Below are 144,179 nucleotides of genomic sequence, written 5' to 3'. Positions count from 1 at the left end.
ATCTTTGAACTCTCTCAATTATAAACCAATTTAGCTGATTTTTTGTAAGATAATTGAAGTCATAGATGGGAATATAGAGAAGCATGCGTTTCTAAAAATTCTGGGCCGTTTATGAGATATCGCCGTAAAACCCTTTAAAATTTCTCAAAATGACACAGTAGATATTTTCCTGTTCAAAAATCGTTTGTACTTGAACAGATAATCTAATCCATGCTAGGGGCTCTAAACAGGTATCTCATGTGTTACATTCTGAAATTTTGGAAAGTTTGGTGCAGATTTGAGGGAGCTGAAACATTTTAAAATAGAGCTGTGAAAATTTGTATATGTGTGACGTCACTGACCAATCGCACGACAACCTGCGTATTTTGGAATAGTATGGTTCTATAAATCTTTATTATGCAAAGAAAACCATGAAAAATTTGCATTTTGATTGATTTTGGAAATTACCCTTAGCAACCGTTGCTTAGCAATTTGAATCCTTCGGTTTCGCCTTAAGTAACCTTGCCTAAAGGTAGTATGGACCTCAACAGTGAAGGACTTAAACTTTTGCCTAAACTTTGTCAGTGAAACTTTCAACCATTCTCTTGCCAAATCAAGAATAGAAATCAGGGGTCACTTAGTAAAGTTTGGTACTACAGAAGTAAATTACCTAACATTTGAGTGATATTTGAAGTTCAAAATGACTACCATCCTTGTGTTAATTCTATTGGAGAAAATAAAATTTTTGAATTTCAGAAAAGTAAGAAGGTGAAAATTTTTCATACTCCAAGCGCTTTCAAACAAGTCACCACAAGTGATAGATCAGTAAAGAATTGTAAAAATTTGAGAGTCGGAATTTCTGTCCCTGAGGAGTATTTTGAGCGAGTACCCTGATCTCCATAAACTACTTGAACCACAGAATAGGCTTTTAATCTCAAAGTAGCACTGACCGTCACCTGACAAATCTGTTTGTGAAATGTAGATGTAGATTCATAAAAAATCATGTTTCACAACAAGGATATCATTAGAGGTGCAATTTTATCCAGGTTTGAAATATACATAACAGGTGAAATGCATCATTGTAGCCATGAAACTGACAAAAATGTTATTGTGATGTGTTCAGTGATGCTTTTAGTTTGAATAGACCAGATCTGACATTAGATAATGTTGGGGTGATCATAGATTTGATGTCAAGTATTTGACAAATGAGTTTTAAATTTGATGTCAAAAGACACAGTTTCGTTCGCGGATGATTTTCAGTATTTTGTATTTCCACCTTTCCAGTCTGTTTCCATCTTGAGTAGTATCTGCTCCCTTTGTCAGGATATATGTACCTCGTTAGCCTTGTCCCCCATCCTTGATTTTCAGACACGCAAGTGAGCATGTATCGTACATGCTATGCATGTGATCAAAAATCACAGCCTAGTCTGACCTGCACAACTGTTGAGAATTTAGGGGACAATTTATGCAAATGAGTAGAACACATTGATGAATGAGATAACGGCATACACTGATGTGCACTCCGTGACCCATGTCTAATAAATTAAATAATGTTGACAGTAGATGAAAGAAGCAAAATATAACTGACCGTTGTGCTGTTAAAAGTAAGAAAAAACACCATGGTGACAATGTTTTTCCATCGCCCAGTCATGACATCGTCACATTATATGAATATTTAATATGAATAGAATTAATGTCTATTAGACCAGTCTTTAGTATTTTTCAGCAGATTATGCACAAAGTAACTTACATTGAGGAAGAATAACCAAGTAAATACCATAACATGGCCAGTCGAGTACATGGGGTGTGCGTGTGTCTGCATCAATATCAATCATATGTCACTGTTGAGTTATCAACTTCAATACAATTGGAAACACGTACTCTAGTGTGTGTGCTTTGTTTAGTTGTCAAAACTGTATTACTGGTAAGGTAAATCTTGGGCACAGCAACATCTCTGTTTGCTGATTTGCAAAACATACAAACAATTAGTTCTAAACATGTGTTAGTCTTGACCTTCAGACCAACAGGTGTGCTAACCCCGTGTTTGTGAGTGCATCAGTCTTTCAGCTGCCTGTGAGAAATGAGTATTTCCCCAATCTGTCCATGTAGATCTCAATCTGTCCATGTAGATCTGTATTTGCCATCATGTGTATCAACAGTTTTCTCTGCACCCTCTTGTTTTCTATCTGTCAACATGTGTATGTGTGACACTCTCTGAAATTCAGCTTTCTATTTCCAATCATCATCCATTGAAAAGTGGTTTAAATTCTTTAAATTTTGCTACTCAATTTATTGTAGGAACTTTTGCAAGACAAAGACGCTCAAAAGAAGATTGGCATCGGTAGCTCTATCGTCATCGGTGCTGTTGTACTGATTGTTGTCGTTGTCTGTGTCCGACGCAGGAAAAAGAAGCAGCTAAAAGAGAAGACACAGTAGATCACCATCACTTACCCGCCCCCAAAACTCCTGTCAGATGCAGTATTCCTATTGTCTTCTGTGGCCTGAGAGGTCATACCATTTTCAAGTGGGGGTGAGCAGGTCATAAGGAACAGTAATCCATCGCTGACCCTGCCTATATCAGTAACTGGTATGAGATGTGATTGTTGCATGATACAGATAAAATCGTAGAAGTCAGTCAGGGCTGCCCATTTCTCTGTATTGTCAATTTCAACAATCCAGTTGAAACCAAAAGAGGGGTTGCACTGGTAAGTTTCAAATCCGATGAATTTCAGCAACAATCAGCCTGAAATACAAAACCCATCGATGATTTCATCCAACCTTTGGGTCAGCAAATGTTCTTTTCTTCAAAATTAACTTCAACTATGTCTATGCAGGTGTAATACTTTCAAGATTTTATTCCAAACTTCCAAGAAGGGTATTTTTTTTTAATCAATAGAACATTTATTAAACCATGATTTCGCAGAGTTACAAACTCCGATTTCAAATTTGTAGCAAAAATGTACGATGTAGTATTATATCAAATTCAGATATTCCTATCTTTGAAAAGAGAGATTTAATTTTCTAGGTTGTCAGGTGTAGTGTTCAAAAATTTTTGAAAAATAGAAATTCATTTCTAGAATTGTAATTTATGTAAGTCAAAGTTTTAAAAGTTTACAAGGTGTAAATTTCAGTGGTCAGGTGCAATTTTTGCATATGATTATATTACCTTGAAGGCTAGATTGTCTTACTCAAGTTACTGCTTAGTTCTGATATAAAGAATTTCTAAGATAAGTGGACAGTATTTCAAATGTGTCTATTCTTTGATTAGATCACTTGATGACTTTTCAGAAAGATCCATGGGATATCTGGAAATATTTACTGAACTTGAATGTCTTCCAACGTTTTTACAAGTGTCAATATTCCAGTTTAGGTACTTCACGTACACTGGCACATGCATATTCCCATTATTCTGCAATCACGGAAGTAAATGGAAGATACTGTGCATTATGCCATCACATCAGTGTTAGAAATGGAAATTTGGGGAGGGAAGGGGGGGGGGAGAGTGACGATCCGACATCCAGGCAGGTAACTGTGAAAGTTGCCCCACAAGCAAAGTATTACTTGCCCTGTTAATAACATCTTACATCATATAAATGGAATACTTCAACTCTGACTTAAAATCAGTAATTATTACCACCTGTCCATTGCCTAGGTAACAGTCACCTGCCTGATCAAAAATCTGCCTTGGCTAGGCAGGCAGTCTTCTCGCACTCATTGCTGACATATCAACTTTTTAAATTTTTTGGTGCTTGCAAGGGATAAGTGCGCTTTCCTCTGTCATTATTTTAGTCAATTTTGTTCAATAAAACAAGCCATGCATGTTTTTCTGCTTGGTGCAATATTTGCAAACTTCAGTTGAGAAAACCATGCATTGTATGCTCCCAACCATCGAGACTGGCAGAGTAAAGCAATGGTTTCTGGTATGTACCGCCAATTCATACAAAAGACTTTTCAAATTTTATCATTTAGTTCAGCAACATGGCTTGAACCCAGGTCGATCAGTGTTCTTTTCAGCATGGCTTGCCAAGTTGACTAACATGGGTAACATCTAATATTGAACAAAAGATTACTGAAATTTTGTCAAAAGATGGGGCATTTTCCCGCCAACAAAGAGAATAATTTTTGAAATCTAGTTTTTTTTTTCAATATTATTATAAAAGAGATGCTCTATGTTGTATCCAAAGATGTCTAACATTATGAAGAAGAGAAGTATTTTTGGGCGTTCGTTTGTCAGGTTTAGTAAAGATTTAAAGTTACTCCAGGCAAAAAGAGTAAAATTTATCAATTAGAATTGCAGATATTTTGTTTACAGTGAAAATTTGATCATAGCAATATTTGACAGTCTTTATCAAAAGTACATTGGTACTGGTTTGGGTATATAGATATTTTTCAGGGTAAGATTTTGAAGGTTTTGAGAGAAATTATCACACTGAAATATTAATTGTAAGTTTTATGGTGTTTGGCTTTACAGAGTACACATTGTACTATGGTTGTGATATGTATACTTCCATGAATGTGATAAGGAACTGTGTTGTAATTTAGTATCGATGGAAAGTTTTACAGAGAGAAGTTAACTGACAATTGCAAATGTTTTTCTCACTTTTTATTAATTTCCAACTTCAAAATAACATGGTTGAGGCTGAATTTTTGGCAGTTGTTCAAACTGGTAGCCTGCCAAGTTTTGGTATAATTTTTCCCCCCATGAAATGAACTCCACTGGTGGGTTTATCACCAACAAAGGTTTGTAACCATCTGTGATATGGTGTGAGATAATCCTCACCTGAAGAAATATATTATTTGATTCCGACGATCAATCATTTCCCATACAGGGTTTGACCTTTGACCTACTACATGGCTAGACACCAGCATTGTGAGCATATCCATGTGAGCTTATCCATGTTACGTGTAGGCATTCATCGATAATTTATTTCTCATACCTGCACCATGTCAATATGTCCCCATCAATAATGTAATAGATAATAATGAACATTCCACCGTTCAGTAGCCCACCAATACTTAGTTCTATAGGTATCTTAGCATTCTTCAGCTCTGAGAGTATCAATCCATAAATGCTTGAAGTGATTGGAGATAATGTTAAGATATTTTATTGACAAAAAACAGCAAGTAGTGCTGTAGTAATCAAACAAGCGGTGTCCCCAGTAAACTGTCTTTTGTTGAAATGATGTAACATCATGTGCCCGTGGTAAAAATTTAGCTGTTTACAAAACTCAGGTGAGAATATGTGAGTAAAAAATTGTCTATTGAAATGTCGAAAAAACAAGTGAAACTGTATCCGGAAATGTGAAAAAGTCAAAATGTACAGAAGGAATATGTAGCTTGATTTGTGTTCTTTCAAATTTTGTCCAGTTGTACTGTCATCCCAACCAGAGGGATAGCTCGCTTATTGGAAGGGCGTGTTGCCACTTCTGAATTCTGCCATGCTCCCCAGAGGGATGTTAGCTCATTTATTGTAAGTGCCTGCTTCTACTTGTGAAGCCTCGTAACAACCAAACTGAACCTTGCCTGCTGGTGAACACTGTGTATTTGAAGAGATTTCTATCCAGCAAATAAAATCATGTTTCAAATTCGATAAGTTGATACTGGTTTTGACTTTCAAGTTAATATTTATAGATTTTAATTCCTTGTCATGTCTTGTATATGGAGTAATAAAGATTAATTTATTGTGGGCTAATCCAGTGTCAAGTGTTTTCATCATTTCTTATCAAAGTCAAAGACAAATAATAGTGCTGTCCAGTGTTGTATTGCAAGAGCATGAATAATCTTCTCATCGTCCATGCTTGATACAATCGGATATCAAAACCTTTAAACAATCGGCTATTCGCAAACTAAAACTTTGGCACCATGATACAGCATGATGATTGAAAGTGGCTACCGACAAAGTTGTTACATATTATGTTTTGTATGTGGACTGCGATCAGACTTGATTTTTAGTTACTGTAGACTATAGTCTATAGAAGCTATTGGGATGGGTATCCGTCCGGCATCAGTCTGTATATATGTATGTCTGTATGCACGTCCGTTTGTGAGGATGTCCATCCCCTCAAATATTTTGAGAACCACAGTACTTACAGTCTTGATATTTGTGGTGTAGATGCAACATATGATTATGAGAAAGTCTGTTATTTCTTTTGATATTGTTGAAAATATGCAAATTAGCTCTAACAAGCAATTTTTGATAAAAAATCATGATAACCGCTGGTCAGACGACTGTTATATTTAGTATACTGGTCCGTGGGGATGACCATACATATGTTAGATTTGTATGTTCAAATTGTTATGAAATATGGAAATTTGTATTTTTCAGGCAATTACTGTCATTTTTGGTCTAAATGTTTAAAAATCTTTTTCAAAATGCTGGTCGGACAGCTTTGATGTTTGGGATATAGGACCCTAGGGATGCCCAATTTCACTGAGATTTGTTCAAAGTGTGTAGAAAGATGAAATTTGTATTTTTAAGGCAATTTTTGTCACTGATGGTCAAAAATTTCTTTTCACAAAAACCACTTGTCTTATGGCTTTGATATTTGGTATAAAACTTCATAGGGATGATCAAAATATGAACTATTCAAATTATGATGAAATCTACAATTTTGTATTTTTGTGGCAATTTTTGCCATTTTCGGTTAAAATTTTTTTTTCTCAAAAACTACTCATCTGATTGTTTAAATATTTGGTATACAGGTTCCTACAGGTTAACTAAATGTGATATATTGAAACTATGATGAAATCTATAATTTTGTATTTTGCGGGGCAATTTTTGCCATTTTTGGTTAAAATATTTGTTTCTCAAAAATTACTCTTCTGATAGCCTTGATACTTGGTATACAGGTTCCAAGGGATTAACTAAATGTGATATGTTGAAACTACTGGTCCAGTACCTTTCATATTGTGTATACAGGATCCTAGGGGGTTATCTTAGTGTAATGTATTGAAATTGTGATGAAATCTTAACTGCCTGTGTAAGTGTACACCTAGTGTGAGAGACAGATGGCAAAGACACTGTGAGAGACAGATTGCAAAGACACCATATGCATGAATGGCAGTTTTCTGTGCTTGCCCGGTCTGTGTACATAGGGGGTCTGTAAGTATGAGCCAAATTGAAACCTCTTCTTCCGTGAGAATACAATTGCCAAAGGACCTTTGCGCTCACTATATCTGGTATTATGCTATGTGTGTCCTCTATACTATCGGGGTCTACAGTAGCCTCAGAGGCATTGGCCCTATGTTTATGGTTGCAATCGCAACTTTGCACTTAAAAAGGGCCATTCATAATTCTTTAATTTGTATATATATATTTCGGACAAATACGTGCTGTTGTATAGACCGTATTGCATGTAACAATGCCTGAACTGTGACGTCACTGGAACTGGTCTTGCACGCATTAGTGAACAATAAATTGATATACTGCCGACAGTATTGTAAAGCTACAGGAATTATGATTTATACACCGCTGGTCCAAAACAGAAAATTAATATATTACCGTAGAAAAACACGATGAGATATTTGAATATTGAATATGCACAACGAGCAACATAAATCTTTCTTTAAGGTGGCGTTACGCATAAAACTGGGTATTTTGCTAAAAATCACTTTGTTGCAAAAATTCATTCAATTTTTATGAATTTGTCAGCCCAATATTAAAATACCGGTTAACCTTTCAGAAGACAAGCAGTCGTAAGTTGGGTGGGAAAGAAATTTAAATTTATGCAAATTGTGTACAAATCACCAGACTTCCTGGCTTCTTTATTCTCCCATTTTCAACATTTTTAAAAATTAACTCCACTCTGGCTGGGTCAATTTTCTCGCATTTTTACATTATGCTCTTCACATATTATAGAATAAAAGAATTTTCGTTGGCAAATAATTTCGTACATTTTGAATAAAAGTCATTTTAATTTTGCTTTTGATTTTAATCACTTTTAGAATGTCAGTCTTTCAACGCTTGCCATTTATTGAGAATAATACATACTGCAAAATATACTTGTCGTTTTTTCTATATATACTCCCGTTTCAAATTAGATATTAAATTCATAAAGTTGTATCAGGTTTTATTTAAATTAATTTATATCATTAATACCAAAATTGAGATTTTCTACCCCAAGTATGTACCTCTTTCATACTTCCAGTAAACGATTTCTTGATTCCCTGCATTTTGAATATGTATAGTACGAGGGAGTTTCACATCATCTTTGATGAGAAATATTGCTTTGAAAAGAAGTGTGTTTATCAAGTGCAATGCCACCTTAAATATACACTGAAAGTTTGAACGACAGGAAAACTCCACTTGGAAATAGTATACTCTATCATCTCTTATCTTATATTCGAAATCTGAGGATTTAAAGGGTTGTTGGGAATCCTAAATTCATTTTTGTCGTGTTGTTTGTGCAAAAGAAAAGACCTCGCCTGCAGAAATATGTTTATTTTAATAGCTAGTACAACGTGAGAGAGATTGAGTGTCCATTAATACTGGAGGACGCCACATCCCCAAAAATAGCTTTACGGTAATTGAGTTCCACTCAATCCAAGTCCACGCACAATTAGTGTACAGTCAGAGTTCGTAGAAGTCAAAAATACAATGGCAGAAGTCAGATATACATATACGAGATTGATGTGTGAGAGCCAACGTAAAGTAGAATGTAGAATAATATCAACTACGGCATATTCAGATAATGTATGAATTATTCCTAAAAAAATGTCGTAAAAAATATCGTAATTAATTTATATTAGATTTACAAATGCAAATTTCTAAGGATGTTACATCGCAATAAGTTTAAAAGTTTGTATGCGCCTTTGAGACATATTTTCATACACTCAAATCAACAGTTCTTTGTAGGTACCTATTGCTTGTGAGCACACTTCGAAGCTAATGTGAAAATCGAAACTTAATATTCCCCGTAGAGCTACCACTTTGACAGCATGAGGGTATAGCGGCCATTTTGAATTAACTGGAATCGTCAGCAAATTTTAGGTCATGTATTTCTCAAATGCTTAACTTTTGCACGACGACCCCTGATTCTTGTCCTTTGTTATGGAAAAGAGCGCTAGTAGTTTTAAGTTTCCCTGAAGAAAGGAAAAGTTCAAAACTTTCGATTTCGAGGCGTGTATAGCGTTATCATGTTCCACGACTATTATATTTGTACTTGAGAATGAATGGAAAATTTGAAATTAGACCATGCACAGTAAAAAACTATTATAAGTATATTCATACCATATTACCTTACATTTGGTAATACCATTAACTATTCACGAAGGAATAACGCAGAACAACTCTAATATTACGATAATATATTGTTCTAATGAATAAATCACATTCTCATATATATAATTGCTTCAATTAAAGGGACAAAGTCGGCCATTTTTCATGAATTTTGTTTGATACGAGATACTACTTATATTGTTTGACATGTTGAAAGATACTGAATGAATGGGTGACCATGCATATATTCAACCCTGGTTTTAGGCAAATTAAATGAAACCATCGCAAATGAATCAATGGTCATGACCATAAATTCATGTATCGTGTTTAAAACCGAGGTCGAATATAAGGGACTGGTCAGTTTCTTCAGCCTGGGGGGGCCGGTGGATTCATGGGGGGGGGGGTCACCCTGTTTTTGACTTTGGTGATAGGGGGGGTCACCATGTTTTTGAAATGCCCAATAGGGGGGGTCAGTGTGTTTTTGAATTTTGACACAGGCTCATCATTGCCTAAATGCTAGTGTCAGCCACAAATTTCATCATTCAGTTGTATTTTTCGGCGCGCCCTTCGGGCGCGTAACTTTAATAATCAGTCATATTTTTCAGCACGCCCAACTTTAACATATCAAGCATACATACATCAGAGATATCTGTATGTTCAATATTTTTCAGCGTGCTCTTCAAGCTCATTACTTTAATATATCATACATCTTTCAGCATGCCCTTCAGGTGCATGACTTTAATATACAAGGCATATATATCAGAGATATCAGGATGTTTCATATTTTTTGGCGCGCCCTTCGGGCGCCATACTTTCAGAGATATCTTGATGTTTGCTGAGTGAAAGTGTACCATTATGAAATCTGCATTTCATATGAAAAGGATGACAAATTCCTGATACTTTTCTGTTCTCTCTGTGAGAATTCAGTATGAGAAAGCAACATGCACAAATATTTCACAATATATATTTGATACAGTGACTTATTTTAGAGATAGAAAAATGACAAGATATCTTTCCTTCTCATTGATGCAATTATTTTCCTTTGTTTCATAGGTTTTCTGTAGAAAGATGCTTTTTTATGAACAAAATAACAGTTAAAAAAGGCAGTTTTTGTCATTATTAGCTGTGCTTATGGTTTCAATGTTACACAAGAAAAGGTCCTCTCAGACACTGTACACATCAGATTTGGCTAAAAAGCTCTCTATGGCTCCTCAGTAGATTTAATTGGATGGTTGGCAAGTCTTAACACCCATCAAAGTTTTTGATTCACTGCTTTTTCCTCTTTGATATTAATGATTGACATCCATTTCTGTACACAGTTCAGGACATCTGGTTAAGCAGAGAAAGTGTGAAATACATTCACAGCTCATTCAAAATACAGCTCATTCAAAATGTACTGTATTTAAACTTTAAGATTGACACTTTGAAATTACTATCTTACAACTGACATGTCAACAATTTCACTAAAACATAGAATGACTATTTAAAATATAAATATATGTAAAATGTAAAATATAATATAATATAATATATATATATATATATATATATATATATATATATATATATATATATATATATATATATATATATATATATATATAATTTATGTCCATCTTTTGTTTTACCTTTGTCGCGCCCGGGGGGGGGTCACCCTGTTTTAGAAATTTGGAATAGGGGGGGTCACCCTGTTTTCAAAATTTGGAATAGGGGGGTCAGCCACTTTTTGACGTCGGCAAAAAATAATCCACCGCCCCCCCCCCCAGGCCGAAGAAACTGACCAGTCCCTAACTTAGTTTCTCTATCAAACAAACTTCATGAAAAATGGCCGACTTTGTCCCTTTAAACAAAACACGAACATTAAGCTTATAATAACACAAATAGCCCATTACACATTCTACAGTTAAATTGTAATTTCCAATACAAGGTCTTTTATTGGCTGTTTGCTATTGTCGCCGTTACACCAGTTCCTTCTTTGCATACGACCCCGTGGTTGTACATTTCACATCCAGGGACCAGTCACGGAACTAGCAAACATTAAAGCTATCTCTGTTCACTAAACAGCAGATGCATATCGTCTCTACGCTTTCTGCTGTAGATTAAAGCAGGGATTTCTTATTGGAGGTACCGAACGATGCCGAGAAATGAAAACTACTTGAAAACTTCACACCTCTAGTTTAAGTTCCTGGACAGTTCGGTCATGACAGATACATCACGGGAAAATCAAATGACATTTATAGTCAAAGAATTCGAATATGATGTCAATTTTGTTGTACATGTAATCTTATCAGACTTGGAGTTGAGGACCCTGGTACGCAGTAAAGCGTGTTTTTTTTAATCGTTTCTCTTCAATGATCCCCGAGCACTCAGAATGATATTTGACAGTGCTTCTGACGGATCGTAAATATGTCTCAAAAATAAAAAAAAATACCAAACATTGAAAATTAAAGTTTACCTAAAGCAGTGAATGCTCCACGAGTATATACAGTTTTCTTTGAACTTGACCGGAGTGAGTTAACTGCCAAATGACGTCATTGTATAAGTCATAGGAATCGACAATCAGTCTCCGAAAGGTACCAGAAAAGGTGTGTAGATTAAAGCTATTTAAAGATTAATGCTTTTTGATAAAAAACAGTCTAGCAAATCCGAACAAATACAGGATTACCGGGAAAACATGCCCTGCCAACTCCAAAAATAACGGCTGGTCGTGGGACACAAAAAATGAAAAAGAAAAAAAATTATGTCCACATTCTGATCGTCCCTTCCATTATCTAGTAGTTAATCCCTGAGGAATATCAAGACTCACTTCAACGTCTCAGAAGGCAGCTGTTTTAGGCTGTCAGTGTAGAAGAAATAACGTTTTTCTGTATACTCTTCACGTCAAATGACAAATTCCTAGAAAGTAATAAATCACCTCCTCTTACCTCCATTCTTATGCAAACGTTACCATGGTAACGTGTATTTGAAATTTTTAGTTTTATTTTCGTGTAAGTATTTTTTTCAAACGTGTTAAGACATTTCTAATTCGTTATTGTTTATTTGCGAACATGCATTGCAAACTTTCACAGGATTGGGTAATCCTCTCTTTATCTCCATTTAAATATAATATGTGGCTGATTTAGGCCGACCAATAAATCTATTCGACAAATAGGCTAATTTCAACTTTAAAAGGTTTTCGTCCACTGTACCAACTATTTTCCTATTCTCTCTGATAGGAAACAAATAGGACTGTAAGACTGCGGCTTGATCTAAAAGCAACTAACCTTTGAACTCTCCCAGTAAAGTCATTACAAAGCAGATCAATTTTGAAAACGGAAAAATCTACTCTCGCATTTTCGTTCCGAGCTAGCTGTCTTTTACATTCTCCTTTCCAGACCGAAAAATGTGTACGAACCGACTGATGAGACAGTGACGTCATAATGAATAAACGCTTGAAACAGCCTGAAATTTTATGATTGAAAGGGGCGAAAGGCAGAATAAGAGTTAATCATTTTCATATGTGATCGAGACATGAGGTTTTGGACTGAAGCTTGGACAAGAATGAATAAAGACTGCTCTAATTTAGAGCGTCGGGGCTCACCAAAGCCTGCAGCTAACGTTAAAAACGTGTCTGAGCTCGCCAGAATGCTGACACGCGGGATTTTATCTCATAAATTAAGCCAATTATTTATATCAATAGTCGAGTAATAGAAAACATAACCTTTTGTGAGTTTGAACGTGCTAACTAAGAGGTAAATAAAACGCGCTGGCTAGGATGAAAAAGTTAATGTTAAACCAGTCTGCCGTCCTTATTTATGACTAATTTGAATGATAAAGATTCGGTGAAGGCGTGGGTGTATGTATGTACGTGTACAGTCTAGTCACTAGCTTGCCTTTCTGTTTCGTTGTAGCTCAAAGGGTAGATTTTTTTCAACCCCTGCAAGAAACTGCATTCAAGAATATTTTCGCTATTATTTTGTGGTCGTGAGATGTCTTAAGCAACACTCACAGTTTAGTTAAGTTTATTTAATTAGTACAGTGTATGAATGAACCGTATGCGTTCGTGCCAAATGCATAGTATTTCGCAAAGCGTGACACGCCATGACCTTGGATGAACCTAATTTCCACAGAGGTGGGGCAAGGGTCACCAGTGCCGCCCTTTCGTGGCATGTGGAGAAAAGACTGCAAACAAATGAATCGAAAAATGGCTTCCTAGGTTCCCGGGATGTTAATTTTTTTGGTTGCACATTTTCGCCGTACTGTACAAACGCGAAAATGTCACTGGCAGGCCGAGTTTACCTCGTGACGGGGTCAACCGATGGCATCGGAAGACACACAGCGATTCGCCTTGCACAGGCTGGAGGAACAGTATTGGTACACGGACGGAATCGCGTGAAGGGCGAAAAAGTCGTGGAGGAAATTAAAACAGCTACTGGCAACCCCAACGTGGAACTTTTCGTAGCCGACCTGTCCTCTCTAGAGCATATTCGGCAGATGTCAAGGGAAATCCATGAAAGGCACAGCAGAATCGACGTGCTTGTCAACAACGCCGGAGTTTGGGAAAATCAGCGCTGCCTGTCGCAAGACGGTTTTGAGATGACGTTCGCTGTCAACGTTCTTGCACCATTCCTGCTAACTTCCCTGCTCCTCGACCTTATTCCAAAAGGTCGCGTCGACAGTCGCATCGTCATTGTCAGTTCGATCACGCAGGCATACAAGTTGGACTTCACCAACTTGCAGTTCGAACGAGATTATAGTGGCTTCGCTGCATACGCACAGTCGAAACTCTGTGATATAATGTTCAGCTACGAACTGTCTGACCGGCTCCGCCCTTTGGGTATCACGGTCAATTGCTGTGACCCAGGCACTGTAAACACCAACATGCTGTTGAAAAGCTACGGCCCGATTGGAATACCAATAGAGCAGGCGGATAACGAATTCTACCTTGCCACCGATCCAAAGTTCACCGGCGTGTCCGGGAAATACTTCGCCCATCTACAAGACGCCCAGTCGGCAAGTCTGTCGTACGACATCAAGACGCGCCGCCGACTTTGGCAGATAATGGAACAGATGACGGGTGCCACTTACCCGTGACCTTTGACACAGTTCCATCGCCGCGGGGACATTCCAAGTGCTCGATGATATTGGGAATTGCGAAATGCGTTTGTGTTTGAGAAGGCGAAACACTGTGAAAGAATTGTAGAGTCTTTCTGCTTGATCTGCTCTTTGTGATTGCCACCACAAAGATAGCTAGGAGAAGAAGGAGGCGGTATTACGTTGCATCTTGTGGATGCCTGACATTAGAGAAAAAATATCCTGTATTTTAGCATATGGCTGTAAAAAAACCCGGTGACAGCAAGTATTTTATAATTTTCAACGAGTCTAATTTGTCAATCTTTTATATTCCTGTAGATTATTTTGTCAAATATATATAGGCTTAATGTAATTAACGGAGAAATTTTTTAAGTGTTTTTCGCAAAACAACGACGCTAAGCTTATTGAATTGTCTACTTCGCGACATGCGATAATTTCTGAGAAAGTTCTCCACAAAAAATTAATATTAGAGGGCTTTATTTGATATTATTAAGAATGCAATTATACAAATAAGTAACTTGTACTACAATGCAAATGAGACGTGACTGTAAACAACTAGGAGCTATATTTTAAGTTAGCAACTGGCTTACCAGATTGTAAGCATTTTTTTAATGCCAGATTTAGTTTTCAACCTTATTTTGTGTAGATATTTTATAGACAGTTGCTGGACTTAAACACTTCTTAATCATGTATCAGAAGCTTGGCATTTCCGGTCGCAAGTATGCCATATGGTACAAGTTGTCGTCAGCTCAAAAGTCGCGGGAAAACGTAGACTACGTGACAGCATAATCTACAGTACGTCATTTAACTGTAATTGGTCATGGCAAAAGGAGAATTAAGAAACCTTATTTTTTCAATACCCAGCGATCTTTTAGTGATTTACACTTGTCGTTTTGGTAGCTATCCCCTAGGCTGTATTTTCGGACTACATGCCCAAGTCAATCGTGTTTTTTTAAGCTGACCTTACTTTACCCCCATTGCCCGCGACTGTCATTCCAAACAACGCCCTCTATCGGCATGTTTTGTGAATGTTTGTGGCTGAGGATGAAATACATGCGTTTTGCATAATCATAGACCGTAGAAATTGATTTTCTAGGGTCTACGGTGTAACTTGCATTATTATGTCGATAAAGTTCTTTTTCGTCATATTGATACAAAAAGGCCATGTAGTGAGTAAGTTACAGCGTTTTAGCACGTTACTCTATTACATTAGATCTAGTTTGCACCAAATCACTATAGTATTGAAAAAGAAATATATTCATGCCAAGCATAGCGGGTAGATTTTGTCTGGCTTGATAAAAAGGAAGAGTTTTGTAGTGATAGGCTCATTTATAGCATGCAAATATTTCAGACGTATAAACACCTTGATTTTAGTTGTCTTGCCCCGTGAAATAATCACGTCACAACAATACCTGGCATTATAATGTTAATTTTCTTTACATCCATCATAGACGGGACAAAATTTGCTGATAGTGTTTCTCATGACAGCAGTGTCTTTTTACCAAGTTGAAAGTAATTGTTAAACACGTTTTTGAACTTAGGCTAATATGGTATTATTTAAAGTGTACTGTTTATTTTAATTAGGAGCCATTTGTAACCAATGGTTTGAAGAAACTGCCAGATTCAGAATTTTATTATTTCATATTGTCTCGTCGGGAAAAATATAGAAACTGGAAGTTCCCATTGTATTGAATATTTTCCTGGTTTTTGTAGTATTTTTGTGTACATTTACTAGTTTTTGTTCTGTAGCCTTGTAACCGACTGGTCTCATTCAGTTGTGTGCTGGCATTCATTTAACTTTCAGCTATATCCTGCTGGAGATACCAGAGTGTCTACACAAAACTGAATGTTTTAGTCCATGTTAATAGTAGCATGGTTATTGATATTTGAATCTAAAGAACGGCATTGAATTTTCCTATTCTGATGGGAAAAAAAGAGTCAAAATTTTCTGAATTATGCATGTCTGCAAGGATCGTATCTCTTTCATTTCCTTTTTTCTATTTCATTGTCGGAATACTTAGCATTTTTTTCTTGTAACAGACCCAAATCCCCAAACTTATATTATAGGGGGTGAGGTCTATCTGCTGCAGTTAGATCTTTGGGCACTATTGCAGAAGTGGTGATGTCATACCTGCCATAGACAACGCACAGTAGTCCATAATGGCAGTACTAACTGCACACAAACTGATGACATCATACCTGCCATAGACAAAGCACAGTAGTCCATAATGGCGACTCTAACTGCAATGTATTGTGTGTACCACTTCTGTAATAATGCTGATATAGTATCTATGTTTTATGATATCTTGTATAGAGATGACAGGGTTGAATTCCACTGAAATGGCAAGCCCACTTTCAGATATCCATATACAGAGGTTATATCATTCAGACCAAAATGAGAAATTTTGGAAATCCAGATGGCATATATGGTAATTCATATTTTATTGCATTGTCTCCAGAGTTCAGAAACTTGCAGAAAACTGTAACATTTTACTTTAGCTTTCTCTATTATTATATTAGATATTTGTTAAGAACTTAATAGTGTTGTCAAACGTGACCCTCGTCCGCTATCTTGCATATGCATCACCAGGCAACCATTTTGGTTTTGCTGTCTGCCACGGCAGTCATGTCAAAATTGACCTGTCGGCCATTTTGAATGAAAATGCCAACTAACTGTTTTATAGTTCACGAGATGTTTAACTAAAAGATAAAGTTTTTTCTGTCTCATTTTGGTCTAGAAATAGTCTGCTTTTGGAAAATTACGTCTGAACTATGAAGGAATCTTTGTATGTCTGATACAGCCCATTTTTCAGTTTTTTGTCTAAAAAAGAAAAAATTAAGATCTGCAAGCTTTTATAGTAATAATAAGATAGTAGAGTACAACCAGTTACCTCAAATCAATATGGAAATGATTACTTGTATATTCCAATTTTCCACAATGAATGTAGAGGGCGCTGTGCTTGCCTCAAATATACCGGGTAGATCTTGAGAAGCACCTTCAGTTCCTTCTCAGTATTTCTTTACTGGAAGCAGAGACTTTAGACTAAATAAAGCTATTTTAATGAGCAATAATTAACAAATTGTAAATGCCATTTTATCTCTGCAATAAAACTTGCCAACATAGTGAAATTATAGACTTATTTTGTTTTGATTGGTATGGGTGGATGTGTGAATTTCATGTCTCAATTATATCATTTGATTTGCTGATTTAACTTTAAGCTCAAATTCTTCACTGGTCTATTTCGGTTTCAAACTTCCAATGTATCACCTAATTAGTTGGTGTTAATTTCAAGATCACTTGATCAGTGGAAATGAATTTCAAATCTGCTATGCATCACTTGATTGGTCAAAGCGAATTCTATTCACAAGCGAATTAGCAGAGCTGTAAGCCTTCAATCATTCACCCATCTACCACTCCCCCAGTGTTTCACACTGTACCACAAGCATTGGTCAAAACTTGCAGTACGACTTATTCTTTTATAGAGGCTTAATTTCACTATTCGAAGGTTTTACATCATTTGGATTTATTAAATTCACTAATTTGCCACAGGAACAGTAGTATATCTGTTGTTATCAAACTTTGGACTGTGAATTGATCAAATTTCATCTGTTAGCAAAAACCGCCAAAATTTAATCCAAGTGTATAATGTCAAAGCAGCTTTCCAAGGATTCGTCCACGTACCCATTTTCGTTGAGATTCTGAACTGCCTCGTAGCCTTCCGTAATCATATGGAAAGCTTCTGCAGTTCCTAGCCCACGACTCTCCTCCAATACGGTGATTTTGGACAAGTTATAAATAGTTGTGGGCTACGCAACTGCAGCAAATGGAAAACACACTTCAAGCATATTAAATGATTCGAATTGAAGAAGTTGCACAAGACAGTTATACTGACAGATACAGTCGTGTATGGGTCTCTGCCAACTCCAATCCATACACGACTGAATCTGTCGAGCTGCAATAATTGTACATAGCCCTTTGGCTGTCGTGTTGGCTGTGTGGCGCTGCCGCGCCCCTGTTTTGGTATACATAGTACATAAAAGCGCGAGTGAAGCAATTTATTTCACCCTTAAAATAGCTTCAAAGGTCTCTTAAGGGGACAAAGTCGCTTTCTTTACCTTTGTGTGGTATTGGGAAAACATGGAATACTTGCATAAAGTCAAAGATTACTAACTGCAAAAGTGTCAAAATTTCCCCTTTGCTAAATGCAAACAGATGATTTCGCTTGCGACCTCTCGCCAAATGGATTATTTCTATTCCGTCTTGCTAAAAGTACAGATCTTCGCAATCTAAAGGAAAACTACTATTCTTACCTTTTTATGAAAGGCACCGCCAATGAAGATTTGTTTACGCTTGCATGAGATCTAAACTTTATGTAACAGTGTATACTCAGCCATCCCGGGTCAGCCATGCATGGTGAAAATTGTGCGCGGAACTTGATCTGTTGGTACAGACAGTAGAACGTTTCACTGAACGTTTAATCTGATTTGGCTGCAAGCAGAGTTGAAGTTGTGCAAAGTTGATCAGTGTTTCACCATGTTTCAAGAAGTCAATACACACTAAGGTAAGCCAACACAGTGAATAAAGTGACAAAGCAAATCTACTAAGGAATGTACCATCAAACGTAAAACCAACTCGGAGGCTCAACGTGCCCTACCTCGCATGGTGTAGGTGCTAGAGGGCGCTCTGCACAGTACGGTATGGCCTTGTCACACCTTGACGATTTAGCTAGCGTATACCAACATAAGAAAAAATTGGCGAATACGCTGGGCGTACGTCAAATACGCTATGGGTAAGAAGCACGCCGGTATACGTTGTAGTACGGCGAGGTCGTTGAAAAGTTTTGTGCACGCACAAAACGTTTCGACGTATGCCAGCGTATTGGGCCATAAGTTGTAGATAGGTTATGCGCTCGTTGAAACACGTTCACACACGTAACTTGTAAGTTACTATTGAGTTGAAATACGTCGAGATAACTGTCTAGCGTATCCAAAACGTACTTTAAACCTATGTATACGCCCAAAATTGAAAAATACATCGTTAGTTCAGAAAGTCAGCGTTTTAGAGAAAGTTTAATACGTCGGCGTAAGTAGTCAAGGCTAAGTAGTCAAGGTGTGACAGGGCCCTTATCTACATGTAATGTTTTCTGTACGGCGTACGTATCTACGTTGTACTGGGACATTGTATATTATGACCGACTTGAGCCAGATTCCTTGATACGCTACCCCCGAGCGCGAAAACCTGATAAACAAACTATAAGAATGAATTGGGTTTACAACCAATAATTACAAAAGTAGCTGTGACGATTTCAATATTATCTTAGTAGGATAGTAAAGGCGTAGTCTTGCCTAACTGAGCCAGTAACGTATGCATGCATCAATAATTGTTCTGCCTAACTATGCTAACATTTGATCTGTAATGGGTAAAAATATTATTTAAAAATAGGTAAAGACTCTTACGTCACAAAATAAACAATTCTGATTGTATTTCAACTCAAGGAAGACACACGCCAAACATCACAGCGATCAAGAGGGTGGCGATTAGGCAAAGATGAAAATATAAATTCTCAATAAAATCATTAAAAAGTTACTTTAAAACAATTCAATGAAAAAAATGACAGATCAGTCTGGCAAATCTTGTCCTAGTGACTATCCCACTTTAACAAAAATTACTGAAGACGTTTTGAGGTGCCTCAGTCTACAACTAATGGCATACGAAAAGCCATGGAATTAATACTTTGGAATCATGGTCCAAAAAAAGAAATAAAATTTAATCCTACATTTAGCCATATTTATTACAGAAGCAAGTAGGATTAGCTGTTACTTCTAAAAGTAAAATAGAAGTATAAGGGTTGAGTAAATTTATGCTATAATCTGAATGGCTTTCTTACAATGGCATTTCTTGAATGCAAATGGCGGAATACTAATTTGTTTCATGATTTGCATATACTGGTAGCTGTTATTAGCTGATGTTAAATACATCAACACATCTTTTAGTTCTGGTCCTCTTCATCAGACGATTCTCCCTCTCCGTCATCATCCACTTTAAACTCTTCAAAGACGTCTACTTGAATGAGAAGAGCCGCATATTCATCCCTGACCCAGGAAAAAAAGTTTTTTTATTTAATGACTGAAAATGATCACGGCACATTATGAACATTTCTTGCTGTAAATTCAAACAAACGACGTGAGCAGTCCTCATAACTTGCGGCTTACTTATCGAAATATTATCATTTGGCGTAAAAATATCGTAAAGAAATGGAAAAGCCAAAGTTGTCACTCTTGTGAAATTTCTAGTCATGTTGCCTTTAACTGCGGCGATTGGCGAAATCTAGATTGCAATACCAAAAAATACAGCTCCAATGACTGAAATGTACTGTTTCATAAATCTCACAATTATATTCATAAATTACTTTCTCTATTAGAGACGGCAATGTTCTCCGACACGATTTAAGAACAAAGCAATTACTGGCAGTTTTGGCAGTGAGAGCAAAAGCCCCGCATATTTTGTACCCCTTTGCGCATATGCGCTGATCCTTTTAGGAAGCATTGCACCAATCTTTCTGTTCTCTGTTTCCTAAATTGCTTACCTCAACTCGTGTCCAATATGAAGAACTCTAAACGTTCTTACCTCAACTGGTCAATAATTTTCGGAATTCCAAGCTTGACGAAATCTTCTTTCCTTTGACGTCTCTCAGAGGTGCTAGGGATCTTGCATATTAGGCTATTAACAAACATTAGCAACGCTGACTTGTACGGCAAAGACTCTGTCGCTTTCAATTCATCAATGATGATGCTGAATCTGTGCTCTTGGTTCTCATTTCTCTGACGTGCACATAAAAGAAAGAAAACGGGATAAGAAACCTTATAACATTATTCGTTCGTATTGCTGTTTAATATTTCACTGTCTTTGATGTTCAGAGGGCCATCCGAAAACTAGCTATCATGTGAAAGGTTAAATCAGAAACTTTTTAAAATACGGAGACACGTGTTATTAATTGCATTATCAATCGATAGAATTATTACTGACATTATTGTTATTTCTAACACTATTGTAGCGACCTATGAACGCTAAATCACGATATAATACACTTTTCCCAAATTTACTTACGTCCAGCGCATTGATTACTGATTTGTATCCTTGTAGTTTATCAGAATAGCTTGTTATTGTCGCCAGCACTTCAGTCACTGCTATCTTCGTTGCTGTGTCACGCGACTGCAGACCTTTAACAAAACAGTTCCCATGGTTACTTTGAAGGGACACAACTTTATATAACATGAGAAGTCAGTTACATTACTCGAAGCGTTGGAACAAGATGACAGAGAAGTGAAAACAAAGATAGGGTATCGATTAAAGAAAGCTGTGACATTCTGGTGCCTATCAGAATTATGTGTTTCTTTTGAAGCCAACCTAACGGCTTTTCTGGCGGAAGAGCAAGGGGAAAGCTACGTAGAGGTTGTTACATGAAGTTTGTTCGATATCGCGTTGTGTTCGAGTGATATGGACGTATGTTGAAGAGTTGCGCAGTGACCATTTCTAAAGCACCTTCGAATGCAATCTTGACTATAGTCAGTCTTCTCATCTCCATGAATACACATGTCCTTAGACGACCCATATGCCGAATTAATTACCTTAGAAAGGAATTGTGACAGGTTAAGTGAGTACAGCTTCGTAACTTGAAATTTATTGTGCAGTTTGTTGCGGTACGAATAAAATTTTTCAAAGGTATGTAAGCTTATCACTGAACTTTAAACGAACACCATGACTACCGGTACTCTGTATCACTGTACTAATCGGGAACACACGACATGTGCATCTTCTGTGTTGTGTATTTCCATTGCTGTAGTTGCATTTTTGTTGCTGATTAATAGCTATACTCAATGCAATGCATTCTCTGGGTATAAAAACTTGTCAACAGGAAACTCGTTCATACAGGGGTTCTCTCTTAGCGAAGACGATATAAAAACAAAAATGGTTGCGAATGATCGAACATGTCGGTAGCAATACATAGCATATTTTCATTTGTTCGTTCTTTTGTTCTTTGTAAAACTGTGCTTGTTGTGTGTAATGGCTAAAAATTGACAGTGAACAAACAAGACTTTGTCTGGCACTGAGGCATAAAATCATAAATTTCTTGATTTCGGAGTGTTTTTGGTTCTGTTCGCTCAGCTATAGTATATGAACATAGCAACGCCCAGCTGTAAGCAGTTGCGATCACAGTGAAAACACAGCTAATATTTTAGTATGTTAAATGCGGGTTCATATCAGCATGGAGCTAAACAAATACCCTCTGAACAATATGAGAGAGGCAATAAAGGCATATAACAAGAGTGATAATCTGAGATTGCCTACCGGTTCAAACCGGTCTCTACCAGTTTGAACCACTTAGACTCCACTCTCCCTCCGCGTCCTTACGGCGACCCTTCGCCAGGTACAGTTCAAAGAAAGCTGTAACACTCTGGCAGCTTCCACAAATCAAAGTATTCAGACGAAGTAAAAACCTGAGTGAACGGTTCAGATATTCTTCATTATAGTTTTTCAGGTATTCTATGACATAAGAAACCTTTTTATGCAGGCGACTTTGCGCTTTCACAGTCCCTCGATAGAGGGACTGTGGCGCTTTGAATCAAGCCAATTAAGGGTTTCTCTATCCTTTAAAATTGTGGCATGTGGCGTCCCGTTGTTGCCAAGCGGTGGCCAGGGCCGGCAGGGATCCTTGGTTTTCGGATATTGGCTACTCCGCCTAATCACAGTCACCTCTGTTCTATTCCGCTCTGCGCCTATGCACTCCATAGACGTGTGTATATATATCCCTGAGAAGAAGAACGCGGAACCATGCCATCATGTGGTTTTGAATTCTGTTTCCTGACTTTCTTCTTGTCAGGCATATGTACACACGTCAATGGGGCACATAGGCGCAGAGCGGAATAGAACACAGGTGACTGTGGCCTCATCTACACAGGCTAGGTGATTCAGTGCTACATTGAACTATCGCAGTCTACACAGATCGGTATCAACGTTTATCACTTATAGTGTACGCGCCTGGTGTACGCGTAAGGAATCTGAAGCTGCATACCAAATGAGTAATGAGTATCGGAAATCGGGCGTGGCCCCACATAGCACTCTATCTCGCGAGAAAGGTGATGTATGTTACTGAAATTGCACGCGGCTGAGTTCTTCAGACCGTAAGGTTGTACAATCTCATCTGAACGTAACGTTACAGTGTGATAACATCGACAATGATCCAATGCAGACAAGTGCATACCTTACTTCTATTTTTCTGCCCACTCTTTTACTAGACCGTAGTCTAGAAAAGTACATGTCCAGTGGCAATTGCATCGGACATAACATTTGTTAGCTCATGGGATTTTTAATTGCGAGAATACACTATAGATATTATTTTTTGTTCGAATGTTTCCATTAGACCACATAATTTAGTGATAGCTACTGCCATGGTCGACTAGTAAACTGTAAACGAGTTATTTGGAGAGGAGCCAGCATTGTTTGGTTCATATAATTCATAGCTACTACCATGGTTGACTAGTGACTGTAAACGAGTCATTTGGAGATGAGCCAATATTGTTTATTATAGAACCAACTCAAAGTAGGATTAAGGGAGCGTTCAGTTATTATGGCCGGGGTGGGCCGGCAAATTCTTCCTGCGCATCAGTCAAAATAAGTGAACCCCCCCTACCCATTGTACCAAAAATTGATGACCCCCCTTTCAAGATGACAAAATTTCATGACCCCCCCCCCCCCCCACACACATTGCTTGAGTAAAGCTGCACACACAAACACCTTGGGGGTATGGAGCAATAGAATTCCCCCAAAAAGAGCTTAGATTTTTCAAATGACCTTCCTTACAAAACTCAAAAGGTGTTAATGATCAGATTTCCCCTTCTGACTTGCTATAATTTTGAAATTACCCCTCAAAGGGGTTGGACAGAAATTACTGGTGGATCGCAATATTTTTGCGCAAGCGTGTGTGTGCAAAATTTTGATATTTGGATTTAATTAAAAATCAGCTGTTGATAATGTTGATTCACCATACATGCGTACACACATATTTTCTCATACATGTATGAGAAATCTATGTGATACTTTTTCAATGCAAAACTATATCTGTGCATTTATAGATATTTGATAATTTACATAAATGTACTTAAATGAAATAGGGTTGTTACAACTGGCATGCGGACAAAAAGTTTGACCTTAGAATTTCACCAAAAATGTTCATCCACTATACATGGGAGTCAATGATAAAATTGTGAATAATTTTTTTTCCAATGAAAAACTTGGTATACTTGTGCATACACACATGTTCAATAATTAACATTATTTTACTTGATTAGAATATGATGGTTAAAGGTGCATATTATGTGTACAAGAAATCTGATTATGCAAGTTCACTGAAAATGTTCATCCACTATACATGGGAGTCTATGAGGAAAGTATGAATAATTTTTTTCCAATACAAAAATAGGTAAACCCATGTATTTATGTACTCTCGATTATTGATATCAATGTACTTGATTAGATTGATGTGTTCGCCAGAAATTGGATTCTGGAATTATACCAAAATGTAGATTCACTGTACATTGGAGTCTATGAGGAAAATGAATAATTTTTTTCCAATACAAAACTATCAAAATCTGTGTATTTATAGACATTTGAATTCATTTTAAAGTACTTTTTTAGCCTAGGATGGTTAAAGGTTGATATGTGTGCAAGAAATTGGATTTTGGAATTTCACCGAAATGTTGATTCACTATACATTGGAGTCTATGAGAAAACTAAGAATAATTTTTTTTAAATGCTAAACTAAATTAATTTGTGCTTTTATAGGTGTTTGATAATTGATACAAATGTACTTGATTCAAATAAGGTATTTAAAAGTTCAGATGTGGACAACAATTATGATATTGGAATTTCACCTAAAAGTATTATTTAACTTTTCATGGTACTAGTAGTCTCAGTACAGGTAACTGTTAAATAATTTCCCTGACAAAACTTGCAATGTCTCTAATATGTAAGTAATAGGAATTGTTCATCGCCCTCAGTGCAGTGAGCTTGATTTACAATAAGACAAGCCTCAGGGTTGTCAAGTCAAGATGTTCTTGTGACAGATAATTATACTTTTGTTCAGATTTACAGGTGAATAACTTCAGAGAATGAAATCATGCAACGAATCATTTTTATCTCCCAGAATATTTCTGAACACTGAAACTGTTTTTGACGGGACTGATACTTATGAAAATTAAGTGAACCCCCCCCCCCCCACTGAGCTGTGTGAAAAATACATGAGCCCCCTTTGCAGTTTTCAAATTTGAGGTGACCCCCCTGGATTTTGCCGGCCCACCCCTGGCCATAACAACTGAACGCTCCCTAAGAAACTCCTGGATCCATGCTTAGTTTTCCACACCCGTTTGATTGACGGTGATTTTTCGATTCCCTAAGACCAGTCATCAGTCTTGAATGTCTTCACGACAACAACATTACGTTTTTTATTTTAAAAAACATAACATATCAAGAAAACAACTAAACCAAACGCTCTCTCCGAGATGCTTCGTCGGAGGCACCTTGCATAACGAGATCGGCCACCATTTTGCTCCCTCTCATATCCCGTCCACCCCGTCAATGATTATGATAAAAAGGCACTAGATATTTTGTGTTACCACTGAGGATTTTATCGAAACAAAGTTGCTATCTTTTCAGATTATTTCGGTTATTTATGTTTCATGTTAGGAATTATTTATGGTGTCTTGCCTATTGAACCATGTTGAACTATCTGTCATCAGTAACACCTTTCGTGTAGATGCAACATATTGATATGCCAGTGGCAAAATTTCTGGTATTTACAATAAATTATGCCATCGCAGCATTTACAAGTAGGTAGGTAATAAAGAGATCTGATAATTAGAAAAAAACATGAATAGTTGCTCATATGAACCGAAAACTAACAAAATGTCAAAAGATAGTAATTTTGTCCCTTTAAATGTTGATCGCTTGGCATTCTTTTCAACATATGTTTTGTAAGTTTTACCCGAAACAATGCTGAAGACATTGACTTCTAACTGCACCGTGCACACGGGAAAAAACAATGACTACCCGTTGCTAGGCAAAATCGGCTGGTCGCTTACCGAGCAAGATATTTTCTGTCAAGTTTCCGTTTTCTTCCTTCACAATGTAATTCATTCCTATTCCCTTGTTCAGAACCACTTTGATACAATCCACACACTTCAGTGAGAGGTGAGCATCTTGATTCTCTAACTTTCTTTCTGCGAATTTGGCCAGATTTTCAGTGAGTACTGTCAGACCACCTTTTTTCAAAAACACGTCCATCCACTCTGTTGTACTTGTGTCCAGCCTGGTACGGATTCCCTCGTAGTTCGCAACTTTCGGAACTCCAAGAAACTGAATGCAGCGTTCCGGGTCGCAATTTTCAACATTTTTGCTGCCAAAACCGGAGTTTTCGTCCAGTTCGGCCATGGTTAAAATAATCAGATCTTGCGTCAGTAAGGTTTGCCACACTTACAGACTGTGCTCATAAACTGAAGTTTCGATTCACCCGATTGTGGTACAATACGTCATAATTTATCTTATCAAAAATCATTTAATGTGCGTCCTTTGTCCTGTAGCCAATCAGCCAATCCGAATCTATCTGTCGTTTTACTGCCACATTATCAAAGTCAGGTACTTTATCACAGCATATTTTTATATTTCAATAATTCCTCTAAATTCTGTTCAACTCTAGTTTCTTGATCTCTTCCCTATACAGCATAAGTGAATACCCAGTTAAGTTGTATGTCAAAATGTGTAATTAGTACATTAAACAAAAACACACAAAACAATGAAAGGTTACCATAATTATGTGACTTTTAGCATTTCTTTGCTTTCCGTTAAGTATGTTGTGTAAGACATTTCACCAGGTCTATAAATCAATCCAAGTATTATACTTAATGACCGTAAATTCATTCACAACATCCTTCACTTTAACCGACGGACGCTCGAGTACTTTACGTTTGGCTACAAGGTGAAGCCCTAAATTAATAAAGATCATGTGCGAACATGTCCATTAGGCGTCTACTGGTCCGCTTTAGTTTTCGATATATCGGGTACTACATGAATCATTGACGGAGGTCAAATACCTTTGCGTGTCATGGCCCTAGCGTATCGTGGTTTTTGATGTGTTGCACTCACTCACTGGCACCGAAAAGAAGCTTTAATCGTTTTACGTATAGTGGCATCATTTCTTGGTTATTTAACCAGGGTTCAATAGATCTTTCTTTTACAATTTTGACTCTATTATATGTACCGAACACGGTTGGAACTAATTTGGATAATTGGATCTTCATATTTTTCAAATTTCTCAAAAGTGTTAGGTGACCTACAGCTGAATGTTGCCATATACAAATTACTCACAAACACAAACGTATTACTTAAAAGGAAAAAAAAGAGCTTACATTTGCAGATTAAACCGACATTACTTCACTATCCAATTGTCCCAAATTAGTTCCGATTGTGTTACCTACACTTTGTGATGTGTTGTGCTGTGTCCCGTACCATAGCTGTGTAATACGGCTTTTAAATTGTGATTTTTGGATAACGGATGGGTATGATTGCTGTTAATTTACACTCGACACAAGGGACAACACATATTGGTATACAAAGAAGCGCATGACCCTAGCTAGCCGTCATTCGGTAACGAGGGGCAAGAAGAGTCGCGTTACAGATGAACGTTACTGATCACAAGTCAGCCTTGTCAAAGTTTTGCATATACCATGAAAATCATTTGAATGCCTCGTGTAAATGGTTATGGGCGTACTTCGTAAAACGGTAATGATATATGGTGAAAAGTCTTGCTTTGGCGACCTTTCGTGAATTTGAACAAACGTTGTCCATATCCAGCCGTGCAAACGAAAACACAAAGAGAGTTTTATTAGTATTAGATAATGTAGGGCAAACGCATTCAGGGCGATCGCAATTTCTCGGCTAGATATTTTCTTCTTTATCTGCATCAAAGGATCAGAGTTACCTCTACGTGAAAAATTGCACTTAAATGTATAAGACTCCTTTTCGTCTAAATAATCTGATCATAAAACCAAGTTCCTTCAGAAGCCTTCATTACAAAATATTCAATGTAATTTGAATTCTACTTGAAACTCTCAATATCACGATCAGTTATCTATGCACAAAACCAAGAACAATCTTGAACATTTTAAATATTTATTTTGTAACACAGTAACTTCTAAAATACTATGTACAATACGTCATAAAAGGCTACGTCTATCACTATGAGAAAATATTGCCTTGGGTATCACATTTGTCAATCCTATTATCGAGATGTCCGATAAGCTATCAGAAACTTAAATGATGCTGATAGAAAGTGCACAAAACAAGACATATCAACCCACACAAACCTAATGTTGACGCAAAATGTTGACATCATTCTTTTCTGCACCACACCTCATCATAAATCTCTGTAGCGATTCATCAATTTACTGTCACGTGGTAAAAGTTTATCGTATATGCAAATAGCAAGCTACCAGAAGAATCTTGCAACTGTAACAAGACAACCGTGACTTGATAAGCAAGCTGTGGAAAACTTAACCGAAGAAGGCGATGTTGTCGGTGATATAGACCCCGGTGGTGGCAGTCTCGGAGCAGCCGGGTACGCACGCTCGTTAGAAATTTCGCGGAAAAGGGGGTGATTTTAGTCGGAAATCACGGAGACATCTAGGTCCGTGAAATCGAGAAAAAGGGGCACTTTTTCAGGTCTGGTTCTCCTCCCAAGACGCTTTCTCACTCGAGAGAGTAAAACCCAGCAGCGGTCCCCCCAAGCCATGATCCAGAACCGTCCCGGGAGAACCGTACATCACATCGTGAAAGTGATTGTAACTACGTGCCCACCCCTCAAATCAGTTCGATTAAAATTTAGTATGTTCTGGCTGTTTAGAAATCCAGTGGCCGTCCCTGTGATGGTTAACTTTGTTCTTGTGTTTTATGAATTGATACGCTGTATTACCGGGGGGGGGGGGGGGGGGAGAGATAGCTAATTCAACATCCAACAACAACCTCCTGTATGACTAGCAATATGGCGGTCCGATGGTAGAGGTGTTCTTCGCGGGAGATGCAAAACCTGTGCAGAAATTGCATTGAATTTGTCAGTGAAAATGACAGTTTGAGATGCGGTTATTCTGGATGTGTACCTGAAGTACACACAGTGATTCCAGGAGTGATTCAAATGTTGGAAAGTGAGTTCTCCGAGTCAAGTAAGTCTTTTCAAAAACTTAGCGAAACGCATAAATTAATAAATTAATGTACAGCTTGTTGCGGATCCGTAGCCCTACCACTCTCTTTGCTGGTTGTGTTGGGGGGACTCCAGAACCGTCCCGGGAGAACCGTACATCACATCGTGAAGGTGATTGTAACTACTCTTTGCTGGTTGTAACTAACTCTTTGCTGGTTGTGTTGGGCGACTCCCCCAACACAACCAGCAAAGGGAGTGGTAGGGCTACGGATCCGCAGCAAAAATGTAGCTAGCTGTGCTGTTTGGTCCATAATGGCTGTGATATCGCAGCGGCCCAGTGCTGTGGCGTCTATCGAATGGGCTCGGGCCAAGGTCTGTGGCGATGACCCTTGACCCGAGCGCGTTCGATAGACGCCACAACACCACTGCGATATCACAGCTTGGTCCATAGAGCTACTAGCTTACGAGTTGTAAGGCATCGCTGGTCAACTCAAGTCAGAGAATCAAGATGAGAATGCCTACCATTATTTCTAGTTGAACCAGTTGTCATTTTATAGATTGTACTAACACTTGCATGAGGTTTTTTGTAGTTGTAGTATTTCTCGTGGGGTTGGTTGTCATTTATTTGGTAGATTATCTGTTCAGGTTATTGTAATAAAAGTTGCATGTGGTGTTTTGTACTAAGAAGTATTTCTAGTTGAATTAACTGCTATTCAGTAGATTGTACCCGGTTTATTTTACTGACATTTACATGTAGTGTTTTGTAGTACATATAGTTGTATTAACAGTTGATATTGCAGTATTAGATAGATAGATACATGAAAGCAGGAGAGTACTATTTATCCAATCTTTGCTGAAATTCAGTGAAAGAAATGGTTGTAGCTGGTGGCAAATTTCCCTTAGCTACAAGTGATTTTACTACAAAAGGATTTTTTTGTTTTTGCAGCTACAGATGATGGATGATGTCTAATAACTCAAGAGCCATCAACTAATACAAGATCAAAATGGATCAGAAAAGTGATTGTATATGAGTGTGACTGATGAACATATGGTGAAGACAAAACATTGAACGATCACTGTATTTCAAGTTTTCATTATGTTACTAAGCATACATTGAACAAGGCAGTCTGTTACTGTGCACATCAAACACAAAGTCAACCCATCCTAAGCTAGTGTATTATGTGTTCCTTTTCACCAAGAGTCAGCACACTTGCTTTGAAATTGGTAAATAATGGTATTCAAATGTCTTGGCAAACATTTAGGTAAAATCTCCAAGATATCGGAAAAAGGGGGTGTTTTTCGCTGTGATTTTCTCCCAGATTTTCCCAAAAAAGGGGGTGTTTTTCAGAGAAAAATTCTGGGAAAAGGGGTACATTTCAAACTCTGCTAACGAGCGTGGGTACCCACCCGTCCAGAGACTGCCACCGCCGGTGATATAGACCTGGTGCAGGAAAAAAATCATGGATTTCTAAGTGAGGAAATCGATAAAGTGTGTTACAAAATACTTATTGACTGGCCATCAGGGTATCAGCAATCGTTTCTTTCCATCGAGCCCTTGGGTTGAAAAGTCGCTTCAATCGGTCTGCGGTCCCATGAAGCAGACTGTTTTTGGAACGATTTATGGGCCCTGTATCAGAGAAACAAACGTACTCTGTTACACCCAAGGCCAGTCAATACGTGTATGGTCTCTACTAGAAATATGCTAATGAGCTAACGACTGCTGTCATAAACTGTAAACCTTATGAAATTAAAACAATGTTCCTCTGCACTCCTTAGATAAGTATCTATTATTTCATTGAACTTGTTGATAAGAAAAGGTATTTCATTTTTCTTTAAACTAAAGAACTCCCCTATACACTTTTAATTGTCGATTTAATTAATTTCTATTAAACAGCTGTTACCTCTGGTGTATTTTCTGTTCTTTTTGTACTGTGTAACAATTGATAAAATACAGCTTCTTGTCTTCTCTCGCCAGGATGAGATGGAAAACAACATACCTATTGTCTGTACAAGTTGAATTTGGAATAAAAAACTTCATTCAGATATTTCTACTGGAAGGAATGAAAGAATCTCGACAGATTTTGAAAAAGTTAAAGGTACATGTACGTTTTGTATTAATGACTTTCACTTCATCAAACAAGTATGTGATGGTTCGTACATTACATACTTATGAACGTATTGGTATAATAACGCAACAAGACCATGGTTACTCATTTTAAGAAGAGATAAGTTTAATTTCAAATTTTAGGCTGTGGTGTGTGACAGCCACATTTTTGGATACCGTGCAGCCTGTGATTGAATCTTGTGATACAAGTTACGTTTTTAGTATTGTAGAGGTTAGTAACACATACAAACTCTGAAAAGGTCTTCGCAACAGTTACAATGTTCGAAGTTGTGTTTTACTGTTAATTTTCGTAAAATTGTTAAGTACTAAGACTATCATATGAATTCGATGACGTTTGTGTTTCGGATCAATTTCAACCCTGTAAAATAAACAAACAAAATAATTATTTGTCACCATATCATTTCTATGATAGCCTGCAATATGTACATTTTTTCGACGACTTTGTTTTAAATTGTATGATTTGATCATCCCACTTATAGCTAAGACAACCCTGCTTACCTAAATGGTACACTTGAGTAGGGGAATATAAACGTGGGTGTAAGTGTAACATGGTTTCCGCGGTGAAATTCCAGGTACACACATATACCACAGAACTACATCTACTGAGGTTATTCAACTTTACTGAAGAGATATCATTCTCCGTTTGCTACGGTATTGTACTTTAGATCGAAGGATGGTGGGTTCCAGACCCAGCGTGAGGTCAGAGTAGAATCAGAGATTGGAGGATTCGAGGCTTTATTCCTCATTGCTCAAGTTGTTATGGTTAGGTCTACCTCATTCTGAAATTGGATGCTCGCCCGTTGGATGATAGAGAAAACCTACAATTACAACGACATCATTCATAGGATGAAAACATATCCCACGGATATCATTTTGACTTACTGCAGCGCCTTGTTTTAGTGCGACTGCAAATCACAGCTTACCATTGCTATTCTCTTCCAGATGTCATCAATGATTGTGCCATCGCTAAAAACAGCCCCAGCTTCAGCTTCGGTTGCAAGGCTGGAAGAGGCGGCATCGATTTCGTCTACAAACCAACAGTTGTACAGTTCTCGATAAATTGCAACTTTTGATTTTTTTGTCGCTGTTTTTGTGTCTCCATTATCCTACAGAGAGAACACAACTCTTAGTTAAAGTAAAACATCCATACATATCATTCAATTGACATAAAATACTTTCATTGAAAAAAAAAACTTAGTCTGGCTGGTAATTTTAAAATCATGTTGGAATTTTATTTGCATACGTTGCACAGTACGGGCGCCCTCCATCGCACGTTACCAAATACGTTTTATATTCGGATTGCACCCATAAAGATACGTAGTCTAATTTTTAAACCGCTCCATCAAGATTCAGTTTCCACTTAAAACTGGGCTGCCTGTAAGAAGTTTGAAAAAGCAATGTAACTTGGACTTAATTTGTCCATAAACAGCAGAGTTTCTCAATTCTGAAAAAGCGAAAGTAGGTCATCCTGTGAAGTGAATACAGAAGAACCACTGCTTCTCCATCTAGGGCTCCTTGAACAGTTTATCACATTCAAAGGTGGTTGCAAAAATACACTCTGCAGTGAGTGTGACCTAGCTCGAGAGTCTATCTGAGAAGTGGAGGATGCAGAATTCCTTGACAATACATTACGACAACTATGACATTACAAAATAACTTCCTGTGAATTGTTCAATTCATGTTACCTACATCTGTGGATCCTTTGACGTTTGCATCTACTTCATCAAATTCTTCTCCGTTATCAAGCATTTGGTAACTATCAAAGATGCCCAGTTGTCGTTGAATAGCGGCACAAGCTTCACACCTAAATGTGATTTTTTTCCTCTCATTACTCGGCCTATCGTCATTGGTGTTTGACGAAATGTCAATGCTTTATTAGTCCCCACGGACACCGTCCGGGGGGACTTATAGGTTTGGTCATGTCCGTGCGTGCGTCCGTCCGTGCGTGCGTCCGTCCGTCCGTCCGTTCACGCAGATATCTCTGAGATGCCTGGAGCGATTTCATTCAAACTTTATACAAGGATTACTTCATATGGCATACAGATGCACGTCAATTTGTTTGTGATACGATCCAATATGGCCGCCAGGCGGCCATTTTATTACGATTTTTTCATGTACAGGGCCATAACTCAGGCATGTTCCAACCGATTTTATTCAAAGTTGGTACAAGGACATTGACCAATGTCATACAGATGCACGTCAATTTGTTTTGTGATACGATCCAATATGGCCGCCAGGCGGCCATTTTATTACGATTTTTTCATGTACAGAGCCATTACTCAGGCATGTTTCGACCGATTTTATTCAGAGTTGGTACAAGGACATTGACCAATGTCATAGATATGCACATCAATTTGTTTTGTGATACGATCCAATATGGCCGCCAGGCGGCCATTTTATTATGATTTTTTCATTACAGAGCCATTACTCAGGCATGTTTCGACCGATTTTATTCAGAGTTGGTACAAGGACATTGACCAATGTCATAGATATGCATGTCAATTTGTTTTGTGATACGATCCAATATGGCCGCCAGGCGGCCATTTTATTACGATTTTTTCATGTACAGAGCCATAACTCAGGCACGTTTCAACCGATTTTATTCAAAGTTGGTACAAGCTTATTGACAAATGTCATAGCTGTGCACGGCAATTTGTTTTGTGATACGATCCAAAATGGCCGCTGTGCGGCCATTTTATTACGATTTTCATGTACAGAGCCATAACTCAGGCATGTTCCAACCGATTTTATTCAAAGTTGGTACAAGGACATTGACCAATGTCATAGATATGCACATCAATTTGTTTGTGATACAATTCAATATGGCCGCCAGGCGGCCATTTTATTACGATTTTTTCATGTACAGAGCCATTACTCAGGCATGTTTCGACCGATTTATTCAGAGTTGGTACAAGGACATTGACCAATGTCATAGATATGCATGTCAATTTGTTTTGTGATACGATCCAATATGGCTGCCAGGCGGCCATTTTATTACGATTTTTTCATGTACAGAGCCATAACTCAGGCACGTTTCAACCGATTTTATTCAAAGTTGGTACAAGGACATTGACCTATGTCATACATATGCACGTCAATCTGTTTTGTGATACGATCCAATATGGCCGCTGTGCGACCATTTGTTACGATTTTTTCATGTCCTGAACCATAACTCACACATGTATCAAGCGAATTCATTCAAAAGTATTTTATCACAGACCTAATGAAGAGGACTCTATCCTCTTTGAGGACCTGTAATCAAAGTACCGATTAACAAGTGGGGACTGTGTCATCAACGATGACTTGTTTTACGTGAAATTCAAACAGACTATGAACCTATGAAATCTTCGGCAGGTTTATCTGACACCATCACATAAGCAATGTCATAGATAATTGACATGGTCCATGAAAAATACGTAACAGTGAATTATAACGACAGTTGCCATTACAGATAACATTCTGAAGCAATAAATCTATATTGCCGGTTTAGATTAAAATTGCAAAATCTACCAAGTTGATATACTGGACGACTATACATATAGCAGTCGCGAAATATGCTGGATAACAGCCGTGAAATACGAAATTATGATCCTCATATGATGAAACAATTATAAAAAAATGTCATCTTTGTGATGGTATATGGGTTTGGTAAATACCGCTAGTACGAGTCATTAGTGGCCACGCAATGAGAGGTCCTGTAACTGCTAGCAGCATAGAATGAAATCGCAAACACTCATTCTCATGCTTGAATAGCAAAAAACCCAGAAACTTTGTTCTGAAACGAGTTGATGAAGCAATACGTTGGTATGTCAGTGTTGAAAAATAAAATGGAATTAAATTTCTGAAGGTCATGGAGACAAAAAGCGACAGAGAAAAACGATGAAGTTCTACAAAATATCTTGAACGTAAATTCATTATATTCGACTCCTTTAGTTTTAGTTCTTCGCATGAAATTATAACTGGAAAAGAAGTCGTGCAAAGTCCCTCTTTCACCGAAAGTGAAAGTATCAATGTGGACGAATCATGAATCTCTAAAACAAGCTTGCGTCTTGAACACAGCATGAAATCTTCGGTGAAACAGAATACTGGGTAAATTCCCTCTCCAACCGAAAGTGAAAGTTCTCAAGGCAAGATTATTTAATATTTTCACTCACTACCACAGTTCACAACGTTCAAATGAGCTAACCATAGCGTTATTCCAGAAAATGAAAAATTAGGATTAAATAAGATGTTATGGGAAAACCATGCATTGCGGATTACGACAGAAGATGAACAATACGTGAATCCTGGCACTTACTTTTGAGAAGTACAGCCTGTACATTCCTTGTTTGTTTCCGAACTCAGAAGGTCAAGGATATCAAGAAGTCCAAGCTTAATGAATTCGTCTCTAGTTTGACATCTCTCCTCAGTGTCAGTGATCTTGCATATCAAGGTATTCACAAAAGCCAGCAACTTTGACTTGTACATCGGAGACTGTGTCTTTTCTAATTCCTCGATGATGATGCTGAATCTGTGCCTCTTACTTCTTTCTTTCTAAAACATCAAAACACGCGCACGATATTTTGTTAAGCAGTGACACACATCGCACACTATTGACTGTAAACACGAGCTCGTTTCTCAATACAAGAAAGTTAATAGGGCAGGTCGATGATATCCTATGGAAACCCATGCACATTAAGCACTTTCGAAAAATCTCCAGCAAAAATGAAAAGCAACCGAAAGTAGAAACGAAACGGTTTGAAAGCATAACTTAATAATCTTTGAAGCCCCAAGACTTAAACAGAATTTTTATAAACATATACAGAACTCTACATACATAGATACATATATACATACACACAGATAGATAGATAGATAGATAGATAGATAGATAGATAGATAGATGCATGCATGCATGCATGCATGCATGCATGCATGCATACATACATACATACATACATACATACATACATACATACATACATACATACATACATACATACATACATACATACATACATACATACATACATACATACATACATACATACATACATACATACATACATATCATTTCATATCATTTCATTTCATATCATATGCAAGCATGTACGTGTATACGTCCATTAGACGGGCACACAGAAAGGCAGGCAGACAGTAAAGATTCAATAGATATGTATGCAGAAGTAAATGAACCAGAAGAGTCATTTTGAGAATTTATAACAATACAGTACCTTATAAAACTCTAGTGCACTCATAACTGACTGGCGACCGTCTGGAGAATACAGTGTCAGTACCGACAGTATTTCAGTGACTGCCATTTTTGTTTTCGTGTAGCTTGACTGTACACCTAAAATAAAATAAAATAGATTTACTATTGGTCATTTGTTACAATCTGTGATATTGGCAATATCCAGCTTCAAGATACAGATTCATGTTTCTGGACAGTTTTGTGAAACCATGTTACCACGATTAAGGAAATGCTGCCTGCTTTGGAGTGCGTTTACTCCATTGGATTCTAATCGGAGTTAAATGGCTGAGCCGAGGTATCGAACGACACATGTGTTGAACTTGAACTAAAACGTATAGCTATATTGAATAGTACTCGATATCGCTTGTTTCAAGAGGTAATAACTCTGTGGTTAAAGTCATATATATCTGTACGTGTATCCAGGTGTTGTCATCACCTCTCAAGTAATCGAGATTTTACAAGATGTACGCAAATGAATGAAAAATAGATCTCAAATTATCTTTTTCCATGATCAACACCTTGTCTACCACAGTGAGGTGACGTCACAGAACAGGCCGATAAATTGTTTAGTTTCAGGTTTCTGACTATCGTGAGAACCTGACATATATTTCTAAAGTTAATTTTGATCCAGCGCCAAGAAGAAAAGGAATGATGAATTCTTATCTTTTACTTAAGATGGTCAAGAGGTCTTTCTTTTTCACAATATAAATCTGTTTTGTTAAATATCGTGCAATTGTCACATAAATGAGTATGGCATCTCGCTCATCGAAAGGCTTTGTTGAACTTGCAAATGCGATGCGATCGACAAAAAAATTTTGACATTTACACTTGACTCAAGTAACAATCAAATCGTAAGCAAATAGTAAGTTTACGGTCAACTGTTGAATATCTATCTTTATTTTGTGAGAAAGAGTTTAAAAATACCATGATTTTCTCTGAAGAGGTGATCATAATAATACTACAAGATAAAAATCAAAATCAACTATGATTATAGTTTGTCTGTTATATGACTGAATACGTTGTGTTTGAGCAGTCAAATCAATGTCTGCATCAGTCATGTTAGCAAATCCGGACAGATGATGGAATTTGCTCGACGATATAAATATCTCTCTCTTCGGACACGGTTCGTTATTTGTTTAAAGTGTATCCATGGAGATGACTAATACTTAAGATGATGGTAGCCATGGCATCAACAACATCTATAAATACGTTCTTCATAAATTCACGCAATGTAAGAATGTATGGAACAAAAGGAACGACAGGGTTAAACATGGGGTCGCTTTATTTTCATAACCCTTGGCTTATGGCTCTGCCGAATTCCTGAAACTCATGCCGTGTCTATGTGCAATGCTAACTCATATCCCGCCAGAATTGAGTAAACAAAATTAAGTCCTCGCTTACCGAGCAATATATTTTGAACCAGCTTTTCATTTGCTTTCTGTGCAATGAACTTCAGCCCATCTATCTTGTTCAGGACGGTTCTGATACAGAATGCACACTTCAACGAGGCGTCATCATCGCCATCCACCGACTGTCGTTCTCCAAATCGGGCTAGATTTTCCGTCAGCACTGACAGGCCATCCCTTCTGAGGAACTCCGACATCCATGGCACATCGCTTGTGTTGAGCCGTGTTGCTATTCCATCGTAGTTCGTGTCCCTGTGCAAGTTGAGAAATTGTATGCACAGTTCCGGGTCGCAATTTTCCACACTTTGGTTCGAGAAGTTCGGGTCCACGTCCGACAGTGGAGTTCCCTGTGTCACTTGGGTCACGGTGTTAGCCATGTTCGAAACCTGTGACAGTCAGACAGTCAGATATTGGGGTTCACGTCGTTCAAATGTTTGAAATAGGGTTGACTGATGGAGATATACTAAGTACACCCTAGGCTTTCTTTGTGTTCTGCAGCCGATCAGCGAAGTGTCCTATGAACAGTGTGAAACTGTTCAGTTTCCCGTTTACCACGAATTGGCATAATAAATCTTTTCAAAGGTAATTTACATGCGCCTGTGAGTTTCCAGATCTCCTTCCGGTTTCAGTTTTGTTTCAACGTTTAGACACCCCCCCACCTACCTATTATGCCCTGTACATGTTTGTGAATGGATGTAAGCAGACATCATGAAAGGTCACATCAGGATGAATGCCAGTCACGGAAATGGGTTTCTGTTGTCTTGTTAGTTGCGCCCACCTTTGTCATGCAATGAGTTCGATGAGCGTGAATTAAGACAGAAGACCGAAGACCTGAGTGCACTACAGGTTATATGCGTATAATTTGTAAAATGGTTTGACAGGTGCTTGTAAAGCGGTATCGTTAATAGGAGGTTTATTCAACTAATGAACGGAGATATTGAAGATTAATGACTTTTTAACTACTGGAATTTTCGATACTTTAGAAACTGAAGGTAGTATGCCCCTCGGAAGTCAAAGACTTGAACTTTCACTGAAACTTTCCTCTGGGAATCTTTCAATCCTTCTCTTTCAAAATCACGAATAAAAATCGAGGGTCACCGTGCAAATTTTGGCACTAGAGAAACAAATTACCCAAGATTTACCGATATCTGTAATTCAAAATGGCCGCCACCCCGTGTTAACTTTACGGAGAAAAATACAATTTTCGATTTCGACATAGACGTTGAGAAGTTTTCTTACACCAAGAGCTTTAAAATTAACCCCCACAAGAGGATAATCTGAGAAAAGATTCGTAAAATTTGAGAGTCTGAATATCTGTCCCCGAGGCGCATTCTATCATTCTACCTAATTGAAACCTAATTTTCAGTGAGAATGGTGTGCGTTGGTGCTTCTGTACACAAAATTACTGGAAATCTGCAACATGGATTGAACTTAAACTTGGTATACATATTTCCTCTTGGAATCATAATGACTCGTTAATTTTGGATGTGTCTGGCTTTCATGATAATCAAGTTATAAAGACTTAAAAACCCACAATTATATGAGTAATACTAGTCTCATTGGGAAGAACTACCCAATAGCAGTGTAATACGGTGATTTTTTTTTTGATTTATAGTCCTGTCGGCAATCTATACCAATACAGTGAAACATATCCTTCAAGACACCATTCTTATATATATATATATATATATATATATATATATATATATATATATATATATATACACATACCAATACAGTGAAACATATCCTTCAAGACACCATTCTATATATATATATATATATATATATATATATATATAATATATATATATATATATAATATATATATATATATATATTATATATATATATATATATATATATATTATATATATAAAGACACTTTTGGCAGTTCAAAGGGTATCTTTAATAGTCGGACTGCCTGCAGTTTGTGTTTGAGTTTTGTGACATACAATGATAACCAGTCTGTACACTGCTGCAGTTTCAAGTAAGCAAAATGACAAATAATATTTGTTTTGCAATCTCCTGAATGTCATTCCAGTAAAGTACATCCGCCATCTGCAAAGATGGCGCTATGCTCAGTGTTCCCCCCCCCCCGGTGGCCACAACAGAATTTGCAGTTAATATTTGGTATTTGTCTAAAATTTGTTTTTACTTTACTTAAATGTTGCCTGTTTTGAAAAGGAATTCGAAGAGATGCATGCGACATCCCTTTATAGTAGGTTTGATTGACTAACCTTTATCCAATCAAAACGTCCATGTTCTTTGGTTACATATCCATCGATGGTCCAAAATTCACCAGCAGAATTGAATGTTTTACGAAATTAATCAACAGGCACAACTGACAACAAACACACAAAGCAAAAACACACAATACAATACACAGAGTTAAATCGGTGAAAGAAAGATATATGGATCTCCTGTTGCACGACGAAGACGTCAGGTCACGTGTTTCGATAGGAGTGAGCACATCATGCGTCACGTGTGAAATTTGAAAAAGCTGTACTTTAAATTACCGACTCACACATAAATTTGAATTATTGGAATTATCAAACTGGATGTGGCTTGATCATTTGAACCCATTTCTATTAGTTTGAAAGAGGTTATAACCTTTTTTTCCTTACGTTCGATTTATACGTACTGTTACGCGTACAAGAGGTATAGAGATCTTTTCTTCAGCGGTGTCATTAGTGTTCCACATTTTGTTGAAGATTGGTTGTGAGTTTCTGATTCGTCATTGGAGTCTGGCAATACCACCGCAGCTAAAACTTTGGTTAATGATTTCAATTTCTTATCAATCTCATCATCATGCATGTTTTCTTCGATTCTCCACTTTGAAATTTCAATATGAATAATATGATATCTCGACGTTTGATGCAGTAATGACACATTTGCATCATGATGAAAGACCACCACTCATGTCAAAATCATAAACTTACATGAATACGCCAGACAGTCATTTATAGAAAAGACCAAACTGATTTTTATGATATTTATTATAACTTTATTAAATTATTCGACATTTCATTCATCAATTTCGGAAGAGATGTCTGGTATCAATATTCAACCATAATTATTGAAGTTGTGGGTAGATTGGGTTATATGTACAATGACATTTCTTGAAGCAAAAAGACGGATACCGGTTGAATGAGTGTGTACCATAATATGTGTAGGGTTTGTACAATGGCATTTCTGGAAAGTATTGTGGCGAAATACCAATTTATTCGATTTGCATGTATATCGATTTAGCTGTTATTACTCTGATGTTAAATACATTGGTAGATCTTTTAGTTCGGTTCCACTTCATTAGGCATTTCTTCTTCTTTGTCACCAACTTTAAACTTATCAAATGTTTTCACTTGGGTGAGAAGAGCTTCACAATCACACCTGGAAGAAATATCATTTTTTAATCACCAAAAACTTATCACCGCAAAGTATGAAAAGTTTGTGGTGTAAGTTCATCTTTAAACAAAACACTGCAAACATTCCTTACGCCGTGGCGTCAAGTTATCGAAAAGATCTTCTTATAGTCCAAATGCACATATTGTTTACCGCAACCACGCCTTATGAGAACCAAATGTCATCCCATACACAGACAATATCACACCAGTCAAATTTAAAACCACGTCACCTCTGAAAATTTGCATCCCCGTATGATCTGTACAAAGTTGTATAAAATGATCTTTAGCACACCTTTCACAAGCTAAGCTTGTCATTGTCAGGCTTGATGCACAATCTTTGTGAAATTAAGGTTCATTAGTATTCTTTATGCACATATTTCACACCTATAAACAACTTTATTATAAGGGTCTTCTAAAACCGTCTGTCTTGCCCAACCCTGAGAAAATCTACTCACAAAACTTGGTATTGTTGTTACTGATATTATATTTTTACCTCTTGCATAAACCATACATAATCTGTCGGTAGTTTTCACTTGTAAATTGTATATTATCAACCTACCTCTTTTTGTGTTTACTAACTTGCTTACCTCAGCTGATCAAGAATACCCAGAATTCCAAGCTTGATGAAATCTTCTCTCCTTTGACATCTCTCTGAGGTGTCAGGGATTTTGCATATTAAGCTATTTACAAACGCCAACAACGCTGACTTGTACGGCAAAGACTCTGTCGCTTTCAATTCCTCGATAATGATGCTGAATCTGTTCTCTTGGTTCTCATTTCTCTGCTGTGCACATAAAAGAAAGAAACAGGGACAAGAATCATTTAAAAGATCATTGTGTGTGTGTGTGTGTGTGTTTGTGTGTGTTTTGTGTGTGTGTTTGTATGACTTACTAACCCACATACACACATAGTGCACATATACACACGTTAAGGATATATATATATATATATATATATATATATATATATATATATATATATATATATATATATAATATATATATATATAGAGAGAGAGAGAGAGAGAGAGAGAGAAGAGAGAGAGAGAGAGAGAGAGAGAGAGAGATCGATGCAGGCAGGGTTGCAGAGCAATATTACAATAAGATGAGAACACATCAAGTATGTATGGTACCTATTACTTCTGTTTCACGCATTCACGCAATCGTCAGATAGGTAGATTTTGATAATAGAATCTACCTGTCTGACGATCGCGTGATATATATATATATATATATATATATATATATATATATATATATATAATATATATATATGCCATATTATATATATACATATATATATATATATATATATATATATATATATATATAATATGAATAATTATCGATTTTGTTTGTGTTATATAATTACCAATACTGTTTTAGCAACTTTCTGTTATTATCAATGACTATTAAACGAGAATGACTTTGATAAGGTTATCAACAAAGTCACCAATGTCATTTCTAACACTGAATGATGTGTATTCATAGGATAGATGGAAAGGACAAGACATTAACATACATCCAGCGCATTAATTACGGATTGGTATCCTTGTAGGTTATCAGAATAGCTTGTTATTGCCGCCAGTACTTCAGTCACTGCTATCTTCGTTGCTGTGTCATTCAACTTCAAACCTTTAACGAAAGCAATTCCCATAGTTACTTTAAAAGGACAAAGTTGTCGTTAACTTTATATTACCTGAGAAGTCCATTATATTACTCTAAACTTTGGAACAAGATATAACAGAGAAGAAAACAACGATAGCGTATCGATCAAAGAAAGCTGTAGCATTCTGGTATCTTCCACAAATAAAGTGTTTTGGAAACTAACGGCTTCTGTGTTGAAGTACAAACATGTGTGAATGGTTTATATAGGCTGTAGATAGCATTGATATAGGTCGCAATCATTTGACTTCATGAGAAATTTCCTGGTTTTCTATAACATATAGAGGCCTATGATGCAGGCGACTTATCGTGTCACTTTTTAAGCGTTTCCCAAGTTTTAAAAACCCTTTGTTGCATGGGGTTTCCCGTTACCACTTTAATCATCACAATCATTCGCTCTAAATTTGACCATTCACCAGCGCCTTTCACTGACATCAACATCTGTTCCAGTGTTATTGAAACCACTTCATTTGCGAGGAACATCGGTGTAATTTTGATGACAGCCATACATTCCAACAACACATTGGTGCCACTTACAGTGCTATTCACTTCCTCCTTCGCAAAATTGGTCGTATCAGAAAGTACTTGTCCAGAGATTCCTGTGCCACCCTCGTCCACGCCGTTATATCTTCAAAGCTTGACTAAAGAAATGCTCTATTATATGGCTTGCCCGATACACAATTACAGCGGTTACAACGTGCCCAAAACACAGCAGCTAGAATTGTTACTAAGACCAGGTTAATCCGACCACATTACCCCATACTTATGCAACTTCACTGGCTTCCAGTACATCATCGCATTGTATACAAACTTTTGCTGATTACTTACAAAGCCCTAAATGGACAAGCTCCACAAGATCTCAGGAATTTAATAACACCTTGTGCCTCATCACGTGTTCTTCGTTCATCTGATAAATGCCTTCTGCACACACCTAGATGGAATCTGACTACCTATGGTCGCCGCTCCTTCTCTGTAGCAGCTCCTGTCCTTTGGAACTCTTTGTCCCTAGGCCCTGGACATAAAAACCTCTCCTAATGTCAACATTTTCAAAAGACGCTTAAAAATTACATCTTTCAGAGAGCATTTTCATTGTAACTCTAAGCGCCACTGAGCATTGTTTAACTTTGGATATTAGGCGCTATACAAATTTTCTAGATAGATAGATAGATATATAAAGTCTGTGTTTTCTGTGGCCATTGAGGAATTTAACAAAAGGCATTAGTATAAAGGAACAAAGTCTCTATTATTTCAGTTAACGTTGTTTTTGTTTCATGTAAGAGATTATTTTGTTGTTATGCTTACTGAAACATGTTGAATTATTACTCACTAGAGCTCTACTCACACCTTGCATACCCATATAACATGTAAATATGCTAATGACATAATTTCAGGTATGTACCATAAATCATATCGTCGAACCATTTATTGTTATATTTACAAGCAGATAGGGAGTTGAGATCTGACAATTAGACGTGTTTCAGTAAGCAGAACAACATGAATAGCTGGTCATATGAAATAAAAAATAACCGAAAGAATGCCAGGGGACAATGTGTTGTCCCTTTGAACATTGTTGGCTTGGCTATCTTCTCAACACATGTTTTATAAGTTTGACCCGACGACATTGAATCATAAATTAAACTGACAGTGTTATTTGTTACCGACGCCTGGAAAAAAACAATGACTACCCGTTGCTAAGCAAAATCGGCTGGTCGCTTACCGAGTAAGATATTTTCTGTCAAGTTTCTGTTTTCTACTTCCACAACGTAATTCATTCCTATTCCCTTGTTCAGAACCACTCTGATACAATCCACACACTTCAGTGAGAGGTGAGCATCGTCATTCTCCAACTTTCTATCTGCGAATTTGGCCAGATTTTCAGTGAGTACTGTCAGACCACCTTTGTCCAAAAACACGTCCATCCACTCTATTGTGCTTGTGTCCAGCCTGGTACGGATTCCCTCGTAGTTCGCCACCTTTGGAACTCCGAGAAACTGAATGCAGAGTTCCGGGTCGCAGTTTTCAACATTTTTGCTGCCAGAGTTGGATTTTTCGTCTGACTTCAGTGGTGTCGAATTTCCATTCATCGAAGAATTCGTCGTTTCAGCCATGGTGAAAAATGTTGAAAATCGGGGATCGCACCGGTCAGGTTTGTCCCACACTGAAAGTTCTGCTTTTACTGTATGCCTTGGTACATGCAGAACATGCTAATTTATCTTATCAAATTACCCTTTAATGTATGTGCGCTATGTCGTATTTGGCTTTTATCCAATCAGCCAAGCCGAATCATCGCTTCGATTACGTGTGTTATAACCACACTGAAGTTTCGCTTCCCCTGTCTGCGGCACAATACATCATAATTTGCCTTTCGCATGGCCAAGCCGAATCGTAAATGAAATTTTATGAACAAGGTATTGACCTTTTAAAAGAATAAAGTCAATATTTCAATAAATTTTCCATATTCTGTGTTTAAATCCAATGTCTTTATCTAAGCCCAACAGCATTAGAGAATACCCAGTATTTGTATCGTCACCACAGCGTGTTAATTTCTTTGGCGTTCTTTTTGCTTTTTTGACAATTGATTTTCTATCCGAATTTACATTCTGATTGCCAGCTCTTATGTACACCTCATATTATAATAGATAGATAGATAGATAGATAGATAGATAGATAGATAGATAACAGATACATAGCTACATATATAGCTACACACATAGATACATATATACATACACACATAATTTTTCTTAATTACTGAAAATTCATTTGAACATTCGTTTAAATGGAGGGTACATAAACTCTTACTTTGGGTTACAAGATGAATGAGCCCAGCCCTACATTAATAAAGATCATGTACAAACATGTCCCTTCAGGCGTCTACTGGCCCGGTTATGTTTTCGACGGACCGTAAATTGTTTATTTATTAAGGTTCCTATATACAAAACAGACACTTTTAGATTTCTATTTTATTTCTCACTTGAAGAACTCCATAAACTCAATAGAGTATATATTTTCTGAAAGCTCTGATATAGGGGAATCCGACCGTGCACAGAACACAGTCATTATATGCATAATAGTCACGTGACAAGCTTTTGCTTAACCTTCCAAAAATCGCTTTTTCCTCCCTTTATCGAACAGGTTGTAAGATTTCCGTTTGAAATTTGTGCATTGACAAGTCTTGGAAATATCCTTCAAATCAGTGTCTGCCGTTTTTTTATCCGATTCTCCATTCAAATTAAATGGCGCAACAATTTCCATTCCTTGAAATCACCCTAGTCTAACACCTTCAATAGTGCATAGCAAAAAGAACAGAGGCATATAAAGGAAATCGCAGACAAAGATTTGAAGGATATTACCAAGGCTTTTCAATTCATAAATTTCAATCGGAAATCGTGCAGCGTGTTCGCTAAAGGGAGGAAAAACCGATTTTTGGAAAGTTCAGCAAAATGTTTGTCACGTAACTATGATGCAAAATAGTGACTGTGTACGAAGCACAGTCGGGTTTCCCTATATCAGGGCTTTTAGAAAATACATACTTTATTGGTTTTTAGGAGTTCTTCAAGTGAGAAAAAAATAAAAATTTGTAAGTGTCTATTTTTTATGTAGGACCCTTTGGATTTTATGACCATAGCTTATCATGGTTTGTGTTGTAATGTTCATCGAGTGCATGTGAAACTGTAGCTGTAAATAAGCTTCAATTGTTTTGCATATGGCTACAGGCGACGCCTCGCCGTTCATGTGACAACATATCTTGCTATAATTGGAAGCTCACGACCCCAGCTAGCCGTCATTTAGGAACTGGGGCTTTTAAGTCAGCCTCATCAAAATTTGGCACACGCTACCATGGAAATCCTTTGAATGTAGGAATGTAACTGGAACTTTTGATCTACCAGAATATGCTTATGAGCAATCAAAAACTGTAAACCTCAGTCAAAAGTAAAGCAATGTTGCATCATTGTTTCATTTCAATGGTAGATATTGTTACGTGCAGAGAAAACGAACAAAAGGGTGAACTCAGCAGTTAACGTTTAAACAAAATTTATTACGAAAATAAAACTAATTGCTAAGTTAGGGATAGGATACAAGCTTTAAAGTGTACAGACTACTTATCTCAGCTGGGACGGCAAAGCTCCAGTCTCAGAGTTGTAACAGTCAGTCGGATGAATGAACAGTCCTTTGGCTTGCAGGCTTGAAGTTGCACAAAGTCCACAGTATAAATCCAGCGTTGGCAGTGAAGGTCTTGAAAAGTCTTGAGAATGACTACTGCTGGAGTTTAGTAACACACAAGAGACACGATCCCAAAAGTCTGACTGGAAGCTGAGCACGTCCCTTTTATAAAGGCATATAAGAACAATCTAGAACTTTTATTGACATGCTAATTACTGTTCTAAATTATCTCTCTTACACAACTAATCAACTTTCCAGAACATTCCAAACATGACTAATTGAATTCAAGGTTGTGAGGTCATCAAGGGCAGTGACCTTGAGAATGTTCTAGACTAATTGAACTCAGGTCATGATGAGTGTGGGGGAAATGACCTACATAACACACCCCCTCTTCAAAAAAAGAAATTTTTCAAAGAAAAATCTTTCTTTTACAAATGTTATCTTGAAAAGGATTTAAGTACTCAAATTTTGTTTTACTCTAAAGTAAAATTTCTTGAAAGTGAACAACAATAAAATTTCTTGAAAGTGAAAACAATAATTTCTAAATACGAGAGAGACAGTCTGCAATTAAATTGTCTCTGCCTTGGATATGTCTAATGTCAAGATTAAACTCCTGTAACATTAAACTCCATCTTAGCATCTCTGATTTTTGCCTTTAAATTTCTGCAGAAAAACAAGAGGGTTGTGATCAATATAAACCACTATTGGCTGATTTGAAGAAGTAACATAAACTTCAAAATGCTGTAAAGCTAATATCAAAGATAAACACTCTTTTTCAATTGTAGAGTAGTTTCTCTGGGATTTGTTAAATTTGCGTGAAAAATAGCAAACAGGATGATCTACACCATGACTATCCTCTTGCAATAAAACAGCACCAGCAGCCGTATCACTAGCATCTACAGCTAATTTGAATGGCAAAGTGAAATCTGGTGCAGACAACACTGGGGCACTTTGCAGTATGGCTTTAAGTGTATCAAATGCCTGTTGGCATTGCTCTGACCAAACAAACTTTACTTTCTTTTTAAGTAAGTTAGTCAAAGGCTCAGTAATTGCGGAGAAATTTGGACAGAATTTTCTGTAGTAACCAGCCATACCGAGAAAGCGCATCAGTTGTCGTTTGCAGTTTGGTATGGGAAAACTTGAAATGGCACTGATTTTGGCATCAACAGGTTTTACCTCACCCTGTCCTACAGTATGTCCGAGGTAAGTTACCCTCGCCCAACCAAACTCAGATTTGGCAAGGTTGACAGTCAACATTGCTTTGCTCAGTCTCTCAAAGAACTTCCGCATGAGCTTGATGTGTTCCTCCCAGGTGTCACTATACAGGACGACGTCGTCAACGTAGGCTGCACACCCGTCTAGCCCGGATATGACGTCGTTGATCATCCGTTGGAACGTTGCCGGAGAGTTCTTCATTCCGAATGGCATCACCTTGTACTGGAACAATCCGTCTGGTGTAACAAAGGCGGATATTTCACGAGCACGAGCCGTCAGAGGGACTTGCCAAAATCCCTTCAGTAGGTCAAATTTCGTCACATACTTGGCTTTTCCCACTCGGTCGATGCAGTCATCAATCCTCGGGATTGGGAAAGTGTCTGTCTTTGTTAAAGTGTTGACCTTCCTAAAGTCTGTGCACATACGATAACTGTGATCTGATTTGGGAACAAGTATGCACGGCGAACTCCAGTTACTTTTACTGGGTTCAATAAAGTCATTGTCCAGCAGGTATTTGACTTCTTCCTGGAGATATTTTGCTTTTGTTGGATTCAGTCTGTATGGATGTTGTTTTACAGGCTTACTGTCCCCAACATCAACGTCGTGATAGATGACGTTTGTCCTCGTTGGAACATCTTGAAACAGGTGTTTATATTCATGGAGCAGTTCTTTCACCTGTTGTTGTTGTTCTGGCTGGAGGTGTGCCAACTTTGTAGACTCCAGCTTCTCCAGGATTTCTGAGTTCTGAAGCTTGACCGAGCCCAGCTTTGAGTTTAGAGTATTTTCACTCAAGTCAGTTTCAGTATCACTATCTTCATAATGGTTTGAACTGACTGCACTGACAGGCTGAGTTATAGTAGGATTATCCCTATCCAAATATGGCTTAAGCATATTTATGTGACATAGCTGTTTTTGTTTTCGCCCTGTCAGGTGTTATTATGATGTAATTTAAATCATTCAATTTCTTATCAATTAGGTATGGCCCAATGTAACGAGCATGGAGTGGTTTGCCAGGAATTGGAAGTAGAACAAGAACTTTTTGACCTGGTTCAAACTTCCGTTTTGAGGTGTTTTTATCGTATTGGGTTTTCATTGACTGCTGAGATGACTCAAGATTTTCTCTGGCTAATTCACATGCTTTAGAGAGTTTTGTACGAAAATCTGACACATATTGCAAAATATTCAGACAATCATCATCGTCTGATAGGAATTTCTCTTTAACGAGCTTAAGTGGGCCACGGACTGTATGTCCAAATACAAGCTCAAATGGGCTAAAACCAAGAGACTCCTGAATTGACTCTCTAACAGCAAAGAGCAGATAATGAATTCCTTCATCCCACTGCTTCTCTATGTCAAAACAGTAGGTCCTAATCATGTTTTTCAAAGTTTGATGAAATCGCTCAAGAGCACCCTGACTTTCTGGATGATAGGCGGATGACCTATACTGTTTAATGCCTAGCTGATCCATTACTTGTTGAAAAATTCCAGACATAAAGTTGGAGCCTTGATCGGACTGGACACATTTAGGGAGGCCAAATAAAGTGAAAAATTTGACTAAAGCTTTCACTATAGTCTTTGTCTTTATATTTCTCAGTGGTATGGCTTCTGGGAACCGAGTTGATGTACACATAATTGTCAACATGTACTCATTTCCTGATCTTGTTTTTGGTAGGGGCCCAACACAGTCTATTAGTATCCTACTAAATGGTTCTTGAAATGCAGGAATTGGCTGTAAAGGGCCTTTGGAATGGTCTGATTTGGCTTTCCTACCATTTGACATGTGTGACAAGTTTTACAGAAATGTGCTACATCCTGCCTGAGATTAGGCCAATAAAAGTGACTGAGAATTTTATGATAAGTTTTCCTGACTCCTAAGTGACCAGCCCAGGGAGTTTCATGGGCCAGGCGCAATATTTCAGCACGGTAGGGCTTTGGACCACAATTTGATGTTTTATAGCCCAATCGTCATCAACCAAAACATCTGGAGGTCTCCATTTACGCATGAGAATACCAGACTTTGTATAATAGGAAACAGAGCTATCTGAAGTTTTACCTTCATCATCTACCCTGTCAAACAAAGACAAAATATCTGGGTCTTTGTGTTGTTCTGCAATGAGATTTGATCTAGAAAATGTCTGACTTTGGTCAGCAGAAGTTTTACTGGAAGTTTCAAATCCACGAGGGATAACGGAATGATCCGTGTCAAACACCTGACTGAGAAAGGTGTCATTTAAGTCAACATCTGTGACATTATTTTTGAGAGTATTTTGATTCTCGGAAGTTTTCTTTGACATGGCTCGAGTAATGGCACATGAAGGAAATAAATCGGGTATCTCTTGTTCAATTGGCTCTGGATCCTGATCTAAACTAGGATTATCAGTCACAAGTGGATTAGTAATGACCTGTCCCCAGCAAGGTCGTTTCCAAGAAGAAGGTGAATCCCTTCAAAAGGCAAAAAAGGCCTAATACCTAAAGCCACAGGTCCAGAAACAAAGTCCGAAGACAAATAGACATTATGGAGAGGAACAGGAATGTAGTCATTACAATCTACCCCCTTAATAAGAACTTTAGAACCTGAAAATGACTTTTCAGAAAACGGCAGGGTATCTGCCAACAAAAGAGACTGGGAAGCCCCGGTATCTCTTAAAATTTTGACAGGGGTAGCGGAAGAGAAATCACTAGAAAGTGATATAAAACCATTATGAATAAATGGCTCGAAAATACCCATAATGCTATCTTGAGAAGAATTGACCTTGACCTCATTAATTGGGGATGAGAGGGGTTTAACCTCAGAAAATGTGTTGCACACATTATTAGACTCTAATTGAGTTGATGAAGAAATAAAGCCGGTTGGCTTAGATCCACTTTGACCACTTTGACCTTCACGTTTTCTTTTCAATTTGAAACACTCTGACATTAAATGGCCGTCTTTCTTACAATAATTACAAGAAAGTGTACCAAACTGTTTGTCAGAAGGAGATTGAGACTTGGGATCTGATGATGTGGGAGTGTTACTTGAACTCTGTGAACTGTTGTCATTTGATTTTCTACTCTCCTTTGAAAAATTCTTGGATGAAAAGGAGGAGTTAAATTTACCTGCATTGTTTCTGTATGAAAAGGACTGGGATGGTTTGCTGAGAAATGAAGATTTGTGAGTCAATGAGTAATCATCGGCCAAACGTGCAGCAACCTCCAATGTATCTGCCTTTTGTTCATTGATAAACGTCTTGATGTCACTCCGAATGCACCTTTTAAATTCCTCAATCAAAACAAGTTGTCGTAATTTGTCATAATTCTGACTGACCTTTTCCGAAGAACACCAACGATCAAACAGTTGTTCTTTTGTTCGAGCAAATTCAACATAAGTTTGATCCTTCACCTTCTCACAATCCCTAAATTTCTGACGGTAAGCTTCAGGCACCAACTCATAGCCCTTGAGAATTAATTCCTTCACAGAATCATAATCTGAAGCCTGCTCTACTGACAATTGAATGTAAATTTCTCTGGCTTTACCCACCAAAGCACTCTGCAAAAGCATAGACCAGGACTCCTTAGGCCAATTCAGACTCTGAGCAATTTTCTCAAAATGAAGGAAATATTTATCAACATCCTTTTCTTGGAAAGGGGGAACTAACCTGAAATGCTTAGTGATGTCAAACTTGTCCGAAGGGAAGAATTTTCCTGACTGTCCAAGCTCTAAACGTTTTATTTCTACCTGTAATCGCTGTTCTTCTAATCGCAATTCTTTTTCTCTCTGTCTTTCTTCCATTTCTAATCTTTCCTGCCTTTCTTTTTCTTTCTGTCTTTCTTCCATTTGCAATTCTTTTTCTTTCATTTCCTTTTCTAATTCCAATTTCTTAAGCTCCAAATCTGCCTGTCTCTCTTTTCCCATTTGTAATTCTTTTTCTCTCATTTGTAATTCTAGTTTCTTGATCTCCAAATTTGTCTGCATTTCTAATTCTAATTTTCTGAGTTCAGAGGTAGACTTGGGCTCATAATCTTTCAGGGTGGATTCCTCAAATTGGCCTAAATCAACTAGATGTTTGGCAATACGGTACTGTATTTCCCTCTTGCGCATAGATCTTTTAACTTCTACTTTAAGGAAATTTGCCAGTGCTATGAGGTTGTCTTTTCTGAGGGAATTAAATGTGTCCTGATCAAGGTCATCCATAAATTCGTCTGGTTTAAATTCCGCCATGATTGGATTTGGCTGAGTTCACAGTGTACAGTAGTTTTGAAAAGGCTGGCAAAATGTTGTCAAACGGCTCAAAATATTCGTATCCCGGACGAGCCCCCAATTTGTTACGTGCAGAGAAAACGAACAAAAGGGTGAACTCAGCAGTTAACGTTTAAACAAAATTTATTACGAAAATAAAACTAATTGCTAAGTTAGGGATAGGATACAAGCTTTAAAGTGTACAGACTACTTATCTCAGCTGGGACGGCAAAGCTCCAGTCTCAGAGTTGTAACAGTCAGTCGGATGAATGAACAGTCCTTTGGCTTGCAGGCTTGAATTTGCACAAAGTCCACAGTATAAATCCAGCGTTGGCAGTGAAGGTCTTGAAAAGTCTTGAGAATGACTACTGCTGGAGTTTAGTAACACACAAGAGACACGATCCCAAAAGTCTGACTGGAAGCTGAGCACGTCCCTTTTATAAAGGCATATAAGAACAATCTAGAACTTTTATTGACATGCTAATTACTGTTCTAAAATTATCTCTCTTACACAACTAATCAACTTTCCAGAACATTCCAAACATGACTAATTGAATTCAAGGTTGTGAGGTCATTAAGGGCAGTGACCTTGAGAATGTTCTAGACTAATTGAACTCAGGTCATGATGAGTGTGGGGGAAATGACCTACATAACAATGGTGGATATGAAAAAGGTACGACTGTTTTATCTTTCTTGAAATTGAAAAATCTGCTCATCTTTCCAGTTACCGTGAAAGCTCTATTACCGATGTACGTTTTATCTATTATTGAATCCTTAATAGGTGTAAGGTTGCAGGGGGATTTAGCGGAGCTGTTTTGACTGTGATGTCTTCCCTAGGTGACTAGGGTGCCGTACTTCAAGAGGTTTAGTCCGACCTAGAATTTACTGTCGGTGTATTTTCGGATACAATATTCCGTTGGTGAATAGTTTCTTGCTCTGTCTGTCCAGTTCATGTTAGAAAAGCTTGTAACTGAATTTGTTCACAAAACCGAAGTGTTTAAAACGTTGTTGTTGTTGTTGTTGGCAAACTTTTGTCCAGACTTGAATACAAATGTCAACAATATCATTGCATATAGTACAGAGTACGTTGTTTTTGCATGACTTTTATTCAAAATTTCAATATTAGTGCTCTATGGAGAAGAAAGAGAAAATGACCTTGTTTGTCAGAATAAAATAAAATATTTTCAAAATTTGCACAAGTCCCTTCAATGTTTGATTTGAAATCACATTTTTCCTTGGATGTCTTTACTTGACCGAATGAAAGGAAAGTCGACAGATGGTTAAAAAATGATATATTAAAACTGTGGCACATTAAAGTACATGTATATCCGTTTCACCTTTATAAAACAAGTACCTGATAGGTTAGTATGGTACATGAGGTTCATCACTGTACTTGCCGGCGTGTAGGCTTCATGAAGCAGCGGAACCACTGTTACTAATTTTAAGAAGAGATGTTTACTTACAACTTTTTAAGTTGTCTGATACCAAATGTTAAACATTCTATCCAGCGTTCTACTCTTGTGATAAAAATTACATTTCAGCACTGTAATAGTTATAAACATGCAACTCTGGAAAATAATATTGACAAACAAACTCTGAAAGGAGTTAACGGCATGACTGGTGTTCCAGGTTGTAATTTAATTTCAGTACAATTCTTAAGTACCGAGACTGTGGTAGGGATTCGATGGAGTTCACGTTTCCTGCAAAATGAGCAAATTAAAACCACATTAGTAATTTGTAACAGCGCAGTTGCCATGATTGACAGCAATGTGTGCATTTTTTGACATTGTTGCTGAGAATTGTATGATTTTTGCCGTATCACGCAGCTAAAATTATCTGTCAACTCTTTTCTTATTGTCAGTAGAAGAATATAAACGTGTGTAGCTGTATGTAAGAGTCTGGGTGGAAATCGTGAGAGTCATAATCAGCATCGAAAAAAATCCAATTCCCAGTATATACCACATTAACACACAAACACACACTTCTGGCGAAGTTATTTTACTCTGCAATCTTGCATTTGATAAAAGAGCTCAGATATATTATTTGATCATCGCAGTCGCTTGATTCACAGCTTACCCTTACTAGTCGTTTCCAGATGTCATCAATAATACTGTCACCGCTAAAGACAGCTCCTGCTTCAGCTTCGGATGAAAGGCCGGCATCAATTTCATCCATAAACCAAGAGTTGTACAGTTCTTTATAACTTGCACCGTCTGCTTTGTGTTGCCCTGTTCTAGTGTTTCTATTTTTCTGCAAAGAAGATACATCTCTGTAGTATAGTCAAACATACACATACCACACAATTACTTGATGTCCTCGGAACACTTTCATTTGAAACTATTAAATCAAATCATGTCTATCTATTGGCGTACGTGTACAGTACAGCGCCCTCTATTTCAAATCACCAAAAATGTTTTAAATTCAGGTTACGCTAATATACATGCGGCAAGTTTGATTAAGCAATAATTATAATTTAAAATCATGCTGCAATCTCTTTTGGCATACGGTGCACAGTAGGGGCGCCCTCTGTAACACATGATCGAACAAATGACGCTCACAATCATTCGAAAAATTTGAATTTTAATTCTCCCCATCAATATTCACTTTCTATATTCAAGGTCACTTCATAAGGAAGTTTGCAAAGCCACTGTAAGTTTTTCGATTTAATTTTGTTTTGAGGGACCCTACACATAAAAGGCTAAAATTCAAGAGGATAAATTACCAAAACAAAGTGCAAATATACTTCGTTTATTTGTTTTTAATGGAATCAAATATTGGCAAAATATGTCCCAAAATAGCAAAGTTTTCTCAATAGCGAAAGTACATCATCCTGTGTTGTAAATGCAAATATACAAATGCTTCACCATCAAAGATTCTTCCAATAATTAATGACATGACGTTATATCAAGACAAAGTAATATTACTTCATGTGATTATTTAATTAATATAATTCTACTTACATCTGTGGGTGTTCCGATGGGTCCGTCAACTTCATCAAATCCTTCCTCTTCTTCGTAGTCATGCAGCAGAAGATGTTCAAGGTAGTCAATCTGATCGACAATCGCCCCACACTCTTCTTCCCTAAAAAATTGATTTTATTCACTCTCTCATTACTCGACCATATTGCCGTAATTTCATGTTGAGTTGAATGACTGGCTTGTTAAATTGTCACATGGAAAAATCATCTTTTGCAGGTGTTCACGTGACATGATGTCAAGGCGACAGTGATTCATACTGATAATATCAATTCCATTCTACGCCAATGAATCGCGAAATTTTACATAATCCAATAATTTTTACATTAGTACGCAAATTTGTCTGTTTCGGGAACAGTATCGTGAAAGAACCTATTAGTCAACTCAAAGACGCTGACTTGTACTACAATGTGACAACGTTGAGACACGCTATCCGGAGTATCATTCCAGAAATTTTAAAATATGGATATTTAAAAACCATGCAATATTACAATACAATATAGAAAATAGTTAGTCTCAGTCCTTACTTACGAGGATTATGGCTGGTACATTTTTTTACAATTTTGTTAACTAGCTTACCTCAGCTTATCAAGAATGTCGAGAATTCCAAGCTCCAGGAACGCTTCTCTCGTTTGACGTCCCTCTGCGGTGTCAGCCATCTTAACTAACAAACTATTTACAAAAACAACCAATGTCAACTTGTATTTTGAAGACTGAGTCTTTTCTAATTCCTCGATGATAATGCTGAATCTGTGCCTTTGACCTCTTTCTCTCTGAAACATTACAAAACGAATGTGGTACCTTTTTAGTAATTTTTATACATCGCACACAATAAGTAGCTGTATTGACTTTAAAAAACACGAACTCGTTTCAGCAGACAAGAAAGTTAATAGTAGAAGGTCGTTTGATATCGTATGGGAAACCAATGCACAGTAGACACCTTCGGAAAATCTCCGATAACAGTAGAAAGCGACCAAAACTGGACACATAAGGAACTTACTAAGCCAATCTTTGAAACCCCAAGATGTGAATTGAATTTCCCTAAGCATACATATAACTCAACACGTAGCTACATAGCTACACATACATATACATAGATACATAGATACATACATACATACATACATACATACATACATACATACATACATACATACATACATACATACATACATACATACATACATACATACATACATACATACATACATACATACATACATACATACATACATTGAGTTCGTAGATATGGTTAGAATCAGTCCAACTACAATGTAGATACAACACTTTGACAGAGACTTTGAATTACTTTGAAGGAAAGAGCAAGTTCCTTTGTCTACGGTTAAAAACTTTATTTTACCAACGTTTCGACCACTGAGAGAGCAGTGTAAATCTCAAATTTAAAAAAAACATAAAGTGAGACGGATACTCTGTTAAAACTGATATGATATAAATAAAAAGGACAATGCTATAATACTGGATTTAAAATTAGAAAGTAAAATTATATGAGAAACGAAATAAAACTTACAAAAGTTATCGCGCCAGAAGATGTGTTTCGATGATAATAAGGAGAGTGGAGAAAGACAATAGAACAAAGGACTCCCCAGGTGAGTATTTCAGCGGTTGGGCTCCCCAGGGGGAGGAGATATTAGGGCCCGGTGCCTTACAAGTCCTTTTTATTGATTCCATGTGGGGATAGTGTATTTAGACAAGTTATTATTTTGAGTTCTAATTGCTTCCGTATCTGAGTTTTCTGTGAGAAGACTTTACCTATACTTCACCAATACTGTGATCGTGTAATTGAAACGTTCTGTAACTTATGTGTTCTTGTGGTTACATATGCTATAGATATGCCCATTAATTTGCGCCGCAGTTCACGTTGTGTTTCTCCTATATACCTGATCACACTTCTGGCAAATAATGGCGTATATCTGGTTGCGGGTTGAACATGTCAATTGGCCTGTGATATGGAAAGACTTGTCGGTGTGTTTATTCTTGAGGACTCCACTTTCCTGTGACAGCATGATTTTGCTTTGGTTGCATGTATTGCACGGTGTGGATTTTCCGGGACTGGTTGATTTGTTGGTGCTGTTAATTTTGGCGTGGACGAGTATTTTCTTTAAATTTGGCGGTTGACGATATGTAACGATTGGAACGATTTAACGATGCAACGATTAGTGAAAGATAGCCTTGGTGATATGGTTGAAATAGACGCCAGTGCTTTTGAAAGATGGTCTTTTGATCGTCTGGTGCTGGGTTATAGCCGGATTGTCTTTCGGAAACGGTTTGATGGTGTCCATATGATTATCACGGGCGTTCTCTCTGCTGTGAAACTTGTATTGTAGTCTGCATTTGCGTTTCAGTTCCTGTATGTCGGCTTTGACTTCTGATTTGTTGATATGTTCACGTTTTGGACAAAACGTCAGACCTTTAGCGAGTATTTTTGTTCTGCTGCCGTTAGAGAGGATGATGATATATTAATGACACTTGATTGATCAGGATTAAGTTGTGCCTTGTGTTTCTTTTGATAATCACTGGCGTGTCTATTGTTACGTTTTGTTTTAAAAAAGTAAGGGCTTTTCTTCTTATGCTTGTTTTCTCAGTTTTTATTTCGAAGGTTGACTGTCTCGTATGTAATTGTTGGACAGTTTCACAATCAAGTCTGCTTCTGATCTCCGCATTAGACGACGGAGATCTTTGTTCATTTGTTGTTCTTGTCTTTGTGCTCAGATATTATCAGTTTGATGCATGTTCGTTGTCCCACCTGTTGTAAAAGGATCCGATGCTTTGCTTTCATTCGGACGCAACTTAATGTGTTGCCCTGTCGGTTCTGTCTTCTAAACGAGGTGTGTTATCAGAAATTAACACTGCATTCTAAAAATATAAACCACATTGTTATTTTATTACTCATATAATTTTCATTTTGTTGCTTTTAAACCCAGTATTTTAGCATTGTCCTTTTTATTTATATCATATCAGTTTTAACAGAGTATCCATCTCACTTTATGTTTTTTTTAAATAATAGATTTACACTTCTCTCTCAGTTTCTTCATACTATATCCAGTTCTTTACATCAATTTACACTGTGTTTTTATCATTTCGTTTTCATATTTTAGACCACGAAGAAGACCTCCTGTGTGTGGTCGAAACGGTAAAATAGTTTTTAATTGTAGACAAAGGGACGTGGACTTTCCTTCAAACTACATACATACATACATACATACATACATACATACACACACACACATACATACATACATACATAGATAGATAGATACATACATACATACATACATACATACATACATACATACATACATACATACATACATACATACATACATACATACATACATACATACATACATACATGTATGTTATATGCAAGCATGTACGTTTATATATCCATATAAGACGGGCACACAGAAAGGCAGGCTGACAGGCATACATGCATTTGTAAAGATTCAATAAATGTGTACGCAGAAGTAAATGGACCAGAAGAGGCATTTTGAGAATTTACAACAATACAGTACCTTATAAAACTCAAGTGCACTGATAACTGACTGATGACCATCCGGAGAATACATTGCCAGTGCCGAGAGTATTTCAGTCACAGCTATCTTCGTTTTCGTGTACCTCGACTGTACACCTAAAATAAAACAATGAATAGAATTACTTAATATGTGGCCATTTGAAGTACATTCTGGAGAATATCTGTGATATTGACAATATCTAGTAGCCCATGGGCCGTGCGCTGGCCTTTTCTGTCGTGTTTTCTGTACACGGGCCGACACGACACAACAGAAAAAGCTAGCGCACGGCCCGTGGGCTACAATTATTGCAGCCAGAATAGTATCTAGCCTCAAGAGTAAAGATCCCTGTTTATGACAGTTTTGTGAAACCACGTTACCACACTGAACGAAATGCTGCCTTCTTTCGAGCGTGTTTACTGTCGATTCTGACCAGAATTAACCGACTGAGTGGAGGTATCGAACGACACTTATGGAACCTGAATTATCACACGAAGCGATATTTAATAAAACTCGATATTGTTTATTTTAAGAGGTAGCATCGTGGTTAAAGTTATATAAATAATTCCGTGTATCTCAAACTCTGAAAAAAGATGGCATTACCTGTCGAGTAATCGAGTTTCAAAAATGTGTTTCAGTGAGTAATAAATAAATCGCTGAATGCAAGTTCTCTATTGTCACCAACTCGCTGGCTGCAATGGTCAACTGCATTTATAAATTATGACCATCATGAGGTACTCGACCTATTTTTCAAAAGTTGGTCATGATCTAGCGCTATGTACTAAATGTATGACGTATTTGTAAAATGTTCAGGTCGGAAGGTCAAGATGAAGGGTTTCCTTGTGACAATGTATATCAATGTATAGTTACATTCAATGTCGAGCAATGATCACAGACATGATCATTGTGAATCGTTCACAGGAGAGCAATTCTGACTGGGTGCATGCGGGCGATAAAAACAATAAATTACATTTGCTGGCACTGACACTCAACTCGATTCGACAATCAAATAAACCGCGTGATAAGTGCGTGAGCGACTGTTGACATATTTATATTTTCTTAGCGAGAAAGACTTCAAAAAGGGCACAGTAAAATGAATTTTTACGGCAAGAAATAACTCATAATATTATTGAAAATAAAAATAAAAATCACTAACGATTTTTATCTAATGCACTGTCAGAATGTGTCTGTTATATAACTGGATATATTTTGCATAGTGAAATCAATGTCATTATTACCGCTGTGAGCACATCCGGGTACTAGATCGCGATATTATCACTCTTTCCGTTAATTAGCGTGTATTCATGGAGATAATTAATATTTAACATGATGACAGCCATGACAGAAAATACTCGTTGAACAAGGCTCAATTAATTTTCACGAACCTCAGGTCACCTGCTCGAGTTTCTGAAGCTCAGGACGTGTCTATGCAATGCCGACACAAATTCCATCAGAATAGAGGAAACGACATTAAATTGCCCACTTACCAAGCAATATATTATGGACCAGTCTTTTGTTTGCTTTCTGTAGAATGAACTTCAGCCCAACGCCCTTGTTCAGGACAGTTCTGATACAAAATGCACACTTCAACGAGGCGTCTTCGTCGTCCCGTCGTTCTCCAAATCGGGCTAGATTTTCCGTCAGCACTGACAGGCCATCCCTTCTGAGGAACTCTGACATCCATGGCACATCGCTTGTGTTGAGCCGTGTTGCTATTCCATCGTAGTTCGTGTCCCTGTGCAAGTTGAGAAATTGTATGCACAGTTCCGGGTCGCAATTTTCCACACTTTGGTTCGAGAAGTTCGGGTCCACGTCCGACGGTGGAGTTCCCTGTGTCGCTGGGTTCACCGTGTTAGCCATGTTTGAAACCTGTGACAGTCAGACGGTCAGATATCGGGGTTCACGTCGGTCAAATATTTGAAGTAGCAATGGCTGGTAGAGATATGTGCTGTGTGTTATAAATAAACCCTTTGACTGTCCTCCAGCCAATCAACCGGGCTTTAACTACGTGCCGTAGCTTTGAATATTCTGCGGTGTGACGCTTTCCGTTTCCCGTTTACTACGAATTAACATTAAAAATCCTTCTCGTGAATTTACATATTGTTGCTGTACAGGATCCCGATTCCTGTTAAATTTGGTGTCAAAATGTAAACACTCCATCACGAACAACGGTTTTACTAATATACCCCGTACACTTTTATGAATGGATGTATTTCCAGATATCATCAAAGGTCACTTGAGTATAAATGCCATTTATATTACATGTAATGGTTGTATGCTAGTGTCTGGTTGTGTTGCTGCCACGTTTGAGACGCAAACAATATGAGTTCTGTGAGCGTGGATTACGACACAAGACCTTAGTCATTAGCGTATGTTTAGATCGCTATAATACATGTATATCATACCAATATTGATGGCGCAAATATAGGCGTGGCAGGGCTGTGTGGTGGGAGGCCGTATAACGCCAGTAACACACAGCCCTGACACGCACTCAGAGCAAGCGCAAATATAGCGATCCTATTCATCGAGTTGTAAAAATCACAAAACATAAGTGGCAGCCAAGCAGATTATTTCAAGAAATTGTAACCAAAGGTGTTTTCAGTGTTTTTAAGTGTAAATATAGGATAGGTCAAAGAATTTTGGGCAAACCAATTATTCGCAACTGCGCTCCACATCACGCTTTGAAAAGCTTCCTCTGCCACCCACAATTTTCCCAAATCTTCTCCCACTACCAAAACTCCCAAGTATCCCTCTCCACGACATCGGAACTCACCATTGTCCTCATCCGAGAACAAAATTTCCCCTCAACACATGATTTTGCCATTCTAACCAAGGTGTGCTTAAAATAAAAATATAACACTTAAATTTTCCCCGCCTACTGACTTAAGAGTGATGCCCTCTTCCCCGCCCACTGATTGAATAAAATATATTCCCTCCTACCACCGAACGTCTTTTTTCAAGAATAGCTCCATTCCCTGACCCTCGTTGATCGAATTCGCGGCATAGCACAGCTGCTCCAGCTGGGAATTTTTCCCTAATAGAACGCTCGCGCGTGCTCCACGCGCGAGCGCTCTGTTAGAGAAAATTTTCCTTTTTATCACGGATCGCACCAGATTTTCAATATGCTGTTATGATATAACAGCAATAAACCATTTCAGCAACGGGTATACAAGACTACTCGATTTTGTCTAGTTCACGACATATATGCGCTGACTATAGTTCTTTCATATGTCGCGAGCCGGTACGTCAAAACATGACGGTATACCTGTCGCTGAGTGTGGTTTATTGCTTCTGATTCTATATATCATACGCATGTAATACGTAATGCATTTTATCTGGTATTCGTCAGTCATTTTCCGAAGGGAATAATTTTGACCGGATGGACCGTTTACAAAGAAATATCGTACATGCGATTTTCCCGTGCTACGTGCCCTTCAGGCTGTGGTACTGGTAGTGATGATGTCAGCCTTAGGGTAACCCCGTCCCCTCCTACCATGCACACAGTGGTACGATGAACGAGGGGGTTAAGGAATTTATGGAGGGGGTAAATATGTCACAAACACATCCTTTGGGAGAGTAAGATTTTGCAAACGTAGTCTTGGGGCGCGTCACAACTTACAATGACTTACTTTATTATGAATGCGAAGTCTAAATATGTTGTTTACAGTTTTCATAAAACTTCAAAATGATGCTGTAAGAATTGCAGCTGTTGTTCCCACTGCATAGATTAACGGTTGAAGAAGAGGATGATGTTAGTCATGGCGATAATGGTGATGTGGTTTTGAATGTGCTGAACATTAATAGTGATTCAGACTGCAGTGAATCCACTAGAAGTGAAAATGATAGCGACACCGAAGATGATGCAACAGATACTGTCAAAGTCATTCTATCTGGTTGTTATTTGGAAATCTCAGTGTCAGTGTCAATCAAAGTATTGTGTGAGTTTAGAAGTTTCACAAACACAAAGCATTGATCAAGTAAGTAAGTAAGTAAGTAAGTAAGTAAGTAAGTAAGTAAGTAAGTAAGTAAGTAAGTAAGTAAGTAAGTAAGTAAGTAAGGCCAGGAAGAAAAAATAAATTGTTCATCGGAATCGCCGCTTCCACTTTGGCATACTTGGAATTTTTTTGATCGCGACAAATTCTTACTTCCGCATTACAAATATTTTTAGTACTGCCGCTGGTGGCGCCCTACACTTTGTCGGGTTTTCGCGGGCACGGGATTTTGAATGAGACTTCCGATGTGTTTGAACTTAGTTGACTGCCAACGCGTTGTTGTGATGTCTGAATTTGGCGAATCACGACGCTAAGTGGGTCGATTTGGCCAGAAATTTCCTCGTTTTGTAAAGGTTAGTACATGTCACATCATGAGTATTAATTTGATCGCCAACATTCCACGTGATGGCCAACAGTTAGTTCCAAAAACGCTATTCAGACTTAGTGTTTGTCCTGATATTACATTCGGCGATTTGTTCAACAAGATCGTGACAGCAGATGGACGGTGCATCCGATTGAATGAAAATTGCATCGAAAGTATAAAAATTTACGGCAATGACAAAACACATGGTTGCGTCGATGTTAAAGTATCATTTGAAGCTTGCTGTTTCCATTGCGGAGTACAAGACAGCCTTCTGATTGATGACTACATAACTTCACAGTACAGTGTTGTCAGACCATTGTGTAAAATGTGTAGAGATAATGGTAAAGAGGCCAAAACATGGGGCCAAAGTATAATGAAAAAATTCAGATGCTAGGTCCCACAAGGACAATATTAAATGACAATACTGAATTGTTGGATTTCAGTGATTTGCTGTTCATTTCAGTTTTATTCTGAGAGAATGTTGAAATACTCTGTTGTGCAAACACTAACTGTGAATATAATGGCCTATGTTATTGTTGGGAAATGTAGTATTGAATTCAGTTACCAGTATCAGTGTTTCTTGTCTGTGATATTTCTGGTAAAAAGGGAAACAATTATCTTGCCTTGTCTGCATCTGTGCAAAAATGCCAGAGAACCGCATTTACCTTCGGCCTAAAAAAAATAAAAAAATTTTCGCTCGCCGCTCCCGAAACTTGCTCCCAAAAATCCGATGAACAAGATTTTTTTTCCTCTGGCCTAAGTAAGTATTTTTTTCTTGTTATCAACTTGGATATCTATTAACACTAACATTTTTATAAGTTCTCTTAACTGTTTTCTTTTATTTTGCACCGATTGCTCAAATTTCGGCTCATCGTGGCTGGTGCTGAAACCACTGCCTTTTGATAATAAATAGTTTGTTCTTTTTTGTTTGTTTTGTTTGTTTGTATACGTGTTCATTTGTGGTCGCTGACCCAAACAGACAATGGAATGTTTAAAAAAAATTCAAGCAGACAACTTCAACACAGTCCTTGTATACGTACACTAAACCAACATTCTATCGAGGTCGCATCGCAATTTTTTATAGTAGACCGCCCTCACTATATGTAATATAGCCAGTATACCAAACGAAGGGAAAGATGCAAATAATGCTGACAGGACAAACAACTTTCACGACTATTGCGTTAAATGCAATTTGATTTGCAGCTTTTTCAGTTATATCAAAGCAAAGTGCATTCTCCATTTGCCAGAGATGGCGCCATAGCACTAATTTTTAGTCCAGGGAAAGAATTGTCCATAACAATAACCTTTACCGTAATTAGCGAGAAATTTATATGTGGTACCTGTTTGGAAAAAAAAGCGCAGAAATTGAGAAATGTAACATGTATTTTAACTTAATTTTCTTTGCCAAAGTGTTGCCTGTTTTGAGCAGTAATTTGAAGACCGTCCCTATGTTTACAAGGTTTAAGTATAAACTTACAGCAAAGAAAAATTATCATCGCTAATATATATCTATTTATAATCCGAAAATCATCATCACAATTGAAAGTTTACGAAATCGAGCCACAAATACACAATTGAAAGCAAATACATTCGGGCAGAGATACAGATTGAAATAATATTTCTTGTTTTGCAGCTTTTAGAAAATGCGACCATCGGAGTGAACTCGAGCAAAATATATAAATATGGCACAAAAGCACATGGAGCTAATTTGTATTTTCCTCTATGTCTAGTTCATTGGATAAAACTTTTGAAGGTATCGCTTGGGCTAAGAATTGTCCGTGGCAATGACACCATCGATGTATCTGAATGTCTAGTAGAAAACCTTCGTCGTTGATATCTCATTTTGAAAACAATTCTTCTTGGGAATATAGAAATAAGTCCTCAAATAGGGAGATCACAATTAGTCACTATATGAATTTCTCTCTAATGCAAATGCACCTTTTATATTCCACGAATGTGTACTGTTGTCATTGATGATTCATATCCTTCTCTGTGTAGAACTCTTTCGCACCCTTTGGCATCATTTCAAGCAAAATACATTTTAATATAGCCTGATGCTTGTACTTGTAACAGCGAGAGAAGTTTTTATGGGAATAAGGTCGAGTGGATAATAATTTCATGAGCTGTCTCAGTTCGTCGTGTGATGTTATTGTATAAAGGGTAGGAAAAACCATGCTATAATTTCTCTCTCTTTTTTTCGAATAGGTCTCATATATAAATTTCCGCTAATAAGGGCAAAGGTCTTTGTGTATAGACAAATTACGGTCCCTCCACAAATTAAATTAATGTGACGAACTTAATCTCTCCAGTTTCAACCAGAGTTGCTGCCAAAATAACTCTAGTACATATATTTTGATAATAAATTTCTCCTTCAAACTTACTATATAGGTTTTTCGCGTGTCGAAATAGAATGGCTCGAAATCGAAAGGATTGGAAATCGAAAGGAAACTTTAAACCATTCACCCCTCCAAGAACAAAAATCAGAGGTCACAGTAAGTCTGTATTACCATAATTTTAGTGTCATGTGATATAAGCATCTCCCACTGTATCGAGTTCTTTGAAAGCTGAAATTTGTCAAAATCGCATATGAGCCATGATTTTCAATGTTATGTATCTGAAAAAGCATAAATTTTCCCCAACACATATCTTGTCTGCTTTCTGCTACCTACACGTACAAACTTTAAGAAAATGAGGGCGCTTGTACTTTTTGCAGTCCTTCAGCGACTCCTTTAACTGTTGCAATTATTGATGTGTTATGCTATGAAGAGAGTATACTATGACGGCGATACTTCTTGAAGAAGCACATTTCGGACAAGTGAAAGTGTAGAGAAATAAACAAAGAATAAGAAATAAACGAGTTAATAAAGCTCATGACACCAGCAATTAACTGCAGTGCTCTCTACCTATACCTTGAAGAATTACAGCGTCGAAGGTACAAGTTACATAGTTGAATGATTACTTTTTCCCAGAAGCGATCGATACGCAATATAATATCTGTACCACAGTCCCTCTATCTATAGAGACTGTGTCTGTACGCAGCATTCTTGTTGGGAAAGAGGCATATAGAAAAGTGCCAAATATGATTTCGGTGCGACAAGATAAATGTGAATCATTATTAAAATATTAGATGTTGTCACTAAAGATATGGTCACTTGATATAACTCTAAGGCAGTTGTAGGATGTCAGCGTCTCGCTTTCAAGTTGATGGTGTGTACAAGAAAGGCGTACGCTCTATTTCGGGTATACTTCTCAACGGGTGATCGATTTTTGAGTGGGCATAGAGGGCGCTTCTCAAGATCACACTTATGGTTTGTCATCTATTGTGTATTTTGTCAGAGAATTTATATGACGTTCAAAGTACATTTGAACACACGTTTACCTTTCATGAAGAGATAATTACAAACTACAATTACAAACTTGTTCAGCGCCTTACCCATATGACAATGAAAAGCGAACTTGTTTTTTGTTGTATAACTTTTATTTCAATATCGATGACGAGCTCTAATCAGCCAAACAGAGAACAACAGGAAACAAAACAAAAGAATGAAAGACACTCGATGTAAACAATAACGAGATGCGTCATGACAGTTGTTGGCAGACATACTCACCTCAGTGACTCAAACATGAAAAACAAAACAAAGCACTTCAAAACAATAACACACCAGTGACATCATGAAGGTAGGGGTACTTTGAATCGTACTGCGTATGAGCTTATGGGATAACAAACGTTCCGCCTGAGGCTGCATACCCTTTTCAGTTGATTTCAGATAACCTGTTACGTTGGAAGGTAAGTGTTACGTCATAATTATATGAACCCCAGTCCTGAACAATTTTGCGACACTTTTTCCTTTCTTGACAGTGATAGTGAGTATGGTAAGAAATGAAAAGTGTTCGACCCAGCCCCGGGACCCAGCATGTTTTCTGTGGCACAATTACTAAGCTTACACAAAGCGTAAAATGATTATTGATGTACAAATCGGCACTTGATTTTCACCACACCATACATTATATTTATGGCGTATTATCAAAAGAAATGGATGTTGACATTAAACTATCAATTGTACACCTTTGTTCACTGCGTTTCCTCCAGATACACTGCTTGAGGCTTTCGCGCTGCGGGCATGCATGGTGTCATCATCCGGTCCTACTAATTACTGCCCGTCGCTGCCCGTCACTGCCCGTCACTGCCCGTCAGGAAATTAACCTTCCAATTACTGTAATCTGTCGATATATCAATACCAAAGACCACTTATATAATAGAAAGCTACAAAATAAGAGTCTGTTTTACTGCAAATGCCCGTGTCCTGTCTCAGAACTAACGTGAATATTGGAGCGCTAAGTTCTCTACTCGACGGGCAGTGATGATAGGCAGTGTTCGGACATCGATTACGATCAGCGTTGCCACTCGTTCGCAAATCAACGTTGTTGGGGTCTGGGACGACAATTTTGTTTGGTTGTATAGTAAGTAATGGTTTTGAGATGAGATATCAACTGATTACAGTCGTTGAAAGGTAAATTTCCCGACGGCAATGACGGTCGCACGTCGACGGGCAGTATGTATGGCCAATGGTGATGCATGTACGATCACACGATTAGCGTTGCTACTCGTTCGAAAATCAACATTTTTCGGATCTTGGAATATTATTTCGTTCGTTTTTACAAAGAGTAGTGGTCTTTGGTATTGAAATATCGACTGATTACAGTAATTGGAAGGCTAATTTCCTGACGGGCAGTGACGGGCAGTGACGGGCAGTGACGGGCAGTAATTAGTAGGACCCGTCATCATCATAGACGCAAATCATCGCCGAAAAACTTTTTACATTTCATTGTCCTATTGTTCACGGTCAATGACTCATAATTGTTTAGGCTCGCCCGACCTTTGGAACAAGACTCCTGTGAATTTGCAATTATCCCCTTGCACAAATTGTACGGTTTTTAAATGTAGTTCTCCTCCTACTGTCATTAGCGGCATCACACAGCATTGATGAGGCTGGACAATTGACCTTATAATGAACTTTGACCCCTAAAACTTTAGCGGACTAAAATTTTGCATTGAAAGTAGTCCCAATATAATTTTTGTGGGGCCCAACACTCTCTCTTTCATGCAGAAAATGGTCTCTAAGGTACAAAATGCTTGACTTATTAAATCGTTCTCCCGATCAGTCCAACTAAACCTAAATCGTCCCTTCCTGTCAAGGTCTCGGACGAAGTAGTTCTGCGCCACAACCACGCCCATCATTTGTAGTGATCCGCCATTTTGGAAATACGGGAAGTTGTTGAGGTAGCTCCGAAGGACGCGGCACGACCAGCGAGCAGTCTGTTGCACTTTTGACAGTTTCCTGGTCGGCGCTCTTGACATTTCGTTCCTGACAAAAACTAGCGACAGAGGTAAGAAACATACTATTTCTGAACGGAATTAGCCACAAGTGACAGGTTTATAACTCACGAAGTTACAATATGTGCGAAAATGTCCTGTCACTCAGGCTGTATTGTACAATCAGCTTAAAACTCAAGTTCAGCCGGCCGCCCGTCGAAACCATACATGCATGCATCCAGCATGCATGTATTACTCATTCATGTTTCTTCACACGGTCACAGGACAATTACACGATTGTCTGCTGAACACACAGATTGTCATGCACGGCGCCCGGTTTATCTTGTACATTCAGGTGCCTCAACTCAAGGAAGGCACGATACTTTATTTAGGTGAAGTTTTAAGATTTGTACATCTTCGTTCTTGGAACCAGTAACCATACAACGGTAAACACAAGTGCAATGATTGCGACCACTTGGACATGTGTATGCATGGATTCGTCGTGTGGCGTGTTTCGTAACGTAATACCTTTAGACCCCGAAGTTGGGAACAGAACGCACAAGTGGAAAATGAAGTACTGGTTACGACTCGTCCGAGGGTTTCCTGTTCAGCTAACAGATTTTATCAGAGTTGGTCTGCCAGTGGCTATCTAAGTTGTCGCAGAGCGCGTGACACTGCATTGATAAATTTCATGTAATCGTTCCTAAATGATAACGTAACTTGACAGTCTTATGAACTGTGTTGCTTTATATCCGGCTTGGTGTGTGTAGGAAGTTCATTTTGTAGAGAGCGAGACCGGAATTTAAGAGTTTCTCATAAAACCCGGTCGTTTAAATCTCGCGAAAGAGATACATCCATGGATCGATTGATAACGACTGCTCATGGGCATTCAGAAATACCTTGAAAACATTTGGAAAACTATAACATACAACCCATCCAAATATTTCATATAATTAAATGTAATTGTGTTCACAACACTGAAATATCTTTTACAAATAATTTTTATGAACAGAGAGTTTTACTTGCATCGTATTGCACCTAGTTGAATTTTTGGCAATAAATCCAGTACTTAAATGCCTGACCTATGTATCGAAGAAAATTCCTTGTTCTTCAGATATCAGAGGTCGACAGACCTACATCAGTGGGATGCCAGGGTTAAATGCTCAGAATGGCATAATGTGTGCGTCAAAGATCTATGTGTATCACATGTGTTGCTGTGGTCTCAGGTGCTGTTCACGTGTCTGTAGAGTAGGCACTGGTTAGCTTGAATGACAATATTCATGCAGTCTTTGAAGACAAACACAATTTCTTGAAATCTGGTTGCTATGTTGCAAAAACAGTGGTATGTCTCAAATTAACTGTAGATTCATTTTGGTCGTTTAGATTGATTTAGGGATAGAGGTACAACAAGAGTGCCAAAAGTTTGCAAAATAGAATACATATAAAATATTATTAAGCATTGTTTCACTTCAAATTTTGAAATGTTAAGAGTGTACATGCATGAATAATTTTTATTTTTTTCCCCAGAAAGATTAATTCCTTTTCCAGACAGACATAAAATGCTGTTACATGCCAGGGTATACGGAACATAAAACTCTAGTATGACTGTGAGTTCATTTCGTACGTGTGTGCACTAGTAACATGAGTCACTGTTCATAATTTGTCTCTAACTTCCATACTGTTTGATATTTAAGGAGATATATTTATGTGTTTCAAATATTATAACAATTAATCTTATGCTATTGTATATGATCAAGATTTTATTTGAATTAATTTTCACTGAGTACACTGCATATATCATTTCCATTTTATTTTATTGTTGTAATGAGTTTTCATAATTCTATTTTGCTAGGGCAGTATATTACAATAGGGTACTCACAGTCACCTTCCTCTCCTCCGTAATTAATTAATTGATATGGTTGAATTCGTAACAATCTGTGCATTATTGTACCAAGGCATTTGCAAAACAACAGTGAATGTCAATGTGAAACAGAGTGGAAGTGACATGCTGGTTACAAGATTACAGAAAGATAAAGCAGTGTTTTGTATACGGTACTTTTTCTCAGGGAAATGCTGGTGAGAGAATTGTCTGCATAATGAGATGTACTGTGTGTGTGATTCATCATTTGGAATAGACATGGAAGTAAACAGTGTGAAGTGAGTGAGTAATTGTGTGAGGTTTTTACAATGCAGATTTCTATTCTCAAGGTTTAGACGTGCTTTGCAGCTACAGGTCAGTGCCCTGCTTTTGGTTGTACTCTTCTGTTGAAATGCTTGTGTCGTATACTTGGGTAGTGTCAGGCTATCGGTGTGGTTACAGTAGCTGTAAAATGAGACTAGAGAGCTTGGCAGGTGTTCTCGCCAAAGGACATCTGTAGTGCTATGGTGGAATGCAAGTTTATATGTATGTGAACTTCACATGTGTTGGTGAGTTCATACAAGGTCTCAATACTACTGGTATGATTGTAACTAGTCTGTGAAAATTCAAACAGAGATAATTACTTGTAAAACATTTGTAAATTCCTGGTACAATTTATGCATGATCTAGAAAGTGGGAAGAAATTTTATATACTGATGCAGAACTGTCTCTTTGACTTTGAGCTTTCAATAGTAAATTGAACAAACAAATGATAAAGCCACAGCACTGTATGAAAACGTCGTGAAGTCTTTAGGTTCATAATTGAGGCCAATGCGAATGCTGTATATCTTTGTATCCATGGATACATCATGAAACAAATGTATCAATCAGCATTGTTGAGACAGAATGGCAGAGTATCTTCCTTGATATGGACAGGAATGCATTAAACTTCAAGGAGTTGTACATTCTAAATTGTCCTCTTTGCTGGTTTAGGCAAGTGGCCAAGGCCTCAGCTAAGGTTGTCTTCAGGGAGTTTCAATGACAAGAGGCTTGTTCATTATAGCAGGGTAGTGTTGATTAAAGATATCCTTCTGAGAGTGTATACACTGTAACATACACCCCTTTTGGAGATAGAAAATTCAAGTTCAAAATAATTAAACTGTAATAGGTTTTAGTGTGTGTGGTTAAAAAACTGGATTGTGGTAGTTAAAAATGCTGGTAGGAATTAAGGTTGAATAGCACATTGGCTGATTGGAGAAAATGAATTCGTAAGTTGGGTTCATTCAGTTCAGTCTGTCATTGTCTGCTTAAAACAAGATTCAAACTGCGAAAAATGGATTAGCTGCAAACCTTCAGGAGATGAAAAAAATTGAAGTAACATCAGATTTAGCATATGAATACTGATATCACATATCGGTTGATTATTCAGACCAAAGTTTCATAGGAAATGACAGAATGGCTGTATAAATTAAAATGACAGTAAGACATTAAAATTATTTTTTATGTGAAACAATATCTGCGGAGTGGAAATTACCTCCAAGAAGGTCAATTTATCCGTAAGTAGAAATGGTATGTGCCCAAGGCAACTGAGAAATGTACAATGTTATTTATTGCATTGAGATTTCCATGGCAACAAAATTCAAGGTTCATATTTGTCAGTGTGCAGGGCCTTTACTTTTTTGTGTGGCTGAGTAACTGTCAGTTTTGATGAGTCATCACCTCAACTGACATATAATAAAGCATGGCATGGCAGGGATAACAGTATTTAAATGTACACAGTCAAAAGATATCGGGTCCTCACACGTTTTCAACTCTCACTTTCAACAAACACAAGCCCATTAAATTTGTTCATGTTATTGTTATTTTAATTTTGATGTGAAACTTGTCAAAATACATACTGGTGATAAATGCATGCAGTATGTACACTATACACACACACTGTATTTGTTTTACTGAGGTCTCATAAATGTGTCTGTTTAATGCTTACTTTAATTACTTTGACACATGATAAAGTATGCACTTATAAGAGATGTCACTATAAGTATACTGGTACTTAGAATATGTGTTAAAAATGTTAGTTTGACATTTACGTGAAATAAGATGGATATTAGTGGGAATAAGAATGGAACAAATTTTGACATTTTGCAATTTTTTGAATGAGATAGAGAAATTAGCATCACATATTACCGGTACTTTTGGGGCAAAGGAATGCATTTATTGAGATAATTAAGTATCATGACATGATTTGTAATTGACCTTGTTCAGGTCAGTGATTCCAGCGACTGAAATCAGATCTGATTTGGTGGTACCACAGCGTGTTCATGATGTCTGAAATGTGATATCTCAAGAATTTATCGTACACTTGTTGTATGTATCACGCTTACATGAAAAATGAAGTGGAGAAGGAATATTATTGCTGTCAAATAAAGCGCTGCAAGTATCTGTGAATCAATTTACTGTGTAAATATTCCTCCTTGTTAATGTATAACAAATGAATTATCGTGTGCCTTTTGCAGAAAATATATGAACAACCCGTGAAAATATCACATGTGAACATTATTCCCATTCGGTAAAGCCATAAAACTGAATGGAATGTGAGTGTAGTGTTAGAATCATAACAGAGTTCCCATAATATTATTCTGCATAATACTTAGTAAAATTTTGAAACTATTCCATAAAATATGATTGAATCTGTCTCAATATTATAGTTAAGTTTGATCATTTGATAGGACAAGTGAAGAAATTAGGCTGGTATTTTAAACATCAATACATCTATGATCTACATTTATATTTGTGATACTAAATATTGACTATTACAAATTATCGTACTAATAACAGTTTTCCATATTCTGCATGGAGCATTGCTAATGATAGTCTTGTTTTGTTAAATAAGTATGAAGTATGCATGTTGTCAGTTCACTTATGAATAATATTCATAAAACATTGGTCATAGCAAGTACAAACAAATTGAGAACGTTTTTAACAAAACTGTTTCCAGATCTCTTGAAATCCAAAGACAACGACATCATATACAATGTAAAGTTGAAATTTTGCATTATTCAAAATTATCGTTAGTGAAAGTGTTCATAGAGATGAGGAGAGTAGAAATTTCTGTGCATGTAAGCTCCTAAGGATGTAATTTGATGTTGTTATCATTATCAAAGAAGATATTGTAATTAATAACAAAACCCGCATGCTACTAATAATAGCCAATACCTCAGTTGTATAAGATGCGACCAATTTAACTAACCTTTACAATTCATGTGTTCCAGTTCATGGCAGGAAATGAAATGTTTATGAAATTTTGTCCATGCCATGTTGAAAGACTTTTTTCCTGTATACCTAGGTTTTTTTGCAATTGTCTCGCATAGAAGTCTGTATTTAGCTGGTACATGTAGTATGTTAAGTGATTTTGTGTTTTTGAAATTACGAGAGAATATTTGCCGTTCATGGTTACAGGTAGGAATACCAGTCTATTGTATGAATATAAGAGTGTTACTATATCTGACATACCCCTGTGGTCAGATTTACTCCAAAATTGATTCAAATAAATTCTTGCTTGTTGCTCACCATTATCATCGACAGTGAACCCTCTATGAATCTAAGCCAATTTGATGCAACATGTGACTCCAGAGAAGTCTCTCTGATGAAGAAAATGGTGCATATTAACCACACACACACTGGTCAGGCACTGACTCCTAAAGGAAGCTTCAAGAAATTAGTAAATTGACTGAAAGCATTCAGAAATTTTGTTTGACACAATAAATTTCAATGACTTTGTATTCAAAAATATCACTGTCAGTTATAAGTCATTGAATGTAATTTGAACTGTGATCATCGACATCCATGTGTGTGATATTGTGATTAGATACATTCCGGTACAACTCTAGGTGACCAGTCTTGGAATTTGTACGACTGCTGCAGGCAGCTGTGTAGATATTAATTGTTGTCCTTTGAGATGTTATCAGCTCCCATTATTTCAATTAGATTCCAGCAAGTCTGGCTCCAGGGTCAATGAACTGATTAACGTGCCAATGATTTGAAATAACAGATGTTTGGTTAATCTGTGTCACAGCTTGAACCCAAAATTCAGTGTGCACAGTATATAGAAATATCATCAAAGTATTGTAATAACACTTCCATCTAATCCAGTAACTGGTACACATACGACATGATATATCTATCGGTATCGTCACATGGGTAAATAAAGTAGGATATTGCTCTGTTACAGGCATACATTGTTATTCACTTATGTATAGAAAATAACGTCAGTTGCGTGAAACAAGTCAATATTACTATTATTAGCCAGATAACAGCACCATTTTATAAGTGGTATAGCCACAATCTGATGAAGTCAAATCACTGTACACAATACACAGTGCAATAATTACAAGGAGTCTGTGTTTTGTGTACGATGATTTGGCGTTACCACTTTGTGGCTATACCACTTGTAAAATGATGCCCAGATAAGTACAGCCCCTGCAAGATATCCATCAATTATCATTGCCAAAGGTGCTTGTTCGTTTAGTATAATATTGTCCACTAACATGTTATTGATAATATAATGTAATTCTTAAATCATACCATCATCATGTAGTCACAATTATTTTCCAGATAACAACAACATGTAGGTAGTATTACTATAACTGATCACGTGTCACATTTATATGCAAGACCCGTCTATGCTACACATATGTTGCCCTTTGATTGAGAGGTGGATGTTTATCATAAACTGGCATCCGACAGTGTGTATGTACTGATTTATGTGCTTTTATTGTGAAACAATAGCATAACCTGCGTGTAACTCTTTGGGAGAAAATGGGATTTGTGATTTCAAAAGTAAGCTGATTAAACTTTATCTAACCTAGGAGGCTTCAAAATGAGCTGCTACATGTACCAGTGATAGACCAACAAAGTATTGCAAAAGTTTGAGTCTGAATATCTGTCCTACAGGCACACACACTCTGTACTTCTCACAGAGTAATCAGAATTCTCCCAAGGGAAGTGAGTTTGTAACTACATGTACTGGGTCAAATTAGTTGAAATTGCACATAATTCTCAGTGATCTTGCAGTTCAAAGCTATGTGGCAAAATGTCATTCGATTTAACAAATTATCCATTCAATGCATATACAGTATCTGCTGACAGTTCTGTTGAATTTCAAATATCATGATTACCTATACCAACATTTTTAGAGTTCATTTTGAAATAACATTGCTTTAAGCACATCTTTGCGAAGTTTTGGTAGATGCTTTTAATAGATTCAGCAAGATTTTACATGTCTGTTACAGCCTTCCCAAAGCATGCTAACATCAAGACATTTATTGTTCTCTGTCAAAATTTAAAAACTAGCAATGGCCATTCAACAGTAAAACATCTTGGTTGGATGGCCGCCATTTTGAATTTTGTACGCCAATAGATACTGGATAACTTGTTCCTCTTGTACCAATTTTTCGCCCGATGACCCATGATTTTATTTCTGGATTTCAAACAGAGTAGTTTAAATTTTCCGTATATAAAGTTTCAGCAAAAGTTTAAGGATTTCAATTTCAATGTGCCGACTATCGTAACACACTTTTTGAACTCTTACAAATACCAGCACATACAAATACCAGCACATAGCTTTCGGGAACTTCAATTTCTTATCACAGGATGTGAAGTGTGTGTATGTGATATTAACTCTCAGATGTGTAATACTGAATGGAGGGATTTTATTTATAAATTGAGTAACAAAGACAATAGGTACCGTATGCATGGAGTTCTCACTGAAGTACGAATTTGAAGTATATTGTGCATTGTTGAAAATTTTGCTCCTGAGAAGAATGAATATTTTAATATTTTGTTCCCATTATCTATTTCAGTGGTCAAGATTTTAGTGTAAAGTTTTCTGTAGAATTATTATCTTTATTTTCTAAACGACATACATGAATGCTGCAAATTTATCATGACAACCCCCTTTCCTGAGATAAATTTGCATTTCTCAATTCAGCATTTGATCTAAATTGTTATAGTTTAAAAAGAGTGTTTGAACACAGTGGATGGATCAGATTTTTGTCAACAGGTTTATAAACTGGTACACTTTATTAAAAATCCATGTTGTAAGTCAAAGCAATCATTAGCTACAGGACTGTAGCTCAAGGTTTTCCTTCAGGTTGTGGGTTCAGATGCCTGGTTTTGCTGTCCGACTCATAACTCTAGGCAAAACCTACAGCTATGGTAGTATAGATAACAAGCAATTAAATTCTATCAGATAAGATGTATGTTACTAGGGTTCCCAAACTATTTTCGATCAATTCGTTCCTTCATCATTGTTGAAAAGGCCCTGACCAATGGAAGTTTTTTAGATTTCGGAAGTGTAGTTTGGTGATGTAATCGGTGTTTGTGTGCCATTGGTGTTATCTCTGATACTTTACTGTTTTAGTTCCTGTGACTGACTACAAATTGGACAGCTAGGGGTCTGTTCATAAACTATATGTGTCATTGTGAAACTTGATTAAATTTCCTTTCAAATATGAAACTTACTGAAAGCAAGTTTTCAATGACAATGCACTATGTAGTGTTGTAGAAGACAACAATGATTCGTAAATTCCCTAGGTCATGAAGGCATCGTGTTTAATATATTTGTTTGGTATTTTGCTAAAAATTTCATATCACATATCATAAAGGAATAAAATTCTTGGACCGAACTCAAAAGTAATGATATTAATATTACCAGTTTATAGACCTTTGCAAACATGTGTTCAAGATGTGTTATATGCCATTTATCATATGTTTGCTGTTCATCATATTTCATAATATATCAGCTTAGGAAGACAGTTTGCTCATAAAAGTAAATATTTGAAAATGAACAGACACAAATTTTTAACCTTGCACCAATTGATACTTGATTGAAGATACAAAGCACTTGTTATTAGACCGCCCAGGCTGTAGATGGATTGAAATCTTGGCCTGTGTTGTTTGACCTTTGACCCCTCATGCCTTGTCCTGTATTTCATATGAGCGTGATACTGATGACACCATGTTGGTGTTGGTGACTGTATTTTAAGTACTTTGAAAGGTGATATGTTGATGTCTTGGTAAAGTGCACTGGTTGATAAATTGTGTGTGTCAGTTTAAATAAGTTGCCACAAGATACAGTGTATTTTTACGTTTTCTTATCGGCGGTGAGGCAGTGAATATATCTGTGCAGATACAGCGATGCTGAACATCTGTAAACACTATTCAAAATACTGTATAGTACATACTGATTTTATCATCCTATGTTGTAAACTCTGGGATTTTGAAACATCTCTTATTGCTGATTTTATGTCTTGTCTATAACAGTCGTTTATGTCAGGGCTGAAAACACATTTTCATGGTCAACATATAGTGCTGACCCTTTTCTTGACCTTGACGGCATGACAACCACTTATTGGCATTGACATTGCCATTTGTGTATTCAGCAGCTGCCATCGCCACCACCCAGAGTGAGGAAAGGTTTTCGTTTTCCAGGACTGTCAGTATTACAAACAATGGCTACATCTTTGTTTCTAGACATCATATGTACTGCTCCAAAAGTTTCGTATTACAATATTTTATGATTTGCTGGAGGCAGAGATTATCGCTGTCTGTCACAGTAGATTGCATCTGCATAATGAGATGCAGTCTGTCTCAATAGATGCTTTCCGAACCATTCTTTCATCGCTATTACAGTAAATGATTGCATTCACACAAAATAACCTGTAATTGTCAGAACATCTCAGTTTGTTTTGGATATTGGAGAGTGGTTGTTTTGTCTTTTGTGTTTCTTATCATCCTATCCTTATATTTAATATTTGGCAAACACCTATCAAAGCGTGTTTGATACAAAGTCCCACATGTTACCACAGATGCATTAGTGAGGAAATACATGTATATTGTTCGCTGCGAAACCAATTATGTCATACTTTCACTTCACTGTGAAAACTAAAAACGGTAGTTTCAACAATAATCAAAAAATGATTCGTATACTAACCTTCATGAAAGGTTCAACTGAACTTATATTCTGCCCTCTGAGAATTGAATGTAAAAATTTATGTCTGCTGAATTCAGCTGTAAAATCTTGTCTATTGCCTTATCATAAACTTGCTTCACTTTTCTTGTGTTTGTGCCAAGTTCATGTAGTGGTTATAGAGGTACAATATGATTTTGCCTGAGGTCGTGACCTTTGACAAAGAACCATGGGAGCAATTAGTGTACTCTTCCATTGCCTAAAGCGTTTTCAGACCAAAGAAAAACATAAGAAGAGAGGTTTCTCCAGCAAGTACACCACCCACTCAATTACATGTAAGTGCTATTGATCATAGAAAAGTGTGGTATACTAAAGGTACAGTAATCCAACCGTTCTCCATCCTAAACAAATCCACTCATCCATCCATTCTGATCCAAACCTTCCTCCAGCCTCTCTACAAATGAAACTCATTGTTACAAAATTGGTTTCAAAACACATTCTTCTGATTTTGATCTTGCTGTGCGGACAGTGAATCATCTTCCTCCTTCCCTTCCCTCAAACAAATTAAATTCAATTGCTTTCTCATTCATCAATTTTTCTGATCGTAAAGTGGAAGTTACAGTCTGCTGTTACAGTCACTGTAACTTTAATGTGGAAATAGTCCAGCATACATTGTCCATGTACGCATTCAGTATAGTTTTCACGTACCAATGTACTCATATGTTTGTGAGTTTATGGATGAGTGTCATCAGGAAGTTACTTCCACTGAGTATATCCCCCCAGGTTATCTAAACTCTGTGTCACGACTAACCGATGTTATTGGAAAGTAGTTCTCCATAATTACTGGGTGAATCAGCCATGGTGTTAAGTACACATGTGACTTTTATTAATATCTAAAAATAGAATCAATAAAGTTTCAACAAAAAAGGGAAACTGACTTATGTACAATCAGATTGCTGGTATTTTGCATCAGGATATTAAAAGAATACTTACAAAATTTATCAGAAAATTTGCTAAAATTGGCAACTGTAGAAAGGAAACTATCTTACATGTTGTTTCTGAAAATGTGCTATGGTTGAGAACAATATGTTGGTTTAGAAGTGCAATGTAAACTCAAGTTTTTCATAGAGAAGTTTGTTATGTTACAGGTACATGTAAAAGTGGAACTAGTGTTTTGTTATGGCTTTGGAATTTCATAGTTCTGGTGTGCTGTGAGTATATGACGTTACAAAGTTAATACATCTAGGCATTTTTCTTGTCTGTCATCAGGGTGATGTGTTTAACAGTTTGTGTAACTTTCTTATCAAAACAACATTTGTGCATATGTGGTTTTCAAATATCTGGGTTGACATGTACATAATGTATGTGACAGGGTTGAAGGTCGTACACATGTATGGCTGGTTTTTGAAAACAAGGAACCTCGTTAGCATTTACAAGATTTTTTCACATTGTTAGAAATACTTCAGTCACTTCAGTTTTTTTGACAACTTTGAGGCCAAACACGGTCGGTTGCATTTACACATGCTTTAATTATCCACAGCCCCAAATGAGGGATGTTTTAGTATGCAAATTAACTGATAATTAGTTATTATCGATGGAAAAAAAATCTTTTGACTGAAATTGTGCAATTATACAGCATTCAGCAATATATCAAGTGAATGATTGATCGATTCATTCGTTTTAAAGTTTTAAAAGTCATGCTTCATCAATTTTGTCAGAAATACGGTATGTATGATTCCTATGCACCTCAGAAGATTTATTCGGATTCTCAAATATTTATAATTCTTTTCTGATGTACCACTTGTTGGAGCTCTTATAAAGTTGTTGGAGTAGGAAAAAGTTTTCTGTGTTATAGTTTTTTGAAAATCAAAAATTTTGTAGTTTCCCAATAGCCAACATGGGTGTGGCGGCCATTTTGAATTTCAAATATTGGTAAATTTTAAAAATGTAGGTAGTTTGTTTTTCTTGTACCAAATTTTGCATGGTGAGTGACCCCTGATTTTCATTCTTGATTTGGTTAGAGAATGGTTGAAAGTTTCATGAAGAAAAGTTTGAGCAACAGTTTGAGACTTTCAAGGCACATATGCACATACAGTGTATGCGTGTTTATACCTGAATAAGGAATACAGTAGCTCACTAGAGATATCGTACTGGACATACTTCTAGAATTCTAGCACACAGTGGATTCATTCATACCATCTGTATACGGTGTTTGTGACGTCAAAGTGAGAACAGGTCTGCTGTATGAAGTGAAAATTTGTTTTCACTTGAGGACACTTCTGGTGTCTAGCCAGTTCAGTAGACATTACACAGCTAGCATCTTGATTAGGTTATAACACACTTGAATGAAGGAAAGTCATTGGTTGCGTTTACCAGTCTGGACAAATCACTCTCATTTCCAAGGTCTGTGTCTGTCTCATACAAATTATGCATTCTGTTCAATAATCAATGGAATTTATCCATTATCTGTTGAGAAGGTCATACCAATCTGTATTTTGGAATGACATTTATAATAGTGTATCATTTTGAATGTGAAAGTGGCAGCTGCATATTTTTTCATCATAGGTATTTTGTATAGTGACTGCAGGTTCTTTTTTCAAATCCCCGAATCGGATCATTCACAACTCTGTATGCCCTCATGTATATGTACGTAGGAGTATTAGATCATGTGCCCTCGTCTTTCTGAAAATGAAAAACAGGGCAAGATAGATGAATAATACTAGGTTGGAGCTAAAATCTATGTTGAAATATTGACATCGTGGTGGTGGGGCTAATGGGTAATGCTTCTTTTTATTTGAAAAGGCATCTTAAGATAATCAGATTGGCACCATAAGGCAGATTATGCCATTAATCTTCAGGTACATGAAATATCATGTTGACATGGTATTAATTCATGTTGTGTGCTTGTAAAATGAAATATACATCAATGTCCACACACTTGAAACTGCTATTGTAACAGTATCTCTGCAAATACTACATGTACATGTACACCAAAATCCGAGTGAAACCAAACTGTCATCAGGTTGTTGTTTTAAATTACGTAGTAAAGGATGTGAGGGAAAGAGGTTTACATCTACATGTATGCCTTCCTTAGAACTATTTTGGACTTCAAACACAGTTGCCATAGTCAGAATAGGGATAGAACACACTGTGAATGATGAATTCTCATGGAGAAATCACATCAGTTTAATGCAGTAGTATCATTGGATGAGTGTCTTTGACCTTGAACCTGTGTCTATGATACCTTTAGGTTTCACAGTGCTAGGTTTATTTTATCTGATGTCAGTGTAAGGTTTGACTCAAAGCAAATGTTTACTCAGACAAATTGAGTCCTAACAAAGGAACAGACATGGAGTTTTCCTGTGAATAGTCTCAACTTTCTATTCATATTACTGGTACAGTACATGGTACACGTACTGCACTGTCAGTGGCGTATGACTCTTGTGATGTAGTAATATCTCAAAAAGGTCTTAACTCATCAGCAGCAACAGAGATTTCATCCAACTGATAGAATAAATGTCATCTAACTGACAGTCTAGAGTACATGTATAATACCATGTACCAAGTATCACCATATGTGGTGCATTTTGTGTTTGTGGGTGTTCAGTAACTGTCAATATATAGCAATCAACACACAGGTAATGTATATCCTACATTCAGTATATTGATGGCGCAAATACAGCGATCTGATTGGTCGGGACGCGAAAAGAACAGTGACATATTGGCGATATACCACGGCTGGCATACATGCGAGCTCTCAGCTTGAGCAAAAATCCGTTTATGACGTTCCACGCTAAAATTTCAATATACTGTTATGATATAATAGCAATAAATCACACCTAGCGACGGTATACCACTTGATTTTGACCAGTTCACTTCATATACATGTATGCACTCGCTATGATCGCTCGTGCATATATGTCGTGAACTGGTCAAAATCTCGTGGTATACCATCGCTGGGTGTGCTTTATTGCTTAAGTATACACTTGATGAGAGACTTTAGATCATTATCATATGTAAACTGCACCAGTACATGTACATGCTCTATTTTTGATGCATTTTACACAATGTAGTACCAGCCTCTATAACATGAAGGTGGATTCTTGATCCTGCATAATGGTAATTTAAGGCATAAACAGAACATTGTAAAGATACTATTAAAGACATTACCATTTGATACAGAAACATTTGACTGGAAATGTAATTTCTTCCGACTAGAGTTCAGTCAGTTTCTGTAAATTGAAAGATGCAGGCCTGTTGTCATGACAATCATTATAACAAACAGTGATATCAAGTCAAGGATTTGTTCCGGAGCAGATTTGGTACATGTCAGTGTCAACTACATACCAATACACCACCAAACCTATGGAGATGTTTTAGACAGGGAAAGATTTGTCATACATCCAATATACATTATTCCAGTGTCCATTCTAGTCACTGGTTCGTTGTGTGCCTAAGTTTAAACCTTTGAGAGCCAAAGTCAATTTTTGTCGCCTTTATAAAATGTAACCCAGTTAATTTCTTTTCCAGATTTTTGCCAAAATTTTGATTAAAAACTGTAGCCAACAAAATTTTATGTCCATTTGTTCCAAAATTATCAAACAATTACAGAAAAATTCATAAAAATTTGTAAAATGTTGTACTCAAATTTTGGTGGGAAAAAATTACAGCACTCAAACGGTTAAACATGACAGGGTAATGAATTGGTTGTTGCCAACTGGTGATGTTTTTTCTGTGAGAATGGATGGGTATGCCACACAGAGGAGATCCTGTAGATGTTTCAAGTTACAGATGATTACAGAGTGATCACAGTACCAGACCGGTTCACTCCATCACAGGGCTATATCTGGTCAATTCTGGAAAATGACAATCACATGGTTCAGTCTGTGAAGCGGTGCAGAAGAGTTCTCGCAGATGCAAAATAGTCCCCTGCATCCATTGTCCCTCCCTGAAATGAAAAACTATCAGCATGAAAGGGACTTGTAGGGTCTTTTCACAGACTGACCTGTTGTGAAAACCTTGATGTAAACAAGAGTCTGGTGTGAAACAAAGCCGTGGATTCTCATTATGCTGTACCACACACCTCACAACCCGGCATTCCTCCGTGTTGGACAATGGTCTCTCTACTCTACCTGACAGTCTGGTATGTCCCTTGTGTGTGAGAAAACTGTGATTTCACGACAGTCTCACAGCATTTCAAACTCCCTAAACTTGATCCGTGCCCTGTTCATGTCAGCCTCTCTTCTATACCTTTCATTTATTTTGGACAATGCATGCATGTAGATCTGGGAACACTAGTATTAAAGAACTACACAGGAAAAGGTTATTTATTATAAATACAAATAAAAACAAGTAATATACAGTTTTGGAATATTTTTTGTGCCTTTCTTTGCTACCGTTGTGTCAGAGAAGACTTCTAGCAGTTTGGGACATGTGACAGATTTCAGAAATTACAATTCATACTATATATTTGCATGCCAAGTCACATAAAAACATACTTGTCGCTAACATGGTTGCACAGTTGGTAATTTGCACAAGGTGTTCAGCCTGTTTATTTGCATGTGGTTTGTTCAAAAAAAGATGCCGGTAGTCCATGCAATATGGTTGTGACTATTCTCATACCAACTGTCAAACTATTTCTTTTTTGATTCCCTTCTGGTCAAGTTTCATCTTATCGAACACCTGCTTTTCGCCCAGGATGCCTCTAAAAATATTAAAAGTCAGGTGCAGAGCAACCTCGTATTATCCAGTTAAATTTTGATATTTCAAAGATAAACGTCCATGGATGTATTCAGAGTATTGATCACGGGTCCAGAATGGATCATATCAAAACAATGGTTGATCTTAGAGTTTGAATGGAAGTCCATAGGGTATGGTTCCATCTCTTAATTGAATTGGATCAGGAAAGAGTGGCAACCGGCACTGGAAGACAAAAATACACATAAAAGCACAGAAAGGGAAAGTTGACATCATTACACATCTTTGAAAGTATTGTCAATGCCCAATTATTCATCATGTGAAACATGATTTCACTATTCTTGGTAAGTATCATCTAATTGTCATTTCTCAGCGAAATCTCCAAGAGTGTTCTATCGTCTGTAACTTGCTTCATATACCGTGGTAAGAATAACAAAGATGTGATATTGTGTCATTCGATAGAGTGTCACAAAAAATAACCCATTGATTTGATAAAGAAATAAGAGACAGATTCAGGGTAAAAACCTTTTATGATTGTAAATTGAAATCATAGACCCTCGAGAAAGTTTTTCTCAAGGGTCTATGTTGAAATGTACCAGGTAATAACAGGAAAAATAGGAGTGTTCATTGGACAAGGTAACCAGCTCCAAGTCTAGACAGGGTATTGTTCTGACAACTGTTTTGAGTGCTATTTGTTTGTTTCATCATTCAAATCTTACAATTTACAAAAGTTATGAATTTGGATATTAAAAAGATTGAGCATTGTACGGTTTTGAAACAGTGAAAGGAAGGATGTGTAATAGTTTATTGTCTGGCTTTGCAAGGTCACATTGCTGAGGTTGTTTTGGTGATGACTTACAAAGTACTGCTACTTCATGTTTTTGCCACACAATAACAAATATCGTGCCAAGACGCTGGATGTGGAAGGTCAGATGTCACTCATCAGTCATCAACGCTTGGAGTGACCGCAACCCAAGGAATTCTGATTGGCTTTTTCAGGTTCCACTGACCCCTTGCTCACTTCCTCTTTGCAACTTTGGTTTTCAACATCGCAGAAAACATTGTTGGCATTGCTTGGCAGAGAAGGAGCTAATAGCAGGGAACAAGGATTAACCAGAAATTGCCTCTTTTATGGAAGGTGTCGACTCGGTATGTCCGGAATGTTGTTACTCGCACTTTTTCTAGTTCAAAACAGTTCAGATGACATGTACATGCTTGTAGTAGACTGACTCCCCAATGTTTGAAACACTGTACCTTCAGGCGAAAGCTAAATTTGTCTGCAGTGTGTAAACTGTTCAGGCCAATTAACTCAGGGAAGTTCTTCTACAGTACAGTACAGTACTGTACAGTACTGTATGTATGTAGCTGTGCATCACAGTCCTGGTAGTGGAAGTGTGAGTACATTTAGCAAAGGAACAAGCAGAGCAAGCGAAAACTAAACACTCGGATTGAAACACAGCTCTGATTACACAAAAAGCAACCTTTTCCCAACCTTCTCCCCACCAGATTATCCCAGTCCATAAAGTTCAATGAGTTTATGGAGGGAAACCCTGGCTACTTGTCATTTAGAATTATCCAGGGGTATTTTCTGAAGTGGTCTTCAAGGAGTTAGCTGAGTGAATAAGTCTCAAGTTTAGTAGGGCTTTCGTTTTGAGTGTGTATGTAGTAAAGTTTGTGCAGGTATTGCTGAGCCATTGTGAGGTACACACACTTACCACACTGACTAGACAACCTGTTGATTCAGTTTGGGGACCATTGTGAACAAAACACCAATAGGAGACTATTGGAGCTGATAATTGGGCCCGTATTAACAATTCACAGCCATTGAAGGGGCAAAGTTACTATTACATTGCATTATTAGTAACTGTAATATTCTTTGATTTGATTGTATACATGTACATGTTATTGGCTTGGGAATTTCAGTTTAATTACTATGTTCCGTTTTTTGCTCTTCCAAAAGAGCATTTTAACTATTAATGGCTGTGTCTTGTAATTCATGTTTAAATTTGTGAACCCTAGGACAAATCCATAGCCAAATTATTCAAAACACAATGGTTAAAAACCATGCTTTTTTAACCTTTAACCACTGAAATTGTTTAAACTCACATGGTATTGTTTTCTATGGGAAAAGGTCAATATATTAGGTATTTGGATGACTGGGTTATGTTATTCATGTGTTTCAAAGTTTTGCTGTATGTACATTATCAGTTACATCGTGATCTTTGTTCTGTAGACCACATCGTGTTGGTTAGGTGTTTTGTGAAAACACTTCTACGAGTTCTACATCACCCTGCTAATAGACATAAAGCCCCTGTACCGTACTTGGACTTTGATTATCGGAGAAGCCACACTTTTCACACACTTGACTAGATTTCATTATTTGCGTGCTTTTGCATCTGATGGTGGAGTTGTACCGGTAAATTCACAGACATTTTTTGAAACTGTAAAGCTTTGTCAACCTTTTCACCACTGTGGTATGGCCCTACCCCCATCTTTATCAATGGTGTCTGAGGACCTCTTTATCTGTGTACACCAGTACAGGCTAAGGGGCAAACAGGTCAAAATTTGCATTTTCTGTGCAATATAATGCAGAGATACTATGATCAGAGAATTGGAGAAAAAATTTTAAAAATCAGGAAACAATTATTTTTTTTCTGTATATTTTTTAACATTAAAATGGTAAGCAGGGAATTGGCATCGCTCTGACAGTGGCTCAATAAGAATCATAATTTTGTAAGCAAACAGTTTCATAAATTGCTTCTCTGAAGTTCTCACACAAAAAGAAATGGGAAACAAAATAATGTGAACAGATGGTGGATACATATACCCTGTTAAAAGCACTTTCTAAAAGTAGATATCATCTTGTGGATATTGGAAATTGTCCAGCTCTTTCAAGAAATTCAGATGGCCTTTTTGTAAATTAAGCCCACTGTCATATTACAATCAAAGTTTTCTAAATTTAGGGAGAATATGATTTTCTGAAAAATTTTAATCTTTTGTGTGGTTTGTCGGTCTGTTTTGACTAATTCAGTTACACTACATCATCATTGTTGATAGTTTCATGTATAATTTCCATCTTGCCAATACCACAGATACCCGGTACATGTAGTTATGAAAACAGTTTAAAATTTAACAGCCCATGTCTTCTAAAGTAGTTCTTAGCTATTGGCAGTATCATTGCTCAGTAACATTAGGGTTGGCCCAATGTCTCTCCAAGGTCAGAGTTCATGTTCAGACCACGTAGCGAAGGTCGTAAGAGCAATTAGCAATGGCTTTGAAGGGACTTCAGAAGCCACTCAAGTGGAAAAACCACCAGCCTGAGGCACGTCATTGACTTTGATGAAGTAAGCCCTTTAACCAACAAATTTATGTCAAAAGTGTGTATTGTTTGACGAACCCAGGTAAAAAATATGATAGCATCGAACTTAAAGTGTTTTTGATTGCTGAGGGTACACATGGGGAGTTCACCTTAGGCCATGCTTTGTGTGGCCTGTTATCTTTAGCGGAAATGGAACTATTGATTGAGAAAAAAAAGGCAAACTATACCTTTGGCCCGTCATGAATTTTGCAATCGTGATAGGTCTTCCGGTACTCACATATAGCCAGGTTAAGAAGCTGTCAGCATTTATTGAACCTCTGTATTGTATACACAAATTGTCATATTATAGTATTGACAAGAATTTCACAACTAAGCAGTGGGACTGTTTGTGGTGAGTACTGGTTGCATGTAGTGTGTAGAGTTTGGACTCTATTGTCATACCTTTCAAATTTTCTGTTTGATTTATTTAAGTTTTAAAAACGTGGAGCATATTGGACAATTTTAGCAAAATGCTTTACACCGATCAAAAACATGGTAGTTTGCCAAAAGCGTGGTATTTTGCCAAAAACATGGTAGTTTGCTTGACAGAGAAGTGTTGGTAATACTCTATCAGAATTCAGGCAGAAAACACACATCTCTCAAAGACTGGTACAGCGTGAGAGAAAGAGTGAAAGAACATAATGAGTAAAGGAATGAAATAATGAACTTTTTGGTAAAGTGAGTGTTAGGGACACAGATACAATTTACAAGATATGGTACAAGAAGATACTTAGTTTGAAGTTGTGATATTCTAGTACCTCCTCAGATTTTGTGATTGTTCATCATAGCAATATTGGGTTACATACGGTAGACACAAAAAGGTGAAATGCCAGGTAAGTATGAAATGAGAACAGCTCAGAATCAGATAACATTTCTTTGCCATAATTTTTACTTTCCAGTCCTTCATTTGTGTTACTGTGTGTACCCAGTACACAACAGGGTCTCAACACCGTCAGCTCTACTTTTGCATCATCAGCTAAAAACAAGGAAAAGTTACTGATGTCAGGTTTATTATGGTACCAGTGAGAGAATTTTATTACAATTTATGAACCGACTTGAAAGCAGTTTCCTCTTCTACTACCTAGAAAGTCAGAAATACCCTGTATTTAGTCTGTCAACAGCTTTAAATATCTAATTTATGGGCTGTTATTGTTCACAAGTGTACTTGTTCAGTACTTGTATACTGTATAATTTCCAGTTGAGTTGAGATTTCTTGAGAAAACCAAAGTTCAGATTTTTGTTGTCACACTAGCCAAGATTGAAAACGAAAGAAAGTGACGCTGGTACACCCTTTTTTTCATGTGAAACAGTTTCTAAATCTAAGTAAACAGAGTCTATTTTTGCCATAAACATCCTGGATGAATCATGAAAACTTCTTACAGGATTTCTCGGAGTCCAGCAAATTTCATCAGCAACTGTCTGCCACTGAACCAGGTCACTGTACTCAGAGCTGCGCAATGACGGAAACATTTCAGTACTGCCAAGAATTCACGGCGGAGATATGATTACGACAGTCCCATTATACTTTGAAACATGTAACAGTCACTTGTGGTGCGATATAGACTGACAGTATGGTGTATCAGTACATGGACTTTGATATGATACTTGTGCTATAAAGATAGGCTAAAATGTTGACTGTTTTAGAGGGTGTGCCGTATTTTGACCAAGATACTTTAACTTTACTGTGAGTCCAACTCTTAACTGCAGTCATTTTCCTCTTTGATCAACTGGCCTCCTCTGAAGTCCTGGTACTGGGATACTGTGCATCCGTAAAATGAGAGTTTTAAATGCTTTCCCATATTTTACTCATAGAACTTTTAAAGATTTTTATATCTCAATCATAAAAATCAGGGGTCAGTCTACATTTTTTGCGCCACAGAAACATACGATACCTCATACGATATTAAATATTCAAAATGGCGGGTGTTTACTTTTTGAACTCCATGTCCACCTGAGAAAGTTTTTGTTAAACACAAAACCAAGACAAGGAAATGTTCAGTTTCACCTCTTGTTTCAAAATAAATTCTGACAAGGTGTGGAACAGCAAAGCCTTTTAATTTTAAAATCAACAGACGTGTAACTTAGGCACCTTCTATCATATAGGTGGTAGAGTAACCATGATTCAAGCTTTTTGAGAAGAACAATTATCTCTTGTAGTATTCTCATTAACCAATTATCATCAAAAGAAGTGTTACTAATGGAATGTAGCTGTCTTCCAGGATTATGAGTGTCAACAACATTACAATTTTTATGTCCAAACCATAGAAAATTGAAGTATTTCTCTTTAAAACCGCCAAACTTCAATGTACTTCTCATTTTTATCCACTACATATCCCTAGTTGAAACCATTGGACTTGTTTTCCCTGCAGAGAATTCAGACCATTCTATTGGACATTGCACTATGAGACAAAGGGGTTTGAATGTTCAAGTGATTGGGTTTGATGTCTAGTGATGAATAACCCTGTTTCCTTCTAATTAGCTCCATTGTAAATACACAACACTATTGACTGACACCAGCAAAGGAGAGTTGGGGGAGACTGTGAAAATGACAATGGGTTTAGAGTGATTTGAAAACAATGAGGTTAGAATTGATATAACAATTGAACTTCACATTGTGGTCAACACCTTCATGTCCTTTGAAAGGTGCTTTGTTGATACTTGAAATGATTGTTTAACACCTATAAAAAAAGAACACACTTTGTCTTTAAACAGGACAATGGGGAGGACAGTTTGACATTAATGAGATTAAAATGGTTAAAACAAAGGGGTGGTGTGACTGAGGCAATGAATACCGTTTTTACGTAAATTAAGCTATTGTTTCCAGCCAAAGACTTGTGAGGTCAGAGCTGACGAAAACAAAGGAACTTCAATGAAAACAATAACGATGAACTTGAATTCAGTTGGTGTGGACAATGAACATTTTCATCAAATTTCTCTGTGTGTCACATTACTCTCACTGTAATAGTCAAGATTGGAAACACTTCTGTTTTACTGTTAATTTTTGGTTCTGTATTTGATGGAAAGTCTGTTCACCTTAACAATCTGACAGCAACGCAAGTAGCCTAAAGTGAATATGTGTGTACACTGTAGCTTAGTAATTTCACAAAAAATGGTAAACATGTAGATGCAGTTCATTAAACTGTCCATGAGAGAAGTAGACTTTTATATTGATATAAATTTATTCTAGTCGGTCATTGACCCTTGTACATCAATGATTGTTTTGAATATGAACTTCTATTTTCTATATCAGTACCTTGTTACTACAATACTCTATTGGTCTTGAATGTCACAAGCTATTGATATAGTGGCCGACGGCCTAGAAATACCATGTTTAATTCAAGCAAGTTAATGGCCGGCAATTACACCCGGTGTTTCAGTCAACAGTTTAATCGGCAGTGACAACAGATACAGGATATTACAAAAGATGTAATTGCTGGAAGAGAAGACCGTAACAGAAGACCAATGCCTCTGTGGCCAGGTTTTTCACCCCCTGTGGGACATTCCGCCGTATTCAACCTCGACAACACAACCCTCTCATTGAATTACTTCCTGAACAATATGTCATAGTTTCCTGCGCATACTTGAGAAGTCAAGATAGAATTTTTTGTCACTTTGTGTGCACGACTTCCAACTTGTGGCAGTGCTTCACTCCTGGTTCCATTGTAATGTTCATATATGTCCGCTGTGGGTAGGTGAGTTTGTAACCATGATCTTAATCATCCGGAATGCTTTGATAGGCCACTATCATACCACATGTTAATTGTTATGTGTATACCTGTCTACCGATGGGCTTTGAAATACACGTGTACAGGTAAACCCTAGCTTAATCATAGATTCTTTTTCATTCATACATTGAATATGTTGAATAGACGATTGACACCGGGAGCTTTTCATTGACTCAGGAAGATATCTAGGGTATAATGGCACTAATATTCAGTTCATATGCTCTCATTGTATCAGGTCATAAAGTTGCTATCTTTGCACAGGTGCAGTAGTTTCCATAAACCACAAATGTTTGTGTTTGCTATTTTTGTCAAGCTGGGCATGTACCAGTGTGTTGGTAAAAATGCCTTTAACTTTGTTATAATCATTAAATATGAGTGTGTGTTGAAACCAGGCAACAATACGCACAGTTTGTTTGTTCCTGGGGATTCACTGTAAAGAGGACAGAATTTTGTAGAGACTGAATAGTGAACAATGCTTTAGATATGACTTTTTGTCCTTGACTGTAATTTTGTCACTGTCACAAGTTTAAGCCTTCAGGGGCTGTAAATTTTCCGACCATAATTTAATGCAACATTTTACTTGTTATGATTTTTTCTGTAGTTTTTGGATCAAATGGACATCACTTTTCGATGGCTACAGATGCTGATCAAAATTTTTTGGAAAAAACTTGGAAAGCAATTGATTGGGTTATGTTTTATAAATGTGACAAAAATTGACTCTGGTACTCTGGGGGTCTTTACTCCTTACGCCAATGGTGTGTTTTGTCAACATTCTGTGAAGGTGACAGCTTTGTCATACTGTAGACATAGACTGATCAATTATGGCAACCTTGTCTAGTGTGACAAGATATCACTATACATTTTTGGCCTGAAATTGATAAATAATCTCATGGTTGAGTAATTTTGTTGTAAAGTTTACCATACCTCTGAACAGAATAATATTTTTCCACCTCTCAAATGAACTGGTGCAGTTTATTGTAATGCCTGTAGTTACCATAGTATGTGTAGTCAAGGGACTGGGTTGCGTAGGCACTGTGCATACATGAACATGTAGTTTGTGAAAATTACAGACTTCAAAGTTGTCTAGACTGTCAGGTACATGTCAAGAAAAACAGATGGACTCTGAATGTGTGGTGAAACTGTCAATGCATGTTTTGATTAACATGTTGTATTGAGTAGCTTAGGTCTTACATGTGTTTTCTGTCCAGTCAGATTCAAACACTCACTCTAGCTTCTAGCTGTCAGGGTAGCTGCATGGGTGTGATGTGAAAACTACAGTACCTTTGGTTTGTTAATCAGTCATCAGAAAGGGTCATGAAACTTGACAATGTTTGTTGTCCAGTGTTCAGTTGATGTTGACAGGAACGGAAAAGAGCAAGGTTACTGTGTTTTCTCTAGGGTGTTAGTCCAGGTTCAAGGCCGTGGTTTCCTAGAACAGCCCAACAAACGGAACACATTCAAATGTCCCACAGAGTTTCCACTACATTGTGCCTGGAGACATTTCAGTGTTATTACAATGTCTTTGGTAGGACTGCTGCAGGGTTGATCAAAGAATGTTTTCTCTTCGTCTTAAAGAAGTGGTGGTCGTGACATTGATGTTTCACCTGTGAAGGCCATGACCATTCATGACTCCTGGCGTGCCAGCATGGCAGGAATTGGACAGACAGATCACTGGGCATTCTGTAATTTGAACTTCTTATCATATGCCCTTTGGGCATAGAAATTGATGGCTCTGAGCAGGCAGACTGAAAATAGAATTTTACAATCCATAATGTTGCATTGTGATTTCATTGTTGAATTGATTATCATAGATGTAAATTGAACTGTGGTAATAAGATTTGTGTTAATGAAACAAGTTGTGATGTTGAACTGGAAAGGTTCTGTTCATTAGATTGCTGATGCATAGAAATTGTCTATAAATACACATATCAATATTGATTCAGAATAACGTCATTAATTTATGACCATGTTTTCATTGTACCGTACATGTAGTATATTACATTACAGCTTTGTCAATACCAGTGAAATTTTGTGATGTCATCCCCCCAGATTATTACTGTCACTGATGTATCCGCTTATCCAGTATTGTGGTCCCAGATATTTCTTACATCTACAAATTCAATGGCATCGCCAAAGCTAGAAAATAATAGCTATAATGTACCCCCTCCCAGCCCATAATGGATGAAAGCAAACTTGAATGATGAAAGCAAACTTGATGAAAGCAAATAATGCACTCAGCTTCACCTTGTACACTATGTTGTGTGAAGTTTCCCTTATTCCGTTATCAGCAGGGTATATTATTGCGTAGATATTACCCATACATTAAGTTCTGCCAGATTACCTAACAGTCAAATTCAGAAACATACTATAATTATTTCACTCATGTAAGTGTAAGTTTGTGGTTCCAGCATTATTGTGTAACTCTTAGAATTGTGAGTTCAATGTCCAGTACAACCTGTAGATAAATCGTATCGATGAAATCTGAACAGTGAAACTGTAAACGTTCATAGAGAATCATCGTTACAGTAGTGTTGAACTGTGAATCACCTGTGTCACAGAATGCCATGTTTATAAGTTTGTTTACCCTTTGCTTCTGGGTAATGACAGTTCACAGTAAATAATAAATTTGTGACCTACAATGCTGTAAAGGATGACCTAATGGACAGGTTTCTACAGGGTTTCGAAATTAATTTTTTGTTTGGTGGTCAAGTTTGACCACCAGATTCAAATTTGGTGGTCAATTGCAAAATTTGGTGGTCCAAAAAATTAGTAATATCAGAGTGTAATTCTTGTGGAGGTTGGGGTCCATGGGAGTGAATAGTGGGCTGTACATGCTGCTTTGGAACCATTTCACCATGCTGCTACACATGTTAAGTTGGTTTACATGTATGTGGATGCCCAGTAAATCCACTGGAAAATTTTCAGTCATTTACAGATCAACTTGACTACTGCATGAGTGACTGACTGACTGGTTATATGCAAAGGACTTGAGTTACAGATTTTAAGTTTTGACAGAATTACTGTGTAATAAAGAAATGACAATTACTGCAGGAATTTTTGAGAGGGATTTTAAAATTTTGGGGGGGGATTTAACTAAAACATATAACCACGGCTTTACAGGTAACTTTTAATGTTGCAATGATGTCACTTGTGATACACATACTACAAACCATAAATCACTTGTTTGTTAACAGCTAGCCATGTCCACTGTACATGAACCTTCAAGGGATTTTTTTCATTTTTAACTGAACTGTGTGTACTTACACAAAGCAAGAAAAATCTTTAGTAGTTATAAAGGAATGCTTTCCTATCTTCTGAAAAATAATAATATATTTGTTTGTCACGTTTTTACGGTGCTTATATCATCCCTAACCACAGCAGAGTTTGGATCAAGATTGCCCTATACAAACCTGTTAGCTGTATTTTTCTAGTGACCTAGCTGGTCTTGTAGTCTTGTGCGCAGACTCAGTAAAGTTAAAACGAACAACTTAGGAGGTCTCTGTCTGCCGTGTTTTGAATGTGGAGTCTCGATGTCAGATTCGCTCCAATTGCTTTTTGTCAGTCATTTTACAGTGGGAAAATAACAAACAGAAATGTTGGTTGGCATCAACAGTTAACTTTAGGGTTTATTTGCCCGAAAAATAAGTCAATGTTTGTTCACTGAATTCAAAAACCGGGCCCATTGACACCACAGCTTGCTTGTGACTCTAGTATGCATGCAATCCTGTTACAGTGCCAATGTCATTCACTGAACTGAAAACGTTTCTGTAACAGTAGAGTCAAATTTCCCAGTCAATTTTTGCTACCAGAATTATTTTCATAGTGTTACGGATATTCATACTATGCACAAAAGCTTCAGTTTGTCCCCTGTTCTCGATCGTACAGAGATAATGAGACAAGGGCAATGAACTTTTGTGAACGTAACTCTCAATGGGCTGACATGCTTTCATATGCAAAATCAGCTACGGAAAGTACAAATAGTATCAAAATCGAACTAAAATTAGTTCATTTAATGTAAATGTTCTTGCTACACTATACAATGCCTGTTGCCAAAGTATTAACAGGTGCCGATAATGGGTCAAAAGTATCGAAGTGTGACACTCATGATATTTGGATATGCCATTCCAGCCAGCTCAGTGCAGTGCGCGATGGGTCGCCCCTTCTACGTACACTTGGCGGCGCGCAGCACACCCGGGCAGCACACCAAAGAGGGGGAATCGCGCAATCGCGCAGCCTAGATGAAACACTGCTCCAAAAACTTGGTGGTCAAGATTGACCACCAAAAATAGAATCTGGTGGTCCAAATTAGATAATTGGTGGTCTTTTGACGCATGACCACCGGGTATTTCGAACCCTGCTATGAACTCACAGTTGTTCAACCCCTTCTGATGAACTGCTGTACTGAGAAAGAGAGTGATGTAGGTCAGCAAAACAAGAACGCATTGTTCTGTTTTCTTATGACGTCTTGTAGTGACGTATTCATCATATGGACCCGGTAAAATGGCCGATGTCCTAAAAGAAAAAAATTGTTCAAGCCAAATGATTGTTTGAGCCAAATCTTTGAGCTGTCTGGCAGTATTGAAAAAGTCATTATAAAAAAAGGAAATTAGCTGTGAGGGTTTTAGTTATTAAACTTGTTTCATTGAATGCTTATGTTGTTAGAAATTACCGGAATGTAATCAGTATGTGATTTGTATTCAACGTGGCTCAGTGACTTAGACGTTTTATTCTTGCCATTAATATGTCTGTCCCCTTGCACCTACAGTCCTTTCTTGAATTTGCCCCTAAGGTGAAAGGTCATAACCCTGTCAATGAGAACAGAACACTTCAGTGAGTGAAATTGGTCTTTCCATTGTTCGGCAGTTGTGGCTCACGGTTTTAAAAAGCAGTTTTCAAATGGCTGTGTTATAATGCATGTACAGTTGATGTGAGAAATTACCTACATGATAGCAACAGATGTTGAAACCAAAGCTGTAGAAATGTATTCTTTGTATCTTATGAACGTTAATGTTTCATTTTTTTCAGGGCCTGCGTGAATATGATTTCCTTATTTGGTTTTAACATCTATTAAACGGTCCAGTACCCACAGTAGACTTGTTCTTAAATCTGAAAATGACCAAAAATGTGGGCTTTTCAAGGGTGTCAGGAGTACTCACAATCATCAAAACAACAACAACAACAACAACAACAACAACAACAACAACAAATTATTTATCAGTCTTACTTTTGTTTCTTTCTTTATCATTTCAGTGTGAAATCCTGAAGACGTTGTACACATGAAAACAGGAAGGCTGGCCATTGACTGATAGGAAGCGTGGGCGTCGCCTGATTCATCTTTCATATTCTAAAGTGCCTCCTAGTGCCTTCTAGATAGTTGTAACATCTGCCAGTGAGTGTGCAATTTATGGGGAACTCCAAGATGGGAGACACCACCTGGCTATGCTTCACATGCTGTATAACGCAACAACCTCAACAGGTAAGTCAGAAAGAATCCAGTCTCTCTGTTAGAGTAGAAAAAGTAATTATTATGGTTAAAGGGATGAATTATAGCATTGAAGAAGAATTGTTTCATTGTCAGCAGCAAACACAAATGATTGTAACCTGAAGGACAACCAAGTCATGTAATTAATGGTGGTATCTGTAAAAAGCTCAGTGGAATTTTCTTTCATGATTTTGATTTATGAAATGATGTCACTGTCAGAAGCTTTGGTGAGAGCCAAATTAGAAATAAAGCTAGCAGTATTACATAAGATAACTGATTAAACAGTTTGTGTTCTTGAGAATATTCAGTGGTTGAGTTAGAAGAACACATGGATTGATGGAATGGTTATGCTGTTTTGGAAGGAAGTAGTCCTGATTTGTTGAAAGCTGTCACCAGATTTTAACAGGATCAATGTTGATGTAATGCAAAATTGAAAGTTTAAAACATAATTTCAGTGGCCAAGAGAGAACACGATAACACTACAGGCAGGAAAATGATGATGTAAAGTTTAATCTTAGTATGGACTTTGTATTTGTCAGACAGCCATATGCAAGGAGATTGTGGAATGGTAATTTCTGAAGTATGATTCACTTGACTAGAGATAAGTGAAAATGTGATCTGCAATTTGAGTGTTCGTCCAACAGCCTGTGTCATATCATCTGTATCAAATTCCATCTGGTAACACTGTCAATCTGTAGCCTATGTATGAGTAACACTTTGGTTTAACCTTATGACAGGCGCAACCCCATTATTTGCAATGGCAACCTGTCTACCCAAAATTAGATGGGTGGGGGAATCTTTAATAGACTTCCCAGCCAGCCTATGTTAATGTGACCTGTATAGGGGTGTTTTGATGCTTAATCTGTACATGTCATAAATATTTTAATTTTTCATCAGATCAAGCTGCCTGATTCAGTATATGGTTGGGGTCATGTTTGTTTCTTGTGTATGTGTCTGTTTGTTTTTTAATGTAAGTGTAGACATGTACATGTAATGTGATGACAGTGTCTGTTGTTTCTGTGCTCACAATCAGGAATGAATAGAACAGGAAGTGTGCAATTTTATGGACAGATTTAACGGCATTTAGTTATGGTTGTTGGAAAGTTAGAGAAGGGGCCTACATGAATCGCTGAAAAGACACGACCTCTGCAACTTGTCTTGGAAAACTAATAAATTTTCAGTGATTTGATAACAAGTGCCATGTTTTATTGATGACAGGGGAGTCCTATGGTGACTGTTTGCATAATATCATTGGCAATTTGCCAGTGACCCATGATGTACAGGTCATTTGATGAATGTACAATGTCCTAAAGGTGAACCAGGGAATACAATAATACATTGTGCTGTGTGGTATCAGTGTCGTAAATTTACATGTACTTGTAAATCTGTAGTTGCAACCTGTGTAGATGGCATCATTATGGTTAAAGTGTTCAAAATTACCTAGCATGGTTGTCAAAACTGCAGTAGAGAGCAAGGTATCATGGGTAATTTGGCAAATTAACCCTTTGAGTGCCTAAGTAAATTTTTGTTACCTTTATTAAATATAACCCCATACAATTCTCAGTGAAAAGTGATATCCAGTTGGTCCAAAATTATCAAAAATTGTATATTGAAAAATTCATTCAAATCGATAAAATGTTGCACTTAAATTTTGGCAGGAAAATTACAGTATTCAAAGGGTTAATCAACAATTGATTTTCTTGATATCAGTATGACTGTAAGTCTTACCCACACAGTGTGTATCGTTTTTCTGACAAATTCAAGATTGAATTATACAGTGTAGTTAGTTTTCTCCTAAGTGTTTTGGAAATGTTGTAATCTAAATTAAAAGAATAAACTATAGAATGAAAGTTGGGTAAACCTGGAAAGTTATCAGACATGTTCATTACTCACTCATTTGAAGACATGTACATGTATGGGGGAAAAATTAAAATGGCAACAGAGTTTGTGGTAAAGTTATATCACATCCTATCACTTTCTATTACATCAGAGACACATTGTAACTTCAGCTTGAACCATTGCTTTGGCTGTTGTTTACTCATTTGTTTTGTTTGTTTCTTGTTTTGTTTGCAGAAGAGGAGGCGGATAGATATAACAATGATCGGAGAACCAACAAATTTTGTACATACAGGACATATAGGATCAGGTGATATGGCTTCAGGGGGCGGTCAAGTAAGTTTATACACTCTCATGATCTTTTCCCTTGATATGGGACCTCATTGATGTTGATGTAATCATGTATTTTGGTCTTCCTTATTTGGTGTTGGTTTGTCTTCTTGATCAGAAATTATTCTGAATGGTTGAATTCTGACACCCAAACATAGAAGAAAATGTGAGTCAGTGCTGACTGTTGTTACGTCAACCAGCAGTATTGAGATGAAACTGACAGCCATTTTGTCAATAGATCTGATAAACCCTTTGAGTGCCGAAGTCAGTTTCTGACCACTGTGTAACATAAAGACCCAAACAATTTTTTTCAGATCCAGACAATCTTTTTTCATTTTTTTCCAAAATTTTGTTCAAAAACTGTAGCCAATGAAGAGTAATGTCATATTCAGTCCAAAATTATCAAAATACTGCAAAAAAATTCATAAAATTTGGTAAAATTTTGCGCTAGAATTTTGGAGGGAAAAATTTCATCCCTGAAAGTGTTAACACAAGTGTTCTTCAGTTGCAATGACAGTACTACATTTGTGACATTCTTTTTAATGACAGTTAATGTACGGTATACATCTTACTCCATTGTTGAATTTTTCAGATGAAAATAAAACAACTTTTATGTATTTCATGTAAAGAAACAGAATGTAAACTAGTAGTGTTTGGTATTGCAGGTTGGTGTAATACAAACTCAAATGAAATCCAAGGGAGGATATAATAATGTGTCTCCGGTACATGTAGATATTGCAGTGGGTGATGTACAGAAAGAAGAGGTAAGTTTTTTACATGCACTGAGTTGAGGTGTTGATGGAAAAAATGTTTGTGAATCTGTATAGTAGGCTGAATTCATTTTGGAATAAAAATTATTTTTTTTATACAATAATCACTTTTGATTGCCAACAATGACTATGTGGTATAGCTGTTATTCATGATTATCAACTTATCCTAGCATATAAAAAATGACAAAAGAGAATGTGAAGAGATTTCTTTACAGTATTGATGTCATTCACGAATAATTAAACTTCTAGTAGCGTTCACAATTAACATCGCTTCAAAATATAGTGTTTTGGTCGAACCTATTCACCCCTATTTTAAAATAGTCCAATCCAACTTTGCCACCGAACACTGTAGAGCAATTATACCAAATTGAGCTGTCAGAAGTAACATCCTGTTGAAACAATGAGACCAATGCATTGTACCAGGAAATGGGGTTAAACATGTAAAACTTCAGTATAAAATCGTGCTCTGGTCTCAGCTTAGCGAAACCACTGTGTTTGTAATAATGTGGTGTTGTATCAACTGTGAAGTGGAAATGAAAGGGCCGGTAGGGTAGTCTTGGTTGGTGATGTGCACGGTAAATGAAAAGTCATGCCAAAGTTTGGTTGGGGAAGGGTCACTGAAAGGTCAACAAATCCATTACTAGTGTGAATATAGACCTTAATATCACTGGTAATTCAGTCACACAGTGTGTCTATATTTATCTTGTGTATTTTAAATTTTGTGTGTCAGTGTATACAGATCAAATAATACCACGGCAGATATAAATTCAGTTATAGGGGAAACATTATCAACGATAGAAAGCAGTAAAATTTAAGCTGAGTAACACAATATCAGTCTTCAAAGCACATGTTTGCACTTTGTTATCACGTGCCTGCTATGCAAGCCCTGTTAAGGCAAGCACATGAAAAAATGTCATTCTCATTCTCATTTGCATGCTGTGAAAGCACACATACTTTGTGATAAAATCTTTACAGTCATGATAAAATGGATCTTGGTGACAGTTTTTCAGACACTCCAATTTCTACAAGACTTGGCTGAGTGCTGCTTGTATAAACTTATTTTGAAGTGTTTATAGTACCGGGGGCAAATGAAGTTTTCAGTCTTGTTTAAGTGAAAATCAGAAATTAAATTTTTATCCATGGGGTTGACAAAGGGTATGTTGTGAATTTTAAATGTCAGTAAATTTCAGGTAATCTGTTTCTCTAATCCCAAATTTTGATTGTTGACCTCTGTTCTATAATTCTTGATCTTGAAACTTGAAAGAGAACAGCGTAATATTTCCTGAGGAAGGTTTGAGCAAATGCTTTAAACTTCCTCTTTTGAGGAGAGTGTTACTTTGATATATGATCACAGACCTTCCCAGGGTCTGGCCCTTTCACTGACACACTACCACGGTATACAACCTTTACATAAATCCATAAAAACCATATCTTGGCTGTAAAGATTTGTAATCATGCATTCCTTTTGATTAAGGAAGTTTATCACAGCGCAAAGATATTCTTCATCATAATTCTTTCTTTCTTTCTTTTTATTGCAGTCATAATACAGACTATGGATGATGTATATTGTATGTGATGTCTTTAAATCACCGTAAACGTCTGTGTATGTGCATAGGAAAGACACTGAACTTCAGTATAATGTAGGATATTGACAATGGTCAGGCCTCCAGTGATGGATTTGCAAATAATCTGCCACCTTGGACTCCGCAAAGTGCCAAAACACAAACAAACAACTTGCTCTTAGTTTTGCCACAAACTTTTCAAGAAACCTGGTACCTGATGAAACTTGCGTCTCCATTTTTGATGTCACAATCAAGGAATGCGCCAGTTTAATCCATGGATGGCAAATGGATGATGCTTGCAAGCTATGGTGATCACTTCAACGGGTGTTGACTTTCAGAAGGCATTGGGAGTTTGAAACCAATCCAGCAGATTTGATGAGATCCTTTGCTGTCTGAAATTGCACACATCAGGTCGGCATTGTTAGAATCTTTCTGAAGATCTACACAAGAATTCTGTTTTCTACATAAGCAAGAAGTTTCCTTTAGCAAGAAAATACATTATAGACAGAACAGTTTCAAATGAAATGATCTTTTGCTCATTGTAGAAATCCTCACTTGAATCTTCATTTCCTATCATTGATGAAGTCATGCCTCATAAAAGATGTTTTACTCCCTGAACTTTGACCTTTGACATCATGCATGGATTTACTGTCAAACAGGGTTCAAGGGGTCAATCAAAGTACCCAACCCAGTGTCTGACACAATGATATAGGTACTGTCTCTGTGGAAACACCTTGTACTTTATCACAGTTTGGAATCAGCCTCTTTTGAACAACAAAACTTTGAAAAGTCTTGAAACTTCAGTGTATCTTCAGAATATACAAAGTAATATGTGTGATAGTCTTTTTGTTCATCTTGGCAGTGACAATAAAATCACAAAAATGTTAACAAGCATAAAATACCAGTGAATTCCCCTTGAACAACATGCACCATGTCATGCAAAGCAGGTTTGAAATCTACAAGTGAGGCTTCCACCCCTATTTGGCTACTAGTAGGCTGACCCAACTGTGGCAGAGTCCTTGGATCCTTACAAAATATTAACAAGTTGAGGAAGAATTTACAATTACTTTGCAATATGTGATGTAAATGGCCACTCATTTATCAAGTTAATTCAGTAATAACTCAGTCTCAGAAAGTAATTTTTCACACTAGAAAATACTAGATTCAGATTTGTTATACTTTTCTTTAATTTCAATCAGGAATTTGCATTCTTTCTGAAGCATTTTTGACCCATTGTAACATTCCCCTATCTTTTTCCCCTTCAGTGGTTTAACCACATTTGTGCCTGTATGTTCGTGAATGACCTTTGGACAGCGAGTTTTGTTTCATGAAAGTGAGGCCTGACATTTAATAAGAATATCATAGTTGTGTTTACACTGTACAAAATTTGCTATATGTCTAGGAATTTCTATTACATAATTTATAAGCTGAGGGATATTGAGCCTGAATCAATTTCTACACTATGGTTCTGATGGTATGTATTGATCAAGGCAAAATACAACTCACCTCTGTTATACCCAGAGCGGATGTCTAGACAGTTTCACATAGACTGGTCCTAAAAGAAATCTTTGATAGGATTCAGTGGTCAAACTTAGTCATTTTGCTGCCTGGTACGTGATTACAGATTGGCGTTTACAGTGACCAGATCAGACTATCAGAGGTTGGTTGTAACTGACTTGGTCATACAGACCAGGTAGAACACACGCCTTCCAAGAAAACATTTCAAAGCAATGTATGTGTATATTCAAGTTCCAATGTGACGTCACTCAGTGGTATAACCTGCTGGGTGCCATCATTTATTTAATAATACACTGAGAATCATTTTAAGAACCTTTTTGAAATATTCATTCTGCAAAAAAGTGAGAATAACTGAGAACTGATATATTCAAAACCATCTTATGGAAGAGGGGAACCTTTTATGAACTGGTTTTTGCTCAAGCTTGATTTTCATTTTCAGGAATAATTGCTGTCTTACCATAGGAGCTAAGATGGACATTTTTTACTCTTTTACGATGGCTGAGCCATCTTCTAAAATGATCTGTTTGTCATCAGCAAGTGTCTTTGTGCATTGTGCAGAATTAGACCAATCAGAAAGTCTGTTTTAAATGAGGTGATCTTTTTATGCATACATAATGATCAAAGGTCACAATATAGTACAACACAGTAGCAATTTTTTCCATTTCTATGATAGAGACATGGCTCTTTTATCCAGTAAATTTTACGTTGAACTTTTAAAGAACATTTATGTCAAGAATGAATTTTTGAAAGATTAGATAAAAAGCACTTATTTTTTCCCCCGTTTCCTACATGAGAATTTACAGCCTTTGCAAGGAATAGGGTTTAGAATGCCTGTGTATAAAAGTACATTTCCTACTTATGGTGCAGCATTTGTATAATTTGGAATCCTATTTTCAGATGCTGTTACTGTGTCACAAATACTTTTTGAATCTTTACTTGATGCAATTTAATGTCACTAGACAACCCAGTGTTTATGCTTTCACAATGTGTGTCATATGCTTGGGCTGTGGATTGTGGGTTATTGTGAACTTTCTAATTCAGTCCGTATCCTGGATGAAATGTTCATCCATGTATGACAGAAATTGTCATGTCATAAACATAAACATTAACTTGTTGCAGTAAAAAAATCCTCTGCTGCTTAAATCATCAAAGGCACAAAAAATTCTCTCAGTATTCCAAACAGTCAAAATATAATCACAGCCCAAGCGTGACTTTCTTGTTTGTTAGTTTGCTGTTTTTTAAAAATGTAAGTTCTTTTTAGCACATCGTACCAAGATTTTGAAGCAAAAAGACCAGCAGCTAGACCAGCATTGTGAGTGCCATTGAGACGACATATCTCAATAACTAGGATGATGATGACCTTTAGGTCATAATGACGACCTTGGGGTCATGACCTGAGAGGGGTCAAAAAAATATACAAGGAATGGGGGTGCAAAGACAGGTAGAGTACATTGTTGGAGGACTGATAGTTGAATCAAGAATTCTAGTTACTCAGAGCTTTATAGGATTGATGAATTTTTACTTTTCTATCCTTTTTGCAGAATAGATTTATCAATGGCATGATATCCTGTGTAAGCTGTGAAATGTGAATTTCTCCAAATTTTTGTTGACAGCCCCTCGAGGGTCGTTTTGAATTCATAAAAGTGCAAGAATTTACCTGTCCAAAAGATTTTTGATCTGGTGTCATCACAGCTGTGGTCAGTGGACATATCAAGGAAAACTTTCGTTCAGACATTTATGACAGAATCTTTTGTGTGTGAGATCTTTGACATGCCAGGATGGTGTAGACATATTATGTAACACGTCAGTGCCCATAATCTAGAAGACGTCAGTCGAAAAATGTCCAACCATTTTTAACAAGTCAACTATATTCGATTCAGTGAAATGTAAAATTACCATTTAGGAATCTCCAGTGATTTCAATGAATGATATCGGTAATATCTTGTCAAACACAAACACAACAGTGATGCCATGGTTTTGAAAATGTCCGTGAAAACAGATAGGAAATTGAGATGAGCACGCATTATGACACAGTACAATACTATATTTACAAACCGTTTGTCTGTTCAGATTGAGTCTATATATTTCATCACCATTTTGCAATTTATGTTTGGCGTGAGTGTTTTTAATATCAGTTTGAAATAAGTTGGCGAGTGAAAGTTTTCATGTTATGATAATGAAAGTTCGTATTCTCTGTTTTGGAAGTCTACCCTGAACCCCTTTGTTTGTGAGTCACACCAGTGTATTGCCATTGTCCTACTTTGTACTTTTAGGAATGTAAAAGCAATGATTAATGTGATTTGAACATTCCAAATGAATGTGTGTTATTCAGTTTACATGTCAGTTTTATTCAATTTTCTTGTAAGGAAGTTTTCACCACTTTCCAAGACAATGTCTTTTCATACATTCAATACTCAGAAAAGCATTGTCTTCAGAGCACAACCCGCTACCCAGAACAGGCTTTTCAGCAACAGCGCCCTCTGTGGTAATAATAAGTTTACTTTGTTTTTGAAGAATACTATTGCTCTGCCTCTCAGTTTGTTTGTTGAAGTCATGTTACAGCATAGGAGTTTTGTTCAACATTATTGTGACCTGTTACTTAAATCTGATGTGACTGTCTTCGTTTCTTCACCTGTACAGATTATTGTTTTTCTTTTTGTTTTAGAAGTTTTAGCAATTTTGAAATTGAACAAATTTTTTATCAGAATAAAACATTTCAAATTTCTATACATACTTCCTTCTGTGTTTATTTTTGAGATCGGTTTATTGTCCATTCTCTAAAACCATATATAATAATTGACAGCTACCCAGTAGCTGTCAATTATTATATATGGTTTGCCTCAAAGCCATTGTTATCAATGGTGAGTGTAGACCTGTTCACAGAGGGTGACCAGATTAAGCATTGATTTCAGCATCAGTATTTGCCAATTTTCAGAAGAGAACTGCTTAAACTTCAGTCTTTCCTCAGTACATACTACACAGGGCTCCCACTAGCTGATCGCCAGCTTGCCAATTATGTTAATCAAAATGGCTACCACAAAGTTAATTTGCTATCAAACTAGCAAACAGCAATTATCGATACGATTGATAGCACTATTATTGTATGAAGTACCCTATACACTATCTAGTAGTAATCTGGTAATTCTACCATGCAGTTCACCCTATCACTCTGTTTTGTGTTAAAGTAACGGATTTCATGGGAAAGTAAAGTCCAAAATCAGACCCAAATTTAAAAGATTTCGTACTTAGTAGTGACTATACCTTACACAGGTACTCGTATAGGGACCACATTACATACATATACCAAATGTGACCTTATCACTAGTGGTACTTAAACCTTATACGCAGGCATAGGGTACGTACCACAGCAAGTAACGTCAATGGTGGAACCCTGTGCTTAACAGATATGTATAGGGCACCACAAGATTAAGTAGTGATCAGGGCCATAACCTGACTAAATTGACGGGGTGAGTAGAACTTCATCTTGGTACAATCGTGCGTTTAAAATTTTTCTTTGCAACAAACCGTCCATTTCATGGGATGATATTCTCTTGTGTAGGGCGCCCTCAAAGGCAGTAAAAGTAACTGGAAAATAGAACAGTCATAGACCATGCCAATATTATCATTTTTTGAATAAAGGAAAGAAGCTTTGATATATTGATAATATGTATTTCCTCTTCAAATTCACGATAGTGGTGCAATCTGTTATGTAATTCTTATATCTGTTTAAGTTGTACTGATGTGATTGGCTGGAGGCCTGAACACAATAAAGTTATGTAGTGTTCATGACACTACATGGTCCCCCCTAAAAGTGAGAGCAGATGTTGAAACTGTTGGCTGGAGCAGGTGCACAGTAACTTGGAGTGAATCAGGCGGCCTTCTGTTTTATTGTCGTTGAGCTGGAGTTTTATTGTGAGTAATCCCATCCCTGATGTCACGAATACATGTATCGACTGAGGAGAGTCATCATGGAGAAAATGAAAGATAAAGCTGGTTGTCGTCTGCATACTAGCGGAAGTTATGCTTGTTAATTAAATTTTCTAATGGAGCAATGTAGATGTTGAACAAAAGAGGGCCTTGGACAGAGCCCTGTGGCACTCCAAAACTGTGTTCTGATGGTTCGCTTATGATATCGTTGATTTTGATGGACTGGTCACTTTGCTTCAAGTACTAGTATGAGTGGAACCACTTGAGCGCAACACCGGAGATACCAAAATGAAAGAGTCTGTGAAGTAATATCTTGTGATCAATAGTATCGAGCGCAGCAGAGAGATCGAGGAGAATGAGTCGAACATAATTGCCAGTCTGTTCACGGATAAGCAAATAACACGATATTGAAACTAATTTGGAATAATTGGATGATGAAGTAATGTCATTTTAACCTGCAAATGTAAGCGCATCTGCTTTTCTTTTTAAGTTGCACACTTGTTTTTATGAGTAATTTGTAATATTGCAACATTCAGCTATAAAGCACCTAGCACTTTTGAGAAATTAAAAAAAAATATGAAGATCAAATTATCCCAAATTAGTTCCAATCTTTTGAATTAGGGCAGTTCCTGAATGCTGATTGAATGGTAGTTGTAGTGAGTTTTTTTAAGGTAGTCGGTGATTTGAACAGTGATGATCTTCACAAGTACTTTGGAAAGAAATGGCAGATTGGAAACAGGTCGGTAATTCTCGAGAATGTTGAAGTCCAGAAGATTTCTTGAATAGCTGTGGAACTGTGCCAGTGTGAAGAGACAAGTTGACAGTTTTTGTAAGGAATGGAAGTAAAGGATCGAGACATTTCTTGAGCAGCCGAAGTTGGAATCGGGTCGAGGCAGCATGATTTTGTCGGCGAGTTGATTCACAGGGTACCCAGACATCTGATTGTTGTTGTTTGTATTGTTGTTTATGCTTATTAGTCATGATTTGTTGACCAATGAAATTCAACGAACACAACTGTTGTGTTGTTGTAATGTAGATGTCATAAGGAACGTTACAAGGAAACTATCATTATTAGCTTACAAAGCTGCTTAGATAAACTTCATAGTTTTTGTCGTGAATGGAAATTATCTATTAACATAACGAAAACGAAAGTTATTGTGTTTAACAAAAGTAATCATCTTGTGAAAGGAGTTACACTCACTTACAATGGAGTGACTCTTGACTTAGTGAAAGAGTACTGTTACCTTGGTTTTGTCATTACCCCAAATGGTAGATTCAAAGGTAATTTTCATGATCTTAAATTGAAGGCAATGAAAGCTCTTTTCAGCCTTCGTAAGGGCCTTCAGAATGGTTCACTTTCTGTAAAAGTTGCATTATCACTCTTTGATAGTTTAATTGTTCCTATTATGACATATGGCTGTGAAATATGGGGACATGAAATTAATGACAAATGTAACTTTCTCAATGATGTTAGTATATCTTATTATAGATTTATCCTAGAAGTATCTAAACATGCACCGTCTGATGGTGTTGTTGGAGAGCTGGGTAGATATCCAATTCACTTTATGGTGATAAAACACATGGTTTTATCAGATGATATCTTATTGAAATCTGCTTATACATCCAGGTTGAATTCAGATTGGTATAATTATATACAAAGCATATTGAACTCTCACAATGGGAGCGATATATGGTCTTTTGTTTGCAATATTAATTCCACAGTTAATAATGTATATGATTGTTTATGTGAAACTTATGAACAAACATGGCTGAGAAACATTCATAATGATACAAGGAAGTGTGGAATGCAGAGGAATAAGCTCCGAACTTACAGACTTTTTAAGACAAAATTTGAATTTGAAAGTTACTTGCTAGATATAAGATCTTTTACCTATAGGAGGCTGACAAAACTAAGAATTTCGGATCACAACCTACAAATAGAACTGGGTAGAAGGTCAATTCCAAAAGTTCCTGCAAATGAAAGATTCTGCAAGTTTTGTAAGTCTTTAGTTGAGGATGAATTTCACTTTGTTATAGAATGTCCAAAATACAGAACGTATCGAGAGGGTCTATTTTCATCCACAAGTTTGTATAATCCAGGCTTTCACAGAGAAAAGTTCATGTATACGTATATCTTTACTCACAAAGATAAACTACCTCTTGCCAAATTTATTTCTTGTACTTTAGTTCCTCCCCCAGCAGCAGCTTCATCCAGTGTTTGCTGAGTTTTGTAATTTTTGCCTTACCACACTCCTTGAGTGTGTTGTTGAGCAATAAAGTATTAGTATTAGTATTAGTATTATTTGAACCGATGCAACTCTCTCCCAACGTTGTTGTTGTTGTTGTTGTTGTTGTTGTTTGTACTGCTGTTTATGCTTATTAGTCGTCTTGTTCTTGTTGTTGACCAATAAAATTAAACAAACATAACTGTTGTGTTGCTGTTGATTCAAACGTAATGTAGATGTCATACGAAATGCTACAACTTACAAGGACACTATCAGTCCCTGCCAACGTAAAAGTATATGAAGAGAGTGTTATCTAATCTGTGGACACATATGCATCATGCATAAAACCAAAATATGCAGTCACTGACATGTCTACGTCCTACAATACACAGTGTATTTCAAAAACACTAAAACATCTGAAAAACAACAGCACATTTGTGATTGCCGAATACTGTCATTCGGTAAGCCCGACGCCTTACGTGACAAATAAATGACATAGGAATAAAACAAATACCATGACCGGAGTTTATCTTCGTGTGATATTGCTACAAGAATGTCAAAACTATATAATAACGACAATTTGGTCCGACTGCCGTTGTAAGTTTATTTAAGGGATATCACAGCTTCCTTGTTCCATAACAGATTCCGTTTTGTCGTTTTGGGGGATTCAGGCAAAATACGTTCTACATCACAATCTCAACGGTGAGGTTTATACAACTTGGAAGATATAAAGGAAACGATCAACTGGAGATTAACAGAAGGATCTAGAATAAACTTTGTTAAGCATAGATTTTATAGAAGAATGATATTCTTTAGCAAAGAGTGAAGAAATAATTTGAAATAAGTGCTAGCATTTGTAAATCACAAGTATCAAATTCACAAAGAGGACAGTAATAACAAGCCCCATGTACTTCTGTCTAGTGTGTGGAAGTGACTTCTGTCAAAGATAGAATCATTGAGCACCAATTTTACTATCATTTCATAAGAAACATCACAAAGTCGAACAATAAGGCGTAAAGAAGTGTCAGGCATTTATATCTAGACACTTTCAAACTCAAAGCTGTATCTCTGGTATGTATGAATACTTTTATTTAGTTTTTAGTATTGTGAGGAGATATACAGACAATTATGTACACACATATGAACGTGAATCAAACCTTCAGTAGAAGAGTCTGTGGAGTATATCAAGATAGACTAAGAGCATTGTGTTCCACCATCATAGATTGCCAGTCCCTCACTGTTTTTTTTGGGGGGGGAGGCGGCGGATAGGAACTATGCAACGGATACTGATGGGGACAATCAAGTTTGCTGTCAGAAACAATATGGCGCTGGCTGTAACAGACTGGAATATGCGACGTTGACAGATGGATAGGCCTGGCCGGAGAGCAGGAGAATTTCATTGCCAAAAGAACGGAAAAAAGCCGGGATAGTAAAGAGACTGACAGTCAGAGTCGCCAGTTATAAGACAAAAGTGAGACACTTTTCTACGAAGATGTCAGACACTGTGATCTAATTTATTAACTTTATTATCAGAGAGTGAACCTTTTAGATGACTGCTACAACAAAAATTTCGATTTATTGAAGTAAGTTATGTTAATATTACACTCATGAAGAAACGTTTAACGTTTTCATCCGAGCCAACAGCGCCATCTAGGATACAGGTAGTATCCCATGTTGTAACTGCTACGGTTGCGAGCGAAGCATTTTGCGGCTTCACCATCACACTGGCAGAGGGCGTACTTGCATCTTGCATTACGGTCGCTCCCATACGAAGAAATGCTACCTGAAAGTAGAGGAAAGTACTACTTAAGTTAGAATGCGCCTCGGGGGACAGATAATTTGACTGTCAAACTTCCACAATATTGTTTTGGCCCACCATTTGTGAGGGCTTATTTTGAAGCTCACAGAGAACATAAAAAGTTTCTACCAGCCTAGTTTTGTGAAAATCTTGGATTTATTTTCCCTATTAGATATTACGCAAGGATGGTGGCCATTTTGAATTTCAAATCTCTGTGAATATCGGATAATTTGTTTCTCTACAACCTAAATTTGCACTGTGACACCGATTTTTATTTTCGATTTTTAAGAGAATGGTTAAAAGTTTGCTTTGGGAAAGTTTGAGCAAAAGTTCAAGTCTTTCATCTTCGAGGCGCGAACTTCCCTAGTGTATACATGGTGGTTGAAACTCCACGGTGAGTTCCTAAAGCATAACAGGAAGGCCAGTATCCGGCCTGTCGACACATTCTCTGATACGCATGTCATGCATTGTGGTACTTAGCAAAGGAACGGAATATTGTATAAGGAGAAATTTTCGGATGTCTTATTTTATCTATTAGTCCAAGCTTAAGTACCGAGAACTATTATACCTGCATTTTGTTTTCCCGTTTACCAGATCTTCCTGTATTTTTTTCAAAGTACCAACTATTCTGTTGATATGCACCGATGTTCAACGAGTGCAGACTTTATTAGAATTACTCACTGCAGCCGGTACAGCCAGATCTTTTGTAGGGTAGGTAATATACTTGTAAGGTCCCGCAACCGGAGCTCTTCTTGGCCCTGGTGTAACAGTCATCATGAGCCTTGCAACACCTGTGTCAGGATTCAAAAACAGTTGAAACATGGTACGTTAGTTAAATGATTATAAGTTTGTATTTGTTTGTTTGTTTGTAGGTACTCATGTACTATCTCCTGGAAATTAAGAAGCAAGGCTCGTTAATATTGACTGATGGCGAGAATTTATTTCTTTATCATCACCCCAAAACCCAGGACTTCTCTTAACTATAACGTCATAAAAACCGCCAAACGAACCTGAAAATGTTACATTAATTTTGGTGACATTCGGTTTTAGGTTTGGACAATGTAAAAATATTATGAAAGCATACCGGGCCGGTAAAACGTTGTTTTTGCCAGAAAAGACACATTGCGTCATCGGTCATGTGATATCTACCCGGGATCTATATAGGCGTAGGCGTATGTGTAAATCATTGGTGATATTTTCAAAGCTATCATAACCAGACTCCTGCGTATATCTGTGATTAGAGTCTTTCACAGATCGCCGGCTTCGCCTCAGCATGCTCAGTCGATACTGGCGCCCTAGGCAGTTAAGCCGAGCGAAGCTCGGCTCAGAGAGCCGGTGAAGCCGGCTCGGTGAGAGCGTCGATTGTTAGAAAGACCATTGAGGGCGCATAACCGCGTTGCCAACGAAGGGGCTGAGATAGCCCGGTGACTCGGAGAGAGTCTAATCAGTGATCTACTCAAGCCCTATATTCCAACTCGTACACTCCGTTCATCCACCGAGAAACAGAACCATCACCTATGGTGGCCGTGCATTTTCATACGTCGTACCTAAGCTAGGGAACGCACTGCCATTCGACATCAGGGAATCCTGAAACTTGGAAACTTTTAAAGGGAAACTGAAAACGCACATGCTTTCAAGAGCATCGGGAGCATAGTATTGTTTAGCCATTGAGCGTCAGAAAACGAAACACTGTTTTTGGATTTTGGCGCTATATGAACTTTACTGATTGATTGATTTATTGATAATTTCTCTGTGAAAGCAGGTAAAAGAAAAAAGACAAATGCAAAACGACCAAGCATTAATCCGTTAGCTGACGAGAACATCTCGCTTTAAACGAAAGAAGACGGTACCTAAACTCTGTCAAGCCGGTGATAGCGACTTTGACCCGTTAATCCAACTTTTGATCTCTGCTCTTGATAAACAGAAGATCCTTGTCAAACAATTGGAAATACTATGAAATTCATCAAACCGGACTGCGAAACCAGTAGTTTGTCAGTCGAATTCGACAATGGAGTAGAGATTGTAAAGGGCTGTGAAAACTTGTTGGGCACATCTACCGGACGAATGCTTGTTCTTGAGTTAATACACGCTAAATCCCTACACCCAAAAACAAAACAAAACAAAAAAAGTCAAAAACGGATCTTTCTCAAGGAAACTCTTAACCATTCTGTTTCACAAGTAAAATAAGAATCGGATGTTCAGTGTAAGGTGCTGAATGTAAGAAACAAATAGCTTAAAATTTGCCGATATTTGACATTTAAAATGGTCCTGCCGCTATACCATATGTTCACTTCATGAAAATAATCATGATTAAATATTCGATGTTCACAAATAATGAAGACGATAAAAACTTGGTTTACTCTCCGGGCTTCAAAATGAGTCCACGCCAAGTAGTAGAACACAAAGTTCTGAATAAAAGATAGTCTCAAAATATGTCCCGGGGGCGCCTTATACGTTGAACTACACAAGCACCTTTGAATTTCGTTCTTGTCTTTCAATCTATATCGTTATTCTTGTCGTCATTATATTTTTTCAGCAAGTATAATGTTATTCTGTCGCCTTAACTAATCGTGACGTCATTATGTAGCCATTTCATCAAATTCTGGATTGCCCAAAAGTTTTTTCGGATAAGAGTTCATATTTCAACAAGTTTATGTTATTCTTACCTATCTTTAGTGGCTTTACTCTTTGCTTAGTAATTTAAAATATTTTGCCCATTTCATGTTTTTCGTCTTCAGTTGTCAAGGTTGGTTACTATGACAGGTGTCCGATGTCTAGAACAGCTGATTTGTCATAATATATTTCAAGAAGTGAGTAATTTACCTGTCTGTGGCATCAACAGGTTTCCCCCTACCACCAAGTCCGCAGTAACATCCATACTTGATGTAATACAAAGATGACCTGCCCGTAGCACAGTTTATCATTCGTTTGAAGTCGATAAGGCTTTGGACACCAAATTCCTCCGCTTCTGCTTCTGAGTCAAGACCTAGAAAAGACAAGATTAGAACGCCCTCTGTGAGTAATAAAGGGGTAGTCTTGATTTCAGGCAGTTTTCATTCATATATTTAAGCTTATCATTGTCACAACTCTTTGTACAGAGTCGATATTGTGAATGCAGCTTTTGAATCCCTATTACATGTCGTTTATGCTATCAGTTCGCAGACCACCGTGTGTTTTATCAACACTCGTCAAGTTGGTGTACTCGACACTTCTCACAATTCATTCACAATTCACCAAGCTGACTTTCTTAATTAACTGTGAATGCCAAATTAAAATCACTCGTTCATGTCTCATGATCTTCAATAATGTCGATATTTTCATCCATTGTGAGAAAACCTGGCTACGACTTGATCTTAGAAATTTAAGTGCTCAAGATAAAAAAAAAGTATCGTGAGATTGCGTGTTTGCACACGAATAGAATTGGATGAAACTGAAAGCATGTGAAGTGTGGTCAATTTCAAAGTGACATTACCGTCTTCTATATACCTTCGCTTTGAGCTTACCTTCGTCCTTATCGTCTTGCTCTTCACTACAGTTCACTACCTGGTAAATACTACCGACGACCAACATCAAACACAAACCATATCGCGCAGGAATCTTGAGGACCATTTTCTCAAACTGACGTTATATCTGGTTAATGTCTCAGTACCTTCGAAGTTCAGCTGACGCCTGTGCATTTTCAGGTTTTACTGCTTGAATATATACACTTCGTGATCTGAAATTTGGTCTCAAGCTGTTTCTCCAGTACTGTAAACCGTTTTGTCGTATAAATCCCGACAAAGGAGGCACAATTTTGCATGTTTGCATTGTACATATGACACTTGTACAAAAATAGAAAATCCCTGACAGGTATATTGCACATCAGCAGTTTCTATGTAGTGTAATATTCCAGAACCGCGGGAATAGCTTGTTTACGTTTGATACACTAGACGGGGGTATTTGCAATGTGGCAATAAACGGTAGGTGAACGCCTTAACTGTTGCTACATTTTCAGCATAATCGTTATGTTTATTAACACATTAACTCTCAAACTTTACTGTCTTAATCGTTCTATAACAAGTATCCAGCTTGTTTACCCCGTCGTTTGGTAGTGTACAAAACGGAGATCGAAGACCGATGACCGAAGATCGATGATGCAAGAGTCCTTCAACACTCACTAACACAAGTAAATAGCCGCCATTCTCTCATAGGATACATAAACAACACAATAATTATAACAAGGCAGTATTGCTGAAGGCAATGAGTACTTGGGCCGTGATAGAGTAATTTTGAGGACAATATATACTACTATTCAAATATGGTCTTGAATTTCCTCCTGTCAATGAGGCATTTGATTAACTGGTTATTAAACGAAGCAATGGCATGACAACGGCAAAATATGTCTAGCAACTTTTGTGGAGTTTGAGGCAGGGGTTCTTTATTTATAGCGGGAATTGCTTAAACTCCTTAAATATTCAAATTACAGCAAATTTCTTTTGTTCTCGATGGTAGATGTCTAATATTTAGATGGGCATATTTAGATTTCTACCCTATAGTTATCCCTATATACCAAAAATCGGACATCCAGCTCTATTGGCTTGCTCAGAATTAGATATGCGCATAATTAATGAGGTACAATATGTGGTGTCATAAGGTGTCCCATCATACCATTTATGAAGGATGTAGCACTTGTGGTTACTGAGTTGTGGACAAATATATATTTGAGGTCAAAGGTCATTGAGGTCACGTCACATTTTGTCATAATAATTGTATTGCTAAGTTATTCCTATATACCAAAAATCAGACCTCTAGCTCTATTGGCGCGCTCAAAATTATATATGCGCATAATTAATGAGGTACAATATGTGGTGTCATAAGGTGTCCTATCATACCAAATATGAAGGATGTAGCACTTGTGGTTACTGAGTTGTGGACAAATATATATATTTGAGGTCAAAGGTCATTGAGGTCACGTCACATTTTGTCATAATAATTGTATTGCTAAGTTATTCCTATATACCAAAAATCAGACCTCTAGCTCTATTGGCTCGCTCAAAATAAGATATGCACATAATTAATGAGGTACAATATATGGTGTCATAAGGTGTCCTTTCATACCAAATATGAAGGGTGTAGCACTTGTGGTTACTGAGTTGTGGACAAATATGTATATTTGAGGTCAAAGGTCATTGAGGTCACGTGAAGTTTTGTCAAACAAATTATATTGTTAACTTATCCCTATATACCAGAAATCAGACCTCTTGCTCTATTGGCTCGCTCATAATTAGATATGCACATAATTAATGGAGTACAATATGTGGCATCATAAGGTGTCCCGTCATACCAAATATAAAGGTTTAGCACTTGTGGTTACTGAGTCATGGACAATAATGTATATTTGAGGTCAAAGGTCACCAAGGTCACATGATATTTTGTCAAAATGTCTGAGATATCTGCGTGAACCGATGGACTCACTGATGCACTCACTGACGGATATGAGCCAATCTATAAGCCCCCTGGACTTTATCCGTGGGGACAAAAAAACTGTGTCACTGCATCCTTTAGGCAATATGAATACGATGAGAAACTAAATTTTTATTTTTCTTGGCATCATACATGCGAGTCTATGGAGAACTGCCTTATACATGGGAGTCTATGGAGGTGTAAACTAAAAAGTCCTCTAACACGGCCAAATTTGATAGCATTGTGAAACAAATCGACGTGCATCTGTATGGGGTTGGGTACTGTAGGCGTGAACGGACGGACGGACGCACGGACATGACCAAACCTATAAGTCCCCTCGGACTTCGTCCGTGGTGATTAAAAACAACGCAACAGTTATTACAGCTACACCGGCGGTAGGTTCATATCCAGAGCCCCGTACGGTCTGCCGCCGTCGCTTGAAAACAATCTCATGCACCCGGCCATATGGGCAGCTGGCCGGATCACAGTCGCTCGAGAGCTATTCAGCTCTGGGACTATTCGCCCCATAGACGAGTATACAGAAGCGAGGTATTTCTCGCTTCTGTATACTCGTCTATGGGGCGAATAGTCCCAGAGCTGAATAGCTCTCGAGCGACTGTGGCCGATGCATGAACTTCCCGGAGAAGGCGAGCTATCACGTTCAAGCTTAGGATTATTTGTCGATCAAATTTCAGTAAATTTACCTTACCTAGATGAAATTTTGTCTATAGGCTGAAATTTCGCCGAAGTTTGACAAAATTACATCGATTTTTCAGGTTCATATGCGACATTTTTTAGTTTTGAGTGCAGACAGAAATAAGTTTTGAGGCAACATGGCTGCGACCCCATGTTGACCCCTAGCCCTGCGTACGATGCTATGTGCTACAGCTAACACACAGCATCGTACGCAGGGCCAGCGAGAGAGTTGCCGACATCGACGGTTATACTAGTCTTATGGGGCGAATAGTCCCAGAGCTGAATAGCTCTCGAGCGACTGTGGCCGGATGCATGACTTCCCGGAGAAGGCGAGCTATCACGTTCAAGCTTAGGATTATTTGTCGATCAAATTTCAGTAAATTTACCTTACCTAGATGAAATTTTGTCTATAGGCTGAAATTTCGCCGAAGTTTGACAAAATTACATCGATTTTTCAGGTTCATATGCGACATTTTTGAGTTTGAGTGCAGACAGAAATAAGTTTTGAGGCAACATGGCTGCGACCCCATGTTGACCCCTAGCCCTGCGTACGATGCTATGTGCTACAGCTAACACACAGCATCGTACGCAGGGCCAGCGAGAGAGTTGCCGACATCGACGGTTATTTACGAGAAGTGAATAAAAGACTGCATTTTTGGAAGCGATCGAGTAGCTGAGGTAGGCTGGGATACGACTTGGGCCCAAGAACGCTGAATTTCGGCAGTAATTTGGCTTTTTACGTCAAGTCCCAAATGGATTTGAAGTCACCGACCCAACGTACGGGTCTTTGCAGGGCTGTCGGGGCGGTTAGCTGAAGCGGAACACACAGCATCGTACGCAGGGCTAGTTGACCCCCAAGTGAAAATGTGTTCGCGATCAAATCTTCCTATATTTTTTTCAGAATTTTCAACAAAATCATTGCTTCTTACATCTTTTGTAAAATATAAAATACTAAAATAAAACTGCGATGTGCCATGTCTCCAGATTTCTAAAATATTGTTCGTTGACCGTTCGACGCAAACTTGTGACGCAGTTGAAATTCAATACTGACCGCAAAATAAATGAGACGAGATCAGTCTAGACATCCTCCAAATTATCCAACCATTCGCATTGGAGTCAGCTCGCTTAGAGTATCATAACATTTTTCGGCCTTTTAGATCGACCCTAATATCTCCCATTTAGGAAATAAATACACAAGCTACCTCGACAAAACTTCGTGCACCATCCAAGACCAAACGCACTACAAATCTGTCTTGACGTCATCATCTCCTTACATGGTAATCGGCATACCGTATTTTTTAGCAAAGGGGACACAGAATACGTCGGAGTATTCAGTTTCAAAACGTATTACATTGTGTGATGTTGTCAAAAAAAAGTCATGTTACTGCAGTGGTATAAATTACAAAACACAAAAGTTCAAATCAGTTTATTTTGGACTGGCTTTACCCAACATTTCATATTGTTTCTTATGCCAGATTTGACCACGTGCTTACTGGCGACCCCTTTTCATGCAAATTTTGTGTCAAATGATGTGTTCCCCTGGAAAAACAAACGTACGATTTCTAAATGAAGGAGGCGAAATTTGCCCTCAAGACTCGAAACCACCCCTTACGGGGTGTACCTAGCTATTTTAACGAGCTTCTCGAATCTGCAGCTCTATTTCGAAATGATGGTCTGGTTTTCTCAGCTCAAGGATAAGTGTTCTCCATCGCTGTGGGCGTTACTATTCTCAACCGGGGGTACAGTTTCCAGTCGTAATGTTTTTCATTGTGTCCGGGATATAAACCTTTCCTTTTCAAACTTTCTCTTTGATTAACACTAATCCACATCTTGTCAGTGATTAAACATGTTTCAAGTTTAAATGTTAAATTCTGGTCTCGAGCCCTCCTGTTCGACCAAACCGAAATTACCCCTCCCACTTTGGCTCGTCCAGTGGGTGTAGCAAGGGTCGTGCCATCGCCTAGTAAACGGAGGGTGCATTAATTGTTGCATTTCGATGCACATTTTGATAATATTCAGAAGATTTTGTGGCAAAAACTCAGATAGAGAAGCATTTATATTCACATCTCACTTATTCAAGACTGGCTGAGAGCAGCACTTCCATTCAGTTAACATCATTACGCCATTTATTATGCCAAGAAAGATGAAGCCAATACATTTTGCCCTCCCTGGTCTCAGCCAGAAATGGTTATACCTTACAGTTTTTTCCCACGGAATGAAAACAAATGTACTTGGGCTGAGGCCCAAGTACAATAACGCGGGTAATGAATATATAGAATATACAGACAATGAAGAAACAAGGCAAAATAATTTCGCTCAGGTCACCAACAGAAGACTAAAGGACATCATTGGATCTTTGGTCTTCGATCTACGGTTTTGGATTTCCGATCTTCGATCCTTGATCTTGTTTTGTACACCACCCCTGCCGTACATGTGGGACTAGCTTTGTTAATTCATTTGTCTACAACAAATGCTATCCACCCACCTGACCTCACTGCAGACTGTACTGCCAAGGAGACGTGAAGAGTGTTTGACATTTTCAAAACGCTGTTCTATTCGAATTATATTTCATTCTCTTGATGGAAATAACTTCTTTCATGTAAACTAACAATTTACAATCCATTAATGAATGTTCTTGTGATAATGCATGATGCAATAACCACGATAATCTGCCAGCGCCCTCTATGGCCGTAGACGGATCATATTGTGCATAAGGTATGGCACAGTAAAGTATTAAGCGTGGTTCCCTCCATGCGAGATAATATTAGAAAATCAACTTCAAGGTCATAAAAATGGTACGCGACAACATCGTTGTTGCTGCACGCAACGAAAAATCAATACGTCACAAGAGGGGTGACGTTCCTAACGCATGACAAATAAGTGGGAGATTCCTTCTATATAACCATATATGGAAGTTAGTAGCTCGGAAGTTTGACGTCACATGGTTGAATCTAACGTGTGGTGTAACAATACTTTTATTGCCAGTATAATGTTGGTCAGTGTTTTCATACAACGTGGAAGACGGTGAAAATTCTGAAGATTCGTTTCAAATTTCTTGCTCTAAATTCTCACGCGATATCTACGCGTGTATTGTCCACAATGTGTCCCAGTTTCAGTTTAACGTTTACTGGCGCAGCAATGAAGGACAATACAGTGATGTTGAAGCGCTAGATTGCCATGAAATGTGGTTGTTCGGTTGCTTATCGATAGCCATAGACATCTTTCACTGAGTTTAAGATCTGACACACCCAATAAAAATGGATATTACACCCGTGACCACATATCGAAATACCCATAACACCAGTTTGTTTTACATGTAAGTTTTGTGTATAATATTCCAAATGAGGCAGTGGTTTCTGCAGGTGTTCCTAGAGGAAATGTCAGGGGCTCTGGAGCGTAAATTTCAATTACGAAAAGTAATCAAGGGCTTGACAATAAATCGATTTAACGACGTCCTGCTGGTGAGTACCTGGTATTCGTCTATTGGTACAAACAGAATTACACACAAAAACTCGTGGGATATTTGCAGACAAATGTGCCCTCTCACGAAATAATTATTAAAGGGACAAAGTCGGCAATTTTTCATGAATTTTGTTTGATACGAGTCACTATTTATATTGTTTGACATGTTGAAAGATAATGAATGGGTGTCCATGCATATATTCGACCCCGGTTCTAGACTAATTAAATGAAACCATAGCGAGAAAGAATTGATGGTCATGACCATTCTTTCTCGCGTTGGTTTCGTGTATCGTGTCTAAAACTGGGGTCGAATTTATGCATGTTCACCCATTCATTTAGTATCTTTCAACATGGCAAACGTAACAATATAAATAGTGTCTCGTATCAAATGAAAATCATGAAAAATGGCCGACTTTGTCCCTTTAAATGCAATAAATATAAATGTACTTTTAAATTGTAATATTTAAAAACAACAGTATTACACAATACAGATATTACTTGTGGCTGTTATGGTTCTATGGAGCATGGATTAGTTCAGTGAACTTACAATGCCCATTGCAATACACGTAAACACAAGATACAGTGGTGATGAATGATACAGAGAAATAGTTTTAAAATCGAAATTACAGAGTCATGAACTCTTATATATTGGCCGAGTAAGAAAAAAAGGATAAATCGACTTCGCGTTAATACACGCTTGCGTCACGGTACTGGATGTGTGGTCCGATATCTATGTCGTACGGACCCCATACGACTGATGTGAACACAGTATCCAAGGTACGTCGGCGATTGATGAAAGTTAAACATAATAATTATCATAAGGGACTGGACATAAATTACAGGGGGTGGGCCGGTGTTTTTCGAAAGACCGCTGCATCAAAAATAGTGACCCTTCAAAAGTTCATGCACAAAATTAGTGATCCTCCCCCTTATCCGTGCATGAAAATAAGTGACCCTCCCCTGTTACTCAATACCTCCCAACAAATCCGCAGTGTGTTCAAGCCCCCCTTCTGACTTGCTATACTTTTGAAGTCCCATTCCCAAAAGGAAGGCAAAATGTGGCCGATATAACGCTTAATCCAAAAAATTACAAATCATATGTGTGTGATAATTCATGTAAATGCACTTTGCTTGAAGTGGCTGGTAAAAAGTGATATTTGATTTTGGAATTTCGCTCAAAATGTTGATCCACTATACATGGGAGTCTATGACAAAACTGTAAAAAAAAATTTTCACAATTAAAAATATGCACTATTTATGCATATATGGACCCTGAATAATTGACATAATTGTACTTGATTAGAAGAGGGTGGTAACACGTGCATCTGTGTACAAGAACTTTGTTTTTGGAATTTTGCATAAAATGTTGATCCATTATACATAGTAGTCTATGACGAGACTATGAATGATTTTTTTAAAATACAAAACTTGGCAAATCTGTGTATTTATGTATGCTTGATTATTGATATTCATGTTCTTGATTATGTGGTTACAAGTCTATGTGTGTGAAAGAAATTTGATTTTGGAATTTCACTGAAATGTTGATTCATTATACATGGCAATCTATGATGAAACTATGAATATGATGAAACTATGAATATTTTTTTCCAATACAAAACTAGGTAAATATGTGCATTTATGTATACCTAATTACTAGTATTAATGTTCATGATTAGACTAGAGTGGTTTCAAGTCCATGGTTGTGCAAGAAATTCGGTTTTGGAATTTCACCGAAATGTTGATTCACTATACAGCGTAGGCTATGAGGAAACTACAAATAACTCATAGGTTATCTGACCCTAAATTGTTATTCAAAAGTTGTTCGACCTGAAGCTTCCAGTTGTTATTGATGACACTATGCACTATTCTGAATAGTTTGTATTCTGTCAATGTCCTCAAAAAATAAAAAATGTATATACAGCGACATGAACGTTTGACACCGACCTATACCCAATGTATTGTCAATGGGAGAATGATATCAAATAAGTGATCTCCCAAATTGTTATTGAAAGCGTCATTATAGGGGACAGTTTATATGCACAATAGAGGAGTTGGATAAGTAGAAATCATGACAACTTAATTCAATGTGGCTGCTTGGATCATCAATACATTGTTTATCATACCCTTAAACTTGCGGCCGAAGGGCGCGCCGAAAATGGAAATGACAGAAAATGAAAGTGCCATGAGGTATTTTTTCTTTTTTCTAAGTATTCCATATTCTTCAATACGTGCACATGCAATTTCAGCTTTGATGCATGAAAAAAGGTGACCCTCCCCCATTGGCTGGCACAACATTTTATGACCCTTCAAAAATGCTTGCGCAAAAAATAGCGACCTCCCCCCTCAAAAAGAATAAAAAACACCGGCCCACCCTCCTGTAATTTATGTCCAGTCCCTAATGTACATCGATCGTACCGCAAGTTCTATATCGAGTGAGACGTAATCTGCTCTGCTGAACGTACGGCTCGATCAACTCCGTCAAATACACACGTTTAGAGCCGTTGCGTATTGTACGGTATTGTACGGTTCAAACTCGATAGATTATGTATAGTACTGGAGTATAACCACACCCAGTGACGGTATACCGCGAAAATTTGACCAGTTCTCGTCTTATGTGCTCGAGCGACAGCGAGTGCATATATGGAGGGAACTGGTCAAAATCCTGTGGTATACCGTCGCTGAAGTGGTTTATTGCGATCATATGATAACATTCTAGCGTAAAACTTCGAAAAAGAAATCAACCTCTGGCTTTTGTTCCGGCCTATATCCCAATATAGCACGGTTATTTTCACGCCTCGATCAATCAGATCGCTGTATATATTTGTGCTACTGATATACTAGTATGATATAATTAAGGATGGCACGTTGTAACTTTCTCACTTTAGGTTCTGTCCCAGGCGTGACTTTCAGAGTACTAGTAGCTTGGAAGCATTTGAGTGCGTGTAATACTACTGTACTGTAAAGAAAGATAAACTGAAGCACATTGTTGTCAGTGGATCAAAACTACTAATAGTCATAATTAAGAACTGTTCTGTACCACCTTAAAATTATGACAAGCACTGTACCCTTTCGCTACTGATACTAATAGAATCTCCTCGAGGTAATATGCACCTCGAAAGTGAAAGACTTAAACTTTTGCTCTGACTTTCCTCAAGGAATCTTTCAATCATTCTCTTTCAAAATTAAGAATAAAATAGGGGGTCACCGTGCAAATTTTGGTACTAGAGAAACAAATTAACCCAAGATTTACCGATATTAGAAATTCAAAATGGGCCGCCATCCCTGTGTTTAAAACTCTATGGCGAAAAATAAAAATTTCGAATTTCAAAAAACTAAGCCGGTGAAAAGTTTTCTTTCACCAAGAGCTTAAAAATGAACCCCCACATGTGGTATATCAGAAGAGAATTGTAAAAGTTTGAGAGTACGAATGTCTGTCCCCGAGGTGCGTTCTACCTTAATTACAAAATTACCTCCCATTTATGTCTGCACAGAGTAGTCAAATAATTTCATCTTCAGTTCGAAAGAATAGGAGACGTATAGGTATACGCGTATCATGTATTACTAATGGCTTTCAAACATAGGCCTAGTATAAGGATTCACTCAGAAAAGTAGGTGATAGTAGAATTTGTCAACTTAATTACATTTTGACTTTGAAAGGTGAAAGACATCACCAGTTAATGTGTAAATCTTAATATAGCACAATGCGGGGATTCCTCAGTGTCCAATACCACACTAAATTGCTCTTTGTAGACAGATGGCGCAGTCTTCGTTACGCTGGTGAGGAAACCACTGAATTCAAGTTGGCGGGTCAATACTTGTAAAAACCCATAGATGAGCCATCGTCGAATATGATCTACATTTATGTACACTTGATATAAATCAGTTAGGGAAGAAGACGTCGAAAGATGGTGATCAACAGTCAATTATCCTCTCCCCCTCTCTCTCTCTCTCTCTCTCTCTCTCTCTCTCTCTCTCTCCTCTCTCTCTCTCTCTCTCTCTCTCTGGTATTTGTTATCGTTTGCGCTGAGTTGTCGTCATGATCAACGCCAACTGAATTAACATAGCTTTCACCCTTTTTGAATTAAAACCATTAAGCTTTATCAGATAAAACAAAAGATCCACAAAATATCTTTATTGATTGAATACAATGGTTTTTAGACGATTGCACTCAATACTGTTAATGTTTTTACATACTATGTAGCATACCTGTTTGAACTTGTATAAATGGCGCTATTCGTGGCTTTGGCGTGACGTTAACCATGAACTTTGCAACACATATGTCAGCAATTAAGGGAAGTGAAACAAGCGCGTGCAATAAAATAACATGATCATTGTTATAAGTCATGTACGAGCAGTGAACATTTTGACTGGAAATTTGCCCCGTCATTATAGAGTTTTGTACCATTCCCTTCATCATCGTCTTATAATCTCATTATCCAAGAGCAAAATATTGACAAACAAAGTTTTGGATCATCATAATTGTTATGGAACTGACTATTTTATTATTATGATCGAAAAAGAACTCATAGAGGACTTAACCCTAACCCTAACCCTAACTTAACCCTAACCCTAACCCTAACCATCGGAAATACATATCAACAAACAAACAAACAAACTCTTTATTGACAAATATTAACAAAACAGCTTTTCGCTGTTATTTTATGAAAAATAAGAAATAAACAAACGCAAACAGATACTCACAAACAAACACAGACACAAATAAACATGGCCTAGGAGCGAGAGCCCCTGTGGTGAGAGGCGACAGCTGAGAGAATAGCATAGACGTCGCCGTACTCTAAATCTGATTTTAATCAGATTGCCATAAACATTACAGCGGAAATGAGGGCATTCCTTTCAATGGACATCTTACAATGAATAGATACCGGACCCTTCCCAACATCCTTAAACGGCGTTAATCAGTTCCAAACACATACTGTAGTGAAAGGCGAAAATTTGTACCGGATGACGGCAAACTTTCGAAACGAACAAAGGACAAGCGATTTCTTTCAACAAAAGTAGACTGACCTAAATTCGTACCAACTTACGAAATGCGCTTGTAAATTTGATGCAACTGCATTCCCTGGAGCTCCATTGTTCCTGTTAATCTCAAATAGTCAAACTGGTTTTTAAGTCTGCGAACGTACATTCACATTACAGTATACTGTCCTTGGTAAGAGTACACTAAAGTCTTTCGTCGAGTAAAATTGCTTAGATAAGGAAGCCAGTTCTTTCTTTAAATGGGACCTCTAGGGTGACTTTTAAAGCTTAAACAATTCACTTTCTATAAAATAAGCCAGGTAAAGCTAATGAAATCACACTAACGAATTCACCTAAACCCACAACGCCACGTTGCATTGTAACACACCATATTATATTCCTATTAGAAATGTTGTTGATAAATGCAACTTCTTACAATCTACACTATTTTCAGGATTTCTGTTCCGTGCATCGACAAGTTTCAGGTTCTGCACTCCCTACAGGACACTGAAACATCCAATACTCGGTCTGTCGATGTAATCTCTCTGACACGTGTGTTGTCCATTTGCCACTTTGGACAAATTAATTCAATAACTCAAACTCTCATGATTGAGTCTTTCTAGAAGTTGTACCATCGAGAGATTTACAGCGAATCACCACCATTTACGCCATGTAGGTTAGTAGGTTATGCGAACGAACAGAATTCAATTTCGTTTTCTTTTGAAATGAACACCCCAAAAAAAACTATTCAGTTATATTAGGCCCAGTATATGCAAAATGTTTAAAGTGTTCTAATTACTGATCTCAACTTTTACAAAGCACTGAGTATTCAAAAACACGTCGACATGGCGAGATACCCTCTTACCATGCTCACATAAAAGTAACCGTTTCATGTGACATGCGATCAGCACAATGTCATTATCAAATGGTTCAGACATACAGTGACACATGCTCATCATTTGAGACGGAAAGTATGTAAATGGATTTCTGAAAACGTTTCAGAATCGGTGTTTCTGTTATGCATTTTTCAGATCAGCGACAGTGATAATTTTTATAGAACAGTCGTATGGCATAATAGCTTAATATTGAAAAATGGATGAAAAACGCACATGGTCATTTGCCCTGTTTTTGGCGTCGCCTCGCCGAACCCGAACGGCCGGCTAGATAGGTCGGCATTGTACAGTCATCCTAACTTCCCTGCCTGAGTGAACACTTTTTGCTAACGAAGATGTGTATGGAAAGCTTTTCAGTACAAGGGGCAGCGTTGTTCAACTTACAATTCATCCAAAAACATGAAGAAATTATTGGAGAAAAGCGTACGAGGGAATAAATTCAACATATTTTTACGTCTATTTGGAAATTAAGTTATTATCTTTTACGCGGAAAAGTCATACGCACCCTCTTTTCAGTGAACCATAGTAAGTCACGTGTTCACATCTACGCAGTACCTTTCACTCGGAAGCGGAAGTATTTCAGTGGACAATGGTCATTTGTCTACAGTTGCATGTTACATTTCTACTGGTCAAGGCATGCCCCCATTGTAGAGTCAACATTTCCCATAGAACCAAAGTAAAGACTGTTCGCCATTAAGTAATTTTCTTAATTGCTTCTCTTGACGACTTTGCCCTTTGAGTTAATTTGTTCGCGTCGTTGAGACTTACAACTCCGGGTTCACACTATGTCGAGGAATCACTACATGTTGATAGCTATATGTGTTTCGATCAGTTATACGCCAAGTAGATCTGAAATATGTGGTTAGACGGTCAGGTAAGTTATTTTCTCCTGAACCTTCTTAGTACTCTCTAGGAAATTGAATCTTATACTACTCAATTACTGCATAATTGTTCGTCAAACTAGTCTCCGACCACGCATGGCGGCGTATAATTGACTGCAGGGTGTGAAAGCCAGTGACACTACGGCTTGTAACAGTAAAATCTTCTGTTCATATCACTTTAACGAAAGTGTCAGAGTACAATTCTTGTCACTGATAAGCTGTCGACAAGTGTCCGTGTTTGGAAACCACGTTTAAAACGGTATTTTAACAAAAGGGAAAGACTAGAATAAATATAAAAGGTATGTAATAATTGTGTGACTTGATGCCACTGGAGTTTGAATGAATGATAATCGTGAAAAGCTTCATGTTGTTCTACTCAGTACTGACAACTCATTTTTTTCTCATCACGGAAACGAGATTACTACGTGTTAAGGTAGTACGCTCCTCCGAAAGTGAAACATTTAAACTTTTGCTCAAACTTTTCTCAGTGACACTTTAAGCCATTATACAAAATCAATAATAAAAATCAGGGGGTCGCCGTGTAAAATTTGAAAATAAAGACATCAATTACCTAAAATTTACCGATATTTGAAATTCAAAATGGCCGTCATCCCTGTGTTAACTCCATGAAGTAAAATAAAATTTTCGATTTTAGAAAAACTAAGACGGTAAAATTTTTCTCACTCTAAGACATTTAAAATGAGCCCCATGAGTGTTAGATCAGAAAAGATTTTTAAAAACAGGAGAGTCCAAATATCTGTCCCCGAGGAGCATTATACCTTAAAGTTTTAACTTTTTTTGGTCAGTTTCGTTAAAAACTGCTGAAACTACACCTACCAATGAATCATGCATCCGAGTTTCCGTGGCCAGTCTCTTTCTCTTTCTAAATAATTGTTTGAAAGGATGTTGTTTTCCTTGAACTACAAATTCTCAGAAAGGACGAGTAATAAACTCGTGTTGAATAGGTTTCTGCCCTTTCTATACATACCGCCTGTCAGTCGGCACAGACACTCCACTGAACACTCTAAGCACCATTATCCCGTGGCTACTGCTGACAAAAATTAGGGGCCGTCGATAATCAAAGCTGACACACGACCAACGCAATCCCTTCGTTTTCGAAGAGTCTCCTTTCTCCCAAAAAAGACGGAAGTTCGTTTGAAAAAAAAAACAAACCAAAAATCAATGAAGTCAATGTGATGCATTCACTTACATGCACGCACCCACTCCTACAGATTTCGGCTCCGATACTCAACATGTCCATAAAGACGATATACCGGAACTTAACAGTGAAAGTCAGCTCACGAGGAATTCATTTTTTAAGGGAGAACGTGCCTCGGGGACAGATAGTCGGACTCTAAAATTTCTACTATTCTTTTCTGATCTACCACTTGTGGGGGCTCGTTTTAAAGCTTTTGGAGGAAAAAAATACTTTAACCGTCTTAGATTTTCCTAAGCTCGCGCTGGCTTTGTGTACGAATGGAACGTTTGCGGATAGTAACGCGCATTCAGAAATGCACGCGATTGCCCATATTTGGGCACCGGGCCGGGGCGTGATACGTAAAAAAAATGCACGGATCTGAGGGCGCTTCCTCCCATAGGTTTACACAGGCACGTGAATGTAGGTATATGATAAGGTTTAAAGTTTCATTCAGGAAAGTTTTAGGAAATGTTCAATTCTTTCACTTTCAAGGCGCATACGTCCTTAAATATATTTCTTTCGTAGAAAAGCACTTGCCAAATTCTATGGCGAAAAAGGCGTGTGTGTTCTCAATTAATATATATACAAGTCTTTCTTGTTCACTGTATATACACTTACATGTTCATCGAGATCACACATGTTTTCTTCTGAAGTACACAAAGAATGTGTTGATAAGCATTAAAGTTGTCGACTCATTTAATCATTGATTAAAAACACGAAAGTCTCGCTCTATTCTCAGCAAGGGCTAAATATTTTGCATAAAAATGGAACTGTTTCAGGGCTAATTGCATTGACTCATTGTAATGTCAAATAACATACTAAATCCTCCAGTCTGAGGCTGCACGTAGCATGAGACCAGGGCGGATATGTTGTATGCGCAGCATATCTCGACAACAACCATTGTTCATACCAAAAACTTTAAAATGGTGGTAGGCCTAATTACTTAGGTCGCGGTGGTGACCGCGACCGAAGCAGCTTCATACAAACAAAGGGACGCAACCAAAGTTCATTGGGAGTCTGGTGAACTATGAGAACGAATCAAATGCTGAATTTGTTTACATAGCTCGACATTCATCGCCACTTTCTGGGAAGAGACGATGTTTATCACGACAAGAAGAAAGTCGAGCAACTCCAAACGGGACGAACCCTCTATCTGTAGGTCTTCATGACATCAAACGCGGGTATACATCTATAGATGGAAATTAAAACGTTTTGTTCAGTTATGACGAACATTTGATAAGACGATGCTGAAAATACTGTCCGCTCTTCAGATAGGAATATGTTTAACTCACAAGCAATAGTGAGGAGCAGAGTGAGAATGAAGTTAACCAACTCACAGACATGACTCTATGCGAATGGCAGTAAATTGATCAAACAATCACCAATGTCGTAAAATTAAAGGTAGTGAGCTATGATCATTATTTTGACCTATTTCAGAGAGGAGAATTTCAGTATGACAATAAAATGTTCTTCCCCCTCCCCCCAAAAATGAAGAATTGGCCATTCTTCTTTTTTCCGGGAAGAACACTTTTTTGTCGTACTGAAATCAAGGAAGTTTATTTTCTTATTTACAGCAAGAATGTCTCCATGGTTGTATCAATCAAAGTATCAAGCAAAGACAGTATAGAACAGTATGTGACTCTTGGTTTATGAGAGTTGTTAATTGCACAAGAAGCAGGTAAGACACGAGACGGTCACTTAAATTTTTTAATATGCACAACATACAAATGATAAAGTGCTTCGTATATGATGTCAGTTGAACGGTATTTGCGCATTCATATGCTATAGAATCAACTCTTTAGACATTAATATACGATATCGATATAGATGAACGCATGCGCATGACCTGAGAAAGTGTATTGAATTGTTCCTTAGGGACTGGTCAGTTTCTTCGGCCTGGGGGGGCGGTGGATTATTTTTTGCCGACGTCAAAAAGTGGCTGACCCCCCCTATTCCAAATTTTGAAAACAGGGTGACCCCCCCCTATTCCAAATGTTGAAAACAGGGTGACCCCCCCCGTACGCGTCAACTCTAATATGTAATAATATATATATATATATATATATATATATATATATATATATATATATATATATATATATATATATATATATATTATATTTTACATACATTTATATTTTAAGTCATTCTGTGTTTTAATGAAATTGTTGGCATGTCAGTTGTAAGATAGGAATTTCAAAGTGTCAATCTTAAAGTTTGAATACAGTACATTTTGAATGAGCTGTGAATGTATTTCACACTTTCTATGCTTAACCAGATGTCCTGAACTGTTGTACAGAAATGGATGTCAATCATTAATATCAAACAGGAAAAAGCAGTAAATAAAAAACTTTGATGGGTGTTAAGACTTGCCAGCCATCCAATTAAATCTCCTGAGGAACCATAGAGAGGCATTTTAGCCAAATCTGATATGTGCAGAGTCTGAGATGACCTTTTCTTGTAACATTGATATTTGTGCATGTTGCTTTCTCATACTAAATTCTCATAGAGAGAACAGAAAAGTATCAGGAATTTGTCATGCTTTTCATATGAAATGCAGATTTCATAATAGTAAACTTTCACTTAGCAAACATCAAGATATCTCTGGCATATATTTCTGATTTATTAAAGCATGGCGCCCGAAGGGTGCGGAGAAAAATATGAAACATCCTGATATCTCTGATATATGTCTTGTATATTAAAGTAATGCACAGGAAGGGTGTGCTGAAAAATGTCTGATATATTAAAGTAATGCGCTTGAAGAGCACGCTGAAAAATATTGAACATACATATATCTCTGATATATGTATGCCTCATATGTTAAAGTTGGGCGTGCTGAAAAATATGTCTGATTATTAAAGTCACGCGCCCGAAGGGCGCGCCGAAAAATGCAACTGGATGAAATTTGTGGCTGACACGATGCATTTTAGGCAATGATGAGCCTGTGTCGAAATTCAAAAACACACTGACCCCCTATTGGGCATTTCAAAAACATGGTGACCCCCCCTATCACCAAAGTCAATAACAGGGTGACCCCCCCAGGCCGAAGAAACTGACCACTTCCCTTACTTTTTGAAACTCGTCATTAATTGTCGCATTTTAATTGTTTATGTACGATGACTAGATTAAAGTATTCAACTGGTTATGTCATCCGGTACCAACAGATCAATGGAACGCGATCGCGATACGTCAACTGTACAGGTACGTCTCACTATTGGACGGCCTGTTACAAACGATAACGTAGTAACTAACCGATAATGTATCAAACCCGATAACGTAGTAAAAATTTACCGATAACGTAGTAAATCAACCGATAACGTAGTAACGAACCGATAACGTACGTAGTAATTTTTTCTAACCGATAACGTAGTAAAAATTAACCGATAACGTAGTAATTTTTTCTAACCGATAACGTAGTAAAAATTTACCGATAACGTAGTAATTTCTCCTAACCGATAACGTATCAACAAATTAACCGATAACGTATCAATGAACAATAACGGATTAAACCAACTGACAATATAGAGTAGTCAACCAATACCACATCAAAACGACCAATAACGTATCAATTAGTTGATAATATCTGATTAAGCGAATCATGGGGAGCAATAGATCGATCGATTGATAGATAGATAGATAGATAGATAGATAGATAGATAGATAGATAGATAGATAGATAGATAGATAGATAGATAGATAGATAGATAGATAGATAGATAGATAAATAGGTCGATCAATGTATCGATAGATAAATCAATCACTCAATCGATAGATCGACCGATCTATCTATCGATGTTTGATAGATGGTCGGTCGATCGATCGATCATCGATCGATAGATAAATTGATGGGCAGATCGATCGATAGAACGAAGGATCTATCGATTCGATAGAAAGATATATCAATTAATCGATAGATCGATCGATCAATTCGATTAAATGGTCAATAGATAGGTGAATAGATAGATCAATAGACCGATTTGTCATCACATTGTCTGTTACTCAATTATTTTCTTCTATTAATTTTTTCCATTTAGCGTAAATTGTTTTACTTGGGCCTCAGCCCAAGTACATTTGTTTTCATTCCGTGGGAAAAAACTCTGTAAGGTATAACCATTTCTGGCTGAGACCAGGGAGGGCAAAATGTCTTGGCTTCATCTTTCTTGGCATAATAAATGGCGTAATGATGTTAACTGAATGGAAGTGCTGCTCTCAGCCAGTCTTGAATAAGTGAGATGTGAATATTAATGCTTCTCTATCTGAGTTTTTGCCACAAAATCTTCTGAATATAATCAAAATGTGCATCGAAATGCAACAATTAATGCACCCTCCGTTTCCTAGGCGATGGCACGACCCTTGCTACACCCACTGGACGAGCCAAAGTGGGAGGGGTAATTTCGGTTTGGTCGAACAGGAGGGCTCGAGACCAGAATTTAACATTTAAACTTGAAACATGTTTAATCGCTGACAAGATGTGGACTAGTCTTAATCAAAGTGAAAGAGTGAAAAGGAAAGGTTTTATATCCCGGACACAATGAAAAACATTACGACTGGAAACTGTACCCCCAGTTGAGAATAGTAATGCCCACAGCGATGGAGAACACTTATCCTTGAGCTGAGAAAACCAGACCATCATTTCGAAATAGAGCTGCAGATTCGAGAAGCTCGTTCAAAATAGCTAGGTACACCCCATAAAGGGGTGGTTTCGAGTTTTGAGGGCAAATTTCGCCTCCTTCATATAGAAATCGTACGTTTGTTTTTCCAGGAGAACACACCATTTGACACAAAATTTGCATGTAAAGGGGTCGCCAGTAAGCACGTGGTCAAATCTGGCATAAGAAACAATATGAAATGTTGGGTAAAGCCAGTCCAAAATAAACTGATTTGAACTTTTGTGTTTTGTAATTTATACCACTGCAGTAACATTACCTTTTTTTGACAACATCACACAATGTAATACGTTTTGAAACTGAATACTCCGACGTATTCTGTGTCTCCTTTGCTAAAAAATACGGTATGCCGATTACCATGTAAGGAGATGATGACGTCAAGACAGATTTGCAGTGCGTTTGGTCCTGGATGGTGCCCCATGTTGCCTCAAAACTTATTTCTGTCTGCACTCAAAACTCAAAAATGTCGGATATGAACCTGAAAAATCGATGCAATTTTGTCAAACTTCGGCGAAATTTCAGCCTATAGACAAAATTTCATCCAGGTAAGGTAAATTTACTGAAATTTGATCGACAAATAATCCTGAGCTTGAATGTGACAGCTTGCCTTCTCCGGAAGTCAAGCATCCAGCTAGCTGCACATACACAGTTGCCCATATGGCCAGGTTTATGAGATTGTTTTCAAGCGACGGCGGCAGACCGTACGGGGCTCTGGATATGAACCTACCGCCAGTGTAGCTGTAATAACTGTTGCGTTGTTTTTAGTGCCCACGGACGAAGTCCTGGGGGAGTTATAGGTTTGGTCATGTCAGTCCGCCGGCCGTCCGTCCGTCCGTTCACGCAGATATCTCAGACATGTCCTGGTCAAAGTCTTTCAAACTTTGCACAAGAATAGTACCCAACCCCATACAGATGCACGTCGATTTGTTTCACAATGCGATCGAATTTGGCCGTGTTAGAGGACTTTTAGTTTACACCTCCATAGACTCCCATGTATAAGGCCAAGAAAATAAAAATTTAGTTTCTCATCGTATTCATATTGCCTAAAGGATGCAGTGACACAGTTTTTGTCCCCACGGATAAAGTCCAGGGGGCTTATAGATTGGGTCATATCCGTCCGTGAGTCCATCAGTGAGTCCATCGTTTCACGCAGATATCTCAGACATTTTGACAAAATATCATGTGACCTTGGTGACCTTTGACCTCAAATATACATTATTGTCCATAACTCAGTAACCACAAGTGCTAAACCTTTCATATTTGGTATGATGGGACACCTTATGACGCCACATATTGTACCATTAATTATGCGCATATCTTATTTTGAGCGAGCCAATAGAGCTAGAGGTCTGATTTTTGGTATATAGGGATAACTTAGCAATATAATTTGTTTGACAAAACGTCACGTGACCTCAATGACCTTTGACCTCAAATATACATATTTGTCCACAACTCAGTAACCACAAGTGCTACACCCTTCATATTTGGTATGATAGGACACCTTATGACACCATATATTGTACCTCATTAATTATGCGCATATCTTATTTTGAGCGAGCCAATAGAGCTAGAGGTCTGATTTTTGGTATATAGGAATAACTTAGCAATACAATTATTTTGACAAATGTGACGTGACCTCAATGACCTTTGACCTCAAATATATATATTTGTCCACAACTCAGTAACCACAAGTGCTACACCCTTCATATTTGGTATGATAAGACATCTTATGACACCACATATTGTACCTCATTAATTATGCACATATCTAATTCTGAGCAAGCCAATAGAGCTGGATGTCCGATTTTTGGTATATAGGGATAACTATAGGGTAGAAATCTAAATATGCCCATCTAAATATTAGACATCTACCATCGAGAACAAAAAAAATTTGCTGTAATTTGAATATTTAAGGAGTTAAGCAATTTCCTCTATAAATAAAGAACCCCTGCTCAAACTCCACAAAAGTTGCTAGACATATTTTGCCGTTGTCATGCCATTGCTTCGTTTAATAACCAGTTAATCAAATGCCTAATTGACAGGAGGAAATCAAGACCATATTTGAATAGTAGTATATATTGTCCTCAAAATTACTCCATCACGGCCCAAGTACTCATTGCCTTCAGCAATACTGCCTTGTTATAAATATATTTGTTTCTCATCCTAGACATATTGCAAAACTGATGCGGTGACGCAGTTTTTTTTTTCTCATTTCTTTTACTCTTCAACCAACAAGAATGCGCGAAAAACATGAAAACGACACAGGAATGCACGCAGAGATAAATGCACAGTAGTGTTGTTTAGTATTTTTGTACAGCAACAGTTCTGCGGTTGACTTTTAGTGCAGTAATGCACAGTTTTGTCAGCTTATTATAACAGTGACATATTTGTACTGTTCTGAATGGAATGTTAGTGTCAGTTATTTTGTTTACAGTTCTGTTTTATACATATTCTTCATGAGCAGAAAGAAAGGTGACGTGGCGGGTCTCAATTGACACGCGCGAGGATGAGAAACAAAATTTTTATTTTTCTTGGCCTAAGCGGTTTTTTCTATCAGCACTATACTATGTATGACTACTCAATAATTTTGAGATGTCTTCATAATAAGATGTGAATCGACGTGAATCACAACAGAATGGATAAAAGGAAAGAAAAAGCAATACGTTGTCTACAAATCGGCTCGGCTTGCTTACAGGAGTAATTTGCAAAATCAATTGAGCAATGAGTCCAGATTTACCTGTAATTCAGTCCCAGAATGAGAGTTACATGAGTGTGTACCGGTGCTTTACTGTCTGTTCTGTTTTGTGTCTATGTTTATAACTAGTGTTTACGAATTTTGACCTAGTGTAATCAGATTACGGATGGGTATGATTACGATTATTTTGTAAAGGTTTATTGTCATTTTGATATACTGACGTTGTAAGTAACAAATTTTATAATCGGTCATATTGAAAACTTTTTCCAAGTCCTCCCAACTTAGAAAGTGTGTCGATAAAGACACTCTCATATGTGTTGTATCTTTAATTCATTCTGCAGGAATACTTATCAATTAGTTCGCATTTCCCAAATTGATGAAATTCGATTCGTGATGTCTGAGTAATATCACAAAAGAGTATACTTCAATTTGATACGTTATCGGTAACGTTATCGGTTAGGAAAAATTACTACGTTATCGGTTCGTTACTACGTTATCGGTTGATTTACTACATCGGTAATTTTTTACTACGTTATCGGGTTTGATACGTTATCGGTTAGTTACTACGTTATCGGTTGTAACACGCCCTCTATGACATCATGCCGTCTATAGTCTATTTTCCTGGCCAGACAGATTAGAACAAGGCGCGGCCATGGGCACTCTGTTCACCGATACGGGAATTTACTATGATCGCCCAACAATGAGCGACAGACATATTAATGTGGATAGAATCTGTAAAATGGAATAATTGAAACCATAATTAGTGAGCAAATAGCCCTAACATAACGCTAAAACATTTATCAAATTGCTTTCTAGAATGTTCTGATTGGGAATTCGCCGAGAATCTTTGTGAAAGCTGTGGAAATTGTCAACCCTGCCGGTGTAACAGAACAAACTCGAAATCATGCCAGAAAAGAGATGGTAGCTGTAATTGCAACAGAGGATGGCAGGGTAAAACTTGCGACAACAGTGAGTGTTTAAAATTTCATTCATAAACAGTTTGACAGATATTCTGTCCTCATTTAGGCTATTTCATACATTTGTGCAAATGGAGGAAATGCACCCATAAAATGAATCCATCATAACTTATATACAATCTAGCCCCATCGTTTGGACATATGTCAGTATCCCATACTTTGTTATATCGTCAGCTCACATGTTGTTACGATGTCAGCGACTGAATAATGATATAATCTTGTGTTGTCTACAATTTTATTGCACAATTATCATGGCTTGGGATTCATTGTGTTAATTTGCGATCAAGTGCTCCTTACACGTTCTTCAGTCAACACATGATAGCAAGAGAAAGATCACGATTTGTGATCTTTCTGTCCAAGGGGAAGGTGTTCATAATAGTAATATTGAGTGTGCATGGACCAAAGGCAAGGGTATCATCAACATTATCAAGAGATTTTAGATCAGGCATCGTCAATATTACCGTAACGAGTAACAGCCCGAGAATATGGTAACAGATTGAGATCCGGCTCTTTCTATCATGTGGTATTAATTTTATCATGCCGAACAAAAACATTATGTGTCCGAACTAATGCGAAGAAACAGTAGTTAAAGAATAGAACGTATAGGTCACAAGTAGACAGTAGTCATCGCCGTGAACGGCTCCATTTCCTGATTATTACACCTAAAATTCAGAAAATTGTTGTAACGAACTTCTGAAAACCGAGACAGGATTGCATGTAGCTAACTAACCCTACAGTCGGTTTAATTGTATCGGAATGGAATGTCGTCTGATTCGATTTGTCCGGAGGTCGTGATCGTACCTTTCTACGCAACAAGCGCACAGAAGTTGTCACTTGTAAGAAAAAGAGGCGCACTAAATCCTAATTCGTCCGCAACTGGCAAGACGACCGCATTCGACGGGCAACAGCCTCATAAACCTTTAATCATGTGATATAACGTTTTCTAGTCACGTGACTAAATCTAAGCCAATTACAGTAATCGAAAAATACTTGATGTGTAATAGAATGAATTATTTTTGGTGTGTTATTCAGCGTTGATAGAAAAGAAAAGAAAATATATTCATCAACATGCATCATTCTCATCCACTTATTTCAGCGTGCGACCGATGAGACGCTTCGAATTCAGCGAATTTGATATCTCTTACACATAGAATATTAAACAGAATAATTTCATCTATAATATACAGATGATAGCAAGTTACTAAGTATGGAGTCCCTGGCCACCATACAAGAGTGCTTCCTCTGTCGAAAAGTATAGGAAAGTATAGTTGAATGCGTCATCATATTTTCATTATTGTGTTTGTCGCTAGTATTTGAAATATAATTGCATAGGTGGTTGATTAGCTAATAGTCAAAAAGAGAATGACTTCAACAATATATCATTATTTCCAATTTCAGAGTGTGAGCAAGGGATGTACGGAGAAAATTGCATGCAAGAATGCCACTGTCATATGAATAATACATTGTTATGTAATCACCTTGGCGGCGAATGCAGGTGTAAGCCGGGATGGATTGGAACAATGTGTAACCAAGGTAAATTATCAGACAGACGCTTTACTCTGAATTTCATAACTGTATGAATCGGTGGTGATTCAGTGTACGCCCTCACAGGTTATAAAAGTACAGATGCAAGAAAATAATTTTAGTAAAGTGTTTATGTAATCACTACTTTCAGCTTGTGAGAGTTGGTATTTCGGGGACGATTGCTCGAAAAGCTGCCTCTGTGATAAAGAAAACACTTTGTTCTGTTCTCATGACGATGGAACCTGTCATTGTAAGCCTGGCTGGGAAGGCACAGTGTGCAATGAAAGTAAGTCAAATATTCATTATTAGAGGAAAAAGTTTGGCTTGTAGATATTTACTGTCAACCTATTTCTAGATCAAACGGACGACAAAAATTTTTTTTCCGTCGACGAAATTTTATAAGACTTACTTGTTTTGGTCGAACAAAAATATGACTCTTGTAGGAATATTTTTCGTTATTGCTTGAGATAGATAGGTAGTGTTACCTTGGTCGTAAAAGCATAGTTGTGACAGAGATAAACTTGCAGTATGCATCGTGTTATTATTCTTTTACAATTGATAGAGCAAAAATCATTAGAGTAAAAGTCGAAAACATTAACAAAATCAGTTCCATTGAATGAATTACATCTCAACTGTACATGCAATTTCATCATTTGCACAGCGGACAGGTGTTCAAAGGAACTCACCAACAAGACCGAAAGTTGGCCCATTTGTGTCAAACATAGTGACACTAGTAGAACATTGAATGACTCTGCAATGGCGGGGATAATCGTCAGTGTGTTGTTGATATCAGCCATCTTGACAATCATGACAGTTTGCATCAAGAGGAAGCATCTGAATAGGTATGATATCGTGTACACACAGGGCGTATGCTTGTGTGATTGTGTCTGTCTGTCTGTCTGTCTATCTGTCTCTGTATGTGATTCTGTACGTATGCCGTCAGTATACGTATGTCGTTGCTGTGTCTTACCTGTCAGTAGTTGACCATTTCGTTTGCTTTAGTGACAGTTAGCAATACCCACCCTCGTTCGAATTCACATGTTTTTGTCAGTGAACAATTCTTATTTGCAGATCAGAAATTGAGTGATGTATTACGTATAGTAGTGGCATGTATGAATAATGCGCCTCGGGGACACAATTCGGACTCTCAAACTTTTATTATATAATTTGGTCTATCATACATTTTTGGGGTTCAATTTGAAGCTTATTGAGTACATAAAGTCTTCACTTCTACTTCCCCAAGAGGAAACACATGATAGGTTACGGCTAATTTTAATTTCCAAAGTCGGTAATTATTGTTTTTTTGTCTGGTATCAATTTTTGCACGGTGGCCCTCGATTTCGATTCTTTATTTCGAAAGAGAGCAAAATTGCTTTCGATGTCGAGGCGCGACTTACTTCAACCAGCAGTGACACAGGAATGACGAGAATGTCGTGATGCAGCGAGTCTGAAACTTAAATTGTGTAGAAACGTCCTGGCGATCAAATTCATCTTGAAATACCTGTATTTCCTGTCTGGGCATTTTTATTTTTATGTATGAATTTGTCCATTGAATTTAAGTCCTTTCTTCGTATTTTAATAGATCAGATCAGATCAGATCAGATCAGATCAAATTAATTCGGCATGGAAAGCCAAACAATTTTTTCACATTGACATTTCTTAAGAGAAGATGACACTTTGCTCTCTCAAAGGAGGAAGACGGCGAGAAGTGATGACGTCAGTTATCAAGTAACAAGCAGACAGAGAGTATACGGTAAGTCCATCATTATAATATTTCGGCCGGGAATAGTTAATTGATGTCCTGCGTTTTCTTCTGTCACCGTACTTTTATCTGAATGTATCTGCTTTACTCTTTGAATTTCATGGGGTGCTATTTTAGTCAAAGGACTGGAAGATCAAGGACAAGGTCAGGATGAACCATATTATGCCTCTGTGCTCACAAATCCAGCCCTGGAACAAGGACGGACGACAGCATCGACGGAGGGTCCGTACGCATGTCTTGAAGAATTCCAACGAGGAACTTACATGACCGTCCAAAAGTCTGAAGAGAAATGCTCAGAGATGGAGGCTCATTACGAAGTCGTGGAACCCGTCACTGAAGTAACTGTGTTACGCCGCTGAAAAACAATAGACAACGAGCGAAAAAAAAGTCCGTGAAATAGGTCAAGTATGAAATGGCGTTCACAGATAACCTTCCTAAAGAATTAGGAATTTAATCATCAGCTACAAATAAAATACACACTTACGTTTGTTGAGGACTAAGAAATAAAATATGGATAAACTTAATGAAACAAACCTTTTCATAAATATTAACGGTATGAGAAATGTATCAATTCAAAAATTCGCCTAAAGCTCCCCTTTGCGGTACATTTGTGTATTAGTTAGTAGGTGTATTTTGTCACATTTTAATTGTACAGATAGTGTATCCTTGGTCTTAATGTTTCTCGTTTGTAAAGAAGGGACCTAATTTACATACTTCATAATAACGTCGATATTACAAAGATAGGATTCATTGGTCGCATTTCTCGCTTATTTAATTCAGATAACAATAATATTGACATTGTTTGCGATTCACTGCAGCTTTACAAAACAAATGTCTTGTCTATGTGATTTTAATCTGTTGTATGTCTCTCGTATGTAGTTTCTTCATTTTCAATTTTGTCTTTACTAGATTTACATTTTATATTTCATATTCAAACTTGTCTGTAAGTGGATGCCAACTTGCGCTGTTGACGAGAAAAAAATAAATATAATACATAAATACAGACATAAATAAATAAATAAATAAATAAATAAATAAATAAATAAATAAATAAATAAGAGGCTATTAAGGTGTTTATATATTGTATGTATGTATTTATGTATGTATGTATGCATGCATGCATGCATGCATGCATGTATGTATGTATGTATGTATGTATGTATGTATGTATGTATGTATGTATGTATGTATGTATGTATGTATGTATGTATGTATGTATGTATGTATGTATGTATGTATGTATGTATGTATGTATGTATGTATGTATGTATGTGTCATCATTACATGTCATTACTCACTAATAAGAGATCAAAGTCATTTTAAAAATATACAACTGTAAAATAAAGTCGTGGTGGCCGGTTCTTCGTGTCTTCATACATTTTGCTTTGTACCCGTCGGCTTATAACAATTTTGTTTGCAGTTCACGGAAGGACTTGCTGCCACCGAGGCACATACTTTGTTCGTTCTGGGCTGCATCCATATTGTGCTGTACGTTCTTCCGGTCGCTGTTAACTTTTCAAACTAAGAGCTTGTTCTTTATGTTCGCGGATTCTGCCACCATGTATTGCTGCTCACTGTCGCCCTTTGAGGAATAGCTAGCGAGAGAACGTAAGCATACAGAGACAGAATAGTGGCTCAAAGTCTTCAAAGATAACACCATTTTATTTCCTATCGGTATTAACTTTTCTAAGTGGGGAGGGGGTCCAGTCAAAATATCTGAGTTAAGAGGGGGGTTACTCAAATTCATCATGGTTAGAGGGGGGGGGGGGGGTTACTCGAAATTTCGGAGTTTCCGATGAAATACCTTCGACCCCCAGGCTGTAAATAATGAGAGCTCCCTAAATAACCACAGTACAGATTGTAGATAGGAAGGTTATCTATTGACAGTTGAAAAAGGTGAAACCAACAAAATGAAATTCTTAGTGACAACAAAATACAGATATAAAAGCTCACGCTATAACCAGTACCCATCCATATAGTACTGCTTAACTTGGGAGGGTATCATGACAGAGTTTCATAGGATATCTGACTGGGCAGAATTCGAAAGTACAGGGGGAGAACACTCGAGAGGCTGAGCGGGAAAGAGTCAAAGAGGGCTGTCCCCCATCTTGCATGGAAAATTTTGAGTAATTGATGTGTGCTATGGTGTAGTCTGCTGCAATCTGAGAGGTGTTTTTAATTTCGTTTTTATTAAGTAAAACTGTTAGAACACCATGGGGAGAGCACGACAGGGGGTTTCTCCTCTCGTATCGAAAATTTTGAGAAATTGATGTGTGTAAAGTTGTAGTCTGAGAGCTGTTTCAATTTAGTTTGCACTCAGTAAAATTGTTTAAAAATGACATTGAACACTGATATTTTTATTACATTTTTTGCATGATCAGTGTTTGAGTTACAGTATTCAACAACCAAACAATGACAATACATTTTGTGAAAAACAGTTCTCAGTTTGCCAGAGACTGAAGACCAAAGAAAATGCAGGAATGGAAAATATGTGACCTTCTTGTGTCATTTCTCCAGCTGCCAGCTTTTAATGAAAAGTCTGAATATGGTATGGTTAATTGTCAAAATGGTTTTTGAACTGAAGTCAATGAAAATATATGTTTCTGTGGTAATAAAGGATGAATTCACAACAGTTCAGTTTTGTCCTAGATGCTGTGAAAAATTTAAGAAATTGATGTATACAATGGTGCAATCTGGTGCAATCTGAGATGTGTTTTCCATTTGTCTTTTACCAGTAAAACTGATAGAATACTCCAAGGGGAGAGCACGAGAGGGAGGTCCCCCTCTCGCATCAAAAATTTTGAGAAATTGATGTGTGGAATGGTGCAATCTGAGAAGTGTTTTAATTTATTTCGCACAAAAAATTGAGTAACCCCCCTCTTCCTGTCCACATTTTTAGGAACCCCACTTTAAGTTTTCAGTTTTTTAAGTGACCCCTCACTTTCCTCCGACCCCAAAGCCGTAAATAATGACGGCTCCCACATACAATTGAAATCCAAACGCGTCATATCGTCCCCTGTACATGTGGATATGATGCGCGATCGGACCCTCTCACACATCAGTATCATTATCATTTTATGGTTTGTTTATGATTTCTTGACGTATTGGTTGATAGGCAAAAGGTAACAAGTGTAGGTAAAACGCAATTATAGCAAAGTTGTCATCATAGTGAATGCCACCGTAATAGGTCAAATGTATTTATTTATAGTAATTTTTATTTCCAGTTTTACAGAGCGGTGGAATTACTGGAAAAATAATTCCCATTGTGGCTCATAAATTCACCCAGAAAAAACGAAAAAAAAAGAGATTACATACGCAAATATAGAGCAAATCACGAAGACACGGTAATTTCGACATATTTATTTTAGATTTACATTTCAATGTACTCAAATGTCCCCATGCTTTCGGAAAACATTCACATTAAGGGCCGAGTGCGGTTTACAACTTGCCAGCTAAAGCCGTGAGGTTTAGAATTGTAAACACACGAGAACCTGTACAATTACCTACTTATACCACGAAAAAAGAGGAATTTGAAAAATATCATGACCTAGTTATGCGGTTCTATCAGAATGATCAATTTGCATTGCGCCTTAAAAACACCTGGTGTCATTAGGGATTGAAATTCTGACACAATCGATAGTTTAATACAGCTTTCTAATTGGCTAATAAACTGACTGCACTGATCCAGGTGCACATCAATTTGCCACGTGGTATGATGCATGTGCATGTCACTGTGCATCGGCCACGCCACCAGTGTGGACGCATACTTGTATATCTCCGACACAATGTAATCAAGCGAAGTGGAACGGTTTGCTTGCAGTTTGATAACGCTAT

The 144,179-nt window shown here is 37.4% G+C and overlaps 9 protein-coding genes and 1 long non-coding RNA gene across 13 annotated transcripts in view; 5 read left to right on the top strand and 5 right to left on the bottom strand.

The window, feature by feature from the left end:
• Positions 1 to 5,671, top strand: part of LOC139116797 (protein disulfide-isomerase 1-like) — a 35,178-nt gene extending 29,507 nt beyond the window's left edge. For both annotated transcript variants that reach the window (XM_070679460.1, XM_070679461.1), the window contains exon 8: positions 2,278 to 5,671. In XM_070679460.1, the coding sequence (XP_070535561.1) occupies positions 2,278 to 2,415 (138 nt within the window). In that variant the 3' untranslated portion in view covers positions 2,416 to 5,671. The remainder of the gene's footprint in view (positions 1 to 2,277) is intronic.
• A 7,673-nt stretch (positions 5,672 to 13,344) lies between these two features.
• On the top strand, positions 13,345 to 17,398 carry LOC139116796 (retinol dehydrogenase 13-like). The gene has a single exon (XM_070679458.1). It carries the CDS (start codon positions 13,451 to 13,453, stop codon positions 14,267 to 14,269), a length of 819 nt encoding a protein of 272 aa, XP_070535559.1. The 5' UTR covers positions 13,345 to 13,450; the 3' UTR covers positions 14,270 to 17,398.
• Positions 17,399 to 20,259: 2,861 nt separating this feature from the next.
• LOC139117914 (inverted formin-2-like) lies at positions 20,260 to 26,756 on the bottom strand. Its single transcript, XM_070681151.1, has 4 exons — positions 26,408 to 26,756; positions 21,378 to 21,490; positions 20,898 to 21,091; positions 20,260 to 20,362 (listed from the first exon to the last, which is right to left on the bottom strand). The coding sequence occupies exons 1-4, from the start codon at positions 26,754 to 26,756 to the stop codon at positions 20,260 to 20,262; spliced, it is 759 nt and encodes a 252-aa protein (XP_070537252.1).
• Positions 26,757 to 31,443: 4,687 nt separating this feature from the next.
• Positions 31,444 to 36,991, bottom strand: LOC139116795 (formin-F-like). Its single transcript, XM_070679457.1, has 5 exons — positions 36,856 to 36,991; positions 35,940 to 36,175; positions 33,332 to 33,446; positions 32,566 to 32,748; positions 31,444 to 32,000 (listed from the first exon to the last, which is right to left on the bottom strand). Exons 1-5 carry the CDS (start codon positions 36,940 to 36,942, stop codon positions 31,995 to 31,997), a joined length of 627 nt encoding a protein of 208 aa, XP_070535558.1. The 5' UTR covers positions 36,943 to 36,991; the 3' UTR covers positions 31,444 to 31,994.
• A 4,252-nt stretch (positions 36,992 to 41,243) lies between these two features.
• Positions 41,244 to 45,525, bottom strand: LOC139116794 (inverted formin-2-like). The gene is made up of 4 exons (XM_070679456.1): positions 45,064 to 45,525; positions 43,204 to 43,316; positions 42,270 to 42,463; positions 41,244 to 41,668 (listed from the first exon to the last, which is right to left on the bottom strand). The coding sequence occupies exons 1-4, from the start codon at positions 45,452 to 45,454 to the stop codon at positions 41,569 to 41,571; spliced, it is 798 nt and encodes a 265-aa protein (XP_070535557.1). The 5' UTR covers positions 45,455 to 45,525; the 3' UTR covers positions 41,244 to 41,568.
• Positions 45,526 to 54,028: 8,503 nt separating this feature from the next.
• On the bottom strand, positions 54,029 to 61,876 carry LOC139116793 (inverted formin-2-like). Its single transcript, XM_070679455.1, has 6 exons — positions 60,934 to 61,876; positions 59,450 to 59,565; positions 56,496 to 56,689; positions 55,902 to 56,022; positions 55,018 to 55,191; positions 54,029 to 54,641 (listed from the first exon to the last, which is right to left on the bottom strand). The coding sequence occupies exons 1-6, from the start codon at positions 61,304 to 61,306 to the stop codon at positions 54,633 to 54,635; spliced, it is 987 nt and encodes a 328-aa protein (XP_070535556.1). The 5' UTR covers positions 61,307 to 61,876; the 3' UTR covers positions 54,029 to 54,632.
• Positions 61,877 to 67,467: 5,591 nt separating this feature from the next.
• On the top strand, positions 67,468 to 105,954 carry LOC139116792 (CDC42 small effector protein 2-like). Of its 3 annotated transcripts, XM_070679452.1 has the most exons (6): positions 67,468 to 67,589; positions 69,000 to 69,190; positions 96,974 to 97,199; positions 99,279 to 99,377; positions 100,037 to 100,135; positions 101,680 to 105,954. In XM_070679452.1, the coding sequence occupies exons 3-6, from the start codon at positions 97,128 to 97,130 to the stop codon at positions 101,683 to 101,685; spliced, it is 276 nt and encodes a 91-aa protein (XP_070535553.1). In that variant the 5' UTR covers positions 67,468 to 67,589; positions 69,000 to 69,190; positions 96,974 to 97,127; the 3' UTR covers positions 101,686 to 105,954. The 3 variants fall into 3 exon arrangements, with proteins under 3 accessions (XP_070535553.1, XP_070535555.1, XP_070535554.1); XM_070679454.1 differs by lacking the exon at positions 69,000 to 69,190 and having other exon boundaries at positions 67,500 to 67,589; XM_070679453.1 differs by lacking the exons at positions 67,468 to 67,589; positions 69,000 to 69,190 and adding an exon at positions 85,645 to 85,789.
• Positions 105,955 to 110,881: 4,927 nt separating this feature from the next.
• LOC139117787 (acidic phospholipase A2-like) lies at positions 110,882 to 114,832 on the bottom strand. The gene is made up of 4 exons (XM_070681041.1): positions 114,675 to 114,832; positions 113,995 to 114,157; positions 111,853 to 111,962; positions 110,882 to 111,156 (listed from the first exon to the last, which is right to left on the bottom strand). Exons 1-4 carry the CDS (start codon positions 114,778 to 114,780, stop codon positions 111,002 to 111,004), a joined length of 534 nt encoding a protein of 177 aa, XP_070537142.1. The 5' UTR covers positions 114,781 to 114,832; the 3' UTR covers positions 110,882 to 111,001.
• A 12,386-nt stretch (positions 114,833 to 127,218) lies between these two features.
• On the top strand, positions 127,219 to 137,048 carry LOC139117785 (uncharacterized). Its single transcript, XR_011548580.1, has 4 exons — positions 127,219 to 127,515; positions 130,295 to 130,398; positions 131,845 to 131,921; positions 136,899 to 137,048. It is a non-coding gene; the product is annotated as an uncharacterized lncRNA (long non-coding RNA).
• A 1,665-nt stretch (positions 137,049 to 138,713) lies between these two features.
• On the top strand, positions 138,714 to 141,184 carry LOC139117784 (uncharacterized). Its single transcript, XM_070681040.1, has 4 exons — positions 138,714 to 138,869; positions 139,245 to 139,425; positions 140,275 to 140,336; positions 140,463 to 141,184. Exons 2-4 carry the CDS (start codon positions 139,340 to 139,342, stop codon positions 140,702 to 140,704), a joined length of 390 nt encoding a protein of 129 aa, XP_070537141.1. The 5' UTR covers positions 138,714 to 138,869; positions 139,245 to 139,339; the 3' UTR covers positions 140,705 to 141,184.
• Positions 141,185 to 144,179: the final 2,995 nt, after the last annotated feature.

Source organism: Ptychodera flava, chromosome 18 (genome assembly GCF_041260155.1).
Source record: "Ptychodera flava strain L36383 chromosome 18, AS_Pfla_20210202, whole genome shotgun sequence".
NCBI lineage: Eukaryota > Metazoa > Hemichordata > Enteropneusta > Ptychoderidae > Ptychodera > Ptychodera flava.
Note: the sequence above shows the minus strand (reverse complement) of the source record. Positions and strands in the feature narration are given on the sequence as shown.

Coding starts and splice junctions, on each gene's coding strand:
- LOC139116796 (XM_070679458.1), top strand. CDS start 13,451: ATGTCACTGGCAGGCCGAGTTTACCTCGTGACGGGGTCAACCGATGGC.
- LOC139117914 (XM_070681151.1), bottom strand. CDS start 26,756: ATGGCCGAACTGGACGAAAACTCCGGTTTTGGCAGCAAAAATGTTGAA. Junction 21,491..26,407: donor GACAGAAAATATCTTGCTCG/GTAAGCGACCAG, acceptor GTTTTGTTAAAG/GTCTGCAGTCGCGTGACACA. Junction 21,092..21,377: donor CAGTAATCAATGCGCTGGAC/GTAAGTAAATTT, acceptor TGTGCACGTCAG/AGAAATGAGAACCAAGAGCA.
- LOC139116795 (XM_070679457.1), bottom strand. CDS start 36,942: ATGGCAGTCACTGAAATACTGTCGGTACTGACACTGTATTCTCCAGAC. Junction 36,176..36,855: donor GTGCACTAGAGTTTTATAAG/GTACTGTATTGT, acceptor TTGATGTTTTAG/AAAGAAAGAAGTAAGAGGCA. Junction 33,447..35,939: donor ACAGGCTGTACTTCTCAAAA/GTAAGTGCCAGG, acceptor AATCACATTTAG/GTGTGAAGCTTGTGCCGCTA.
- LOC139116794 (XM_070679456.1), bottom strand. CDS start 45,454: ATGGCTGAAACGACGAATTCTTCGATGAATGGAAATTCGACACCACTG. Junction 43,317..45,063: donor GACAGAAAATATCTTACTCG/GTAAGCGACCAG, acceptor CTTTCGTTAAAG/GTTTGAAGTTGAATGACACA. Junction 42,464..43,203: donor CCGTAATTAATGCGCTGGAT/GTATGTTAATGT, acceptor TGTGCACAGCAG/AGAAATGAGAACCAAGAGAA.
- LOC139116793 (XM_070679455.1), bottom strand. CDS start 61,306: ATGGCTAACACGGTGAACCCAGCGACACAGGGAACTCCACCGTCGGAC. Junction 56,690..59,449: donor GTGCACTTGAGTTTTATAAG/GTACTGTATTGT, acceptor GTAATGTTTCAG/AGAGAAAGAGGTCAAAGGCA. Junction 55,192..55,901: donor CCATCGGAACACCCACAGAT/GTAAGTAGAATT, acceptor TCTTCTTTGCAG/AAAAATAGAAACACTAGAAC.
- LOC139116792 (XM_070679452.1), top strand. CDS start 97,128: ATGGGGAACTCCAAGATGGGAGACACCACCTGGCTATGCTTCACATGC. Junction 97,200..99,278: donor TAACGCAACAACCTCAACAG/GTAAGTCAGAAA, acceptor TTTTGTTTGCAG/AAGAGGAGGCGGATAGATAT. Junction 99,378..100,036: donor TGGCTTCAGGGGGCGGTCAA/GTAAGTTTATAC, acceptor TTGGTATTGCAG/GTTGGTGTAATACAAACTCA.
- LOC139117787 (XM_070681041.1), bottom strand. CDS start 114,780: ATGGTCCTCAAGATTCCTGCGCGATATGGTTTGTGTTTGATGTTGGTC. Junction 111,963..113,994: donor CCTGTTGATGCCACAGACAG/GTAAATTACTCA, acceptor ATCCTGACACAG/GTGTTGCAAGGCTCATGATG. Junction 111,157..111,852: donor ATCTGGCTGTACCGGCTGCA/GTGAGTAATTCT, acceptor CTCTACTTTCAG/GTAGCATTTCTTCGTATGGG.
- LOC139117784 (XM_070681040.1), top strand. CDS start 139,340: ATGGCGGGGATAATCGTCAGTGTGTTGTTGATATCAGCCATCTTGACA. Junction 139,426..140,274: donor AAGAGGAAGCATCTGAATAG/GTATGATATCGT, acceptor GCTCTCTCAAAG/GAGGAAGACGGCGAGAAGTG. Junction 140,337..140,462: donor AAGCAGACAGAGAGTATACG/GTAAGTCCATCA, acceptor GTGCTATTTTAG/TCAAAGGACTGGAAGATCAA.